We start from the raw sequence: 144179 nt of genomic DNA, 5'->3' as shown, positions 1-144179 counted from the left end.
TACAGCTTGATTATATCCCACAATGATTTTTCATACTACATTGTATATTGCCTTACTAATTAAGAATATTTTTCATGGCCGGGCTCAGTGGCTCACACTTGTAATCGCTACACTTTGGGAGGCCGAGGCGGGCGGATTATGAGGTCAAGAGATGGAGACCATCCTGGCCAACATGGGGAAACCCCATCTTTACTTAAAATAAAAAAATTAGCTGGGTGTGGTAGCATGTGCCTGTAGTCCCAGCTACTCGGGAGGCTGAGGCAGGAGAAACGTTTGAACCCGGGAGTTGGAGGTTGCAGTGAGCAGAGATGGCACCATTGCACTCCAGCCTGGGTGACAGAGCAAGACACCGTCTCAAAAAAAAAAAAAAAAAAGAGAATGTTTTGTTACTTCCTACAGTCTTTATTTTTGGAAAAATAGTACTTGTTTATTAAGCATACCTTTATGCTTTGGAAAGTTCCTAAATTGGGAATATGCCTGTTATTTCTCCTTCATGTTTCTCCCCACTCACTACCCTCCACGCATGTACACAATGTCTGCCTCTCACTCCTCTCTCTCTCTCTCTCACACACACACACACACACACACACATTGAGAATCACCTTATTACACTCTAAAGTCTAAACTCATGAGGATCTCATTTCATACTCTCCTATTTAGTATTCGTTTGCTTGTATAGTCTCATACTTCACTGTGGGTTTCTCTATTAGTACTCAATCTCATTGTACTATTTGACACATTTTTTTCTAATATGTCATAAACCTCAGTGTAAGTGTTTATGAGATTTCAACTGCATTATGCTATCTGCCTACATTAAGGTGAAATCGTTATATTTAATTAACTATTGTGTAAATACTTCATCCTATACATTGTCTATACATTGAGAATATATAAGAAATATTTCTTTTACAGCCTTACTACTTCTACCAAATTGTTAGTCTTTATCGCACAGATATTGTATATAGTGTTATATACTTGGTTTTCTTATTTATGCTTCTTTTTACATACATTTTTAATCTATATTTCTGTTCTCGAATTCTCTTTGACTTTTTTTATCCTTCAACTATTCTCAGACATTTTTCTTTATTCTAGCCTTGGTTGAACCTGACCATAAATTTCTTAAATCAGATTATTTTTTAGCTGCTCTAATGTTTTATTGATTTTTTTAAAATATACACTGCAATTTTTAATAGTTTTAGTTTCTTGCTAAAAGTTTTACATTTAGCTTTTTTACATAAAGGAAATGCATAGTTGTTTTTAAATTTTCTATGTCTGGTAGTTCTAATCTCTGGAATACTAGTATATCTGCTTCAGTTATTTCTTGTTTCTACTGTTTCTCATTGATCCTGTCATGTTTTAATGTTTCTGGTTACCTGTATTACATGCTAATGAGGGAGTTTTAAGATTGTAGAAATAATTCCAGGTATTGGATGACACTTTCTTCCTCTAGAGAAAATTTTAGGTTTCCATAGACTGAACCACTAGAAATATGGGATCATCTAGAAGGTGACATCAGCAAGATGGCAGAATAGAAAGTCTCCTGGTTGATTCTTCCCAGAGTAACAATTCATTTCACAATCATCCACAGACAAAAGTTCCTTTGTGGGAGTTTTGGGATTCAGGAAGGAGGTTGTGAAACCTTGGTGGATCCCAAGACCTAGGAGGGTCATTTTGAGGGGGCAGACTCATGCCTAGGTGGTAGACTTGCTGAGCACTGTCCTGGCTCTAGACCCAGAAAATATCCTTGTCCCCCTGAAGACTCATTTGTCCTTGATTCTGCTACCAGAACCATCTACCAAGACATCAGTTACATTCACTTGTGCTTTGGGTGACAGGTCTACTGACCTTCGTCCTGGCTGTGATCATCTTAATAGATGCAGAAAAGCTTTTGGTGAAACTCAACATATTTTCCTGCTGAAAATTTTTAACAAATGAAATATAGAAGCAATGTACTTCAACAAAATAAAGGCTACATGTGACAAGGCCACACCTAACGTCATACTCAATGGTGAAAATTTGAAACATTTTTTTCTTAGATCAGGAAAAATACAAGGGTACCCACTCTTAATACTTCTATTCAACATAGTTCTAACCAGAGAAATTAGGCAAGAAAAAGAAATAAAAGGCACCAAAATCAGAAAGGAAGAAGATATCATTGTGTGTTTGCAAATGAAATGATCTTATACAAAGAAAATCCTAAAGACTTTGACAAAAACTGTTAGAACTAATAAATGAATTCAATAAAGCTGCAGGATACAAAATCAACACACAAAAATCAGTTGCATTTTTAGATGCTAACAATAAGCTATATCAAAGAGAAGGTGAGAAAATAATCTCATTTATAGTAGCATGAAAAAGAATAAAATATTTAGGAATAATTTAAACAAGAAAAGCAAAGAACTCTGCTTTGGGAATTATAAGACATCGATGAAGAAAATTGGGGAAGACACAACTAAATGAAAAGATATTCCGTGTGAGTGGATTGGAAATATTAATAGTCTTAAAATATCCACACTATCCAAAACAGCCTACAGATTAATTGCAATCCCAATCCAAATACCAGTGGCATTTTTCACGGAAAAAAAATTCTAAAATTTGTATAGAATCACAAAATACACCAAATAATAAAAGCAATCTTGAGAATGAACAAAGGTGGAGGTATTGCACTACCTGATTTCAAAGTATATTGCAAAGCTATGGTAATCAAAACAGTATAATACTGGGAGAAAGACAGGCATATAGGCCCATGGAATAGAGAGTTCAAATATAAAACACATGTATGTGTTCAATTAACTCATCTTTGACAAGGACACCAAGAATACACAATGGGGAGAGGAAATGCTCTTTCATAAATGGTATTATAAAAATTGGATATCTACATACAAAAGAATGAAATTGGACCCTTATATCGTATATAAAAATTAACACAGAATGGATTAAGGAATTAAATGTAAGATCTGAAACCATAAAATTTTGAGAAGAAGCATATGGAAAAGTTCCCTGATATTAGTTTTGGCAATAATTTTTGGGATATGACACCAAAAGCACAGGCAAACAAACACAGGTAAGACTACATCAAACTAAAAAGCTTCTACACATCAAAAGAAACAGTCAACAAAATGAAAAAGCAACTTACGGAATGAGGAAAATATTTGTAAACCATGAGCTGCAGTATCAGTGTGTCTCCTAAAGTTTGTATGTTGGAAACGTAATCCCCAGTGCACCTCTTAACAATGTTGAGAGGTGGGGACTAATAGAAAGTGTATAGCTCATGAGAGATTTGCCCTCATGAATAGATGAATGTTATCAGAGGAGTAGATTGACTATAAAAGTGAGTTTTTTTCCTGATTTTCCTACCCTACTCTTGTCTCTCTCACCCTTCTGCCTTCCACTATGGAATGGTGCAATAAGAAGACCCTTACCAGATGCCAGCATGTTTATATTGGACTTTTCAGCCTCTAGAACTGTGAGAAATACATTTATATTCTTCACAAATTACACAGTCTCTGGTATTATGTTATAGCGGCACAAAACAGACTAAGATTGAAAATTGGTGCCGAGAATTGGTGCTGTTACTGTAACAAATAACCAAAGAAAATGGTAGTGGCTTTGAAACTGGGTAATAAATAGAGGCTGAAGTAATTTGGGAGAGCAGGCTAGGAAAAGCCTTGTTTGTTAAGAGTCATTCTGGTAAGAGCTCAGAAGGAAAGAGCTGTAGGGAAAGTCTGGAACCCCTTGGAGATCACTTATGTGATCATGATCAGAATGTTAGTAGAAATGTACTTAAATAATCATCAGAGAAATGCAAATCAAAACCAAAGTGATACATCTTCCATCATCTAGGATAGTTATTATGAAAAAGACAAGAGATGATAAGTGTTGGTGACAGTGCAGAGGAAAGGGAACCCTTCTGCACTGTTGGTGGAAATGTAAATAAGTATAGCCATTACAAAACACAGTATCGAGTTTCCTCAAAAAATCAAAAATAGAAATTCTACAGGATACAGCAGTCCCACTTCCTGGTGTATATCTAGAGGAAATAAAATCAGTATCTCAAAGAGATACCTGCATGCCCATGTTCGTTGCAGTGTTATTCATAATAGCCAAGATATGGAAACAACCTAAGTGTCCATATGAATGAATGGATAAGAAAAATGTGATATATACAATAACAAAGTCTTGGAACCAAGCCAAATGTCCAACAATCATAGCCTGGATTAAGAAAATGTGGCACATATACACCATAGAATACTATGCAGCCATAAAAAATGATGAGTTCACGTCCTTTGTAGGGACATGAATGAAGCTGGAAACCATCATTCTCAGCAAACTATCGCAAGGACAAAAAAACCAAACACCGCATGTTCTCACTCATAGGTGGGAATTGAACAACGAGAACACATGGACCCAGGAAGGGGAACATTACACACTGGGGCCTGTTGTGGGGTGGGGGGAGGGGAGAGGGATAGCATTAGGAGATATACCTAATGTTAAATGATGAGTTAATGGGTGCAGCATACCAACATGGCACATGTATACATATGTAACTAACCTGCACGTTGTACTAGGATTATATGTGATTATATATGATCATTCAGCTAGTACTTTTAAAGATCTAAAGGCTTCCTTTGCCAAAAATAAACTGTAGTTCGTTGTATGTATTTTTGCAAACACTATGCATGACAATAGGTAGCACAGATTACTAGTTAAGGGCAAGATTCTGGGACCAAATAACCTGTCTTCACCATTCACAGGTGGAATGACAGGCAAATTACTTAAATTCTGGGTCCTTTAATGTCCTTATCTAGGAAATAGAATTTTTAATAAATGTATTTACTTCAGAAGGTGTTATGAATTGATATTTATAAAGAAATTACTGCTTAACACATTGAAGTACAAATATGTTACAGGTAATGTTTATTAAAAATCTTAAAAACATTGTGATAGATAACTTTATGTATCAATCTGGCTGAGCCATGCTGCTCAGATATTTGCTAAAATGTTATTCTGGATGTTACTCATGTTAAATGTAAGATTTCCATTTTAGTCTGTGGACTTTGCATAAAGCAGATTGCCTTCCATAATGTAAACAGACCTAATCCAATCAGTTGAAGGCTTGAATAGAACAAACGATTGACCTCCACTGAGCAAGAGCAAGAGGGAATTCTGCCAGCAAACTGCTTTTGGACTTTAACTGGAACATCAGTTCTTTCTTGGGTCTCCAGGCTGCTGGCCCAGCCTGCAGATTTTAGACTTGCCAGACTTCACAATCAATGTGAGCCAATTTTTTAAATTTCTTAAAATAAAACTCTCTCTCATATATATGTGTGTGTGTGCATGCACATTTTCTATTAGTCTTCTGTCTCTGCAGAGCTCTAATGAATACTTCCACTTTTTTTTCATTATTTTCCTAATAAAGATGACGTACCTGATGACAGGAGGTTTAGCACTATTAAATCCAATACAGCATCTTAATTTTTTATTAGTTTAGACCATGGCTCCAAGCTGTTGTGGTGGGACTTACATCTTTTCTATTGATAACAATGTGGCAGAGCAACTATGAAGGTGGTATTATGATGCCTAACATATAGTGTCATATGTTATATAGGCACCCTTCCTCTGGGACGTGGGTGGGACCCATGACTTGCTCCTAACCAACTAAATACATAAAAGGTGGTAGGATGTGTGTGATTACGTGCATGTGATTATTTTACATAAGCCCAAAGTGCCTGTCTATCGGCTTCTCTCTCTCCCTTGCTATCTGTGAGAAAGCAAATGGCTACACAGGGGACTCTCACATGGTAAAGAACTACTGGTATCCTCTAGGAGGTAAAGTCTGCCCCAGCCAACAGCCAGCAAACACACTGAACCTCTCAGTCCTGTAACTACATGGAACTAAATGCTGCTAACAACCATATAAGAGAGGAAGCAGATTTTTACCCAGTTGAACCTCCAGATGAGAATCCAGTCCTGGCTGACACTTTGCAGCATGGCAGAGGGCTCAGATAAATAAAGCATGCCTGGACTCCAGATCCACAGAAACTGAGAGATAATTAATGTGTGCTGTTTTAAGCTGCTAAATTTGTGATAATATTATTGTATAGCAATCAATAATCAAATAACATATTATTATATAACTTCTATAAGAAAGATTACGTAACTTTGGAATCATGGCATATTTACTTCATTTTACATAATTCAAGTCATCTATATTTCTCAATGGCTTTAACTTATATTCCTGGAGGATCCTTAAATCCTGGATTTCCTCTATGGCCCTTTCTCTAATGTATCTATATCACTATACCTAAAAAACGAAATAAGTTAGAGGAAGAGGACATGAGGGAAGAGGAACAGGAGCATTAGGTGCTTTGTGTCCTGTGCCAGTTTCTATCATGCTACTTGTTACTTTGTGCTGAGTTTATCAGTTCCTAAATTTTTCCATAGGCTACAATGTGGTGGAGACCAGATGAGATATTGTAGCCATCTTTTTATCCTGAATTACCAAGAACACAGTAGGTATTTGTTTAATGCATGTAAATCAAATGGAAATATTTAATTCAGTTGAAAATGTTACATGAAGAATATTTGCTTACACTTAATGCAGGGAACTAAAATATTTCAAACAGAAAAATGGAATTTTACCAAGAAGAGTTTGGACATTTGCTCTCCTTTTCATTGTCATAGTAACAATGTACTTTTTAGGGTGTCCTTATAATATCCACCAGTTTTCCACTTTGCTGTCTTTAAAAATAGGAAAAAAGCACACTGATCATCTCTAAAGAAAAGGAAATAAATAAGGTCATTATTAAATGTAATTTAAAATAATACAAGCAGTCATTTTAACTGGGTGCTATTACATCTACAAATAGTAAACAATATACAGTATATATAGTATAATAGCATTTGTCTTAAAACACACAGGAAAATTCATGAAATCTCATAGGTGTTAACCACTCAACATGATGATTTTGAGAGTTTGTGACTTCATTTCTGTAGGAAGTCATGGTAACTTAGCTACTAGACTTCCTTTCTGATAGTATCACAAACTTCAGATTATATGTAGATCTCAGGCACCCTTTTCATAATGTCCTGCCTTACTCATTATGCCAGACCACTACAGCTGTTCTCTTCAGAAGGATGTGTCTGCAAAAATTACGTTAATTAATGTTAATATGTTTATTACATCTAATTTGCTGTGTATCTGATTTAAAAGGCCATTTTTCATTTTAATAACATACATAAGATCAGGAAGAAGTAAACTTAATACAAGTAATAAAATGACTTATCATTTTATTTTAAAATGAGAAAAAAACAGAACTTTCCATATGTAGAGTGAAGGAAGGAGATGGAGGTTTGTGAAGTAAGTTTAAGTACATATACATGTGCTCATATGGATATATGTATAATACACAGAGACACACACACATTTATGCACACACATATAAGCTGTGTATACACACATGTAACTGTACATACATATAAGTGCAATACATGACATATATGCACATAAAATAATAAACATGTAAATTAATAGTATGAGACTAACAAATTAAGCATAATCCACATAACAATTATCCACCTCACATTGGGCATGGTGGCTCATGCCTGTAATCCCAGCACTTTGGGAGCCCAAGATGGGTGGAACTACTTGAGGTCAGCAGTTCGAGATCAGCCTGACCAACATGGTGAAACCCCGTCTCTATGAAAAATACAAAATTAGCTGGGCATGGTGGCACAAGTGTGTAATCCCAGCTACTTGGGAGGCTGAGGCAGGAGAATTGCTTTAACCTGGGAGGCAGAGGTTGCAGTGAGCCGAGATCCTGCCATTGCACTCCACCCTGGGCAACAAGAGGCAGACTCCGCCTCAAAAAAAAAAAAAAAAATTGTCCACCTTGCTCATAGAACGAATATTTTTTTTCTATTTTGGTACAGAATAAAGAGAGTAGTTATTATATACTTATTTTGTTTATATTATAATGACAAGTACGTCTTTTCAATAACTTTGTCTCAGATTCATTACCTAAGCAACATAGGGGAGAGAGGAGGCACTATATGCTAAAAAGCCCAAAGATTATGAAGCCAGGGATAGTGCATTTGACCTTGTGCAAGTTCACAATTGCTTCATTATATAAAGTATGAATGATGATGATTATTGCCTTCTAGCATTAGTTATTATAAGGATTAACTGAAAAAAACGTTTATATAGTGATCAAAGGATGCTATTCCTTCCGAATTTGAGATTAAGGAACAAACATATTAAGAGTTATTTGAGAGTAAATCATAATCTTTGATATCGCTGTGGTTTTAGTTTAATGCCAGTTTTAATATAAATGGAAAAGAGAGATGCCTACGTGATGTGATTTTAACCAAAAATTCTTATCCATGATTTGCAAAAATAGCAATGATAATACGTGAAATTATTATATTATTTAATTTCTTGGTTTTAAGACCATATAGACTCTAATAAATTGATAATTCTTTACATTTGTTTTCTGCCTTAAAATTTACAAGATTTTTTGCATACATTATTTACTTTACGCTTTAGTCAAACCTATGACTTAGGCATATTAAAGATAATTATTTCATACTTGTAAGCCTGGGCCATGTCAGAACTGAGATATGAACACAATGCTTTTAACCCCAATGGGCATAAGCCGTGGTCTTTCCAGCTAGCTGTGGCTGAGTGAAAATTATATCTAGAAAGATTTTCTTCCATGAAGAATATGAGGCAAATTAAATCAGTTCCTATCTTCAAAAATATATCCCATGGTAAGTGGACACAGAGAAAGTTGTGATGGGAAACTGCATCAAGAAAATTTCACATTATGAGGCCAAAGTCTAGAGGGAAATGTGAATTGAAATGTTGATTACAACATACTATGCTATCATTAGATTTCCTAGAGCTGAGAGGAGACTAAAGGAGACAAAGTAGATAAAAAGTGTCACTAAGGAACACTTAAAGATACTCTGTGATCTAATCCTAATCCAAACTCATGTTTCTCTTGTCTGACTTGCATTTTGTAATTTAATTATTAATTCAATCATTCATTCAACCAACATTTACTATGTATCAGGCATTGCTCTAGGTACTTGGCACACAACAGTAACCAAAATGATGAGGAGTCCTACTCCCCATGAAAGTGAAATTGTAGTGGGAAATATTTAAAAAGCTTATGGACCTCCCACAAACTATAATTTTTTTTTCACTTATGACTCTTCTATCTGTAATGGTTACTAATCTTTTTTTTTTTTTTTTTTTTTTGAGAAGGAGTCTTGCTTGCTCTGTCGCCCAGGCTGGAGTGCAAATGGCGGGATCTCAGCTCACTGCAACCTCTGCCTCCCAGGTTCAAGCCATTCTCCTGCCTCAGACTCTCGAGTAGCTGGGATTACAGGCCCCTGACACCACACTCAGCTAATTTTTGTATTTTTAGTAGAGACAGGGTTTCAGTATTTTGGTCAAGCTGGTCTCGAACTCCTGACCTCAGGTGATCTACCAGTTTATGCCTGTAATCCCAGCACTTTGGGAGTCTTCCTAATCTTTAATATTCTGTTTAATTCTCACATTTTTCAGTTTTTCAAAGTCTTCCTGAATCTTGCAGTCTCATCATGGCCTCATATCTTATGTGCCTATATGTGCCTCTACTATTACACTTAACATATTTCTTTACCTTTTTTACTGTTCTTACTTAAGGACAGGATTGAGTCTGCTTTGTATGCATATCCATGCCAATCCAAGGCCTTACACACATGCATAATATAGGTTTGTTGAATGAAATAATAAATTTCATTTGCAAATATATCCAAGAGTTAATTTTACTTTTTCAACATGTTTGTCTGTTTTGCTGATTGAATTTTGGTAAATGTTCAGCTCAATTTTTTGGTCCGTGAGTCTTCATTGATCAAATGCCTAGACAGCTGCCAAATGTCTACATCAACATGAAACCCTATAGACTTATTTTTTCCTATTTGTAAAGACCCTTAAAATAGATAAATACATATATAAAACAATTATGTTAAGATAAACATAAGAAACCATGATATTCACAATTAACATAAGTAGTACTAAATAACTGTTCTATCTATACCTTTAAATTCCCTGTGCCGTGATAGTAAAACTGTTTGTGAATTATATATACTTACATATATGCACATACACATTATACACACACATACAAATTATATATGCATATAGACACACACACAGAGAACTAATGACTGACATTTTTACTACCATTTTCAAAAACTTTGAGCAGCACATTAGCTGAAAGATAATAAAGAACAAATTCCAAACCCATTAGGGAGAAAAATTACCTATGGAGCTGGAGTAGATCTGATATATCCAACAAAATTGGGGAAGGCAACTTGAATTATGATCCGGAAGACTGACAGAGTGATTGATAGACTTCTGTGAACCCATGGGGCTCGTAGAGGATTTCTTCGTTCTCTGTCTGGAGTCAGAGCAACCGGCATGGTTCTTTCAATCTACAGCTGAAGCCCATGAGAATATATAATGAAGTAACATAGAATTTGTTTCTTTTTCTGTCAGTTTTATGATAACAGGAAAAGTACAGTTAGACATATGCATTAAACTGCCAACTTGTATTTAGTAATTATTTATTTTATAATTGTTATTTGTTTACTTGTTTGCTATTACTTCTCATCAGCTTAGTGAGTTTTCTTTTATGCTAATGAGCACCATTTAAATGATTGCTCAAGGAACCTGTTATTCTTCACCCTTCTTTTCATAGTTCTTGTTTTAAGAACAAATAGTCCTTTCTTCTTACTAACAGCATACCTGGATTGACTTTGCTGTTCTGTGACTTACTAGTTGGGTTACCTTGGCCAAGTTACTTACCCTTGCTGCCTTTTCTCACTTGTGAAATAAATATCTCCCCATATTGTTATGAAGATGCAATAATACTGCATGCCAAAAAGCAGAAACTCTTCTAGATACCATTGTTAGTTTTTCCCAGTCCATGAGTATAGCTCTTTAAGTGACTGTGTTCTCACATTATATATTTGAACCTTAATTTTACACATGAAGAAACATAGTTACCAGCATAGATTCACTGAGCTACTAGAGACAATAATTTAGATTATAACCTGGGTAATCTGGCTCCTATAATTCATAGAATGTTAGATTAATACAGAAGAATAGGTAAAAAGAAAATAAGCTGTGGTGCTTATTACATGCCAGGTCTGTGCCAAGTACTTAATTTTCATTATTTCATATAATCACCATCACAGTCCTGAAAGGTAGATAATTATTATTTTAAGAGTTAATTTAGGCTCATGAAATTATATAGTTGCCTTTGCTCCACCACCCAATAGGTGGTGAATTTCAGATTAAACTCCAGGCAATAATGACTTTAAAATCTATTATCTTTCTATACTATCATGCTGTCTTCTATGTTTCGAGGACTCTTTCTTAGGAGTAATTTATGCTGATTTTCTCCCTTTAGATTAAGTTTGGTCTGAGGAAATTAAGTAACTTATTCAAGGCAAAGTCAAAACTTGTCTTCTCAAACTTTTAGTTTCATATATGTTCGTTAGTTTTTATTTTAACCTTTGACTTATTGCTTTCTTATAACCACATTTACACATTTCAACAATTTTTCTGTGTCTCTACATCTCTCATTATTTTTAAGCCTACATGTCTTTCAATCAGACTTTATGTCAAGAAGAGATCACTGGGTTCTAAAGCTGACCTCCAGTGCAGTATTTGGCAACATGCAACTCAATGTCTTCATCTCCTTATATTGGCTTCTATTGTGAAGGATGCTAGTGAATGATTTTAAAGTTCTCTGCCAAGTATTAAGTGACAAAAGTGATCATAGTGGCATATGTCTAGCTATGGCCTTAACAGTACCATGCTACTTAAAACTATACATACAAAGAAATATGATGAGTATTTAAACATATCTATATAGTTTATCCTTTTAGGAGAGTCTACATTTGTCAGAGTCTATATTTTTTCAGTTGTCACAATAACAGCACCCCTTTTGTTTTCTTTTTATGCGATTTTTTAAAGTTTGGTAAAATATCCACCTTTTCAGATCATTTATTCTTTGGACTGACTGCCTTAGGAATCCTGTAGTTCTTCAAAATGATAGCCAGAAAGTTTGAAATATGTCCCTCTTCTCAGATGCAAGAAGCATAGTTATCATAATGACTGACTTTTAACACAGATGACATCATTTTAACATCATAATGGAACTGAGAATTCTTAGTTCTGTCAAACACAAAAGAAATGTTAGAAAGTTCATAATTTGTAGCAGGCCCAAATGGATAAAACCAAACACATTAAAAACCTTATAACTGAGAATAGGGTGTCTTCAAACAATGGAAAGCAAGTTTTGCTTAGGAATTGTCTGCTGGTGAGTGTGGAAACTATCAGCATTGTTAACTTTTCATAGGCAGCAACACAGGGCTTGCCTCCCCATTCCTGCTATAAAGGCAATTCCTGCAGCATGTTTACCCCTTTCTACCAATCAGTTTCAAGATATATAACTCATCCTCCCATAAACTCTACTAGATAAAGTTAGGGTCTCACTCAATGTTACATATACAGTTAATGATAAAATATAAACCAAAACGGTGAGGACTCAGTAAATGCTGTCCTTCCCTCTGCCGTCTATAAAAATATTAGTACACTAAATTTTTCAGTAGCATCCATGTCAGCATTCCACTACATAGCATGGGCAGAGAGTCAGGTCAAGTATTGTTAAGTAAAATAGGATCCTGTTCCTGGTATGTGTTAAATCCATGCTGAAAAAAATCTATGTATAGTCACTGTATTCACACACAGGTATTACAAGTATTAATGTAAAAATCTACATATAATTACATGTCGATGCTATGATTACTCTCTTCAACATATATTTAAGCTTATTCTAAGAAATTAGCTTTTTATTTTAATATTAAGATTAAATATTATTAATTTAATGAATTATTAATTTTTATCATCAATTAATTTCAGTAATCTCATATTTTCAAATATGATCTTTAATTCATTTATTTGAACAAAGGCTTATTTATGTCAAAACTTTTTATTTATGCAGCTACTTTCAACTTTCAAACTAATTGCACATTTTTTCATTTGATCTTTACAACATACCAGTAGAAGGGAAAGGTAGTATTAGTCTTACTAAGACTAATAGAAGAAGAGAAGGAGATTGAAATTAGTATGAACAAATGTGTGTATTGGTTCTAAGGTAGGAAACAGTTATTTTTGCAACAAAATTAATTTGCCAAATATTTATGTTCAAGTAGTTCATCAAATAATTTTTATGTATAAACATTTATGATTGATTACTATAGTACTGAGTGTGAGTCAGACAGGTGAATTTTGGATCTTTCCAGAGGCATTTTTCTAAATGGATATGCAGTATTATTGTTGTTGTAATCAGCAATATTTTTTTTTCCTGTAGCATCAGTCTTTTTCCTTCAGTTTCTTTGTGGTCTTAAGATAACACAGCATCCATCTTGAGTAAGGATGCAGTCATTGCAAATTCCATGGAGAAGATGTCAACTGTGGACAAATAAAAACTACTGCTGTGTTTTATCTGGCTTCTCTTAGAGATAAACACTCTGAGGTCAAGATAAGTTTTTATGGTCCTGTGCTGTTTATTAATTGCTTTAAATTATGATAAGAGGTCAAAACACAAGGGTCCTTCTAATTTATTTCACAATTATTATATGTGTATATGTCTGTGTGTATGTGTGCACGTGTATTATGTCTCAGAGGAAAAAGGCGAAAAATATGTATAATGTATAATGAATTTAGAGACAAGAAATGTGAGAGGAGACATGATGTTCTGACAGCCAGAGAAGTATTGAAGTATGGTGTTAGCCCTATTGGAGGCTGTCTGTCAGCTTGAAGAGGAAAAATCCTTGAAATTATTTTGTTCACAGCCTTGAACAAATCTGCAATGTAAGATTAATTTTTATTTGCATAAAGATCCCATTACTCATATAATTACTGATTATTTTGTCCTCTAAAGTTCTATATGTCTTTTTAAGGAGCAAATTGGCTTGGTTGTCTGTAAATATTTAACTAATAGAATACAGTTTGTTTCATCCTAATATATTTTCATGCCATTTTTGTGCTACTGTCAACATTATTAAATTCATAATTTTGTTTTCATGCTTGGGCTACATTATATCCCCAATTCTCAAAAATGAACTCACGACTAAAATGGGGTTCATTGAAGCATAAAAAGTGATGAATTTATGAGTAACATAAATAGTGCAACCCAAAATAACATCATAAACAAAGAGTGAACTGATCTCCAGTGGTAAATATGAGATGCAAATCTGTATATGCAGGGAAAAATAAACCTACAAGTGTCATGATTTCACAGATGTGGCAAGAAAAGAAAAGTGCAAATAGGTAGTATGTTTATGAATATCCAAAAAATTTGAATTATATTTGACTGAAAATTCATTTACCACTCTTCCCCAGTTCATTTTGAGTTATAAAGCCTTGCCAAACAGAGGAATAAACATCTGTCAGAACTACTACTTGAAGTATAGATTAGTGTGTTTCTTCTGATTCCTTGTGAAGTCTCTGGCCTGTACTCTGAGCATTTTCCCCACTCCTGAACCACATGAGTAAGGGTAATCATCCATTTCAGAATCATGAACAAAAAAATCTAAGCTCATTCTGGAAGGGAAGAAAAGAAAGAAGAAGGGAAGAAATGGTGAGGAAGATGAAAGAAGGGAAGGAAAAGACAGAGAAGGAAAAGAGAAAGAAAGGAGGCAGAAAATGAAGAGCTCAAAAGCCCCTGATTTTGTCTGAGGAGTAAGGAGTAAGAAGAAAATACTTTTGCTTTTAGGCACCAGAAGCCTGCATCAATCTGGATTAATTACTGAGCTTCGTTTTTGTTTCCCATTGTGAGGCCCACGAACGTGTTAACTATAGCCCTTTGATTTGGACACCTGGTTGCAGTAAAACTGTTTTGTAACCTAGACATTCTGCCTTAGTTTTGCCCACACCCCAGTGACTCATCATTTTACAATCTGAGACACTTTTACACCCCTACAAGAGAGGAGAACTTAGATACCATGTCGTTCTGGTGGGGTGGTGGTGATAGTGATGGTGGTGATACTCTCTCATTGCAGAGATGGAGGTGGGGAGAACTGGAAAGAAAAAGTTGGAAACTCATTTGACCTGCAACATCTGTGAACATAGGATCCCTGCTTTAAAGCCATTGGTATTTTTATTCTGGTACACTAAGAAAGGATTTTTAAAATAACATGCATAAAATAATTTTCTTTCAGTAAATTGATTAATTTTGTTGCCAGTGGTATAGAAGAGAACAAAGTAGGAGAAGCATGGAAAGTTTCACTCAATAGCAAAAACTGTTGATGAAAATGTAAAACCAGTGGTAAAATTAATAATAAACATTATGCTTAAAGAGAAAGCAGAAGAAGCTATTGTCAAAAATCTTTTTTATTGAATGATATTCTAAGATGATGTGTAATATTAATTGCATATTCAAGGAAGAAGAATATTTACTATGTTGTAGGTTCCTGCAGTTATTTTGCTTGACAGTTGAATGAAATCAAAGTACAAACTGAATAAACTCTCAGCTTATACACAGTGCACATACGAGGGCATCTTAGTTGATGACTTTTTGTTCTGCTTATCAATGAGGAATCAGTACTGCAGTTAAGAGATTTTTTATTTGGTTACCATTTATTTTGTGCTGTGGTCTTGAAAGGAGGATTAGAAGGAAAGGAAGGGATTGTTGTGTGAATGGAGTTAAGAGCACTTGAGTACAAATTTACATTCTACTTTATTCATAGTGAATATTTTGTGGACGTTCATATGCTTTCTGACTTTATGTATCAAGAAATAGTAAAAACGTTAATTCAGTCCCATTGCGGCTACTAAATCTGTCACTTACTAAAAAGTGGGCTGTGAGTTCAAAAATTTGCTTTGCCAAGTTAGTAGATCTTCTCTGTCCTGGGTAAGTACCTGTATGACTATTTGAAATTGTTGTTGATATTAACAGACTATATTCAATATTGTCCCTCAAGAACATTCACATATTTCAAGTAATTTCCTCAGTAGGATATCAACTGTATAGATTCTGTATGTTAAATTACTTAAGCCTATCTTTCAGGGATGAAATAAAATATTCAATGTTGAGGATTAGATAATAAAATTTCTTAAATAGATTGTGTAGCAAATTCTTTACCTTTGATACTCAGATTAGTTTCCTACCAACTGGTTATACTTTTTAGTTGCTGAAGGAATATGCCAATGAGATAATGTCAAGTAAAAAAAAAATCACATTAAAACACATAGGAAAATATGCAAAATTCTAGAAATGAGTCTGACAAAACATGGATTAGAATTGCACTTATTGTTCTTCAAAGATACGGGATTCATACCTATTTCTCTCTTATCTTCAAAATTCATTTAGAAAATGAGCCAGGTGCAGTGGCTTATGCCTGTAATCCCAGCAGTTTGGGAGGCCGAGGCTGGTGGATCATTTGAGGTCAGTAGTTCGAGACCAGCCAGGCCAACATGGCAAAAGTCCGTCTTCTACCAAAAAAGACAAAAATTATCCAGGTGTGGTAGCACACACCTGGACTCCCAGCTACCCGGAAGCTGAGGTAGAAGAATCGCTTGAACCAGGACTGCAGAGGTTGCAGTGAGCCAAGGTTGCACCACTGCACTCTAGCCTGGTTAACAGAGTGAGACCCTGTCTCAAAAAAAAAAAAAAAGAAAAAAAGAAATTTAGAAAGTGAATTATTTTTAAAATGGATAAGTCTCTTGGTTAATTTTATTTAGCCAATTATTGGATATGGGAGTACTTTTAATGTCCAACATCTTATCCATTAACTTCCTGTCTTATTTGATTCTGTACTTCTTAAAGCCGAATAGCAGGGTGGAGGAGCAACTGAACAACAGGAAATCCTCACTCCCAGCCGTTAATGCAATAGGTGACATAGTTATGTGTAGCATCAATAACTGCCTTGGAACCAAACCCCAGGACTTCTGAATTCATACTGAGTGCTATTCAATTTGTTGCTGGTGTGATAGCAGATAAATAAAGAAATCAATAAGAGTTTGGAATTTTTATAGCAAATTAACAAACTACCGTATACAAGCATGTGATCAATGGACTGATCTAACTGAACAATTTAGACCAGTTTTGGTGTACAGTCTACCCTCCATATCTGTGGCTTCTGCATCTATGGATTCAACCAAAATTGAAAAGAATGTATTTAGGAAAGAAATTGCATCTGTACTGTACATGTACAGACTTTCTTTTTCTTGTAATTGTTCCCTACACAATACAGGATAACAACTATTTACATAGCATTTGCATGGTATTAGGTAATATAAGAAATCTAGACGTAATTTATATAGGAGAATGTACATAGATTATCTGCAAATATTATGTCACTTTATATCAGAAACCTGAGCATCTGCAGATTTTGTTATTGAAAAGAGGTGCTGGAACTAATTGCACATGGATACTCAGGAACAGCTATAGTTCATCTTGTGGGGTAAGAAACTTACGTGCAGCAGAATCACAATACAACATGCATTTTAGTTTGCAAAGTATTAATATAACTCAAAAGGATATACAAATCAGAGAAAAAGTGTCATTTGTTTATCTTCAATACTTTGCTATTTCTACATCATTTTATGTTTTAGTTAAGCCTGGTTATAAATTAATAATTTAATAGTATTAGGTAAAATAAGGAAGTGACATTTGTATTATGTATTTTGAGTTTTAATTTACAGGTAATTGAACATTCTTCTCTGAACTACTTTTTCAATAAAAGTTTAAACTTCTCTAAATACTTCAGAATGGCAGTTGTTTTTGATCTGAACTTAGGTCAAGAGAAGCTTGATTTAAAAGGACAATTGGCGATGGTGGGAGAGGAATATTGCAATAGGGTAAAGGAGACTTGCAATAGGAGGACTCTGACCACAAAATCTGAGTCACAGGGGTAGGGAAGAAAGGAATTTTCTTTTATCGAGAGGACTAAATAAGGCTAGAGAGAATCAGGGATGAGGGAGTGTGGTGAGCAGGTGATATGACTGGACCGTTCATCGGGGAACTTCTTTATTTGGGACTGATTCTTGGGACATATGGCTTAGAAGAGTAATTCCACATTCTGATGATGGCTCAGGCATAGGGTAGGTTGAAGCTCAGGATTCTGAGGAGAGGTCAGAAGCTTAACTAAAGTTGTGTCTAGTCTAGTTAGCAGGCATTTTGCCCAGAGTGGCCATTGGGTATACATCATTCAGCTAATCAAACATGAGACAAGAATGGGAATGTGGAACGTCTGTGTCTAGTTTGTCACAGGTGAGCAAGAAAAGCAATCGTGATTCTTATCTAAGTCATGTGGGAAAGGGTATTTCTTTGAAGTAAGCCAATTTTTTTGGAACACAAGAGTGAGGGATTTCTTTAACCTTTGATGTTTTTCAGAACAGAGATCAAGACTAACATTGCCAGAAGTGAACTAAACAATGTCAGTAGAAATAACTGTGAAGTCCCAAAGAGTTACTACTAATTTTACTTAGAAATATAATCTCTTCCGAGGTGGGTGGATCACTTGAGTTCAGGAGTTCGAGACCAGCCTGACCAACATGGTGAAACCCCATCTTTACTAAAAATATAAAAATTAGCTTGGTGTGGTGGTGGGCACCTGTAAACCCAGTTACTCGGGAGGCTGAGGCAGGAAAATCGCTTGAACCCAGGAGGTGGATGTTGCAGTGAGCCGAGATGGCACCATTGCAGTCCAGCCTAGGCAACAGAGTAAGACTCAGTCTAAATATATATATATGTATGTTTAAAGAGAATATATATATATATGTTTAAAGAGAACATATATATATATATATATATATATTCCCTTTTGTACTGAATTCATTTTTGTAGCCATGCTTGATAGAGGCATCCTAAAACTGCTGCGTTATTTGTGGGCTCATAATGTGGCTAATAAAGAAACAAACCATCAAAACTTGAGTAGTAATTATGAACAAAACACAAAAAACTTTAAAATAAAAAAAGTTTGAAGGAAAGCATATTGAATAAAATGTTGCTAGAAGCAGGTGCTTCATATTTTCCCTATGAACAATAGTGCTTTGCAGGATTCTAACAAACTAGCACTTAGCTAAGACTACAAATATACAATTGCCATGACATTACTTTTGCTTGGAAATGTTGGGTGAGTTTGTAGCAGAGAAGGTAGTGAAAATACCACTTTCCACTGATGCCATAATGACATGTTCCAGAACAGACTAATGATAAGAAGGATCATCTCAGAGCACAGTTATAGTATGTTTTTCATTGCAACTTGCAAATGCCCAGATGTGGCTAACACGACAATTTATAAAATACATATATATGATTTGAACATAGTAGCTATGGAAAGGAAGAATATGTTTTTCAGCTTCATTGCTGGAAAACACAACCCTGAAACATAAAAGTATAAAGGATTACATAGTTTTTAAAATGTGGTTTACAGCTTAAGATTTTTTTGAATATGTTTTGAGGACATGGCTGTGATATCAGAAAACCTTCTGAAGTTCTTAGGTAGATTAAGGAGGGACCTGGTGCCAGAATGTAAATCAACACACTGCTTCTTTCAAGGAGAGAGATTTGCTGTGGAAAAAAAAAAAAAGTGCCTAGTAACTTGGTAACATTTGTTAATTATAGAAAGGCTAAAATGTTAAAGTTGAAACTATTACTATGTGGTAAAATGGAAAGCTGATCATAAATAACAATTAATGCTTGTTTAGGAATCAAATATTCTGTTCCAAATGTTTCAATTACTGAATAAACATTTAGTATTTCCACAAAATAAAAAAAAATCATTTAGTCCCAACTTTTACAAACTGTAAGTTGGACAACTAGTCTTCATATTAAATATATTCAGCATTTATAATTTTTTAAATTTTTGCTTGCAAAGAAGAATACAACACAGCTTTCAATGGCAGATAAACTGAAGAGTGAATACAAGAGTTAAAAGTCTGGAAGGATCATCTCTACCGATTCCTTAACATGTTTCATAATTTAATAATTATAAGTTAAGTAGAGAATGTTGATATTACATATATGTGAAAATTTATTGATATGGTTTGGATTTGTAATCCACTGTTGGAGGAGGAGCCTAGTGGGAGGTGATTAGATCATGGGGCTGGATCTTCCCTTTGCTGTTCCCATGATAGTGAGTGAGTTCTCACGAGAACTAGGGTAGTTGTTCAAAAGTGTGTAGCATCTCCACCTTCACTCTCTTTCTTCTGCTCTGGCCATGTAAGACGTGCCTGCTTGCCCTTCACCTTCTGCCACAATTGCAAGTTTCCTTGAGCCTCCCTGGCCATGCTTCCTGTACAGCCTGTGAAACCATGAGCCAATTAAAGCATTTTTTCTTTATAAATTACTCAGTCTCAGGTATTTCTGTATAACAGTGTGAGAACAGACTAATAGACTTATCATTGAACAACTTAAGAATTTTATAGAGACATTCGATTTGAATTTTCCAAAAGAATAAGATACACATATGGAAAATCTTTGAATCAGGAATTGTTCTCTTTGATTATAAGATAGTTTAAAGTTAATTATAATTTTATAGGATATGTTATTGAAATTGCTTACTGATAGTGATTGAAGATGAATTTTGAAAACCAAAATAATTTGCTTTCTTCTGGATAAAAGTTAAAAATAAATATTCTGAGATGGACTGAAATCACTTTAAATTTCACCTTCCATTCAATTTAACAAACCTGTATGAGACTGGCTTCTCCACCCATGTTATTAAAACAAAATATAAATATCATTTAGACATACATTAACTCAGGCAAATAACACTATCATCAATCTCACATAGATCAGATAAGCTAACAAGCATGAAGCAAGCTCATTTATCACATTAAATACTTTAAGTATTCATATGTACGGTATTCATCAAAGTGGCTGTAAAGGAATTTAACATGGAGAGTCACCATTTCATTTATAACTTGTCATTCATGTGTACTTTGACATGATAGAAAGGTAGGGTGTATTAGTGATTCTCTATATTACCACTTTTGAACAGTCAATGAACATGTGAAGATCTGTTAATTCTTTTTGCTTATGTCAGTGGAATCTGGTCTTTTTTTTCATATGCCTATTTTACTCTTATATTGTTTATTAAGTTACTGTTATATTTTGCAAAGCTCTCTAACCATGATACATTATTAATTTAAATATATTAAAAGTGGTATTTTGTTAAATGTAGTTTGAATGAATGTAGTATCAATGAATATTTAGAACATTGATATTCTGTCCTAATTCTGGACTCTCCCCTTTTACCTCTATTTCCCATGAACTTCTCTGTATTCAAAGCCAATATCTACTGTTGCAACCTGGGCCACTAGCCTCCTTCAGTGAACTAAAACTTATCTCCAACTTAAACTCAGCTCTGACAGCTTGCACATTCTCTTTGTAATGTTTAAATACGACATGGTTTTGCCTGATTCTTTTTTTTTCAGACACTAACATCAAAAGGTAGGTATGTATCTGCAGGTTTAAAAGTGACAAGGATTGTCTCTGAATACAAGTTTCATAAAATGTACCTAAAAATGTATACTATGTGTATTTTTGTGCTTTGAACATATTTTTAAACTTTTAAAATATAAAAATGACAATTACCCAAAAATATTCATTCTCTATATGCCAGATATACATATATATATATATCTCCAGTGTACTCAAACAGAATAAGAATACAGTCAAGAAAGATAAGTAAATGTTAAAGCTATTACAAATAAATAATTTTGATGATACAAAGAATTATAAGATGTTTTATAATGAACTGTGTTTTTATAATACTTACAGTATTATAAGCATATAATACCCAACTACAATAGGCTGAATAATGTGCCCCCTCCACGAAGATGTCCATATTCAAATCACCAAAACCTATGAAATATTGCCTTATATGACAAAGTGAACTTTGTTGTTGCAACTAAGAATCTTGAGATAAGGCAATTATAATGCGTTATCTTGTTGGATTCTATATAATCAAATGGATCCTTATAAGAGGAGATCAGAGTTACCAGTAGGAGATGTGACCATGGAAACAAGAAGTTGAAATGATGCGAGAAAGAAGCCATGGGCCAAGGACTGCAGGTGGTGTCTAGAAACTGGAAAAGGCATGGAAGCAGATTGTCCCCTAGGTCTTCCAGCAGTAAACCATCCTGCAGACACCGGTATTAGCCCATTGGAACTAATTTTGGACTTCTAACCTCCAGAACTGTGAGATAATAAATATGTGCTGTTTTAAGCTACTGTGTGATAAATAGGAAATGAATACAGTGACCTAATATTTTTTGGTGAGAGATTTTTCCATAGTAAATAATATTTAATCTGAAGCACAAAGAAAAAGCAAAAACTAGTCAGGTAAAGAGAAACAGAAATTTCTGGGTAGGAAGAATATTGCATATATAAAGAATTTGGGGCAAGAAATAGCATGGTGACTGTATTAGTTTCCTATTGCTTCTGTAACAAATTCCACACACTCAGTGACTTGAAACAATGCAAATTTATTATGTGACAGTGCTGGAGGTCAAAAGTTTCAAGTCAGTATCACTAGACTAAAATCAAGGTGTTAACAGGGCTGTGTATTTTCTCAAGACTCCAGAGAAAAATTCATTTGTTTGACCTTTGCAGCTTCTAGAGGTTGTCCATATTTCTTGGCTTGTGGTCTTTTTGTAACCAGCAATCACATCACCCCAACCTCTCTTTTTCTGACTCTTCTGCCTTCCTTTTTTACTCATAAGGACCCTTGTGATTATATTGAACCTCCAGGGATAATCCAGGATTATCTCCCTATCTGAAGATTCTTAATTTAATCACATCTTTAAAGTCCCTTTTGCCATGTAAGATAGCATATTCAAAGTTTCTGGGATTAGGATGTGGACATGTGGGTGGTGGTGGTGGTGATATTATAATTATCACAGTGATTTTCAGAAATGGAAATGGCTACAATGTCAAGAGAAGAGAGAATGAGACTAGCAGCAAGAGACAGCCTTAAAAGATAAGTGACTATGAAGGGCCTCATACACCATGTTAAAAGTTTCAAATGCTATCCCAAATGAAATTATTTTATTCTACCCTGGAATACCTGGAATCTTTCCTAGGGATTTATTGATTTTCTTTTAAAGCAGAAAGGTAATTTTGACTTCCATGTGAGGAACTGATGAGATATAATTAAATAGATAAATTCAGAGGTTAGGAGAGATGGTTGGACAATGTTGTATAATAAAGATGAAAATAAGTAGACCAATTAAAGAAACTTTCCAGAGGAAAAGTTGGAAAGAAATGGTCAATGATTGGAATGATAGCTCATCAAGTAAGCTTGAGCATCATCGTTTCTATAAACCCTGACATGCATACATGGAGGCCTAAACTAAGAGAGAAGAAACTGGATAAGGGGCAAAAAATATTGGGTTTAATTATAGACCTACTGTGTTTTGCTACCATAGATACTTTCAACTGAAGATTATTGTTTCCACAGTTCAGGAATACAGATATGAAGGCTAGACAGAAGATGATATATTTGTGATTCACAGACATAAACACATCATAATTCAAACCAATGGAGTGGAGGTATTGCTCAGCAAAACAATGTTGATTGAGAAAAGAAAAGGCTGAGCAATTTCCACATTTAATAAAGTAAGACAAAACAGACCAAAGGTGACAAAGTACTGTCTTAGAGCTAGAAAAATGCTTGGAGGTTGAATTGTCATGACAACCAAGAGATGAGAGTGTTTTGAAAATAAGATTTCTTATTATTTTGAGATATTTTCGTTTGATTCCTATTTATTGAGAGTTACTTATCATGAAAGGATGTTGGATTTTACCAAAAGCTTTTTTTCTGTGTCTGTTGAGATGATCAGATTGTTTTGGTTTTTAATTGTATTTACATGGTGAATCACATTTATTGGTTTGCATGTGTTGAACAAACCTTGCATCCCTGGAATGATGCCTACTTGATTATGATGAATTAACTTTTTGATGTGCTGCTGGATTTGGTTTGCTGGTATTTTATTGAGCATTTAGGCATCTATGTGCATGAGGGTTATTGGCCTGTAGTTTTTGTTCTTGTTGTGTCTTTGCCAGATTTTGGCTGCAGGATGACATTGGCTTCATAGAATGAGTTAGGGAGAAGTCCCTCTTACTCTATTTTATGGACTACTTTCAGTAGGATTTACTACCAGTTCTTGTTAAGTGTGGTAGAATTTGGTGGTAAATACATCTGGTCCAAGGATTCTATTGGTTGGTAGGTTATTTTATTACTGATTCAATTTCAGAACTCATTATTGGTCTGTTGAGGGTTTCAATTTCTTCCTGGTTCAGTTTTGGGAGGTTGTGTGTTTCCAGGAATTTATCCATTTCCTCCACAACCAACATCATACTGAATGGGCAAAAGATGGAAGCATTCCCTTGAGAACTGGAACAAGAGAAGGATGCACACTCTCACAACTCCTATTCAACATAGTACTATAAGTCCTAGTGAAGCAATTAGGCAAGAGAAAAAAATAAAAGGCATCCAAATAGGAAAAAATCAAACTATCTCTCTGTGCCAACAATATGTTTCTATTCCTAGAAAACTTTAAAGACTTCACCAAAGACTCCCTGAACTGACAAATCAATTCAGTAAAATTTAAAGATACAAAATCAAAGTACAAAAATCAGTAGCATCTCTATACACCAATAATATTCAAGCTAAGAGACAAATCAAGAATGCAATCTCATTTGCAATAGTCAGAAAAAGAATAAAATACCTAGGAATACACATAACCAGGGAAGTGAAAGATCTCCATATGGAGAACTATAAAACATTGCTGAATAATAATAGGTGACACAAAGAAATGGAAAAACATTCCATACTCACGGATTGGAAGAATCAATATTGTTAAAATGGCCATACTGCCCAAAGTGATTTACAGATTCAGTGCTATTTCTATCAAACTACCAATGTAGTTCTTCACAGAATTGAAAAGAAAAAAAAAACTATTATAAAATTTATATGGAACCAAAAACAACCCTAATGGTCAAAGCAATCCTAAGCAAGGAAAAAAAAAAAAAGGTGGAGGCATCACATTGCTTGACTTCAAACTATACTACAAGGCTACACTAAGCAAAACAGCAACACTGGTATAAAAACAGACATACAGACCAAGGAAACAGAATAGAGAACCCAGAAATACAGGCCCACACCTACAACCATCTGGTCTTCAACAAAGTCGACAAAAATAAGCAATGCAAAAAGGACTCCCTTTTAGCTGGGATTACTGGCTGTCCATATGCAAAACAATGAGACTAGACCCATGCCTATCACCATATTTAAAAATTAACTGAAGATGGGTTAAAGACTTAAATATAAGACCTCAAATTATAAAACCCTAGAAGGCAATCTAGGAAATAACCGTTTGGACATCGATCTTGGCAAAGAATTTATGGCTAAGTCCTTAAAAGCAATTGCAACAAAAACTAAAATTGACAAGTGGGACTTAATTAAACTAAAGCGCTTCTGCGATAGACTGTCAATGGAATAAACAGACAATCTACAGAATGGGAGAAAATATTTGCAAACTTTGCATCCGTCTGACAAAGGTCTAACATCTAGAGTCTATAAAGAACTTAAACAAATCAAGCAGTAAAAAACAACCCTATTAAAAAATGAGCAAATGATATATCTTCTTCTCAAAAGAAGACATACAAGTGGCCAACAGGCATATGAAAAAATTCTCAACAACACTAATCCTCAGAGAAATGCAAATAAAAACCACAGTGAGATACCATCTCATGCCAGTCAGAATGGCTATTATTAAAAAGTCAAAAAATTACAGATGTTGGCAGGGCTGCAGCGTAAAGGGAATGCTCATACACTGCTGGTAGGAATGCAAGTTAGTTCAGCCACTGTGGAGACCAGTTTGGAGATTTCTCAAATAACTTAAAACTACTAGCCGGGCGTGGTGGCTCATGCATGTAATCCCAGCACTGTGGGAGGCCAAGGTGGGCAGATCACGGGGTTGGGAGTTCAAGACCAGCCTGACCAACATGGTGAAACCTTGTCTCTACTAAAAATACAAAAATTAGCCAGACTTGATGGCGCATACCTGTAATCCCAGCTACTCAGGAGGCTGAGGCAGGATAATCACTTGAACTCAGAAGGTGGAGGTTGCAGTGAGCTGAGATTGCACCACTGCACTCCAGCCAGGGCGACAGAGCAGGGCTCCATCACAAAAACAACCACAATAAAACTGCCACTTGATCTAGCAATCCCATCACTGGGTATATACCCAAAGGAAAATAAATCAATGTACCAAAATGACATAGGAACTTGTATGTTCATTGCAGTACTATTTGCCTTAGCAAAGACATGGAACTAACCCCGTTTCCTATCAAGGGTGTATTGGATAAAGAAAATGTGGTACATATACACTGTGGAAACCATGCATCCATTAAAAAAAACCCAAAATCATGCCTTTTCTAGCAACATGGATGTATTTGGAGGCCATCATCCTAACCGAACTAATGCAGAAACAGAAAATCAAACACTGCATGTTCTCACTTACAAGTGGGAGCTAAATATTGGCTATATATGGTCATAAACATGGGAACAGTAGACACTGGGGAATACAAGAGACGAGAGGGAAGCAAGGGTTGAAAAACTACCTATTGGGTACTATGCTCACTTCCTAGGTCACAGGTTCAATCATACTCCAAATCCCAGCATTACACAATATACTTTTATAACAAATCTGCACATGTGCCCTTAGAAACTAAAAGTTGAAAAAGAAGAAAAAAAAATGAGATTTTTTTTCAACTGTGACAAAAGTTGCTAAGAGTTTTATGAATGAAACTTTTATGAAGTTACCGTGTGCTTCTCATTTTAATTTTGTCTCAGCTTTTACAAAATTTGATTGATCTTGTGTTTACCCTTGTTGGGATTTTAATTTTCTTCCCATGTTTATTCTATTCATTTTTTCAATATATCATGATTTATTCTTGTTGTTCTTCTGATGTTAATCTTAAACAAAAACTGATCCCCTTATAATTACTTTTAAAAATCCACTTCTCCATTTCAGTTTTTTTAATGTAAAACTTATGAACTTTTAATGATTTTTATGATATGCGATCACAAGTCAATATACAGAGCTCCTTTTCCATGTACAAAAGACCGTTGGCTTTCTTCCCATTGTCTAACACTAAAGCAAACCACACCTTCTATTTTTTCTAGTGGGTAAGGATCTCCCCATCTTTTTAATGATGACTTTTAAAAACAAAACAAAATAATCACCATCACAACAAAACAACCAATCTTATCCATGATATTAAAAATAATGGGTTAATTACTAGCTGAGCTAAAATTCTTTCTTGGCCGATTAAATATTTGACATACTGAAATTATTTTTTCTAGATATTCACAACATGTATAGGTGAAAATAAAGTTTTTTTTAGTCATTGTTTCGACACATTAAAGAACTGAATTTAAAGCAAAATGCCACAGCACATTATGGGTCAGTTAGGAATAGCAAGTAGGTGTAGTGATCTTTCTAGTACTTATACACATGGGCACGGTAAAGATAACCTCTCAATGTTTCCTTTCTCCCCCTCCCCCTCCCCTTCCCCCCTCCCGCTCCCCTCCCCTTCCCTCCCCTCCCCTCCCCTTCCCTTCTCTTTTTTCAGACAGAGCCTGGCTCTGTTGTCAAGCTGGAGTGCAGTGGTGCAATCTCGGCTCACTGCAACCTCCGCCTCTCGGGTTCAAGTGATTCTCCTGCCTCAGCCTCCTGAGTAGCTGGAACTCTACAGGCACCCGCCATCACACTAGGCTAATTTCTGTATTTTTAGTAGAGACGGAGTTTCACCATGTTGACCAAGATGGTGTCCATCTCCTGACCTCGGGATCCACCTGCCTCGGCCTCCCAAAGTGCTCAGATTACAGGCGTAAGCCACCGCGCCCGGCCACCATTCAATGTTACTACATGCATGTTTCTTTCTGGTCTTCTAAATTTGCATATTATAATATTCTTAAAGGAATAAATAGAGTCATACCACATAAGCAATTTTGCTTCCTTCTTGCTTTTATCGTTTAATATTGCATTGTAAGCATATTTACCATTTAACATTAATAATAGTTTTTAAGCGAATAATATTTCATCCTATAGCTGATGTGTAAGTTTAAACATTTTAGTATTATATGACTCTTTCTTTCAAAATCTTGCATATAATTCACTTTTTTTGGCTATTACCTTAGGAAACATACCAAAAAATAAAATTGTTGGATAAAAGCGTATAACCATTTTTAAAACTCTTGTTATTTATTGCCAAAATGCTTTACCACATCATGTAATGAGCACATGACATCTCTTGTTTCAACCCTAACAAATTAATCTCTGGTTCTGATTCCTGGGGTTGGCCTCTCAGTTCATCTTGCTCTATTATTCTTGGTTATCCCCTTTCATACATTCCTTTTTTCATCACCCTCCTTGGCTACTTTTAAAGACATTGCTCTCTTGGCATTTGAGCAGCTTTCTGAGCCTGCCATCTGCTCTTAGCAAGTTGGGAGTCCCAGAGAGTTTTTATATTTTTAATAGTCTCAGTCTTTTTTAGTTCAGGCTGCCGATGCTTTTGCCTTTATAGCTTCTTCAAAAATATTGTGGGATTCTCTTTATCTGGTTTCAGTCCATTCCATAAGACAAAAAGCAATGTCCACTCTTCTTTGAGATACATCTCTATAAAGACATAGTTTCTGGTTATTTGGACAATGCACTAAAATATTATTATTATTATTATTATTATTATTTTAAGTTCTGGAATGCATGTGCAGGATGTGCAGGTTTGTTACATAGGTAAACAGGTGCCATGGTGGTTTGCTGCACCTATCACTCTATCATCTAGGTATTAGGCCCAGCATACCTTAGCTATTTTTCCTAATGCTCTCCCTCCCCTCACCCCACCCACAACAGGCCACGGTGTGTGTTTTTCCCCTCCCCGTGTCCATGTATTCTGATTGTTGAGCTGCCACTTATAAGTGAGAATATGAGGTGTTTGGTTTTCTGTTCCTGCGCTAGTTTGCTGAGGATAATGGCTTCCAGCTCCATCCATGTCCCTGAAAAGAACATGATCTTGTTCTTTTTTCATGGCTGCATAGTGGCAATTTCTCAAAGATGTAGAACCAGAAACACAATGTGACCCAGCAATCCCATTATTGGGTATATACCCGAAGGAATGTAAATCATTCTGTTACAAAGACACATGCATGCATGTGTTCATTGCAGCACTACTCACAACAGCAAATACACGGAATCAACCCAAATGCCCATCAATGACAGAGTGGATAAAATCATAAGTTATGTGGCCAACCCCAGAATAAGAAAGGGAGGACACTAGTAAGTTATATGGTGAAAGGCAAGGCTATAAGGAGGATAAATATGTGGGGATATTTTTACTATCTACCACACTATAGAAGAAGGAAAAATGATATTGGAGTATAACCAGCAATCTCTGCTGTAGCTCTGTATGAAATTCTTAAGCCACAAGCTAATTTTGTTTCTAAAATTCTATATAAATTATTTCATGTATGCCTAACATTTAGTATCGCAGATGACAAGCATTGGGGTTATCTAGATTTGGCTTTTAGGTAACAATTTTTATGTACCTTTCTCTCTTTTTTTTTAACTGGCAATGTACAGCTTTTTTTTTTTTTGTCTTACGTAGCTGTAGCTCTTTTATGTAGTTAAAGATGAAGCATGAAGAGTGTTTTAAATCAGTGTACTTGAAAAGTTTAGGGAAGTTTAGAATATTGTTTTTCAAATTATATCTTTATGAGAAGGTTCTGTTTGGAACTAAAAATGTAATTAATAGATACAGTTATAATAAGATTTTTTATTTCTTACTCAGTGGGCATTATTTGTTTATGTTAATCAAAGTATTTGACCAAATTATCTAAGCTGTTGAATTTTTTAACATACAGTTGTTCAAAACATTCCCATATTTTCCCTTGATTGCCTGTGTAAGCAATTGGGATATCTCCTTTTTCATTCCCAATATTTTGAATTATTTGATCAGTAATTTTCTTATCAATTTGGCTAAGGATTTATCAATTTTATTGCTCTATTAAAAGAACCACCTTCGGTTGTATTAATTTTCTTGAGCGTGTATATATATATATACTCAATTTCATTATATTTTCCCTTATCTTTATATCCTCCCTTCTGCCTATTTTCAGCTTTATATCCTTTTTTTTGGTAAAGTGGAATCTTAGATTGTTGATTTGAGACCTAATTTTCCAACATAGATATTTAATGGATAAATTTCCTTTGATGATTTTACTATGTCTCACAAATTTTGGTATGTAGGGTTTTCTTTGAGTTAAATGTAGTTCAAAATATTTTCTAAATTATATTTTAATTTGTTCTTTGCCTCATAAATTATTTGAAAGTATATTGATTAATTTCTAATTATTTAGTAATTCAGTTATCTTTATGGTATTGAGTTCTAGTTTAATCCCAGTGAGTTCACAAAACATACTTTGTAAGATTTCAGTCCTTTGACATGTATTGAGATTTGTTTTATGGTCCAGGCTATTGTCTGTATTGGTGAATGTTTTATGTACACTTGAAAAGAATGTATATACTCATGTTATTGGGTACATCTTTCTTTGTTCCTCCCTCCCGCCTTTCCTCCCTCCCTCCCTCCCTCTCTCCTTCCTTCCTTCCTTCCTTCCTGCCATCAAGATTTACTCTTCATTTTGGCTTTCAGCAATTTGATGTATCCAGGTGTGTTTTTCTTTGTATTTATTGTGCTTGGGATTCTCTGAGCTTCTTTCTTGAATCTCTGGTTTGTTTTTATTTTTTTTTGTTTGTTTGTTTTCAGAGAAAGGTTCTCACATTGTTACCCAGGCTGGAGTGGAGGGATGCCATCGTAGCTCATTGTAGACTCCAACCCCTGGCCTCAAGCTATCCTCCTGCCTCAGCCTCTCAGTTAGCTGGGACTGCAAGTGATCATTTTCTAATTGAGGGAATAGACAGCCATTATGTCTTCATAAGTTTCTCCTACTCCACTTTTCTATCTTTCCAGCATTCCAGTGACATGTATTGTAGACACTTTGATATTCTCACAGGTCTTAGATGCTCTGTTCCTTTTTACTTTTTATTTTTTCATTTTCTGCTGTTGCTGATTTTTTTGTTGTTGTTTGTATAGTCATACACTGCAGAATGACATTTTGGTCAACAACAAACCATGTGTATGACAGTGGTCCCATTAGATTATAATACTGTATTTTTACTGTACCTTTTCTATATTTAGATATGTTTGGATATATAAATTCCATTGTGTCACACTTCCTTACATTGTTCATTATTGTCACCTGCTATACAGGTTTGAAGCCTAGGAGCAATAAGTTATAACATACATCCCAGGTGTGTAGTAGGCTATTACATCTAGGTTTAGGTAAGTGCACTCTGTGATCTCACAATGACAAAATTGCCTAACGATGCATTTCTCAGAACATATCTCTGTCTCTAACCAATAAAAGACCATATTTCAGTTTGAATAATTTCTATTAATCTAACTCAATTTCACTAATTCTTTCCACTGCTATGCCAAGCTTTATAATAAACCTGCTAATATATATATAATCTCTGATTCTTTTCTAACATTTCCATTTGAATTATTTTATTTTTTATGATTTGTAGAGGAAAGGTTTTGCTATATTGCCCAAGCTGGTCTTGAACTCCTGGGTTCAAGTGATCCTCCCACTTCAGCCTCCCGAAGTGCTGCGGTTACAGGCATGAGGCAGATTACTCACCATGCCTGATCTGACTTATTTTTTAATACTTGCTATTTCTTTGCTGAAATTCCCTACCCGTTAAGGGATTTTTCCACTTTTTTTCATTAGATTATTTGAATGTTGATCACAGTTATCTTAAAGTCCTTGTTTCATAGTTTGAACACCTGGGGTATCTCTCATCTGGTTTTGTAGAAGGTTTTATTTCTTAAAAATTGATACTATTTGTTCCATTTTATATGTCTCATAATAGTTAATTGAAAACTGGATGATATGTGTAAAATAAAAGTAGAATGTGAGGTAAAAATATTTATGACTGGCAGGGGGTACGCCTCTTCTTCTCAGGATATTACTATGGTTAGTTGTGTTAAACTAGTCAGCAGTTGAGCTGGAGCTGGGTTTGGGTTTTGTTCTTGGTATACCTACCCTTAGCGTATTAAGAAATTCAAATTCCTCTATTAGTGGGCCACTGCTACATTGTGCTTAGTGTGGGTGTATTAATTATCTAGGACTGATGTAAAATAATACCACAAACTGAATGACTCATATAACAGAATTTTACTGTCTATAGTTCTGGAGGCTAGAAGCCTGCCATGTTCCCTCTGAAAGCACTGGAAAGGACTTGTTCCACTTCTCTTTCTTAGCTTCTGATAGTTCCTTGGCTTATGGTAACATAATTCCAGTCTTTACATGGTGGTCTGTCCTTGTAGGTGTCTATCTTCAAATTTCCCCTTTTCATAAGGTTATTAGTTATTTATATTTATTTCTATTTCATAAGGTTATTAGCAAGATTAGGAACTCTTGCTAAAGTATGATGTCACCTTATCTTAACTAAATATGTCTGTAACAACCCTATTTTCCATTTATGTCACTTTCTGAGATAGGTAGGGTAGGGATTCAACGTTTGAGTTTTGGTGGGATATAATTTAAACCATAACAGTGGATATGGGAGTGAGAGACAGTGGATATGGGAGTGAGAGGTGGGTTTTACTGTATGCTCCAACCTCTGCTTTCAGCAAGTCCTACACACCTGTGTGCACAGAGTTCTCTCTGTGTGCTCCTGGCTCTTTAGAAGAGGTAGATTGCTGTTGCTTATTATTTGATGCAAGGCTTGTTTAAGGGGCAGGTGTGTTTCTCTTTTCTGCTGCTCCTGCCACAGTCTTAGGCAGGTCTTGTGTGACTGACACTCAGGAGTGAGGCATCTCTGAATTCTTGCTCCCTCCCTCATGGCAGACAAACTCTCTCTTATATATAATGCAGGGTTTATATAGCAGCTGTGTTTCTCACTCTTCCACCCATGGCATCCAAACTCTCCCTTGTGTCACAGAAAAATCTTGGCTGTGAGTGAATTTCCTGCCTTTGCTCCAGTCGCAACAGCTTTTTTGTTTTATCCATGTAGGGTTCTGGGGCACAAGCAGATTTTCTGCATGCCCAGTAGGAAATGGCTTTGACCTGTTATTTCAGGGTGGAACTGGGGGGAAGTGACAGGTTTTTCTATCCCTCTCTCAGAGGCATTCAACCTTTGTCTGGATCCTAGGGTGAAAGGATATTCAGTCTTACTTCAATCAGCGGATAGCGTTAGCTTCTACCACTCACATCAGTGGAAGCCAGTCTTTGCCTTGGACCTGGGAAAGGGAGGATTTCCTTCCCCGTCCCACTGCTATAGTCAACTTTTCCTGTCAAAGTATGATTAGGTTCCTGAAAAGAGTGGATAATTTCCTCCCCCTTCTAAAAGCAGCTTGCTTTTGTTTTGTTTCAGAAAGGGGTCCGGCAGGTTTCTACCCTGTTCCTGGGGAGCAGCTTATCACCACCTTGCATTTATGGGCAGCCTGAGCCATTGATGTCCTTCTCTAGGTATGACCATTCCATTCTCAAACCCTGGCAGGCCCTGTAAGCCAGTGTCACGAAGGGAGCTCACTAGTTTTCTTGCCCTCTCATGATAGAGGCCTCTAGAAAAGGGCTGCAGAATGGAAACAAACTCTTTGTATATGGGGCTCTCATGTATTCTTATGGTCACTTTAGCCCGTGGAAGGGTTTGTCACCCTTTGGAATTAGGTTTTCCTTATTATCTTGCAATCTCAGTTCCCTGATGAGCTAAAAAAAAGGATTACAGGTTATCCAGACTTTTCTCATAGTTAGGTTTGGAGTGACGTTCTGTTTCACATTTAATATCTTAAGTGTTGGTAGAACCCTTTCTAATTATATCCTCTTGAATTTTTCTTCCATTCATTTTTGGCTCATTCCTTATAAACACTTAGTTTTTATATCAGATTTCCATTCTCTGTCTTTCAGAGTTCTCATATTTTCTTTCAAAATCTTTCTTCTTCTTCATTTCTTCTGTGTTTTCTACTTCAGATCTTTGATGATGATTTCTTGTCAATAATTTTCTTACTGCTTCATGGGTATTTCAAGATTTGGCTTTCATCCTTCCTCAAGACAAACTGCTATCTTCTAAGTCCAGAGTATTGTCTTTGAATCTCATATGTTGGCTTGCTTTTGTGTATAATTCTTCCTGCTTCTTACTTCTATTTCGTAGCAGTCATATCTCCTTATAACATATTGAGGACACTTTTAAAAGTTTTCTAACATTTGTTAAGGTTACACTATAACATTTCCTCCTGATACAAAAACTTTTCTTTTGAGTTTCTAGATGATGTTCTTTTTACTTTATGCTGTAGACTTTTTTTTTTCCGATATCCCCAAATTTGTTTATTTTGAAACTATTTTTGTTTAGAATTCACATTTGCACTCAGGAAACATGCATGTGACCCATAGTTTTCTCACTGTTCTTTACAATTTTGGTAAATTCGTCATTGTATTGCTACCACTAGAAGGCAAGCTGTATTACACAAATACTAGGACAATTTCTAGCTTATATAACATGCAAAAATTTCATTTGGTGTTAATTGACAGAGGCTATGTCTTTCCTGATGTTTTCAGATTAGTTTATTTAAATCAACTGACTACATGGAAAATGAAAATCTCCCAAATAAATAGCCTTTTGTTTCCTTTTGTTTCTTTTCTTTTTTTTTTCCTTTTATCTTCTTCTCTAGTGCTTTACTGTTGGGGAACTATGCTGCCCAGGAGGCACTGTGTTCTATAATTTTGAGTGTTGACTGAGAATGAAAGCTTCCAAATAAATATAGAAAGAAAGATTCTGCTAATAGTTAGGAAATGGTTATGAGTTATTCCGGCCAACACCAAAATACATCTACACGGATGATTACAGTTCTGCTGCCTTCTGATCAAGAAATTAACTGTGGACTGGAGCCACTTCCTGCCTACCTACTTCTGAGAAACAGCAAGTTTGTTTTGTTTCACTTGATAGAGCCACAAATGTGGTTTAATTAATTGAATTTGCCCATGAAGCTCCATGGCTTTGATTACTTTAAGTTCCTCTTTAATTTTGGCAGTAAGCTTAGTGATTTGGTTTTGACATCATTAAGTAAAATTATTTTCTCCTTTCCACTTACAGGCATCTAGGGGAAAGTTAAAAAGTTGGATCAGAGACTGCTAGTCAGACTTCATTTTTAACCTGAAAACCTAACATCAAGTTTCCAAAAAATGACATATATTCTATGGACATCATATTGATGCTAAAATTGGTGATTTTTGAGAAAGTAACCAAACGGCTGTTTATTACAGATATGGCATAGGAGGTATATGGTGCTTAATCATTTAACTGCATCTGTAGTTTAATCAATTGTTGTCATATATTTACTGAGTGCCTAGCAGGCAGTCTGAGCTATCGAACCTCCACTGTGGCATCACACTACGAATTTCAGAGTTTTGAATTTGACAGAGCATTCTTAAAGCAACCCTCTTTAAATTGGACTTACAGGCTGTTACCTAGTTAGATAAAATATAACTTTTGTCAATTCTAATCTGCACTAGGAAAGAACATCTAAATTAAAATCAAACAAAAATGGTGTGCTCATTTCCCTTTCAATCTTTCTTCCAATTTAGAATATATTTCACTCTCTAAGTCTGGAAGATACATAACATAGCTCTGTGCTGTGATGCTAGGTTATCTGTTCTACATTTCTAGGGTCAGTCCAGTTGGATCTGAGTTCTTTGATTTTTCATTGGGCTTGCTAGAGATTGTCAAGGGGAACTAAAATCCCCCATCGAAAAGCAGTGAAAAACAGTTTGAAAAGTAATAAACATAATAGATCTGAATCATAAATTGGAGCAACCTGGTAGACATGGGGGCTTTCAGAATAAACCAGACCTAGCATGTGAAAACCTTCATACATTTTAAAGTTCGAGGTAAGTGAAGTAGGCTTAGTTGCTAAAGCAAATACTCGCTCCCAAAATTCTTAGGTTATTAATACCTGCACAGACACTGTCCCCATTTCCCACTCTTTTAAATGCGATTAATCTAGAATGTGAAGAATTAAATAAATAGCACTATCATAGCTGGTGATTGGTAGAGTCACATTTTGCCCTCAGGTCTTCATGAGTGCAAGTACTGTGCTCTTTCTCTTCTATTCTTCTGCCAACAATGCTTAGGATTTCAATTACGTTTTCAAGTAACAAAGGTCTAGGTTGACTTCTCAAAGGTTAATGTCTAGCTGGAAGACGTGGATATATAAACAGCAAATTTGTATAAAAGGTGGACTATGAAAGGAATCATTCTACTAAGGGGGAGAAATCTTATAGCAGAGCATATTCATGACTGGGGCAGTTGGGTAGGTCTTTGAGATTTGGAAGAAAACATTTAAGATTCGCAGTAAGTGCTGGGTGATCTGAGAGTCTCAAGAATGGATCCAAACACTAAGAAACAACAAAAACAAAAATATTTAGATTTATAAGTTGAAACAGAGAATGTCATGCTAAATTATTTTCTGGACTAAGATTAAATATACAGTCTTTATATTCTGTGTTATTTCTGTTTTCACTTCAGATATACAGCCATGTTGTAGCATTTTAAACATTTAGGTAACTTGGTGAACTCAGTTAAAGGAATGGCATCTACCTGGAGCAGTCTAAACATGGAATGTGTGTGGAAGTTACTTAAACTGTCTTAAAAGGTCACTCGGCATTTGCAGCTTACAAGATTTCAGGAGTTAGAGGCAGTGACTAACATCTTAGTTCTTATACAGACATCAACAGCCTAATTCTACTACAAAGTTACAAAATATCTTTGATGTTCTGAAGCAATGTTTATAAATATTTTTTAAACTTTAAAATATTTATTACTCAAAGGAAAGGATGGGGAAGGAGCTTTAAGAAAGGAGGTTAGTAATGAACTGTAGGGTAGATTACAAAATTGATGACAAATGCTTTTGGAACAATAAATTCATCTTTATGCTAAAATGAATAGGTTCAATTTTAGGTGTATTTGAACATAAGTCTGTAGCTCGGTTGTGAACGATCAGGTTAAAACGTTTGGATTTTTCATTAGGTGATTGGGAACAATAAAACATTTGAGCAGTTAAAGGGAGAGTTCAAGTAGTATTACAAGAGGTTAAAACTGGCAGGGGTGCATTCTATCAGAGGAAAGAAAGCCTAAAGGCAGACTATTAGCCAGTTTTTGTTATATAACAAAGAGCCTCAAAATATCAGTGGCTCAAAACAATACACATTTATAGCTTCTCTTTCATAGTTTTGTAGGTCAGCTGAGGCAGCTTGTTTTCAGATTGCGAATCTTCTGGGCTTGCTATCGACTGCAGGTTGGGTTCAGATCTGCTCTACAGTGTCTCATCCTGGGACCAGGGTTTACAAGAGACATTTTTTTTTTTTCTCATGGCAATGACACAAGCACAAGAAAAAACACCTGCTGACTCTTAAAGCCTCAGTGGAGAAGTAGTTATTGTCACTTCCTTTCACCTTTCATTGGTCAAGCTCAGCATCAATGGGGTGGGAAAATATTCTTTGCTCATTCTGGTGGTACTACAATGTCACATGGCAAAGGGTGTGGCAGCATAATTGTGATCCAGAGAGGGACTGAAGAATTGGGAATGAGGATTAAATCTACCACATAGAAAGAGACTGTTTGGGGACCTACTGCAGCAATCTAGATTTGTGGTGATGAGAGCCTTGACTAGTGTAGTGACAGAAGAAATTAATATCGATAGAAAGGGAAGAATTCAAGAGGTATTCCTAGCAAAGAAGGAAGAGGATTTGCTGCCTGACCTGGTGTCAGGAATGTGGGAAAATGACTTCAAATCAATACAAAGTTCCAAGAGTAAGTGACTGAGTAGATGGCTGAGGATAAGTAATTTGTCTTAAAGACATGAAATTAGAAAGTTGAAGAAATGACTCTGAAGGTCAAGTTTAACCATCTCCAAAACCCATAATTTCTAACACCATGTTGTATTGCTACAAGTCACATTATTGCCAGAAATAAAGCACAATGTGGGTCACATGTGTGGGGAATTGGACATGTCATTATTGCTCTTAATTGGATCTGTTGGTTGACTTTCTCCTAGTACCTATTGGGATCCGACAATGTCAAGCTAAAGTTTTAAGAATCAAATTCACACATTCTCTTTCAGAAATAGCTGGTTTTAGACATTTCAAAACAGCTGGAGATTATAAAGCTTCCCTAAGATAATTTTAGCTTTGTCTGTTTGAACCCAATTCTATGGAATTAATTTTTTGAATTAGACAATTTAACTTATTTATTGGTTTTGTGGGCTATTCTTTTTACAGCTTCTTTGTATTGTGATCTTTTGGTGTATCAGTTTTTTTCTGTCTCCAAGCTAATTATGTATGCGTGTAAATAAGAAAAAAATTGAGAAAGATAATAATATGTAGTATGAAAACATTGAAAGGATTATTGCAAACATGAGGATAATTATTATTATTTAAATGGCTCAGAATGTAGTATGACAAATATAAAAAATAAGCAGTGGAAATTTTAAAAAATGTTAAATAGATCTTTAGACTTTATCAATTAATTAACAAAATTTTCAACAAAATCAAATGGATTGACTATATTTTGTTTATATTTACACATGATATTAATAGCTAGTTAAGCAAATTTACGCTAATTCTTTATAACATAGAAGCTATTATGGCTAAGAAGCAGAATTTGGATAATTTAATGAAAAAAAAACCCACCAGTAACATCGTATGACATCAAGTGGAGAAATCGATAGGTTTCTTAAATGTGTTTGTCAATATTCATTTTGATGTGGTATTGCTACAGTCTAGCACTACAGCAAAAACGTTTCTGTGTGTTTTTCTCCTCTCTTTGAGACCGTTTAACATCCATTGCTCTGCTTCCCAATAACTAAAATATAATAAAATAGAAAAAGAGAAATACTATGGCATTTTTCCAGAATACTACATCTATGACTCTTTTTACTAATCTTTGGTATCTCACATAAAGGAAGACTACATATATGACAAGCATAAGTAAACGATCAGTAGAAGGAAAAAATATATTAGAATAAAAGAGTAATTACAAAAAATACTTTTCTTGAAAAATATAATTAAATCTATTCACCACTATTTGCATTGCTGTCCTCAAATCAAAATTTGGAAGAGTAAAATGCAGAACTAAATGAAACTGTAACTGGAAATTCAAATATTTTTTCAGGCAGAGAGACCTTAACTTATAACAATATAAATTGTTATGTGGCTTGGACTTAAATTCTAAAGTCAAACTCAGGAAGTTTGAATCCTTTTCCAGCAAAGCTGATTTTATAGCTTAACCGTTGATATTTCCTTATAAGGAGGGGTGAAATACTTAAAAGAATTGAACCAAAAGAGCGTAAATTCATTGTCCTCAAAATGACAGTAAGTGTTATGTTTACACATGGGTAAAGCCTAAAAATTCTTTAACTCACCACTGATCACAATATGAAGTTGAGTTTAAAGAGAAAGAGATAAAAAGAGATTCTGCATTTTAAAAGCAGTTATAGTTTTTCTTGATTCCTTGGCAATTCCAGTGGATCGGTAGTGGAAAGAGAGACAGATGTACTTGGAATTTTCAGAGTTGTGTACTGTTACTGGTGGTGGAATCTCAACCCTCAAAGAGTGTGAAATGGGCTTGGACAAGGCAGTTTACTGAGGCTTTCAGCTCTAGCAGAAAGGGAGACAGCAGGAAGGGACATGCTGCCGGCTCCCCAAAAGCAAGTTAGTCTGGTTTTTATGCTTTCTTGAATGTTTTCCAGGTGACATCATTGCATGTTTGGGGTGATCTGTTGGTTGCACCTTCACAGTCTTGTGTCATGCTTCTTCATGCATTGCATGTTTCATTAGCATCTTAAATTTCCACCCAGGGATGTGATTTTGACTATTAAAATGAAGCAAAGGTTAGGTTAGGACAAGCTATGATATTACATTGCTTGTGTACTTGCGAAGGGTCTCTTGGAAAATCCCTATGTTTGATGGCCAGGATGTTTGTCTTTAGAGTGCTCTGTTTCTTTCATGTCTGATTGGTTGATTCGATGAGAAGAAGTGTTTGTGGCCACAAGTCCGTGAGACTGGCACAACCAGGAGCATGTAGGAAAAATGGGGAGGGGTCCTGGTCCCACTTTCCCCGTCTGTCTCACTTTTAATGTGGTTGGAGATTGAAGTATTTGAAATGATGTAAAAAATGTGAATTTTTGTGTTTTTTCATTTAAAATCTCATTATTATAAATTAACATTTTAGAGATGACTGCACCTGATGTATTTGAATATCAAATTTGTGATCTCTGTTTTGAAACATAAATTGTCCAATTTCAGAGCACTGCATTTCCCTACATTTTTTAAATCATTTCTATCACTGGTAAACTCTTAAGTATAAAGCATGTAAGGTTACATTTTTTACTGTAATCAGTAGAGAAAAAATGCAATATAATTTCAAGATAGAAGTGATAGTATTGTTTTTATTCATTATGAAAAAACTACCTATGCATTCTGAACTTCGCTAAAGGTATTATTTCAAAATTTAAAAAAATAGCCATTAGAAGATTCAAGTTTCAAAATGATGAAGCAATTGAGAGAAAATGAAAATTCTGGATAGTCTGAGCAAGCAATATGCTATAAAATACTCTAAAACTACTTCCTTTTTGTTTTTGACATTTTATGTTTTATTGTATGAAAATTCTGGAATGAAACATATACTTAAACAGGCCTTAGGAAATTCGTTCTAGATATGAATAGATTAAAACATTTATAAGGGGGGGAAAAAACACAGTTTAACTGGAGTCACACAGAATTAAGCCAAAACTAAGATTTTACCAGTCACTGATTATGTGACTATGGGTTGTTTATTATCACACATCTCTTAACTGAGGGAAATTTTTTTAAAAAACTTTTGTGGGTTTAATCTGATGACAAAAATAGATCATATATATGTTTAATTTAGTTCTATCGTACTATGCTTGGCATATAGTAAACTAAATAAATGATTGCTATTGTTCTTATTGTTATTTATTCTCAATGCAGAAGTATATTGAGTGCTGATACCTAACCCCTGAGACCTGGTCATTTGAAGACCAAAGCATTGATTTTGATGATTTCGCAGTTACTTTATATATTTTGTTAGCTTTTTAGAAACTAACTTATCTACACTGTTTTTCCTCTTAAACCTCATTTTACATATTTTATTTATAATCTGTACAAATATCCCTATGTTTCTGTTCTAAAGTTTTCCTTTAAACTTTGAACTCATATATTCTACTGCATATTTGACATACCAACTTGTGTATCTCTCATGCCTATGTTGAAAACTGAACTTTTGATTAGATGCATAAACTCTCTTCTCTCCAAAAACACATGCACACACACACATACAATAGTAACAAAAACACGAATCCACTGTTCCAGTTACTATGGCTTAATAACACACAACTCAAATCACACCAAGACTTGGTGTCTTAAAGAATGATGATGCATATTTTGCTCATATATATGCACTTTAGGCAGGGCTTGGTAGTGATAGATGGTCTCTGCTGCATTTGCTGTCAGCTAGGATCATTCCAAAGGTTAGAATCTGGAATCACCTGAAGGCATTCACGGTCTTGTCATTTGGTTGTTAGCTTTCAGCTGCAATTTTAACTGGGACTGTCAGTTGGAACACCTACACAGCCTTCCATGTAGCTTTGACTTCCATATAACCTGATGGCTGGCTTCCAAGGGTAAGTCTCCTGAGTAAGACTGCCTTTTATGACCATTGCACATTGCATTCTATTTGTTAATGCAGTCACCGTAATGCAGTCACCGTGATCCAGCTGGGTTCAAAGGAGGAGAAATAGACTCTTCCTCTAGATGTGGAGCTGCAAGATTCTGGAAATGGTTGTGGGATCAGAAGTGTTGCTATAGTTATTCTGGAAAATACAATCTTCCACACCAACCAAGAAACAAAGCCCAGTTTCTTTATCAGTTATTCCAATCTCAGTAAATGTCACTATCGTCTTCCTATTTGCTCAGTTCAAAAGCCAAGGAGTCAACCTGAATTTATCTTTCCTTTTTCTTTTGCTTCCCACATGAGAAGTCCAGCTGGTTTTATCACCCATATAATATAACTTTATTCTTTTTGAAACAAGGTCTCACTCTGTTCCCCAAAGTGTAGTGCAGTGGCTCAATCACGGCTCACTGAAATCTTGACCTCCTGGGTTCAAGCGATATTTTCACCTCAGCTTCAGGAGTAGCTGGGACTACAGGTGTGCCTACCATGCCCCGCTGTATTATGTATCTTGAATCCTTTTCTTTCTCTCCTTTTGCTTCGTCTTTTATAAATACCAATATATTTTTCCTCCTAAACCTCACTAGTAAACTCCTAACACAGGATCTGCTACTACTTTTTTGTACCTGTTAAATCCATTCTCCACATATATGCAACTTACCGTTACTAACAAAAATTAGCTAATATCACTTTCTTGCTTAAAACGGCCGCACATAAGCAGGAAGTATTTCTTAGTTTTTTTACATGGAGGTGTGATATGAGTATATAGAAGATATTGCTTGTGTAAAGTGGAAAAGAGTACCATCTCAAGCAAGTTTAATTAAGATCAGCAGAATATACTTTCAGCCGGGCGCGGTGTCTCACGCCTGTAATCCCAGCACTCTGGGAGTCCAAGACAGGCGGATCACGAGGTCAGGAGATCGAGACCATCCTGGCTAACACGGTGAAACCCCGTCTCTACTAAAATACAAAAAATTAGCCAGGCGTTGTGGCGGGAGCCTGTAGTCCCAGCTACTCCGGAGGCTGAGGCAGGAGAATGGCGTGAACCCGGGAGGCGGAGCTTGCAGTGAGCCGAGATTGCGCCAAGGCATTCCAGCCTGGGCTACAGGGGAGACTCTGTCTCAAAAAAAAAAAAAAAAAAAGAAAAAGAATGTACTTTCAGTTGCTTTCTGTCTTGAAATAATACAAATGAAAAACAAAAAAAAGATTAGATGCGTTTTTTAAACACCCAGAAAACCATGTTTTCTTTTGTTAGTATTTCTCAAAAATTGTTTTATTATTTTCTCCTGTAAATAAATATACAGATTATAAGATTTTTCCTTCTCTAACCACCATTTTGAAATGGATCCTATAGGTTTATTTTTAATATATTATATGCATATTTAATATTTTATGTAATTTATATCCAGTGTATAATTGCATAAAACAAGTAGCCAATTTGAAAAGCCACAAACTATTTTTATATAATTTGCTGTTTTCTATTGTGCTGCTCCATGTTCATATACAATACATTAATATTTATTCATAATCAACTGAGGATAAAAAGTAATAAGATTTTAGAAAGTTAAAACCACATTTCTCAATATCCTCTATATTTTTATCTGCTTTTCATGCTTGATTTTCCTTATGCTCAATAGTATTAGTACATTTACACTATTAAAAAATCCCTTCAAGTATAATCTATAACCTGTAATCTGTGATAGAAAATGCATAAAATATTTGTAAATTTGTACTTATTTACACACATACTTCTTTGGCAAGAATTTTAGGTTGCTACATTTTCTTTTCTACAGCGATTTCATATTCTATGTGATGAAATTCACACAAGGAGTTTAAAAACAGTGCAATTTATATTTTATAAAGGCTTATTTTTATTTTCTTTTTCTTTTGCTAGTGGCAGCCTTACTAATGACAGTTTTTATTTTTCTTCCAAACTGTGAAATAGCATGTATTGTGTATGCCTGGGGCATACACGTATGCCTTTAAGCAATATGTGGACTGTTCTTACTTGATGATCAAAAACTGGACAGATATGCTAAATTTACTCGTGAGATTTTATCTCTTTTCAATTGATACCCTTCTAATAATTTTTTAGCTATTTCATAAATTTGTGTATTATTTTAGTTTAATTGAAGGCATTTTGTATTTAAGTTATTCATAAAATAAATGACTTTTGAAGAGATTTTCTGACCTTAATAAATTTAGGACCATGTTGAAAATTAATGATTTTTTTTTAAATGAGGTGTTTCAGTCAGTGTTTTTTAAACTATTTTTAAAATTATCTTGGCTCTGAAACATTACTTTTCAAATTAGTTTGCACTTACATATGATCTTAGAAGACCTTATATTTCATAGAAGCTTTCTTTTAGTGGGAAATTATTCTCTGAAACAATAGCTTCCTTATTTAAAAAAATTGATAAAGTACAAAATTCACATTGTATAATACTCTATATAAGAATTCTTTCACTAATGAAATTATTCCATATCTGTACTTCAGATTTTGAAGTCATTGTGTTAGTTTTCTACTGCTTAGTAACAAATTATCACAGACTTGGCTGTTTAAAACAACATGTGTTTGTTACCTCACCATGTCTGTGAGTCATGGATCTCATCGTGGCTTGCCAGGATCTTTCCCAAGGCTGCAGTCAAGGTGTTGTCCAAGACTGGAGTCTAAGGTCTGCTTCCAAGCTCTGTAGTTTTGACAGAATTCAATTTCTTGCAGTCTGTTGAACTGTTGTTCTCAGTTCCTAGCTGGCATTGGCCTGAGGGCTTCCTTCTTTTACTTTCTGGGCCTCTCCAATATGGCTGCATTCTTCATCAAAGTGTTACCAGAAAGGGGTCCAGATACAGACCCCAAGAGAGGGTTCTTGGACCTCCTGCAAGAAAGAATTTGGGGCAAATCCCTAGAGTAAAGTGAAATCACGTTTATTAGGAAAGTAAATGAAGAAAGAATGGCTACTCCATAGGCAGAGCAGCAGCATAGGCTGCTCCACTGAGTGTACTTACAGTTATTTCTTGATTATATGCTAAACAAGGGATGGATTATTCATGAGTTTTCTGGGAAAGGGGTGGGCAATTTCTGGAACTGAGGGTTCCTCTCTGTTTTAGACAATATAGGGTAACTTTGGGATGGTGCCATGGCATTTGTAAACTGTCATGGTGCTGGTAAAAGTGTCTTTTAGCACGCTAATATATTATAATTAGTGTATAATAAGCAATGGGGACAACCAGAGGTCACTTTCATCACCATCTTGGTTTTGGCCGGCTTTTTTTTACCACAATCTGTTTTATCAGTAGGGTCTATATCTTGAAACAATCACCTATCTCATCCTGTGACTAAGAATGCCTAACCTACTAGAAATGCAGCTCAGCAGGTCTCAGCTTTATATTACACGGCCCCCATTCAAGATGGAGTTGCTCTGGTTCAAACATCTCTGACAAAAGTGTGCAAGTAGGGAAAACCATAATGAATGCCAAGTTACAATCTTATGTAACTGTTGGGTTTTTAATAGTCATCTTTCCTGATTTCATTCTAAACGTTCTAAATCAGTGAAAAAATTCTTATTAAGTATTGCATAGTAAATGGTAGTGCTGGCACCCTATGTCCTAATTCTTATTCCTAGAGTTACAAGCTGAGAGCCAGTCAAATTGTTCTAAGGGAAGAAAAACCTGACTCCGAATCCACCCCCATAATGAGTGGAAAAGAAAAAAATGATGGTTTTCTGTTATAAAGGGCAAGAAGGTACTTTCCCTTCCTGTCTCCTTTCAACTCCTGGAAGGGGTGTCCTCCTTTCTTTAGCCTTTTGTTCTGTAAATAAAATCTCTCTATGACACATATAAACTTTGTATCTAGTCTATAACCTAGAGGAGTCTCCAAGGTTCTGGGTCTCATTCCAAATTGAAATGTAAATTCCTTGGATTATAGATTTGCAGTCTTTCCCGGCACCTCAGGAACTCAGGCAAGAAATCTACTCCTAGCTATAGCCATTTAGCCCCCTAAGAAGATAAGAGAAGTTCTGTCACTTTCGTAAATTAGAACAATTAACTAGACAAATGGCTATAGATCTAATTCTCATGAAATGTGAACGTCATAGCAGCTAGAGCTATTTACCTGAACGTTGAGAGATCTAGGAAAGTTTTATTTTTACACATTAACATAATCATGGAAATGATAAATTATCACTTTGGTCATACTCTGTTAGTTAGAAATAAGTCATAATCAAGAGGAGAGGATTACACAAAGCCATGAATTCTAGATAATGCTAGTAAGTGGAAATTATTGGAGCCATTTTAGAATCTACTCAGCCCCAGCACAGCCACAATTGAAGACATAAATAATTTTGAAAATAAATATAGATAAAAATAATTGTATCAACTTTTATATATAACAATGATGTTTTTAAATCTAGTTTCATATCAATATTGCCTGAAACAAAAATATTTTTGCTCAATCTGCCTGAAAAATTTAGATTGGTAGCAAACATTAGACTAGTCATGAATCAATATGACAATATTCTGTATTCAAGTCAGTCAAATTTAGTTTTAATTAATTTCCTTTAAAAGGTTTTGTTCTTATCTTTCCAATCAGTAGAGAATTTTAAAAAATAATGGTAATCTATACCTTACATGAATATATTTTATGTTTATGAGGTGTTTATTCTTCTCACACAATGTGAGGAAATTAAATTCAAATTAAGAAAAATTGTCTACTTCCTCAAAGTTACCCAACTACCAAGTAAGTTTTGCCCCTGCCCCACTGGAAGTTTTTAATAGCGAAGTCCTTAGGTCTCTCAAAAAAATCCCTGGGGGTTGAAAAGAGATTTTTTTTTTCCTTAGATCACAGGGTGTGAGAGATCACGTGGGCTGCTTCAGTGACATGGTAAGTGGTTGGATGTTGTTTGTTACCTGGATGGGCTATAGGTGTGGACAAGGGCTAGGGTAAGCTGCGTCCACGCATGACTATGAACAGTGGGTTGATTTGGCCCAGCACTTCGTCACTCACTGAGATGCCATTGAAGTACTCCTTCAGCATCTCCCACAGCTTCCCACTGTTTTCTAACAGTGGGCTTGTCTGTGTTGAAGGCTCAGTTGCTCTATTTTCACTTTGTCATACTATTTCTGGAAATTCTCCATCCCTATGTAGTCCACCATCAGCTTGGCGAGCTCCTCAGGTCTTCTAGGTTATTCTCCTCAATCTCCTCCTGCTCCTTAGGAGTCAATACTGACAACAATGAAGCCCTTTTTCCTTTTTGGATTCAAATTTCCTACATATTTTAGAAATCTTAAGGATCTTTTCACCCTTTTCAACAATCTTTATCAGGGCCTTGAGAGTGGTGTTACTTTCCAGGGTGAGTTTGACTAAGTCATGGGATGCTGCCTGGGCTTAAGTTTTCACAGTTGTACAAGGACAAATTCCTTGTCATTGTGGACATACCAGTTTTCATCTTCACTCTCACGGCTGTGTATCATGATCTTACCTTTTGAAATGGTTATACCATCCTGTAGTTTCTGTATTTTTTTCATCTGGACTTTAGTTTCTTTAAAGCTCTTCTCATCCTTCACCTTCAGGGTCTCAAAGGCAATCTTTCGATCATCTGTGGAACCATGTTTAACCCATGTTTCCCAATCATAGTATCAGGAGTACTTCACATATATTTCATTATTATTTCAGTTTTTTTTTTTTTAACATGAAAAGAGTTAACAAGGAAGGGAGAGTGAAAAGAATTTTCTCATAAATATATGTTTTTCACACTGGTATTTCTTTTGTCCCTTCTCTCTTCCTTTCTTTCTCCTTTCCTGTTTCAATAATACAATCTTCCTAAATGTCTGAAGAATTAACTTCTTATGGAAACGGTGTTACTTCTATTGTTAATATTGATAGGTTTATTTCCTTGTTCTTTTTCTTGTAACTACCAAGTGTAAGCTAGAAAATAAGAATTTTATCGACGAGTACTTTTACATTAAATTATTAAGTGATAAGTAATGCATAGCAATGATACATGCTTCAGCAGACCAGACATGTACTTTTCTATAAATTACCACATTTAGTAGTTGAAAGTCCACCTAAGGATTACTCAAATGCAGAAAAAAATCTGGTTAACAATAGCGAGAACAGACAAATAAAACAAAGAGCCAGATCTTATTAAAACTGAAAGACAATTTACTGAAGAGCTTCAGTACACACAGTGTCATCAGGTTTCATCCCCAGCATTCCTGTGGTAAATGAATGAAAACCAGAGATGAGGAGAGTATTCCTTCCTAGTAAACTGGCAAATTCCAGGTCACTAGAGCTCACTGTGAACTTTATCTTACATGTAAAAAAATATACTTTTTAAATTTTATAGTCAAATAGGCAAATAAATAATTGCTTTTCATGGTGAGCAATTTTGAAATCAGAATTCTAAGGATTCTTTAGATGGTGCTATTGTGTCCGGAATTGGTGGGTTCTTGGTCGCCCTGACTTCAAGAATGAAGCCACGGGCACTCGCAGTGAGTGTTACAGCTCTTAAGTTGGCGCGTCTGGAGTTTGTTCCTTCTGATGTTCGGATGTGTTCGGAGCTTCTTCTTTCTGGTGGATTCGTGGTCTCGCTGGCTCAGGAGTGAAGCTGCAGACTTTCCCGGTGAGTGTTACAGCTCTTAAGGCAGTGAATCTGGAGTTGTTCGTTCTTCCCGGTGGGCTCGTGGTCTCGCTGGCTTCAGGAGTGAAGCTGCAGACCTTCGCGGTGAGTGTTACAGCTCATAAAAGCAGTGTGGACCCAAAGAGTGAGCAGCAGCAAGATTTAGTGCAAAGAGGGAAAGAACAAAGATTTCACAGCGTGGAAGGGGACCCGAGCGGGTTGCCACTGCTGGCTAGGGCAGCCTGCTTTTATTCTCTTATCGGCCCCACCCACATCCTGCTGATTGGTAGAGCCCAGTGGTCTGTTTTGACAGGGCGCTGATTGGTACCTTTACAATCCCTGAGCTAGACACAGGGTGCTGATTGTTGTGTTTACAAACCTTGAGCTAGATACAGAGTGCCGATTGGTGTATTTACAATCCCTGAGCTAGACATAAAGTTTCTCCAAGGCCCCACCAGAGTAGCTAGATACAGAGCGTTGATTGGTGCATTCACAAACCCTGAGCTAGACACAGTGTGCTGATTGGTGTATTTACAATCCCTGAGCTACACATAAAGGTTCTCCACCTCCCCACCAGACTCAGGAGCCCAGCTGGCTTCACCCAGTGGATCCCGCACCTGGGCTGCAGGTGGAGCTGCCTGCCAGTCCCGCGGCGTGCGCCGGAACTCCTCAGCCCTTGGGTAATCGATGGGACTGTGTGCCATGGAGCAGGGGGTGGCGCTCCTCGGGGAGGCTCGGGCGCACAGGAGCCCATGGAGGGGGTGGGAGGCTCAGGCATGGCGGGCTGCAGGTCCCGAGCCCTGCCCCGCGGGAAGGCAGCTAAGGCCCGGTGAGAAATCGAGCGCAGCGCCAGTGGGCTGGCGCTGCTGGGGGACCCAGTACACCCTCCGCAGCCGCTGGCCCAGGTGCTAAGTCCCTCATTGCCCGGGGCCGGCAGGGCCCGCCGGCTGCTCCGAGTGCTGGGCCCGCCAAGCCCACGCCCACCCGGAACTCCAGCTGGCCCGCAAGCGCCACGCGCAGCCCCGGTTCCCGCTCCTGCCTCTCCCTCCACCCTTCCCTGCAAGCTGAGGGAGCCGGCTCCGGCCTTGGCCAGCCCAGAAAGGGGCTCCCAGGATGCCCAGGTGGGCTGAAGGGCTCCTCAAGTGCCGCCAAAGTGGGAGCCCAGTCAGAGGAGGCGCTGAGAGCGAGTGAGGGCTGTGAGGACTGCCAGCACGCTGTCACCTCTCCCTATGATCTGAATGTACATGTCTGCCCACAATTCATGTTAAAACCTACCCCCCAGGTGATGGTATTAAAAGAAGGATCCGTTGGGAGGTGATTAGGTCCTGAGGGAGGAGTCCTCACAAACAGGAATAATGTCCAGGTGAAAGAGGCCCCAGAAACCTGTCTTGCCATTCTGCCATGTGAGGACAGAGCCAGGAGGTCCCATCTTGGCAGCAGAGAGTGAACCCTCATCAGACGCTGAATCTGATGGTTCCTTTATCTTGGACATCTCAGCCTCTAGAACTGTGAGTAATAAAATTCTATTGTGTATAAATTCCCCTGTCTATTGTAGTGTGTTATAGCTGCCCAACTAGACTGAGACAGATAACTCAGTTATTAACTGTTATTTTAATAGTTATTAACCATTATTTTAACTATCATTAAAAACAACAACAGTTATGGTTGTCATTTTTTATGTTTGTAAATGAAAAGTCTAACTTCTTGGTAGCATTATTACTAATATTTATTAAACTAACAGAATTTATTTTTTACTAGAATACCACAGAGAATTTTATTTTATTTTTGCAAAATCTGGCCTAATAAGAGGCTGTTATTCTGGTAGTTCAAGTTCCTTATCTGTAAAATAAGAAGAATTCAAAATGTATAAAATCCTTGTAGCTCAAATATTTATTGACTTTCATTCTTTCTTTTCCTCTAATATTACTGAAATACAACTAATTTTATTTTTCAAGAACAATTATATGGCAATTGATATGGTCCTCACCCAAATCTCACCTTGAGTTGTAGTAATCCCCACGTGTCAGGGGCAAGGCCAGAGGGAGGTAATTGAATTATGAGGGCAGGTCTTTCCCATGCTGTTGTCATGATAATGAATAAGTCTCATGAGATCTGATGGTTTTATAAGGGAGAGTTCCCCTGCACACACCGTCTTGCCTGCCACCATGTAAGACATCATTTTGCTCTTTCCTTATCTTCCGTCGTGATTTTGAGGCCTCCCCAGCCATGTAGAACTGTGAGAACAAACTAATATAGTAAATTGGTACCAGTAGAGTGGGGTGCTGCTGTAAAGATACCTGAAAATGTGAAAGCGACTTTGGAACTGGTAACAGGCAGAGGTTGGAACAGTTTGGAGGGCTCAGAAGAAGACAGAAAAATGTGGGAAAGTTTGGAACTTCCTGGAGGCTTGGAGGGCTCAGAAGACAGAAAGATATGAGAAAGTTTGGAATTTCCTAGAAACTTGTTGAATGGCTTTGACCAAAATGCTGATAGTGATATAGACAATAAAGTCCAGGCTGAGATGGTCTCAGATGGAGATGAAGAGCTTGATGGGAAATGGAGTAAAGCTCACTCTTGCTATGCAAAGAGACTGGCAGCATTTTGCCCTTAAACCAGAGATCTGTGGAACTTTGAACTACAGAGAGATGATTTAGGGTATCTGGTGGAGAAATTTCTAAGTGGTAAAGTGTCCAAGAGGAAGCAGAGCATAAAAGTTTGAAAAATTTGCAGCCTGACAATGCAATAGAAAAGAAAAACCCATTTCCTGGGGAGAAATTCAAGCCTGTCGCAGACATTTTCATAAGTAACAAAGAGCCTAATGTTAGTCACCAAGACAATGGGGAGAATGTCTCCAGGGCAGGTCAGAGACCTTTGCAGCAGCCCTCCCATCGCAGGCCCAGAGGCCTAGGAGGAAAAATGGTTTTGTGGACCAGGTCCAAGGCCCCTGGGCTGTGGGCAGCCTAAGGACTTGGTGCCTTGGGTCCCAGCTGCTCCAGCATGGCTAAAAGGGGCTAAGGTACAGCTCAGGCTGTGGCTTGGGTCCCAGCTGCTCCAGCATGGCTAAAAGGGGCCAAGGTACAGCTCAGGCTGTGGCTTCAGAGGGTGCAAGCCTCAAGCCTTAGCAGCTTCCACATGGTGTTGAGCCTGCAGGTGCACAGAAGTCAAGAACTGAGGTTTGGAAACCTCTGCCTAGATTTCAGAGGATTTATGAAAAAGCCTAAACATCAGGCAGAAGTTCGCTTCGGGGCAGGCCCTGATGGAAAGCCTCTGTTATGGCAGTGCAGAAGGTAAATGTGGGGTAGGACCCCCCCACACACAGAGCCCCCACTGGGGCATTGCCTAATGAAGCTGTGAGAAGAGATCCACCATCCTTCAGACCCCAGAATGGTGGATCCACTGACAGCTTGCACTGTTTGCCTGGAAAAGATGCAGAGGCTCAATGACAGCTCATGAAAGCAGACAGGAGTGGGGCTGTACCCTGCAAAGCCACAGGGGCAGAGCTGCCCAAGACCATGGGAACCCACTGCTTATGTCATGATCAATAATCAGCATGACCTGGATGTGAGACATGGAGTCAAAGGAGATCATTTTGGAGCTTTAAGACTTGACTGTCCCACTGGATTTTGGACTTGCATGGGGCCTGTAGTTTCTTTGTTTTGGCCAATTTATCCCATGTGGAATGGGAATTTTTACCCGATGCCTGTACCCCCATTGTATCTAAAAGGTAACTAATTTGCTTTTGATTTTACAGGCCCATAGGCGAAGGGACTTGCTGTGTCTCAGATGAGACTTTGGACTTGGACTTTTGAGTGAATGCTGGAATGAGTTAAGAATTTGGGGGACTGTTGGGAAGGCATGATTGTGTTTTGAAATGTGAGGACATGAGATTTGGGAGGGGCCAGGGGAGCAATGATATAGTTTGGCTGTGTCCTCAACCAAATTTCCCTTGAATTGTAATAATCCCTACTTGTCAAGGGCAGGGCCAGAGGGAGGTAATTGAATCATGGGGGCAGGTCTTTCCTGTGCTGTTCTTGTGATAATGAGTAAGTTTCATGAGATCTGAAGGTTTTATAAAGGGGAGTTCCCCTGCACATGCCCTCTTGCCTGCTGCGTGTAAGACATCCTCTTGCTCTTCCTTTGTCTTCCACCATGATTGTGAGGCCTCCCCAGCCATGTGGAACTGTGAGAACAGACTAATACAGAAATGTAAAATAAAAAGTAGATTGTATTTTTAAAATATGATACTAAGCATCAAAGTTTAAAAAAGTAAACCATGTGGATTCTAGTTTTAATTGTTATATTAAATAAGAAATTAAATATATTGACTTTACATACATAAAAATACATAATTCATTTATTTTTATAATTTAAGCATACTACATTGATTTATTCAGACAGCTTTCTCTCCTCACAGAAAAGTACAGCAAGTTTTATTGGCTCCAACTCCATTTGCACTCTGCTCTGCTTAGGGTCACTGGTGACCTCCATGTTGTCAAATCCATACACATTTTTCCTTCTTTGTCTTACATTTCTCATCAGTATTTTATTTATTTGATAAATTTGACCAGCCTCTTTGAGTTAAAAAAAAATTCTTTAATTCAATTCATGATATCTTATTCTTTGGTTTTGAGTTTCCTTTTTTAAATATGTTTTCTTCTTTTCTGGCTATTTCTGTTTTATACAACCTAAGAACTTTGTATAGTGCTTGTTCGTTGTTGTTGTTGTTGTTTGTTTGTTTTTTCCCTCACGTCATATATACTTACTTTGTCTAACTCAGGCAGTCCCATGCCTTTAGAAATTTTATATGTTTACATCTCCCAGAAGTATATCACCAGTATCACCAGTCCTGATACTATCTTTGCATTTCAGGCTCTATAAGCAACAATCTACTACCCATCTAAAATTTCCTTCAGACCTTTATCCTTTCATCTCTCTTTGCTTGAATATATCGTAAGCATCTTAGTTCTACCATGATCAAAATTATTCTGCCTTATCTCTGCAAACAAATCTACTCCTCTTTTAGCCTTCACTGTTTCAATAAATGACACTACCATCCTCTAGTTAGTTACTCAAGTAATGAAGCAGAGTAACCCTTACATATGATTGTACACCAAATTCTGCCAATTTTGTCTTTAAAATAATATCTTTAATTTTACAAGTTATCTCAATTTCCACCCCAACACTCTGTCTTAATCATCCTAATTTCTTATCTTCTGTAATAATTGCTTTCACTCTTGCTCCCAACTAATCCACTGTTCTCATAACAACCAAAATAATCCTAAAATATAAATCAAGTGATGTTATTTCTCTGATTAAATGTTTTCCAAGGCTTTGCATCACACTCAGGACTAAATTTTAAAATTTGACCATGCCCTCATGATGCCTTTCTAGTCATTCTTACTCTCCAGTCCTTCTTACCCTCACTGTTTGCTATCCAGTGCCTGGAAAATTCCTTCAGTCCTTTACACTTTTATGTCTCTTTCATTGAAGTACACCTCTCCATTACTCAGCTCCGCCTACTGCATGCTCAATATTCTTTTTTCTTTTCTTTGATACGGAGTCTTACTCTGTTGCCCAGCCTGGAGTTCAGTGGCGTGATCTTGGCTCACTGCAACCTCTGCCTCCCACGTTCAAGCAATTCTCCTGCCTCAGCCTCCTGAGTAGCTGGTATTGCAGGTGCCCGCCACCATGCCTGGCTAATTTTCAATGTTCTTTTGCCCAGATAATTCATACTCATCAATGAGATTTTGGCTTAAAAGTCAGTTTCTCAGTCCTGTAATTGAAATAAGTTGCTTTTTGCTCAGAGCACTGGTTTCCTTTCTTTCATAGACAGCATTAGTTTCTAAGCATGAGTTTATTTCTGTGTTGTTTGCTTTCTCTTCTTATTGGCCAATAAATGGTGAGCGCTGTTTCTCTTTTGCCCATATCTTATCAATAAGTTCTAGTATAGTAAATAGTGGATGATGAATGATGATTTTGTTGTAATGTCCCCCTCAAATTTCATTTTTCTCTACAAATCCAACACAATATTGGGCATGTTTACATGCATAAGTCATTGTTCCCTGATGGATCATCCCTTTTACCTTTTCTCTTCATAAAGTTCATCTTATCTCAGGAGGATGCACTTATCAATTCTTCTTCAAAGTACTTCAAATCAGTTTGGTGTCCCCTTTGTTGTGGAACTTTCAGCGCCTCTGAAATATCATTGCAAGTTTCATTATAATTTTTTTATCTCCATTTTCCCTACCCTTATAGGTAACAAATTCAAACATGTATTCAATTCATGGTATCTTCTATCATTTGTTCCTAAACTATTTACAAACTTGCGTTTCCATGTTTTCTTAATTTATCTACTAATTATTTTTAATTTTGAACAATTTCAATTAGAAGAATGAATAATAACCATAATAGTACAATAGTAACTGCGAAAACTTCTATGATTGTTTGCTATTTTAGAAACCCTTTTAATTATATATAAATAGAATGTATCTCTTTCCAAAAACCGCAGGAGAGCTGAACTCAGCTTTTATGTGTCTTTTTGTCAGGAAAGGAGAAGAATAGTGTTTCAAAGATTTTAACTTACCTTTGCCTGACTGGAAACTTCACTGAAGTGAGAATTTATATAGGAAGTTGATTACCAGAGTAGAGTATTAGGCTTGATTTTCTTCTCTACAACCAGAAAATACATTTTTGGGTGACTTGGGGACAGAACATTGAATGAGACCACTAAAATATAGGTGTGCATCTTGTGTTTTTCTTGATACAATGCTATTTCTTCTCAGGAAGGTGTCAGAAATGCTGATTACCAAGAAATCAGGTTTTATGAGAGAAAGAAAAGACAGTGAAGTAAGGCTGTAAGTGAATTATTTGCTTTATATCACATAACACAATTCATTTGGCCAGTTTGTATTGGTGGTGGTGTCAATAGTTATTTGAAAAGAGCTAATTCATAACCAAAGAAGGCAGTTTCCTCAAACTTTTTTTCACAGACATTTTTTGTATGTGTGTGTAATGTGGTGTCACTGGTAAGATCCATTTGTAGAGACTCCATAGGAAGAAGAAAAAAATGCAATTACTTTGAAGGGCAGCCAATGAAATGATTAGAATTGAGTATAATTATACATTTTTGTTATCAGTGTCTATACACATTTCTACTTTCATTTATTATTTGCACGGTGTTTCTTTTACCAAAATCAATCATAGTCTTTAAATAGGCACTGTAAGGGATCCAAACAGAGAAGAATCTTTCATTGACAGGATTTTGTAAGTGGTGCTACTTATTTCTTTTGGCTCACTTGACTTTGAAACTTGTAATAAATTTTCCCCAATTGCTTATATATAATATACTTGTAGGGTTTAAAAAATTATGTTGTCTTGTAGATAACAAACAGATTTAGGGAGAATAGATCATACTCTGTTATGGGAAATACCAAAAAATTAGTATATATTATTATAAAAATAAAACCACAAAGTAAGTAGAGTCACAATTCATTCTACTCTGATAGTCAATGTACAATTCTAATTTTATTTTATTTTTATTTATTCAGTTTTTAGAGACAGGGTCTGTTTCTATTGTCCAGGCTGGGGTGCAATGGTGCTATCATAGCCCATGCAACCTTGGACTCCTGGGTTCAAGCCATCCCTTCCTAAGTAACTAGTAGTACTACAGGCATGCCACCATTCCCAGCTAAAGTTTTTAAAATTATTTTTTTGTACAGACAGGGGTCTCTCTGTGTTACCCCAGCTGGTCTTGAACTCCTGGCCTCAAGCAAGTCTCCTGCCTTGGCCTCCCACAGTGTTGGGATTATAGGCACGATCTACTGTACCCAGCCAACAGTTCTTAATAAATGAAAGACAAATTTTTATTCTGATTTAGTGAAGATTATATATATTTTTGCTAGATATCTTTCAAGCATTCCCTGCTGTCCTCCATTGATATGGCCGATTGCTTGCACTAGACTCTTATTCTCACTCTTGATGCACTCCTGCGTAGTTCCTTCTAGTAGGGCCTCTTGTATCTACTGTCTTCAATAACCTTTGCAAAGCTCAGTGCTTGCGTCATCCTTGGGAATGTAAATGGTGTCAAATATGTTCATCTTAGGTAGTATCAATACTGTCAAATACTTTAGTTTTTTCTTTCTACATCCTGAGTTCTCCCTTTTTCCTTTATGTTTGGCTCTTCTTTCTGTCCATAGTAACAGTCTGCCCTTGGCAAAATACCTAAAATCTGGAATATAAATAGCGGTAGCTCACTACTTGGATTTCAGGCTGAATTATTATACTTTGTTTATATCTTCCTACTAGAAGCAGAGCCCTGCTTTAATTGTTCTGTCAGTACTTACCCAGTATAATGAAGACAACAGATACGTATCTTGTCTAAGTTTTCCTTTAATTTGTAAAAATCTGTGCTACAGAAAAATGACAAAGCCTTTAACAATTCCTTAAGTTAATTGGTAGCAAGGTCATACAATCTTAGTTCTAGCTTAACATTTTTATTTACTTAGATTTTCTATAGAAATGACAGCTAATTATAAGAAACATATGTGTATATAGGATATATACCTGATTAAACTTTATTATAGAGAATTCAACATTTAGGGAGTATACACCAATCAAATAAAACTATCTTAAAAACAAAGTCTGATGATTGCAAATATCACTCACATTAAATATTGCTAAATAAATAATGATTATTAGAAGTTAATTCTAATTGATTATTATGGTTTTATCAGAGTAACGTTTTTATACTCCATACCAAAAAATATTCAGTGTGGTAGTTTCTTCTAAACAGCAATATTTAAAATAGAAAAATAGATCACAGTCTTCTTTTATGTAATTACACTTTTCTCTTAGTAGATCAAGTACAGTATGAATTGTGATGAAAGTCAATGAATAGTTAATATATTATGTAACACTTTTGCAAAAATTACCTTAAGAGGAGATGGAATTTCAATGTGAGAACAAATTGCAAGTTTTTAATGCTTAATCTTTGCAATCTCAATTTTATTAGAAAATACATGTTTAATATTAGCATTACAAGTGTCATAATATTGCAATTTGAACATTTTGAAACATTGATAATTAAAATAATAAATGAATGTAATTCATCCATTATGGAAAGTCATAGCTAATATTTATGATATAAAATACACTTATTTGATAATTATATAACTTATTATTTTACTAATATGCTTTGCATCACTTTTGAATCCGTATAATATACCAGATTATTGAATTCCAATAAAAAATTGTAAAAAGTATAATGGAAACAAATAAAATACATGTCATAGTTTGAGGAAAAAGGTATTGCGAAATGTAGATTTTAATAACATTTTATGAGGTAATATATTTACCAATACTAACAAAGGAAGAAAGAATCAAATAAAATAGAGCTATGTAGGTAAAATTGAATTATTACTATTATGTCTTTATAGTTCATGCACATTTTACTCACACATAACTTGAAATGCTATTCACTTAAAGAAATGTAATAAAATTCATTGAGAATATATAAATAGGATTCTCTGAGGATTTTGTCGCAAAAAAAAGGGCGAAAGGAAGAAAGAAAGGAAGGAAGGTAGGAAGGAAGGAGTGAAGAAGGAGGAGACAGAAAAACATAAATCCTAACTCCATTTGGCAAAAGTAGAGCTCTTGTGTTCTTACAGAGGGAAACCTTTTTCTCAAGTGTCCAAATTCCTAAAACATCCAAACCAAGAATTCAAAATAAAATGAATTACAAAAATGAAAACTATTAAATGTCGTGTTATTAAAAACAAAACTGCCCTATTTGGTCAAAGTGTACTATCATGTTGTAAGCTACGGTGTTGCCATTAAAAGGTCCATGGTATCACAATGGCCATATTCAAAAGAAAGGACAGAGAAGTGTGGATTGTAACAGTTTGTGGTGATACGGAAATTGTGAGCGTTCTTAACTTTACATGCTTGGCAGATAACTGTTTTAGAATGCTGAATTGGAAAATACAAATATATATTAAATATATTCCCTATAACATATGTATTTTATCTCATTCCCTTATCTCTAAAACAGGAGGAAAAAATATTTATAAAATGACGAAGGTAAATCAAGGGAAAGAGAAAAGTTTCCGTGGAGATACATAATTTCCAGAGATACTATTGATCCAGAAAAAAAGAAAAGTCAGCACGAATAAGTTTCAAATGTACACTACTGGAAAATTCTATATAATGAAAATAGTTGTTAAATAATACATTTTTCCACACCAAAATATAATTTTAACATTCAGGAAAAAAAAACCCCTGTTATTTGCTTAAATGGCAAAAAGTCACTGTGAGTTGCTTAACTGAAGCACCATCATCATATTAATATTTCTAGCAATGTTATTTTTCTTCTAGTTAAGAGTGAAGCACACAGTATCAATATTAATTTCAGTTCATCTAACCATAAAGTGATTCAAAATTGATTTTAGGTAATATTTCCTTTAGTAATATACTGTTATATTTACATAGGACCAATTAAGACCTTTTAGGTAAAATCATAGTTTGATATATTCCTGTTGAGACTTAATGTGTTTCTTAAAAAATATGCAACTTATTAAGATCAAGTTGTGAATATTTTGATAATATTGTTGCAAGATCTGGTGATGTTCTTTCAGCTAATTCTGTGGAAAAAGAAAATTTAAGAAAAAACCCTAGAAAATGCAAGGTTGATAATGTTTGACTCTCCCACTGATTTAAAATATATTAAACACCCTGAATGAGTATTTAAGACATTGCTTTACAACTTCTGCTAGTACGGATCCTAGAAAGGACAGAACTGGCTTATGTAGACTATTAATAATAAAATATTACTTTCATATTTAAAATGACTTTTCTGATTGGTCATAGGATGGCAATTATTCTCTATGTCATCACTAGTGATCAGTGTGATAACACAACCATTGTATAGATCAGTTAATAAATCAATGAGAGAAATCTGCAGGAAATCCTGTACTGCTCTCTTTCATGACAAGCTTCACAAAATGCTATGGGGATGAATGCAAAAGAAGCCTAAAATACCAAGCCCCACTGCAGTGATGTAAAGGAGATAGTTACTGCTGCTCTCGACAAGGCTTGCTTCTTCCTCCATAACCAGAGAATAATTAATCTCTGAAAGTACTTAGTTTTAGAGTTTACAAAAGCCAGCTTGATAATCAGAATATTATCCTTTTATGGGAAGCACAGCTCAAAGAAGCAAGTTAAAGTCACCTTCCAACTTATTTCTGTACCCAAAACTCTTGGAGAGGAAGTAATAGTCTTCTCTCTTCATTGGAAAGTCATAAGCCATCCTCAAATAGCATGTTGTCCTTTTATCTAAGCCCTTTATAATTACCATGTTTATATTTTCATCACTTATCAGTGATTTGTTGCACTGCTACTGACTCTACACGATTATTGGTATGCTACAGGCAGACACTTTGGAAGAGCCTTTTTCTTTCCCCGAGAGCCAGGTTGCTGAGAAAACAAAAAAATAAAAAAGAAAGAAAGAAAACAAGACAGAGGTACTCTCTGCTGGTTTTTGCAAAGACCCCCTCATGACCTTTATAAATTAGCAATTGATACAGCTAACATAGTGCCTGGCCCTATTGTCTGGATCTGGGTCCAGGACATGGGTCTCTGTTTTCAGAGCAAGAGGAACTTCATGAAGGGTTATGGCTCATGGCTTCTCTAGAAGGTATTGTTATCTAATGGCCAAAGTTGGGCAAAATTTTTAAATTAACAGATGTGAAATCAGTGACCAAAAAATTATAGAGTAGGCTACGTTTCTCAAAGTTTTTGCCAAAATATTTCTAATGCCATAGAACAATAAACCAGGGACGTCTAGTAGACTGCTTGGTGCCCACTGCTGCTCCATTCTTAAAAGTTTATGAAAATCTCTGTAGAAAAGCGATTTTCCAAAGAAGTGGTACAATACAAAGTTGAAATTTTCAATAAATAAATATTATTACTGGAAAATTTAGTTCATTGTGTCATGAAACAGTCACTGACTAACTCATTAGTCTTTTTTGCTATGTCACGCAGGGGCATGCTCAGTAAAGAAAGATAACTCATTCTTTTCCTTTTCTCTTAAACTATTAACACCACAATTTTTGTCACATGTAATTTAAGGTGAAAAACTACTTATATTACCAATGACCAGTTCTCTTTTTCCCGTTCTTAAACTTAATTCCCATTATAAGGATATTGTCAAATACAGTGCGACAATTCACAGTTTTGCTTACAGTTGTTGATGTGACTGTTCAGTCTTGAAAGATAACTGCTAAGTAATTCGAATTTGTTAGCAACTTGCTAGATAAACAATAAATCCTTTCTCGTTATTCTCATGTTTACTCTTTGCCAGAACATCACTATTTTTCTCTTTGAAGAAAAGCAGCAAATAAATTTTGACCAGTGCATTTCACATGCCAAGTAATGATTTATCTCTTGTATGAAAAAGTTTATGCCAATTCAAATTCCCTTATAAATATGGCCAAAAAGTGTTTAAATTATTATTTCTTAATTTACCATGTTAGCACTCATTTGAAAATGCTGAAAAAACTAGGATAAAAAGTATTTAAGCTGAAAGTTGGCTTGCTGTGTCTGGGTTCCAGATATGAAATGGGTGCAGTGAACCCCACTCTTATATTTTTATCTGTTATAGTTTTAGCGCCATGTAAGTATATATCTCTATTTCATCCAGTTGAAATTAAACTACTATAAATATTTAAAAATTTCATTTTAAGTAATTTCACAATTAATTCTGTCTTCACAAATAATTTTTTATACATGGAGAAACAAAACAAAACTTCAAGACAACCAAAATGCTAACTATTTCTAAAATTTCAAGATTATTCTCTAGGTGATTTCAGTGTTTCAACTAATTATTCAAAAACATTTTTAAGCATTTTGAAATAAAGGATTTTTTTCCACCTTGGCTTTCTCTTTTTGAGCAAGTCATATAGTATATACACACACATATGAATGAATCTATTCAGATATATATGTTCATGTATAGATATATAGGTATATCTATTCATATATATATATATATATATATATATATATATATATTTATTTTTTGAGTCGGAGTTTTGCTCTTGCTGCCCAGGCTGGAGTTCAATGGCACGATCTCAGCTCACCGCAATCTCCACCTCCCAGGTTCAAGCAATTCTCCTGCCTCAGCCTCCCAAGTAGCTGGGATTACAGGCATGCACCACTACACCCAGCTAATTTTGTATTTGAGACGGGGTTTCTCCATGTTGGTCAGGCTGGTCTCGAACTCCCGACCTCCGGTGATCCACCCGCCTTGGTCTCCCAAAGTGCTGGGATTACAGGCGTGAGCCACCGCACCCGGCTCATTCATATTTTTAATGTAGTACTATGCTTCATAAAATTTCTAAATATTTTATGAGCTTATTCTTCCAACATGACTTTAAAACTGATCTTATAAAAACCTTCATCTATTTTTATTTGCTTGTCATAGGTAGAAATCTCAGTTTTCTAATTCAGATGTGTAATAAACAAAAATTATTTTTCTAAAATTGAATTTATTTTCCATTTTTAGCCCTATTCTGTCAGAATGTCAAAACCATAATCCCAATTATTATTACTCAGTCTCCCCTCTCCTTTTCAAGGAACTGTGTCAAGGATCCATGTGTCTTACATAATCTAAAGACATTGGAGGGCGGGGCTGGGCATCTAGTCCTAAATGTACTCTGTCCTCATTGACTTCTGTTGAGTCACATATTGTCTTGCTTGTTTCTTAGTGATCAGTCTGTACATATTGCTACTAAATTATTCCGGGCTGTCATCTGATGCATTAAATTCAGCAAATCTCTTTCTTCTTTAGTACCACTCTTAGGCAAAGAGAAATTCTTCTGTTGCTCCCACAACAAATTATGCTCAGGGACTTTCTGAGCTCTATTAATCTCCAATCTGCTCAGAAATTTTATGTAACTGTCTATTTTTGCTCTGTTTTGTGTTGCATAGATTTCATTCTACTGCCTCTGTGCATTCTGGGACACAAGGAGCTCTGTGACGCTTCTCAGGTTCTACTTGTGTAACACATACTTCTGCCACCTTTTTCTGGAGACTCACTACCTTGTTAAGGTGCTACTGGGAGACGGTACAATTGGACTATGGTCTTAGTTGCCTCAAACATGTCCAAGATAAATGGATGGAATAAAAATAACAAAAAATACAGAATAATCTTGATTGGCTATTTACATGCTTTTAGATGCATTTTTATTTATTTATTTATTTATTTATTTTAATATGAAGTTATTTCCATTTTCCAATTGCAGGCTTTTCCTCTTAACTGGGCTTTGTATTCTATCTCTTATTTTCTGAGACATTTTTTTTTTTCACATTTAACCACTTTTTATTTACTGACTTATTCTGTTGATGATGATGACGCTGATGACAATGATAGTTGTATCAGTCAGGACAAAGTCAGGAAGACAGAACCCATGCCAGGTAGTTCAGTAGAGGAATATAACATGGGAACCTACCTGTAAATGTGAAAAATGAGATGAAAAACCAAATGGGTCATAGTAAGACAACCCAGAGCTTAGCAACAGGTGAAAGGTGTTATCATCCCTATAGCTGGAAGTACAAATGGGACACGATGATGCTTCTCAAGTTCAGAGACTGAAAGTCTTCAAGGAGAGCTCAAACCATGGAGAAGGGACAGGTTCTGTTGAGATCTAGCATGGAACAGACAGAAAGAGAGAGGAAGAAACATAAATATCCTGATTTCTCCTTTTCTTTCTCCCTAGTGTTCTGCTAGTGCATTCAGGATCCTGAAACAAATTAGAAGTCAATGGACAAGGGTCCTAGGAAATGCAGGAGTCAGACATTTGTGGTGACAAGCAAAGCAATGGGCATCAGGGAATGAACCCAAGAGTAAACAAATTAATCACAGGTCCAATAGCCAAAGGACAAAAACATATGTAATCTTTACCAACCTTTGATGTAGATACTACTATTATTCCCACTTTAGAGGAGAGAAAACTAAAACAACGTCATGTTTAAAAAAAATGGTAATAAAAATAAAGAACAGGTTGTTTAGGGGGCCAAAGGAAAAGGAGAGGTGTGGAGAGAACATTAATTCTTCTTTTAGATTGATTAACTTGTTAAAATCAACAGATACCCCTTCAGTAAATAAAAATGAAGTGAAAATGATCAAGCAGCTCCCATTAAAAAAAATTCCTAATTCTTAATTTTTCCTTGATGTTCTTCTATCATTCGTAATCAAACTTCTTGAAAGATTTTTATAAATTACTCATCTTTCATTCTTATATTTTCACTAACATTATACATGGAAACATTTTCTAATTCTTCCACTCCATTGGAACAATACTGGACAAGGACCCCAGATGGTTGTTCATCATGACACGCAGTGAGGGCTTTTCATGTTTCATTCCATCTTATCTGACCCTTCTCTGTTTTTTCTTGGCGAATTTCTGCCTGTTAACATAAAACACACTAGAAACTAAAAAAAAAAAAAAAAAAAAAAAAAAAAAAAAAAAATCCAGGCGGAAAGTTGGAGAAAGTAGAAAAAGGAGGCCACATGCATACCTTCTAATGAGCCTTCTAATGATGAAGACACTACACAGTTTCTATTTATGTCCCTTTGGCCAGGACTGATTCATATAGCTACACTTAGGTTCCAGGAAGGATGAGAAATAATCTTTTTGCAAGGTGGCAATGTGCTTATCTAAAGAATGGAATTCTGTCATTAAAAATAAGGATTAAATGTATGTTGTATGGTTACTAGCAGTCTACTGAAGAGGTTATGTTTGATACATTCAGTTGTCTCCGTAAAATATTAAGTAGATCATTAATACTTAACATAATGGAGTTGAAAATATAGAGAGAGGCCCAGGTGCAGTCCCTCATACCTGTAATCCAAGCAATTTGGGAGGCCGAGGCAGGTGGATCACTTGAGACCGGGAGTTCGAGACCAGCATGGCTAATATGCGAAACTCCATCTCTACTAAAAATACAAGAATTAGCCAGCAGTGGTGGCACATGCCTGTAATCCCAGCTACTTGGGGGGTGAGGTGTGAGAATTGCTTGAACCCGGGAGGCGGAGGTTTCAGTGAGTCGAGATTTCACCACTGCACTCCAGCCTGGGTGACAGAGCAAAACTGTGTCTCAAACAACAACAAAAAAAAGTGGAGAGGGCATGATATATCATCTCAGAATGCTGGAAAACAAATGCACTAGGGAGACATCATAGGAGTTCAAATATACTTGTTTTGTGCTCATCTGAAGTCTTTGATTTTGACTTTAATGTGAAAATACCCAGTTGTATGATTTTCTTTTTCCTAGAATATTCTGGTTCTCAATTACAGGGAGAAAAATGGTATAAGTTAGAATTCAATAAGAATTTTCTTAAATTATACAATGGTGGTAAAAAGGGCAAAAGAGTTGAGTATTTGCAAATGAGTGATTATAATGGCATACTTTAATTAAACTGGACAGTAAAAGAAACAAAACCAGGAAAGGGCCAATATTTTGGAATATTTGTATATATGTAATGAGATATCTTAGGAATAGCACCCGAGTGTAAACACAAAATTCTTTAGTTTAACATACACCTTATAAACATAGCCAGAAGGTAATTTTATACACTATATTTTGATAATTTTGTGCATGAAACAAAGTTTGTGCATGAAACAAAGTTATAGCAAGAGAGTTAAAGAAGATTTTGATAATTTTGTGCATGAAACAAAGTTATAGCAAGAGAGTTAAAGAAGGGTTGAATATTGTAATGTCTGAAGTCCACATTTTATATTTGATTCAGTTTGTAATGAAATCAAAGCTGAGTGTGGGAATGGGTATGTAAGGTAGAGATGAGAGTTCAAGAACCAAAGATATGAGGGTGTGGCCACTTCTTCTATGTTAATGTTGAAATAGCTGATAATGATAGTGAGGTGGGGAGAAATTCTTTGCCCTGAGAGAAATCTTCAACAAATGATAAAGAGTAGTAGCTTAGCAGAAGGCATTAAGACATAAGAAAGGGTGTCACTCTTATAGATGGAGGGCAAAGGCTTTAGCATTAATTTTCTCAAAAGTACGGGGGGAATTAATTAATTGGATATGGCAGTAAGAAGAAAGGAGGACACCTATCACATCACATTGTCCTGAAGTTTGTAGGCTGAGAAAGAATAAAAGGACTTTCTGTTAAAAGCAGTTCAGCAGAAGAATTTACACAAAAGGAAGCCAGGATTAATGGAACTCGGCCACTGATAAGAACATTCAGAGAAGAGGTGGAAGTTACAGGGGAGTTTGCTGATCACAAATTGTAAGACTGAAGTGGATGAGAGAGAGTTGAAGATGATTGTGTAGATGAGAGAATGTAAAGAATGGTACAGGTAATGGTGATTATCAGCATATATAGGCGCATGAGGTATCATGGCCTCAGATCTCAGTCTGAAATGAGGCTGAGTCAAAACACCTGGGTCCTGGTGCTTTCCAATGATTTATTAAAGAGCAGCTCTTCAAAGTTTCCATTTTTGATAAGTTAAAGAGGAAGGTTTGTTGTGATTGCTTGCTTTACTTTATTAGAATTCTTCATAGCCTTCCTCCTACTAGATTATAAACTCAATGGAGTCAAGGACCCACTCAAGAATGTGTTACAGTGCTATTCCCAGGAACTCGCATAGTCCCTGGCATGACATACTAGGGGACCTACTGAAAAATTTGCAGGGGCCAGAATAATAATACCAGTTGAGTATCCCTAATCTGAAAATCAGACATCCAATATGCTCCAAAACCTGAAGCATTTTGAGTGCCAACATGATGCCACAAAGTAGAAAATTCCACACCTGGCCTCATGTGACAGGTTGCAGTGAAAACACAGGTGCACAATGCACAGTTTATTCAGTCTGCTGTTGTTTATGGTTGCTGTTGTTTAACAGCTCATAGAGGTATTCTGATGATGCTACTGTACTGTTTAGTTAGCCCGAACACATTATTTTTTCACTGTATTAATGATATGTCATATTTTTTACTTAAACACCTATATGTGAATAAGAAAATGATTGCTTATTGATAGCATATAAGTTCAGAGTCAGGAGTGATGGTGATGCCAAACAACCACAGATTGTCCACATGGGTGGCTTAGATGGTGACACCTTTGCTTTCTGATGGTTCAGTGTACACAAACTTTGTTTCATGCACAAAATTATCAAAATATAGTGTATAAAATTACCTTCTGGCTGTGTTTATAAGGTGTATGTTAATCTAAAGAATTTTGTGTTTACACTCAGTTCCTATTCTCAAGATATCTCATTACATATATACAAACATTCCAAAATCCAAGAAACCCTGAAATACTCGTGGTACAAAGCATTTTGGATAAGAAATACTCAAGCTTTTTTGCTCTTTTTTTTTTTTGAGAGGGGGTCTCACTCTGTTACCCAGGCTAGGGTGCAGTGGCTAGATCACAGCTCACTGCAGCCTTGACCTCCCAGGCTCAAACGATCCTCCCATCTCAGCCCCTGGAGTGGCTGGGACCACAGGTGCATGCCACCATGCCTGGCTAACTTTCTTTCTTTCTTTTTTACTTATTTGTTTATTGGGTCTTGCTTTACTAACTGTATTTATTTATTTATTTATTTATTTATTTATTTATTTATTTATTTATTGGGTCTTGCTTTGTTGCCCAGGCTGGTCTTGAAGTCCTGTGCTTAAGTGATCCTCTGGAGCTTCAGCATCCCAAAGCATTGAGATTATATGTGTGAACCACCGCCTAATACTCAACCTTTATAAGCAGTTGAAGTGGGCTGGATTTTGTCTTCTTTATTACAGAAAGTCTTTGGATATTTAATTTAAATTAAAGAAGGCTGTTGAAATTTAAAAGGGAAAATATATTTTTCCCTTTTTCTTAAAAGGTGATGCTTTATTGGTCTATCTTTTGCTTTTCAATTCTTTATAGACATGAAGGTATAAAACGTATTTATATGGAGATAAAAATGGTGGCAGGACAATTGAGAGAGGCAGAGTCTCACTGGGGAGTTGTCAGAGCTGTGGTGAACATCACATACCCTTCTCTGCCTCCTTTGTTGAGCTGATCTACGCAAATGTAGGCCCTGGTTGTTCAAGGGAAGACTGAAATCCAGACTTGTATATGAAATGTCCTGATTTTGAAATGTTGGTTCAAGTTTTCAAAATGTAGCTAAGGCAGTGGGTCTCAGCAGCTCGGGCGGCGGGAGGAGCTGCAGCCCAGCTTCGCGAAGGCTCTAGGTGCGCCCCCGCCCGCAGGAACCTGGCACATGCCCTCCCCGCTGCCAGGATGCCCAAGAGGAAGGTCAGCTCTGACAAAGGGGCCGCCAAGGAGGAGCCCAAGAGGAGATCAGAGCGGTTGTTAGCTAAACCTGCTCCTGCAAAAGTGGAAAAGAAGCTGAAAAGGGCAGCAGGGAAAGATAAATCTTCAGACAAAAAGGTGCAAACAAAAGGGAAAAGGGGAGCAAAGGGAAAACAGGCCTAAGTGGCTAACCAAGAAACTGAAGATTTACCTGCAGAAAACGGGGAAACGAAAACTGAGGAGAGTCCAGCCTCTGATAAAGCAGGAGAGAAAGAAGCCAAGTCTGATTAATATCGTATACCATGTCTTATCAGCTGTACCTGTCTCCCTTCTTGTACAATCCAGAGGAATATTTTTTATCAACTATTCTGTAAATGCAAGTTTTTAGTAGCTCTAGGAACATTTTTAAGAAGGAGGGAATCACACCTCATCCCATTATTTAAGTGTAAATTTTTTTTTTTTTTAAGAGGTGAAATTATTTGCTGGTTGTTTATTTTTTGGTACAACCAGAAAATACTGTGGGATATTGAATTATGGGAGGCTTTGGCTGTCTTGAGTGTCAGCTTAACATTCCATAGCTGGGGAGGTTAGTTTTTATATCCTATAATACAGAGCAGGTTAAATGGCAATATAGAGTATGTCCTGCATTTAATGTCTTGAATATTTTAAATTACTTCTATTCCTATGTTTTGTAGTAGAATTATTTCCCAAAGAAAACTACTCCTTGATCATGGCTCTCCCTGTGAGAAATGTGTGCACTCTGTAACATCTTTGGTTGTGGTAGTCCTGATTTCCTAATAACTTTGTTACTGTGCTGTGAAAGATTAAAAATGTGAATATGTCGTGTATATGCTATTCAGTTGTGAATTGGTGGGACGTATTTAACAGCTTATCAACATGTGAAGGTACTGGTACTTGATAGCCTTTAAGGAAAATTTGCTTCCAAATTTTAAGAGGGAAAGTCACTGGAATAACTTTAAAAAAGAATTACAATACATAGCCTTTTAGATTTTCGGTACGTATGTTAAGAATTGTGTACAAATTGAAATGTCTGTACTGGTCCTCAACCTATAAAATCTCAATGATGAAAGAAAAAAATAAAAAAATAAAATGTAGTTCAGGCAAAATATATTATGTATGATGGTCTTGTTTGAGCTCTCATCCTCAGTCTTGTCTTCTTTTGTGTATTCAATAAATATTTATTGGAAATAATGAAAAAATGGTTTGAAGAAGACAATTTATTTAACTTATATTAAACATTTGTACTTAAAGCAGATCCTTCTTTAAATCAAGAAATTGTACTATAAACTTTTCTTTAATAATTTCTTATTCAGAAGTTGATTATTTTTCAACTTCTTAAAGGTAACATGATGCTATATTGAAAACTTTTGTTTTACCCAGAGTAAAGCAAGTGTAAGAATGCAGAATCATGTCTTTATTTGAAATTATTTTTATGCATACTTTAGAATTTGTTGTGAACCCTTCCTAAAGATAAAAATAATTTATTCAGGTAACAAAATTGCTTTTGAAGACCTTGTATGGCTCATGAATTATTTTATATATCAGATTTAATTATTTCCAGTTAAAAAAAAAACAATTTCACAGTAAGATTGCTCTTCTCTTGGGGGTTGTAATCAATGTGTAAGGAACACCGATAGTAAACTATCAGGTTTCTGCTAGTTATGGTTGTAAGAGTTAAAGAAAGAGAGAAGAAACATGAAATGCAGCTCAACAGTTAAAGACACATTTATTTTAGAGAAAATAAACCTGAGAGGGTCTTCTGGTCGATTTCCGTCAGGAGCACCTTCTCTTACAGACTAAGAGTGTATATTGGTTTTAGGATGAGGGGGCTTATCACAAACTTGGAATGTTTCTGTGTGAGGGAAGCTTATGGCAGAGTTGGAATGTGTCTGGGTAGAGGGGAGGTTATCTTGGGGCTGACATCTTTCCGGCTGGAGGGGGTTATCTTGAGGCTGAAACCTTCCCTGCCAGAGAGGGGTTATTTCTGGGCTAGCATGTGTCTGGCTGAGGAGGAGTTTGGAATGTTTCTGGTTGGAGATGTTAGTTGTGGTTTATTTTTGTGCTGACCTTAGCTGATACCTCTTGGATTTAGGGGGGTTTTTGATTAAGGTGAACTTTAGAATGAGGGGCTTGTCCAAGATGGTGATGCTCCTACTCTGTCAATGGTAACCTTTAAAGTATTTTCATCTTGGTTTTCAAAATTGTCCTTAAAATATCTCCAATTCAAGATCTCTGATCTCCTCTTGGGCATTATTGAGACTCCTCCCAAAACAAACAACAACATAAAGCTTAAGTCAATACAAATATATCTATTTCACATAGAAATCTATACACAATTTTTTTTTAAAGTATGCTTTTACTCAGGCCGGGCAGAGTGGCTCATGCCTGTAATCCCAGCACTTTGGGAGGCTGAGGCGGGTGGATGGCTTGAGGTCAGGAGTTTGAGACCAGCTTGGCCAACATGGTGAAACCTTGTCTTTACTAAAAATACAAAAAAAAGTAGCTGGGCGTGGAGGTGTGTGCCTGTAATCCCAGCTACTCGGGAGGCAGAGGCAGGAGAATAGCTTGAACCTGGGAGGTGGAGGTTGCAGTGAGCCGAGATGGCGCCACTGCACTCCAGCCTGGGTGACAGAGTGAGACTGTCTCAAAAAAAAGAAAGAAAGAAAGAAAGAAAAAAGTATGCTTTAATTCTAGTGTAGAAATATATTTGAATTTATAAATATATTTTGAAACTCATTTTTATAAGTGTGGACCAGCATGCAAATAAATGCTAGTATTCTGAGCGGGTCCTCTTTCTATGTGAGAAAAAGAGGGAGAAATTGAATATATACACCAACAATGGCCAGACCATATGTAAAAATAAAATTCTAATCTGCAAACTCTGTAACAACTGGTTCAGGAAGCCAAACCACAAACTGTGCAAAATGGTCAGGACTTGATCAGTAAATAACAGCTTCCCTAATTTTGCTTCTGGTTCCCGTTCGGAATTAACCATAGAGAGCCAAATAGGTACCTTCACTTCTAGTTAGCCTGCCTCCAGCTACCCAAGGCCAACAACCTACAATTTCACTTTGAAGATTTCTCACTCCCCTGCTGGACTTTGAATCTTTGCCAAAAGCAATTGATGGTGGCTGACTCCCTTGCTTTATGGCAAGCTCCAAATAAACAGTCTTTGCATATTCTCATTTGGATGGTTTTAATTTATTTTCATGAGAGTTATATATTTTTGTTGGTTTTTTGAAAGGGATGAAAAATGGTTCATTGGTCTAGGAATTAAATTGACATAAGACAGATTAACAGGAGAAAAACAATTTTATGTGTATATGCACAGAAGTTCATATGAGAAAAGGCCGGTTAATTGAGGCTTATATAGCATCCTGAGCTACAGAAAATAACTGGTTTGGTGCTTCTGGAACGTGGTGAAGGCAAGTTACAGGAAGGTGAAGGGAGGAAGATGATGAATAAAAATTGCATTGTTATGAAGATAAAAGTCTTTCAGGTGATAAACTTATCTCAGAATAGATTTTTTTCCTAGTACTGATATTTTTACTAATGAAAAATTTAAAATAGATGTACATTTCCTTTACAAAGGAGAAATTTATATTTTAGGCAGTTGAGGGGGAGGTAAAGAACTTTTTACTGTGTTGGCTGGTTCTCAATTTTTTAAGCTCAAAATAACTAATGTGCCAAAATGGCATATTTGGGGATGATATGTTCTGAATTCCTTTAGATTAAAATAAATACAAGTAAGTAAATGGACAATGGGTGCTTACTCTGTCCCAGAAAATCTATGAGATAAAATGCAGGAGTATGTTATATATGGTAATTGTCAGGCCTCTGAGCCCCAGCTAAGCCATCATATGCCCTGTGACCTGCATGCATACATCCAGATGGCCTGAAGCAACTGAAGATCCACAAAAGAAGTGAAAATAGCCTTAACTGATGACATTCCACCATTGTGATTTGTTTCTGCTCCACCCTAACTGATCAATGTACTTTGTAATCTCCCCGACCCTTAAAAAGATTCTTTCTAATCTCCCCCACGCATAAGAAGGTTCTTTGCATTCTCCCCACCCTTGAGAATGTACTTCCTGAGATCCACCCCCTGCCCACAAAATATTGCTCCTAACTCCACCGCCTATCCCAAAACCTATAAGAACGAATGATAATCCCACCACCCTCGCTGACTCTCTTTTTGGACTCAGCCCGCCTGCACCCAGATGAAATAAACAGCCTTGTTGCTCACACAAAACCTGTTTGGTGGTCTCTTTACATGAACACATGAGACAATAACATGTTAGTGTTTTCTAAAATGGTAAAAAAAAAAAAAAAAAAAGAAGAAGAAGAATCTTTACTTCTTCGTAAACAAATAGGGAAAGAATACTTCCAAAATGGGTCTGGGTCAGTCTTTTGACTACATAGCTTTTGTTTTTTTTTGAGATGGAGTCTCGCTCTGTCGCCCAGGCTGGAGTGCAGTGGCGCGATTGGCCTCCCAAAGTGCTGGGATTACAGGCGTGAGCCACTGCGCCGGGCTGACGACATAGCTTAATAGGACATTCCGTGAAGGACTTAGATTTCAAGGAAAAAAAATATTTTTCATTGACAGTACTGGAAAGATGGAAATGTGTTTGTTGTAAGAGGGAAAAGAATTCTCAATTGCCTGTTTAAGAATCACAAATTACCACAATCCGTATGACCTTCCACTTGTCCAAATTTAAGGAGAATCCTTTTAAAAACAGCAATATTAACTATGGTAGTGTGTGAGCTCCAAGCAGGTTTATATTAATGATGATGATGATATTAAAAACAATGAAAAAATAATAGTGGCTATTGTTTACCAAGTGTCTACTGTGTATTAACCTGTTTTAAAATTCATTTTCTCATTTAAATTTCATAAAATTCTTGCAAAGTAGATGTTTATCTTTGTTTTAAAAATGAGGAAATAGAAGCTTAGAGTGTATAATGAAATCCAGAATTCACATGACTAGCATCAAAACTGAGGTTGAAACACAACTCTCAATGACTTAAAACATACATCCTTTCCTTAGTATTTCTAAGATTTTCAGATTCTTTTAAAATAATCATCTTGACAGATATTTTTAAAAAGTCAAGTGTGAATGGGTTTTCTAACAAGTCTTTTTGATATTACTATGTTATGCTTTTAGTTTTGCTTTAAGGCAGTAACAGTAGGAAATTTAATATTTTTATTCCTTCATTCAATATGTATTAAGCATTTAATCTGAGTGATGCACTCTCCTAAATATAGGAGATGAAAGGCAAAAAATCTCTTGCATGCCAATTGCTTAGAATTCAGCAGAAGAGAAGATTCTTTTCCTTACAAAGAAAACAATAGAGCTCTGCATGCTTGATAAAGAATAGGGTGGGGGTAAAGCAAATATTTCAGAGAAAAAGTGACAATCCTTCCTCCTTTTTATTCCTTTAACACGTATTTGCTGATCATCATGTATTTATCAAGAACAATTCTAAATCCTGAACTGAAAGGGGAATAATGCCTATTTTTCAATTTAAATTGCTTACCGTTATAGAAGAGCAATGCACATACAAATAAAAAATGACAGTGTTAATGTTTAGTATAAATGCTTAAAGTTGTCAGAGTAGTGGAGAAAGAGATCCTTTACTAAGAGTGTCAAGGAAAACATTTAAAATGAATATGAGTTCACTAGGTTTCTAAGCGAGGGAAGGAAATTTCTGTGCAGAGGGGCAGCACACTCTAGGTATTTTGGGGTGGTTTGTTGCACTTGTTATAGTCAAAATTGTGGAAAGATGTATTAATAAATGCCCTATTGGATCATCTGGGTGCCCAACATACTTTTTTTCAGCTTCATTACTTCCTTTTGGTGATCAGAATCAATAATCTCTGCCAGGCTGGTGACTACTTTCCTTGGCATCAGGAGCTCAAAATCATTGAGAAACATGTGTAGCTTAAATTTTATTGACACTATTGATAGGCTATCTCTTAGAAGAATACCCGAAGAATTCTAGAATCTAATGTTGTAGAATAGGAAGCATGAATTCTTTCAGCGGGTTGATGGAATTGACAATGAGCAAAGTCACTCCTAACTCCATCCTTTGTCCTAGACATATGTATTTTATCTACTGTGGACATGGCACCATATAATGGCTCTTGATTTAGGGTGAAAACCACATCTGGAGTTTGGTGTCCCATCCTTGCAGAGTCACATCTCCAATTTAACACCTCAGCTGTATAATCAAAATGCTGTCTCAATGCTACCTTAGGCTGGCAGCCTCTGAGTGGTGCAGTATGTGGTTGGACCAGTGTATCCTGTGTCCACATGCCCAACGTCACACCTCCTTTGCTACAGAATGGCTCTTTTAGTTTGAGATGATGTTATGCATGATGATGTGACATTTGTTTAAATATTCTGCAAGTTAATTGAGGCTCTGTGGATAGGAAAGAAAAACCTAACCAAATATTTATGAACATTCCAGTTAAGAGCACTCACTGCTCTTTCCAGGATTGTAGGGTTACAATGTAGTTAACTTGCCACCGATTGGTTGTTTGGTTTTCGTAAGGGATAATTTACCTGAGAATGAACTGGATTTAGCACTGAATGTCCTCTGTCCTGGCAAAATCCTCAGGTATAGACATACTGGGATTATTGGTCACCCTAGACAGCACTTTATTAGGGGCTCTGATTCAGTCTCTATTGATGGCATGTTGAACATTGGGCAGTAACAGTAGCTAGAAGAGCCTTGGCGAGTAGGAGTCCATGCTGTAGGGCCCATGCATATGCTACATCTTCATCATCATAGATTGTCTATTCATAAGCCCAGTGTGTCACCAATGGGGTAGTTAATATCAGAAGCTGGCTGATATCAACTGATGTCAGAAGGTGGCTCAGATCACTTGGCTATGTCATTATATCAGTTTTTCTTTTTAGGCTTTTTATGTGGTGATTGTTCACTCATGGACATCAACATGCAACTTTATGCTTACTTTCATAGTCATGCTTTAGGCTTACTTTTGTAAGTTCATCCATATGCCTTTACCTTAAACTTCCTTACCCATGATCTTTCCCCCAAGTCCCAATCAACAATATGAGGCAATCAACCCACCGAGATGAGGCATTTGCCAATGCCCTTAATTCTATATGCATTCTTTATTTCCAGATGCCTATACTTGAAGCTGTGTTCCCTTTAACTTTACTTATTTTACTGTATCAGTTATTTATTTCTGCATACCAACTTTCTCCCCAAATGAGTGGCTTAAAGCAACAAGCATTTGTTATTTTTCATGGTTCTGCTTTTTGGCTGGCTGTTCTGATGATCTAGATGAGGCTTGGCTGATCTCATCCTTTATACATCTGTGGTCAGCTGGTGGCTTTGTTGGGCTCTGACTTGCCTGGGATAACCTTGGCTTGCATAAATTCATTCTCTTCCACATTCTTCTGCAGGAGAACCTGCATGTTAACATAGCAGTGGCAAGGCTTCATGAGAAAAAGCAGATATATTCAAGACCTTTTCAATCCTCTGCTTCCATTAAAATTGCTTCTGTGCATTGGCCAAAGCAAGTCATAATGAGTCAGGTTTAAGTGTGGGAGTGTACTGTGAAATAAGTGGATATAGTGAGACATGAATAATTAAAAAACTGTTCCATCTCAGGTATCAATGACTTTGTCAGTATTCAATTAAGAATACAGAATTATTGCGAGCTGCATTGGAAATGAGAGGCTTAATATAGGAATTAAAGCGATACAAATGTGGGAGGAACTGGAGAAGTGAGAAGCTGAAGGAACAGAGAAATAGCAAACATCTTAGCCCAAATTACTCATATGGGTGGGTAAGTGATCAGTAACAGCTTGTGGGAATGTCTGAGAAGGTAAGATCATCTGCTCATGAAAGTGAGATCATGAAGAAGGTGGTCATGGAGGCATCTGTGAAAATCACCACGGTCTGTGGAAGCTGCTGCCAAGTATGTGGTGGTAGTTTGGGGGCTGATTTTGGTTGGTGAAATCAGAAGCTGGATAAACTGGTTGCAGAACAGGAGGGGACTGGGGACCAAATAGAACCCACCACTGCTCTCATGTCAGTATTCAAAAGAATATAAAACAGTCTACTCTTCTGTGTGTCTCTCTCCTATATAGTGTGCCTCTGTGTTACAGTCATGTTAGCATGAACATTCCTTTTTAGATTTACTAAGTTAACTTACATTTTATGTATTCAGTAAACTTAATGCATTTCTCTTTTCCAGCCTCATTAATTCACTTTTCTCCATCTTCTTTTACCTCGTTCTCTCAATATTTTCATTCTATTGCCTTAGACACTGCACCCTGCACTTCTGGGACAGCTCAATTTTCCCAAAATTTTGTCATGATTTTCTTTCAAATAAATTCTTACCTGACCTGCAGCCAATTCCACTAGGTCTTCTTTATTATAAATTAGATATTAATCAGTCAATAAATTGAAACTTCTATCAACTGAGTGACATTTTGGAGATCCTATGTCTTATAACATAAGGCTGATTTTAACATGAGTGGTACAGACACTGTTGGATACTGGAGAAGATGTTTTGGTATAAGTAGGGCACTGGTCAATTCTTAAGTAATACAGTGCATACAAGCCATGGACTCATAATTGGGTACATCTTCTGAAAAAATTAGGTTGTAATTTTTAAAAGTACATTTAATAATTAAAATAATACTTTTAATAGGCTGTCACATCAGGGATTAACATCGAAGATAATTACTCCTTGTAGGGAAATGATACAGGCTTGTACTGTGGTATAGCTGCAGACACATGAAATCATGGATGAAGCTGGCCATTACAGGATATCATGGCAAGAGAGTAGAAAACAAAAGAATGCTTCTTTTGGATATATCCCTTTTGAATTTTCAAAAGTGTGTTTTCTATGATGCAAAACACAGAATTGTGAATTTATGACATACATATTTCAGATTGTGATATAAGAAACTTCTCTACTACCCAATTTAATGCATTTATTGCTGGTGGATATATCTGTTATTATGTTTCAACAAGGTACTCACATTTGTGGTGCATTTTTTATTCTCACTGCTAGTACTTGACTATTTGTAACAATATTAAATGATTAAGCTACAAAATTTCTTTAGCATTAATAAATTGTATTAGGAGTATGCATTTGGAAGAATAAATAGTAAAGAACCCAGAGGTATCAACAACATCCCAAATAGTAGAGCAGAGCCAAAACAAATACAGATTTCCCCATGACAAATAATTTTATTCTTGTGTTTTGAAACTGCAAAACTTTGGTGAACTTGAACATATATGAGTACTTAGACTCAAAGTAACTGGATTTCATTACTTTTCTCAATTCACACTTTAATATTTGTGCTTTCTGAATAGAGAGCTCTCTTAAAAACCTGCAAAGAATATGTTGCTCATTTAGGAGACATATTTAAGCAACATTTTAGGGGCAGCAGAAAAATTTTCAAATGTCAGACACTCAGTGGTACTTGTTGTAAAAGACAAGAAAAATTTTAGAGTAAATTTTATGTTGTTTGTTTTCAGTGAATTTTGCCCAAGCATAAAACTATTTAAAAAATATCAAAAGATCTAGTATTAGGACATTAGAACACTGCTTTTATTAAAGTTTGCAGTGTAAGAGGGGTGGCAGAAGAGCTAATATTGAGTAGTTCTCATGCAGATAGATAACTTAAAAACATTATATATAAAATATTTAAAATTTTTTTAAATTATCACTTTTGTGAAGCAAATCATACTGAGCCAGTCAGTGATTACATACGTTAGGACTACTTTTTACATCAGACCAAAAAAGTTTTAATCTTTTGTACTGACTTTTTTTTCTTGCAATACAGTCCCCCTGCATATATTTGTACATACTTTATTTTGAAAAACACCATAAACTTAATATGATTCTGATATATTAAAACTTAATATAATTCTGATTATTAACGATACCTACAATGTGTAACAAAAGAAACAAGTTATTATCAGTTTTAACAGTATAAAAATATTGATCACAATTTGGACAATCCAATGTATTATCATGTTTTAAGTATCTTTTTGTAACCAATTCATTGTATTCAAGACTACCTGTCATCCTTTCCCTTCCTGTCTCTTACTTTGCTTTTCTTCCCTTTCTTTTTCAACAACAGAGAGCCATTGTTCTGCTCACTTCGTGATTTGTTCTGTTGTTATAATCCATCAGCATGTCTGGTTCTATCAGCACCACTGAGAGTTTGTGAGAAGTTGCATTGCCTTTGTAGTAAAGATTTTTCAGACAGCACTAGATAGACATCTTGTGACTGACTTTTAAGCACAAAACAAAATGAGTATTTTGTTTTTCTTGTTGGAGAGATTCTGTTAATATATAGTACATCTTTCAGTTGTCTTATGTGCCATTTTAAGTCTATGTTGGTACATCAGGCAATGCAGATACTCATTTTTTGGTTTTGGTTTGTTAACTTACAGTTGAAGCAAGCACATATAGGGTTGGCTGAGTGTACTTATTTTCTCCATGTTTCTAGTGTAGCTCCCCAAAGTAAATTAATATTAATGAGGAAGAAAACATTACCAGCCTGGATTTGTGTTTAAGAATTAGTGGCAAAATCATAAAGAAAATATCTTTCTCATATTGCTTATGCAGAAAATGCTTAATTTTTCATTCAGTTCTTTCTAAGCCTCAGTAATTTCATAATAGCTTCCACTCCTCAAGGAAAATAAATTATAGAGTACAAAAGGGATTTCTTTCATATATGTGAGTACTAGCTTATTTGCTTATGTAGAGGAGAAAAGATTTCTTTTCTTTACCCATCACTAGATTCATCGCTGTGGCCCTTATAACATAAAGCAATTTAACTAGAGAGAAACATAAACATTTGTTTAATATTAGTTTTAAGTGACATAGGAGCCTTCACAAGGAAATGAAGACCAAAATAAACAGGTAAACCTGTGTGTTTTTTATGCTAAGTTTGATGAAAAAGTGAATAGTCGCGGAGAAGTATGATTGGATAAAAAGGTATGCTCTAATGACAATAAATAAAATAAGACTTACTTGGATTCTTTCCTGTGTCCCTGTTCCTTCAAAGGTAAGGATGTTTCCTTTCTCTGGGTATAAGGAGGGGACTTCGCAATGAGGATCTTTTGACCTACTTCAGGGGAAAGGTGGGAGAGGTGAGAGTAAAATGCTTCTGCTGTTTTCTCAGATGCCAGTGTTTTGGGACAGCATATACTGAATCTGATCCCTGTCTTAAATGAAAAGAGGGAAAAGATAAATTTAAAAAGGTGAAAAATGTAAAAATGGATAAAAATGAGAAAAACAATTACAGCACAAAAAATATTATTGGATAGCAATGCAAAGATGGAAATGAACTGCCTAAAGCCCAATTCATTCATGTCAATCCTTGCCATGTTCAAACTGTATAGTTTCATACTGTGAACCTACAAATGTCCTAGATCCTGAGTCTGAGTTACAGATTAGGTTTTTAATATCAAAGGGAAAAGCTGTCACATCTCTGAGAGACAGGACTAGCTGGATTTCCTAGGCTGAATAAGAATCCCTAAGCCTAGCTGGGAAGGTGACCGCATCCACCTTTAAACACGGGGCTTGCAACTTAGCTCACACCCGACCAATCAGGTAGTAAAGAGAGATCACTAAAATGCGAATTAGGCAAAAAACAGGAGGTAAAGAAATAGCCAATCATCTATCGCCTGAGAGCACAGAGGGAGGGACAATGGTCGGGATATAAACCCAGGCATTCCAGCTGGCAATGGCAATCCCCTTTGGGTCCCCTCCCATTGCATGGGAGTTCTGTTTTCACTCTATTAAATCTTGGAACCGCACACTTTTCTGGTCCGTGTTTGTTACGGCTGGAGCTGAGCTTTCGCTTGCTGTCCACCACTGCTGTTTGCTGCCATCGCAGACCCGCAGCTGACTTCTACCCCTCCGATCCAGCAGGGTGTCTGCTGCACTCCTGATCCAGTGAGGCGCACATTGCCACTCCCAACTGGGCTAAAGGCTTGCCATTGTTCCTGCACGGCTAAGTGCCCAGGTTTGTCATAATCAAGCAGAACACTAGTTGTGGGTTCCACAGTTCTCTTCCATGACCCATGGCCTCTAATAGAGCTGTAACACCCACCGCATGGCCCAAGATTCCATTCCTTGGAATCTGTGAGGCCAAGAACCCCAGGTCAGAGAACAAGAGGCTTGCCACCATCTTGGAAGCAGCCTGCCACCATCTTGGGAGTTCTAAGAACAAGGAACCCTAGTAACATCTCCATCTAGTAAGTACCAGTGTATTTTGGCTCTAATAAACAATGACTAAACTGGTTACTGGTCACAAATTGGACCTCCTTTGCCTCATTTGATTTTAATTTAAGACCTCTGGTGAAATGATTTTGTTACTTATCAATTGGCTGATCTTTTGGTATAGGCTTAGAAGAAAACAGAAAGCTATCCTGTGGCAAGCATTCTGAGATACTGTCAGCCAGAGAGCTAAGGCTGGGGCAAAGTATCTCAAGACATTTAGGAAACAAGAGGAGTTTGTGGTTCCTGTAGTATATTGTTAGCTTTGGCAACAGATTACCATTTTATGATCTGTGTTAACATCTTTTATTCTTGAATTAAGGCATATTTTACCTATGCTTTATTATATTGCAAAGGTAATTTACAAATGTAATAATTAACTTTTTACTCATTCAGCTCAAAGCTTTAATAAGTTTCTCATTTTCAGAAGGATGGATGGTATGATATGGACAAAAATATTAGAAGTTATGAAAGTAAATACTTGAATTTAGCTATTGTATTTTGAATTTTTGCTACATTTTTACTCTGGAGCTCTATGCCACCTCTAATCTTTTGGCTGACAGCATAGGGTAGGGAAATCAATCCAAGAAACAAGTTGCTATAATGTCTACAAGACCAAGCCAAAATACAGAAAGATGACTTCTGTTCTTCAATCCAAAATCCCATTCCAAAGGTAATGCCAAGTTTGAACTAGTCAAGAAATATTAATGTGCAATTATTTGATTTATTCAAGCTGTTTGCAACTAAAACAGTAAGAGATTCCACAGGTGTTATCCAGAAACTCAAGAGCACACAGGCCCAATTTGACCCCTTTGCTAAAAACACAGGTTCTTTCCTTACTGGTTTTAATCATTGTCTGAAGACGAGCTGGAGTGTACTGATTTTCAGTGAAGGCATTCTGGGTACCTGATATGGTTTGGTTCTGTGTCCCCACCCAAATCTCATCTTGAATTGTATTCCCATAATTCCCATGTGTTGGGGGGGGACCTGGTGGGAGATAATTTTAATAGTGGAGGTGGTTTCCCCCATACTATTCTCATTGTAGTGATTAAGTCTCATGAGATCTGATGGTTGTATCAGGGGTCTCCCCTTTGTCATCTTCTCATTTTCTCTTGCCACCACCATGTAAGAAGTGTCTTTCACCTCCCACCATGATTCTAAGGTCTCCCCAACCATGTGGAACTGTAAGTCCAAGCAAACCTCTTTTCATTCCCAGTCTCAAGTATATCTTTATCAGTAGCATGAAAACAGACTAATGCAGTAAATTGGTGCCAGTAGAGTGGGGTGCTGCTGAAAAGATCACCAAAAATATGGAAGTGACTTTGAAACTAGGTAACCAGCAGAGGTTGGAACAGATTGGAGGGCTCAGAAGAAGAGAGGAAGATGTGGGGAAGTTTGGAACCTCCTACAGACTTGTTGAAGGGCTTTGACAAAAATGCTGATAGTGATTAGAACAATAATGTCCAGGCTGAGGTGGTCTCAGATGGAGATGAGGAGCTTGTTGGGAACTGGAGCAAAGATGGTTCTCATTATATTTTAGCAAAGAGACTGGCAGCATTTTGCCCTTGCCCTAGAGATTTGTGGAACTTTGAACTTGAGAGAGATGTTTTAAGGTATCTGGCAGAAGAAATTTCTAAGCAGCAAACCATTAAAAGGTGACTTGGGTGCTGTTAAAAGCACTCCATTTTAAAATGGAAACAGAGCATAAAAGTTCAGAAAATTTGAAGCCTGACAATGTGATAGAAAATAAAATCCCATTTTCTGAGGCAAAATTACAGCTTGCTGCAGAAATTTGCATAGGTAATGAGGAGCCAAATGTTAGCCTCGAAGTCAAAGGGAAAAATGTCTCCAGAGCATGTCAGAGGTCTTCACGGCAGCATTTCCCATCACAGGACCGGAGGTCTAGGAGGAAAAAGTGGTTTTGGGGGCTGGGCCCAGGGTCCCTGAGCTGTGTGCAGCCTAAGGACTTGATGCCTTGCTGCTCCAGTTGTGGCTGAAAGGGGCCAACCTAGAGCTTGGGCTGTGGCTTCAGAGGATAGAAGCCCCAAGACTTGGCAGCTTCCACATGGTGTTGAGCCTGTGGGTGCACAAAAGTCAAGAACTGAGGTTTCAGGACTTCTGCCTAGGTTTCAGAAGATGTATAGAAATGCCTGAATGTCCAGGTAGAAGTTTGCTGCAGAGGCAGGGCTCTCATGGAGAACCTCTGCTGGGGCAGTGCAGAAAGGAAATGTGGAGTGGGAGCCTCCAGAGTCCCTACTGGGGCACCGGCTAGTGGAGCCGTGAGAAGAGAACCATCACACTCCAGACCCTAGAATGGTAGATCCACTGACAGCTTTCACCATGTACCTGGAAAAGCCACAAACACTCAATGTCAGCCCATGAAAACAGCCAGGAGGGAGGCTATATCCTGAAAAGCCACAGCAGGGGGAGCTGCCCAAGACCAAGAGAACCCACCTCTTGCATCAACGTGACCTAGATGTGAGATCTAGACTCAAACGAGATCATTTAGGAGCTTTAAAATTTGACTGCCTTGCTGGAGTTCAGACTTGCATGGGCCCTGTAACCCCTTTGTTTTGGCCAATTTCTCCCATTCAGAGCTGCTATATTGACCCAATACCTGTACCTCTACTGTATCTAGGAAGTGACTAGCTTGCTTTTGATCTTACAGTCTCGTAGGTGGAAGGGACTTGCCTTGTCTCAGATGAGACTTTGGACTATGCCCTTTTGGGTTAATGCTGAAATGAGTTAAGACTTCTGGAGACTGTTGGGAAGGCATGATTGGTTTTGAAATGTGAAGACATAAGATTTGGAGGGACCAGGGGTGGAATGATATAGTTTGGCTCTGTGTCCCCACCCAAATCTCATCTTGAGTTGTACTCCCATAATTTCCATGTGTTGTGGGAGGGACCTGGTGGGAGATAATTTAAATGATGGGGGCAGTTTCCCCATACTGTCCTCATGGTAGTGAATATGTCTCATGAGGTCTGATGGTTTTATCAGGGGTTTCCACTCTTTCATCTTCTCATTTTCTCTTGCTGCCGCCATGTAAGAAGTGCCTTTTGCCTCCCACCATGATTCTGAAGCCTCCCCAGTCATGTGGAACTGTAAGCCCAATTAAACCTCTTTTTCTTCCCAGTCTCGAGTATGTCTTTATCAGCAGCATGAAAATGAACTAATACAGTACCTAAGGAGATATTGATCCCCTTAAGCCACAAAAAGATTGTGCAAGGCCTGGGGAGCCAGTGAGCCTGGGCCAATTGCCCAGCCTGTCCATTTATGCCAGTGTGCCATGTTTCTTACCCTATTTGTGCTGCTATAACTGAATGCCTGAGATTGGGGAATTTATAAAAATTAGGAATTTTTTAACACAGCTCTGGAGGCTGGGAGGTCCAAGATCTAGGCACTGGTATCTGATGAAGACCTCTAGCTACACTTTCACATGGCAGAAAGTAGGAGGACAAAAAGGGGATGAATGTTCTGTCCTCACATGGCAGAAAAGCAGAAGAGACTGAACGCATTCCTGTAAGCTTTTTTATAATGTCATTATTATTATTATTATTTTGAGACAGGGCTCTATTGCCCAGTCTGGAGTGCAGTGGCATGATCTTGGCTTACTGCACCCTCTGCCTCCTGGGCTCAAGCCATCCTCCCACCTCAGCCTCCCAACTAACTAAGACTATCCCACTGTTACCATGGGGTCCTTGCTCCCAGAGCTCCCAAGATGGTGGCGGGCCGCTTCCAAAATTGCGGCAAGTCTCATGTTCTCTGACCTGGGGTTGTTGTCCTCATGGATTCCAAGGAATGGAATCTTGAGACATGCGGTGACTGTTATAGCTCTATTAGAAGCCATGAGTCACGGAAGAGAACCGTGGAATCCAGTGACTGGTGTTCAGCCTGATTAGGACGAACCCAGGCACTTAGCCGTGCAGGACCAATGGCAAGCCTTTAGCCTGATTGGGAGTGGCAATGGGCGCCTCACTGGATCAGGAGCACAGTGGACACCCTGCCAGATCCAGAGGGATGGAAGTCAGTGGCAGGTCTGCCACGGCAGCAAACAGCAGTGGTGGACGGCGAGCGAAAGCTCAGCTCAAGCCATAACAAACATGGACCGGAAGAGAGTGCAGCTGCAAGATTTAATAGAACGAAAACAGAGCTCCCATACAATGGGAGGGGACTCAAAGAGGGTAGCCATTGCTGGCTCGAATGCCTGGGTTTATATCCCAATCATTGTCCCTCCTGCTGTGCTCTCAGGCGATAGATGATTGGCTATTTCTTTACCTCCTGTTTTTGCCTAATTAGCATTTTAGTGAGCTCTCTGATTGGTTGGGTGTGAGCTAAGTTGCAAGCCCCATGTTTAAAGGTTGATGTGGTCACCTTCCCAGCTAGGCTTAGGGATTCTTAGTTGGCCTAGGAAATCCAACTAGTCCTGTCTCTCACCACCATACCTGGCTAATTTTTGTATTTTCTGTAGAGACAGAGTTTTGCCATGTTGCCTGGGCTGGTCTCAAACTCCTGAGCTCAAGAGATCCACCCACCTTGGCCTCCCAAAATATTGGGATCACAGGCAATGGCATTAATTTATTCATGAGGATGCAGCACTCATGACATGACCACTTCCTGAAAGGCCCCTCCCCTCAATACTGCTGCAATGATAATTAAGTTTTTAACACCTGAATTTTGGAGGGGGGACACATTGAAACCATAGCACCATGACAAAAATATTTTCTATGTATACCACACATGCATTTTCTGTATGTGCCATGACATAAAGAAATCTCAAAGGCCTTTTTTTCCCAGATAGCCTTTCTTTTAAGGTGAAACTAGCTAGGCACAGTTTTCACTTGAGTCATAATTACCTTATTTACATGTAATATTTCTCATTATAATATAATTCCTATAAGATGGGGGAGAAATTTGTTACTGATTCACCAACAAACTGTGATTGTGCTGTTTAGTTTGAAAACCTTATTTCTTTTTTTATACCAGAGCTGTGTTCTTTTTCCCTCACTTATGCATTCTAAAGAAAGTAAAATGTGATAGAATTCCATTTCCTTTACTATTTTCCTTGTTCCTATACAAAGGTCACATTGATGCTAACACTCTTTATTCTAAATTTGCTAATCTAACCTACTTTTTATCTACCCATGGCACTTGATATTTTTCTCTTCTCCAATGTAAGAAGTTATCATCTCACCAATATTGCTAACTCAATACTACACTATTTTGTTTTTATCCATAGATCAATAGAAATGGCTTCCCCTCCCTTATCTCTGGTTAATGCCAGAGGCTTTTAAATAACAGAATAACATTTTGGATTTTCTATCCTGATATTTTGGGGAAAATAGATGCTGCCCATTGTTGGGTACTTATAATATTGCAGCTATTTTTGGAATCACCTGAATTTGCAGTGAAAATTGGCTACTTTTTGCTGTTTCTAAAAACCTCATATCAGCAATAATAAAGTTCAGTAATACACAAAAGTACAAAGCTAGCTTTTTTCAGTTTGAATCTTCTCTACCCAAATAGCTTTATTGCACATAGCTATAAGTATAGTTTTCATAAAAATGAAAATCACCCTGTACTGATTATACATAGTCATTCTCCCTGCCTATTTCATGTAAGCTTCCACCTCAAGATCCTTGAAACTTTTCTTAGCCAGACAGAAACACTTGGAATATCCCTTTTTCTCTTTGAACTATGAGAACTATCCAGCAAGTTTCTATCAGAATTATTATTAAAACATTATTTTGGCAGAAAAAAGTTGAACTTGAATATGTAAAGAAAAATTTAAATTGGGACACCTTTAGTCAATGCCAGTGCTTTAAGTTTCTGCATAAGCAAATGAACATCTAACATAAACAGTAAAATGAAACTAGAGACTTCTCTAATCAGAAACTGCTAACCTACCTCTATAAACTTCCCACTCTAACCAATAACATTTATTTTCTTTGCCTTCCCTTCTTGTTCAGCCTGTACAAATTTGCTAACTCTGCTGCTGCAGCAGAGCTCTCTGAACCTCTTCTGGTTCTGAGTGATGCCTGGTTCATAAATTGTTCTTTGCTCAAATAAACTCCATTAAATTTATTTTGTCTAAAGTCTTTCTTTTAATGAATACCAGTGGGGTAGTTCCAAACATTAGCTGAACATAATAAGACAGGAAGGGACATGTTCAGTGTGGTTGAAAAACCCTTCAGAGATTTGGAAGATCCCTGGAAATTTCATATCATCCTAGTGGCCACATTTATGAGCAAGCAGGAAGTAAACTACTGATATGTGCTCCATGCATGCTAGCTGAGGTGCTAATGGTCCACAGTTAAATTGTAACTGCAGAAGAAAAGATGCAAACTCTGTAAAATATTTGAAGGGATTTATTCTGACCCAAATGTGAGTGGCCATGCCCATGAAACAGCCCCAGGAAATCGTGAGAACATGTGCCCAAAGTGCTCAGGCTGCAGCTTGGTTTTATACATTTTAGGGAGATAGAAGACATCAAGCAATACATGTAAGATGTACATTAGTTTGGTCAGGAGAGGTGGGACAACTCAACGTGGAGGAAGGGGGTTCCAGGGCCTATGTGGATTCAAAGATTTTCTGATTGGCAATTGGTTCATAGAGTTTATCTAAAGACCTCGAATCAATAGAAGGGAGTGTTTGGATTAAGATAAGGGGTTGTGGAGACCGAGGTTCTTATTATGCAGATGAAGCCTCCAGGTAGCAGGTTTCAAACAGAATAGATTATAAATGTTTCTTATCAGACTTAAAAAGGTGCCAGACCCGTAGTTAATTCTCTCTTGGATCAGGAAAAAGACCTGGAAAAGGAAAGGAATTCTCTATAGAATGTACATTTTTTTCCACAAAACACAGCTTTGCAGGGACATTTCAAAACATGTCAAAGAAATATATTTCTGTTGTAAAATACTTTAATTTATTTCAGAGCCTGCTATCTTGTCACACTGGTGTCTTATTGCTAAAAAGAGTCTGTTTTCTCAGTCTTAAGTTCTCTGTTTTAATGTTAATACTGATCAGTTGTGCTTGAATTCCAAAGGGAGAAAGGTATAATGAGGCATGTTTGACCACCCATTCCCATCATGGCCTGAACTAGCGTTTCAAGTTTACTTTAGAATGCCCTTGGCTGAGAGGAGGGGTCCATTCAGTTAGTTGGGGGGCTTAAAATTTTATTTTTGGTTTCTATAATAGAACCACTGTGGTCAGAAAATATAGCATGCCAACAAAATGTGATATTCTCAATATGAACACCTCTATAATATATATGTATCAAAGCAATACTATTATATATTGCTTTAAGTAAACTAGTTCAACCATTGTGGAAGACAGTGTGGAGATTCCTCAAGGATCTAGAAAAAGAAATACGATTTGACCCAGCCATCCCATTACTGGGGATATACCCAAAGGATTATAAATCATGCTGCTATAAAGACACATGCACACATATGTTTATTGTGGCACTATTCACAATAGCAAAGACTTGGAACCAACCCAAAAGTCCATCAATGATAGACTGGATTAAGAAAATGTGGCATATATACACCATGGAATACTATGCAGCCATAAAGAAGGATGAGTTCATGTCCTTTGTAGGGACATGGATGAAGCTGGAAAACATCATTATCAGCAAACTATTGGAAGGACAGAAAACCAAACACCACATGTTCTTATTCATAGGTGGGAATTGAACAATGAGAACACTTGGACACAGAGTGGGGAACATCACACACCGGGGCCTGTCATGGGGTGGGGGGAGTGGGGAGGGGTAGCATTAGGAGATATGCCTAATGTAAATGACGAGTTAATGGGTGCAGCACACCAACATGGCACAGGTATACATATGTAATAAACCTGCACATTGTGCACATGTACCCTAGAACTTAAAGTATAATAATAAAAAAAGAAGTATTATGTTTTACTCAAAGGAATCACCTTAAAGAAATAGAATTAGAGAAAGTTATCTGTTGCCAAATACTCTCCACATGTAATTTAAAAGTTTTGAATTCTTCAGGACCTATACCACTCCAACTATTCCACCTATGAAATTTTGTTTTTGGTTAACCACATTCAGATTATTATAAAAAAATAAACTGAGGCCACAGGTAAAAAAATGTTCACATGAAGGTGAAGATACAGCATATATGAACCTTGAATAGACCACAGGAGTCAGAAGTAAATCTTAAACACTCATGACACATGTTTGACAATTACTAATAAAAACAGAAATTTCCACCAAAAAGAATGATTGTACTATGTCATATTTATTATTATTAATTCATAATTACTGTTTTATTCTTCTGTCTTTCATAAGCATGGACTGTCTGTGGTATGGACTTAAGTGGAGATTGTGAGCCAGTTTGGTCCTTTAAGGAAATTAACTAATGAGGTAGTATAGTAGTATAGGTTAAAACAAAACAAAACAAAACAAAAAAACACTAAGTGCAAGATAGGACTTAGAAGCTACCACAGTTTTAAGGGTTTAAAGATGTTAGCAAAAGCAGTTGTAGTTGGAGAAGTCTTCTAGGAAATTAAAAGACTTGCTTGGATCCTCAAAGAATGGAGAAAACATTCCCAAACAGAGAGGAGGTGGAGAGAGCACTGCAGGAGGGGGGCAGCCTTCTAGGAACAACAAACAACTAGGAATGTGTGCTGAATAGCTGAGTTTGGCTTCAGCAACTGATTTCCGATGGCAAACAGCTGGTGAGAAGATGGGACAGGCAGGCTGGACCAAGAAGGCAAAGTGTGCCCACACTCCAGGTGGCTGCTCAAAGAACACTTAATGCTGCCTCTCTCTCCTACAATGCCTGTCTGATGGAGCAGGTGGTACCAGGTACAGTTCGGTGAAAATTTATAATTTTTAATATTGTTTTGTTTGTAAATTCATTTGGTGGAATTTAAGTTCTATAGAGGAAGTTTATCTGTGCTTTTTCTTTTTTAAAAAAACTTTGGTTTCTGCCTGGGACTTTGTTTCTATGAAAATCCTCCAGAGCTATCTGGAATATGGGTTTCTCTCCCTTTAACACAGACATAGGAAAAACAGAAGCCTTCTTCAAAAGCTCTCTCTGTTCCTGAGGACCTATCTTGTTTCCATGACAACCAACTTTTTACCCTCCAAGAACCCTCTCAGTGCCCCCTGGAGGTCTCAGAAGCACCACTGTGTGTTGGCATGTATTTTCTAACTACAACAAATCACTTTGGTCTGTGGCCATTAGGATGTAATTGCTACAAAGTGTGTTGATGAATGATCTAAAATTGACTAGGATCTTCAACTTTAGAGACATTGATTCTTGCCAAACATTATGCCGACCCTTTGGCTAGACAGAATACCTGTCAATTCTGGAAACAACTTCACAGAGTTTGTGGGTTTGCATTGGATGCAACATAAAATCAAATGATATGACACTCTATTACCAGGCACTAGTGCTAGGTCTTGCCAAAAAAGAAAGGAAGGAAGGATGGAAGGAAGGAAGGAAGGATGGAAGGAAGGAAGGAAGGAAGGAAGGAAGGAAGGATGGAAGGAAGGAAGGATGGAAGGAAGGATGGAAGGATGGAAGGAAGGGTGGAAGGAAGGAAGGAAGGAACGGAGGAAAGAAAGATTTTTTGTTGCATTAAGCAATAAGGGTATCATAGGTAGCCTTTTTCTAAAGCAATTTAGGTTGAGTGTGTTAGCAAAGACAACTAACAATGGATAGATAAGTGAATGTAATATAAGGAAAAGAAGACCCAATATTTGTTCAAGGACCTTGGTAGTGAAAAGAAAAAGCAAAGTAAAGCTGTAGGGGAAATAGAGTCAAAAGAATTGTGCTTCGTTTTTGTTTTTCACAATGAACTAATTTTGTTGATGTTTAAGAGTTCAAAAAAGCAAGCAGAATGAGAGAGACCCAACACAAATATAAAAAAGGGCTAATTGATAGGCAAATGTAGTTTAAAGAGATAAGAAGGAAGGTGGAGGAATTATCCTTGAGTAGAAATAGGGCATCCAAAAAGGCATGTTATCTTCTTTCAAAAGTGAAGGTAAGGAGATAAAGGTATTTTGAAAAAAAAAAATGAGAGTACATAAGGTAAAACAGATAAGTATATTGGTAGCTGAAAGAGGATGAGAGGTCGAGGTTAAAAAAAATCTGTTTTGATATAAGCAATAATAGCAGATATGTATATTTATAGATATATTTTATATAAATATATAAAATATTTTGTAAAATATACAAAAATATACATAAAATTTTTATATATGTATATATAAATATATAAATTTATATGTATTTATATATGATATATAAATACGTATGTATATGTGTCTGTCGGTGTGTGTGTATATATATATTATATATATATATATAAAAATAAATTTTTAAAATGTTTTTAGAGACAGTGTCTTATTCTGTTTCCCAGGCTGGAGTGCAGTGGCACAATCATGGCTCACTGTAACCTTGACCTCCCAGGCTCAATCGTTTTTCCCACCTCAGCCTCCTGAGTAGCTGGGACTAATAACACCAGCCATCATGCCTACCTAATTTTTGCATTTTTGTTTAGAGATGGGTTTCACGATGTTGCCTAGGCTGGTCCCAAACTCCTGGGCTCAAGTGATCTGCCTGCCTTGGCCTCTCAAAGTGCTGGTATTACAGGTGTGAGTCAATGTGCCCAGCCGAAAAATATATTTGATATAGCAATAATAATAACAACAACCAGGATCTTGGGCTGACGCTTATGTTCCAGGTTAAATGTTTATGGATCAATAGGATCATGCTTGTGGTTCTAGATCATGCTTGTTGTAGAACATGCTTGATAATGTTATTTTTCCCAGTGAGGTATATTTGATCTTTTGCTAGGAGTGAAAAAAATGCTTCTTTTATGTGACTTAGAGGAGTCAAGCCTCAAAATCCCTACTGTACCCAGTATTAAGAGTGAGAACCCTGGGCAAAATATTAAAGCCTTTAAATGAAACAAAAGAAAACTTTTACACTGTTGGATAGCTGTGAGGTTGGTGGGATGGCAGGAAGCTCAATCTTACAGTGCCTTGTAATCCACCACAAGGACTTTGAACTTTACTTTGATTATGACAGAAAATCATTGAAGGGTGTATAGGAATTGCACAACATATATTTTAAAATAATCACTTTATGTGGTGCAGAGAGAAGACTAAACAGATTAAGGATATCAGCAGTGAAAACAGAAGTCTATTGCAATATTTCAGGGAAGATTAAACTAGGTTGGACTCCAGTTATAGAAGTCCAAGAGATGTAAGTGATAGGATTAGATACATATTTTAAAGGTAAGAGAAAAGATATGTTGATGTGGAGAAATAGAGGCATCAAGATTATCTCCCAAATTTTTTATCTTAGTTACTAAAAATCCTTCACAACAGCGTTTGGGGTTGAAACTTAGGAATTTAGTTTGGCACACAGTAAGCTTAAAGTCTCTAGTACAGGGGTCCCCAACCACTACTGGTCCCCGTGGCCTGTTAGGAACTGAGCTGCACAGCAGGAGGTGAGAGGCAGGTGAGTAAACATTACTTCCTGAGCTCTGCTTCCTGTCAGATCAGCAGTGGCATTAGATTCTCATAGGAGTGTGAACCCTATTGTGAACAGTGCATGTGAAGGATCTAGGTTGCGCACTCCTTGTAAGAATCTAATGCCTGATGATCTGAGATGGAACAGTTTCATCCCAAAACCATACCCTTCCACCAACTGCCCCAACCCAGTTCATGGAAAAATTGTCTTCCATGAAACTGGTCCCTGGTGCAAAAAAGTTTAGGGACTGCTGCTCTAGTAGACATCTGAATGGAGATATCATATAGGAAGGGTGAGCCTGAGTTTAAGGGATATCCAGTTTGGAGATACAGATGTAGGTTTATTCAGCATGTGGGTGTCTTTTAAGGTCATGGATCAGAAGAGATAACCAGGAAAGTAAGTGTAGATAAAGGAGAGATGGAGTTTGTGGATGGTGCTTCATGGTGGTCTAATTTCCAAAGCTCACAAGATTAAGAGAAGCCAGCAAAGGAGCCTGGGCAAAAGTTAACTACAAGGAAGCAAGAACAGCCAAAATAGGCATGTATCCTGGAAGCTAAGAAAAGAAAGAATTTCAGGTCAGAGTGTGTGTTAGTCCATTCTGCATTGCCTTAAAGGAATACCTGAGACTGGGTAACTTAAAAGAAGTTTATTTGGCTGATGGTTCTGCAGGCTCTACAAGCATGGCACTAGCATTGTCTTCTGGTGAAGCTTCAGAAAGCTTTTACCCATGGTGGATGGTGAAAGGGGAGCAGGTGTGTCATATCGTGAGCGGATAGCAAGAGAGAGAGGAAGAGGTGTGACACTCTCTTAACCTGATTTGGTGTGAATTCAAAGAGTGAGAATTCACTCATTACTGTGGGGAAGGCATCAAGCCATTCCTGAGGGATCCATGTCCATGAGCCAAACACCTCCCACCAGGCCCTACCTCTTACATTTCAGCATCAAATATGGAGAGGCCAATTTCTAAACCATATCCAAGTGACTGAGAAACCCAGGCAAATATTAGTTCTGGCAATCTGAAGGTCTATAGCGACATTGAAGATAACAGTTAATGTGGAGTTGCGAGGATAAAAATGTGATTGGATTGGGTTCAAGACAGGAAAGGAGACAGATTGGGGATGATGGGTGTGGATGCTACTTTCAAAGTGTTTTATTGTTTAAAAAAGGCAGAGAAATGTGTTCCTAGGTGGAAAAAGGGGATGGAAGGTCAAATTAAAAAAAAAAAAAACAAAACCTCTTTTTTGATATAAAAATGATAGTGCATGTTTTTGGCTGGTGGTTATGTTCCAGATTAGAAGAGGGAATTAACAATGCAAGAGAGAGAAGAAAAGCAGCCAAAGCGGGCATGGCGTCCTGTGTAAAAGTGAAGGGTTTGGCCTTGGATAGGATTTTGAGCAGTTTATCTCTTGTAACAGGAGTGAATTAATAAAATATATGTACTGAGCCAGGTCAGCTGGTAGATGTGGTAGTGATAATTGAGAAGTTTGTGAACTTTTTCTTCTGACTGTATTGTTTTTCTTCCAGAGAAATATGAATAAAACAGAAGTAAATTATTATCAGAAAGTGAGAATTGTGAAATGCATATTGGATGCTAATAAAGAGATTGGTATCTACTATTTCATACAATAGTACAATTTTTTTCAACCTCAACAAGATCTCTAACCCACTGATTCTGTTGTTTTCTCACCAGTCATCAGTCCCCTGTTTACTTCACTTCCTTTCTTACCCCATAGCATTATATTTGTAATCACTTACTGCCAAATACTCTCAACTCCCTGGCCCTTTATGCTGCTTTTACATGTGCCTGGTAGGAAACAACATTAGTTCAGCATACTTATCTTCTTTATTTATGATGTATTAATGCTCCTGAATGCTAGGGGACAATAACATCGGGCAAGATTGCATGATTTCATTTTAAATTCATGAATATAAATTCAATTTGTAACTTAACACTTAGCAGAAACCCAACTATTTTTACCTAGAAAATTTTCTTGCTCATCTAAAATTATAATTTCTCTTTTGTATTTTCTTTTATTTGTTTATTGTTTTTTAGAGATAGGGTCTCACTTTGTCACCTAGCCTGGAGTGCAGTAGCATGATCATAACTCATTGCAGCCTGGAACTCCTGGGCTCAAGTGGTCCTCCTGCCTCAGCCTCCTGAGTAGCTGGGGCTGAAGATGTGTGCCACCAGGCTCAGCTCATTAATTTATTAATTTTTTTTTTAAGATATGGGTTCTCACTGTGTTGGCCAGGCTGGTCTCAAATTCCTGACTTCAAGCAATCCTCCAAAGTGCTGGGATTGCAAGTATGAGGCACCATGTCCAGCCCTTTTTAACTGACTTATACCACTTACTCTCCTCTTCTTTCCAAAATAATAATGTCACCATACACTTCACTAAGAAAATTGAAAACATCAAATGGGACTCATTCATTTTCCCATTACTAAATTTATACATCCACCTGCAGCTGCACTCATATTCTCTTTCTCCATTTTTATTAAAATGGTGAAAGCATCTCACTTCCTCTAAGCCTAATTCTTCCATATGTGCAATTAATCCTATTCTTTCTTGTCTTTGTAAGATATATATCTTCTGTTTTCCACTTATCTGCTGTAACATATGTCTTTCTCTTTCTACCTTTTCACTTCCATACTGTATTTTTTTAAAAAGAAACTGAATGTTTCTTGTATTTAAGTTTTCACTCGATTTATTAAATTACAGATTTTATATGCTTGATTCTCTCAAAAATATCAAAAATATATATTAAAAAAACAAATGTGATACCCACAATGTGTTTCAATGACTTCAAGCTTATCATTATGTCTACACATGATTTTGACATAAATTATCAATTCCATGCAGTTTATTTAATTATCTCTTACTTTCATACCGGTATTACAACTACACTTACTAATTAAACAGTGCTTCACTTACCCAGCCAAGGAAAACAAGATTGCTTTCTGATTATGGACAGTTGATTCTTGCCCCCGACATAATAACTGGTTGCGTCTTCAATCTGATTGAAATTCAAACTGGCATTAGTTGAGTTATGTCTCTTCTTAAGTTTCACCAGCCACATCAGTGATGCTTTCCAGATCCTACCTACTGGCAACAGCTTCCTAATATCTTTGCCAGTGAAATTCAAATTTAATTTCTGACACCCAGATCTCTGAATCGACCATTTTCTTTCTTCCTTTTTTTTTTTTTAAATAAGTCATCATCCATTGTATTAATTAAAAACAACAACAACAAATCACTTTTCTGGTTCCAGTATGTAAAGAGGTAGGAAGTCACCACTTCATCCTAATGACAAGTAAAAAAGCTGAACAAACTGAAAAATCAACACATCTTAGATCTGTAAGAGAAGCGAGATCACAAGGCAAAACCCTGCCCCCAAATTGGAGAGACAGATAGATGAATACAGAGATCTACAACTTAGTGGAATAGAAACTCTTAAGTAGAAACTTCTCCAGGAACCAGTGCCAAGGTAGGAAATCTAAACTGTAATTGATAAATTGCTGGAGCCTTAGAAGCTCCAGGTGGACCCAGTTTTGGGGATTAGGGGGTTCCTCACACTACTGAGTTTTACCTCTGGAAGCTTGACAAGTTTCTCAGAGTAAGTATTGAAGAAAAATGCCCTCTCGCTCCCGGCAGGGGAAGGGGAAAGGTAGCTATTTTGAAACACAACAAAAAATTCTATTCTACTTAACAAGGGATGGCCTCAGGAAAAACTATTTAACTATCGCCTAATTGACGTGGGGGAAGGGAAATACCCAATTCCACCCACTCTAGACTTCTACATGCAGGAAGGGAAATACCCAATTCCACCCACTCTAGCCTTCTACAGGGAGGAAGGGAAATACACAATGCCAATCCATTCTAGCCACCCTGTTCCACCTAAGAGGAGGAAAATGACAAGAAGAATGTGTAACATTAACAACCCAGGGGCACAGGCTTATTAAAAAACAGAGACGTAGCAAAAGGTGAAAAAACACAGTTTGAAGAGACAAAACAAGCATCAGCACCAGCTTTGGATGTGGCAAGAATATTGGAATAATCAGACGGGGAATTTAAAACACCAATAAGTAATATGTTAAGAGCTGTGATGGATAGACAGTGTAAAGGAACAGATGGGCAATATAAGCAGAGAGATGGACATTCTAAGAAAGAATCTAAAAGAAATCCTAGAGATAAAAAACACTGCAACAGAAATAATAAATGCATTTGATGGGCTCATTGGTAGACTAGGCATTGCTGAGGAAACAATCTCTGAGCTTGAGAATAAGACAATGGAAATCCAACTTAAAAGCAAATAGAAAAAAGAAAAAATAGAATAAAATATCTAAGAATTGTTGGACAACTGCAACAAGTATATGTGTAATAAGAATACCAGAAAGAGAAGAAAGGAATAAATAAAATCAATATTTAAAGAAATAATGACAGAATCTTTTCAAATTAATTTCAGACACCAAACCACAGATCCAAGAAGTTCATAAAACAGTAAGCTGGATAAATGCCCAAAAAACTACACATAGGTATATCATATTTGACCCTCAGACTATCAAAGATAAAGAAAAAAATCTTGAAAGAAACCAGAGGGTGAGTAAAACACTTTACTATAGAGGAGAAAAGGTAAGAATTACTTCCAGTATCTTCCTAGAGATTATGCACACAAGAAGAGAGTGGAGTGAAATATTTGAAGTGTTGAGAGAAAAAAGCCACCTAACTAGGATTTTCTATCCTGCAAAATGATTCTTCAAAAGTAAAGCAGAAATAGACTTCCTCACACAAACAGAAGTTGAGGGATTTGTTGCCACTAGACTTGCCTTGTATGAAATATCAAAATAGAGTTCATTTTCTTCAGAGAGAAGGAAAATTATGTAGGTCAGACAGTTTCATCTTGTCTTAGTCTACTTGAGCTGCTATAACAAAAAATACCACAAATTGGATGGCTTACAAACAACAAGCATTTCTCTCTCACAGTTCTGGAGTGTGAAAAGATCAAGATCAAGTCAACAGAAGTTTTGGTGTCTAGTGAGTGTCCAATCCTTATAGCTGGCACCCTCTTGCTGTGTCCTCACATAATGAAAGGGGCAAATGAACTTCTTTAGGCCTGTTTTATAAGGGAACTAATCCTGTTTATGAAGGTTCTGTCCTCATGACCTGGTCATTTTCCAAATGTCCCCACCTCCAGTGCTCTTACTTTGGGAGTTAGAATTTCAACAGAGGAGCTTGGAGGAGACACAAACGTTCATGCTGTAGCAGATCTACATTAAAAAAGGAAGAGCATCAGAGAATAAATAAGTGAAGGCAAAATAAAACTTTTAGTTGGGCTCAGTGACTCATGCCTGTAATCCCAGCACTTTGGGAGGCCAAGGCTGGTGGATCACTTGAGGTCAGGAGTTCAAAACCAGCCTGGCCAACATTGTGAAACCCCATCTTTACTAAAAATACAAAATTAGCTGGGCATGGTGGTGGGTGCCTATAATCCCAGCTACTTGGGAGGCTGAGGAGGAGAATTGCTGGAATCTGAGAGGTGGAAGTGGCAGTGAGCTGAGATCCCACCTCTATACTCTAGCCTGGGAGATGGAGCCAAAACTCCATCTGAAAAAATAAAAAATAAAAAAATAGAAAACTTTTACTTTTTAATTTACTTACTCTTAATTGATCTGACAGATAACAGTTTGTTCCAAATAATAGCAACAATAGCAGATTACACATTCTTCTCAAATTCACATGAACTATTCACTAAGATAGACCACATCCTGGACTATAAAATACACCTTAACAAATTAAAAATAATAGAAATCATATGTCTGGTCTCAGACCACAGTGAAAGTAAATTAGAAATCAATACTATCTATGTAGCTGGAAAATCTCAAAATATTAAAGAGTAATTAAAAGGCATTTTAGACTGGATGAAACTAAAAACACAGGGATGCAGGAAAAACAGTGCTTAGAGAAAAATGTATACCATAGAATCCAAATACTTGAAAAGTAAAAAAAAAAAAAAATGTATAATCCATAATCCAAGCTTCCACTTAGGAAACGAGAGAGAGAAGAGTGAATTACATAAAAAGTAAGCAGAACAAAATAAATAACTATTAGAGTAGGAATAAATAACATTAAAAGCAGGAAATCAATAGAGGAAATAAAAAATATCAAAAGCTGTTTCTTTCAAAAAATTAATAAAACTAATAAACCTGTAGCCAGGCTAAGAAAGACAAGACACAATTACTAATGTCAATAATGAAAGAATGATATCACAACAGATCTCATGACTATTAAAAGAACAACCAAGGAATACTATGAATAAATGTATGTCAACAAATTTAATAACCTTCACAAAATAAACCAACTCTTTGAAAGACACAATAAAACTCACACAAGAAGAAATAGACAATATGAAGAGGCCTAATTCTATTAAATAAATTTAGTTAGTAATTAAGAACTTTCTAAAATGGAAAGCACTGGGCCTAAATGTACCAGTAATTCTACTAAATATTTAAAGATGAATTTATATCAATTATCAACAGTTTCTTATAGGAAGTCAAAAGCAGAGGAAATACTTTCTAATTCATTGTATGAGGTTAGCATTACAGTAATACCAACACCCGATGAAGACATTATAATAAAACTACAAATCAATTTCTCTCATGCAAATATTCTCAACAATATATTAGCAAATAAAATTCAACAATATATAAAGATAAAAATACATCATGGCTAAGTGAGATTTATCCCATGTATGCAAGGTTGGTTCAATATTCAAAAGTCAATTAATATATTTCATCACATCAACAAAGTAAAGAAGAAAAATCACATGCTCATATCAATAGGTACAGGAAAAGCATTTGACAAAATCCAACACCCATTCATGATAAAAACTCTCAGTAAACTAGGAATAGATGGGAAGTCCTCAACTAAATAATGTATAAACAACCTACAGCTAAGATCATAATTAATGACAAGAAACTACAAGCTTTTCCCCTAAGATCAGGAGCAAGATAAGGATGTTCTCTCTTACCACTCCTTTTTAGCATTGTGGAGGAATTACTATATAATTCAGCAAGAGAAGAAAATAAAATAAATGGTTTTAGATTGGGAAGAAAAAAATAAAAGTATCTTTGATCATAATGATATTATATTCTATGTGTAAAATCTGAAAGAACTGGTAAAAAAAAAATCTCCTGAAACTAATAAGCATTAAAGCAAGGTGGCAAGATATAAGGTTAACATACAATAGTCAAACACCTTCCTATACATTAGCAATTTATAAGTGTAATTTGAAATTAAACACACATTATTGTTTACATTAGCACCTCAAACATTTGGCAGGTATAAATCTAACAAAATATGTGAACAATCTAAATGAGGAAAACTGCAAAACTCTGAAGAAAGATATTAAGATCTATACGAGGAAAACTATAAAACTGTTGAAAGGCATTAAAGAACTAAATAAGAGATATTTTATGTTCATGAATGAGAAGTCTCAATATTATGAAGATGTCAGTTCTTCCCACTTAATGGATAGATTCAATGTTATCCCAGTAAAGATCTCAGCAAATTATTTTGTTGATATTAACAAACTGATTCTAACGTTTATATAGAGAGGCAAATGACCCAGAATAGCCAACACAATATTGAAGAAGAACAAAGACTGACACTACCTGACATAAGACTTAATACAAAGCTACAGCAATCATGACAGTGTGGAACTGGCAACAACAACAACAAAAAACACAGATAAATCATTTAGTGGAGCAGAGTAAAGAGCTCCAAAATAGGCCCATGTAAGTATAGGCAACTAATCTTTGACAAAGGAGCAAAGGCAATGCAATGAAACAAAGGTAGTTTTCACAACAAATGATGCTGAAACAACTGGACACTTATGTACAAAAAAATGAATCTAAACGCAGACTTTACACTCTTCACAAAAAGTAACTTAAAATGAATTATAGACCTAGTTGTAAAAGGCAAAATATAAAACTCCTGGAAGATAATAAAGGAGAGAATTTAGATACCTAGGGTTTGGCAGTGCATTTTTAAATACAATACCAAAGACAAGATTCATGTTAAAAAGAACTTATAAGTTAGACTTTATTAAAATTAACAAATTTTTGCTCTATTAAAGGCGCTACCAGAAATATAATCAGACAAATGACAGACTAGGGGAAACATTTGCAAAAGACATGTCTTATAAAGGACTATTTTCCAAAATAAACAAAGAACTCTTACAACTCACAATAGGAAAATGAACAACATTAAAAAAAATGGGCCAAATACCTTATCAGAAACCTCACCAAATAAGGTATACAGGTTGCAAATAAACATTTGTAAAGATGCTCCATATCATATGTCATTAAGGAAATGCAAATTAAAATGAGATGTCACTACATACCTATCAGAATGGCTAAAATTCAGAACATTAACCAAACACCAAATGCTAGTGAAGATGAAGAACAACAGGAGTTCTCATCCATTGCTGGTGGGAATGCAAAATGGTAGTCAATTTAGAAGTCAGTTTGGCAGTTTCTTACAAATCTAAACATACTCTTAACCATTTAACCCAACAATCACATTTCTTGGTATTTACCCAAAGGATTTGAAAACTTACGTCCCCACAAAAACTTACACACAGATGCGTATAGCACTGTAATTGTAATTGCTCAGACTTGGAAGCAAGCAATATGTCCTTCAGTAGGTTAATGTACAAAACAACTGTAGTACATGCAGATAGTGGAATGTTATTCAGTACTGAAAAGATATGAGTAATCAAGATGTGAAAAGACATGGAGGAAACAATGCATATTAAGTGAAAGAAGCCAGTTTGAAAAGGCTACATAGAGTATAATTCCATCTATAGGATTCTGAAAATGGCAGAGCTATGAAGATAAAAATTAGCTAAAAAGATAATTGGGTGCCAGAATATAGGGAGGAGGAAGAGATGAATAGGTAAATCACAGAGGAATTTTAGGGAAGTGAAACTACCCTGAAATGACACTACAATGGGGCATACTTGTCTTTACGCATTTGTTCAAAACCACAGAATGCACATCACCAAGAGTGAACCCTAATGTAAACTGCAGACTTCAGGTAATAATATGTCAATATATGTTTATCAGTTACAACAAAATTTAATACCCTGGTGGGGGATGTTGATATTGGAGGAGGCTATATGCGTATGGGGGCAGAGGGTGTATGGGAAATCTCTGTACATTCTATTCAATTTTGCTTTGAACCTTTAAAACTGCTCTGAAAAATAAAGTTTATTTTAAACCAAACAAAGCAAACAAAAAACTTTTTCATCACTTGCTTAGTTCTCCTGAACAAATTTCACTTATTGTATCTAGGAAGAAACCACCAAATATTTGAATTTTTATACTTTCATCTCCAGTTCTATAGAGCTATCTATCAGAATCCCTATCCTAACATTACTTACAAATATCTTCTAGTCTTTTAAAAAATAACTCACCATTATTTGAAACTGCCTAACTTCTTTACTCCTCTTACTGTCACTGATTCTTGAGAGTGCTATTGCATAACCAGTGTCTACTTCATCTAAATTAAGTAAGATCAATACTCCTGCTACACCAGCTAGAAGAAAACTATGTTGGGAGGATAACTTTTATACTTCCAGTTCGCCTCACTCAATGTTTCGCTTAAGATGAGTGACCTATTTGATTCCCGGTTTTGGGAGATGGAGCAGAACATACACAAATGGCTTATTGAATTAGTTATGGTATGGGTTGAGTTTCTGTTTGTTTTTGTTTGTTTGTTTTAAAGACATAAAGATTAGTTGTATGTAACAGAAGTTTATTTCTCTCTTACTTTTTGACCCAGAGGTTGGTAGTAGTTTCACGAGTATTAGGCCTGTTGGCTGAGAGAGCATCTGTCACCTTCAATTTCTAGCTTACTTTTCTTGTTTTTGGGTAGCTATTCTAGTTGTCACCATCTTATAGCCAGCAGAGAGAAAGGAAATGGAGGGCAACAAGCCCTTGTGGCCACTTAGTCACAAGAGATGCTCAGAAATGTACTTTACATTTGGGCTATTGTGACTCAAAATTGAGGGGAGAGGGTTGGTTGTTAACAACTGGATGAGTGGATACTAAGAGATGATTTACAATCTCTTCCTCTCTGGCTACTCAAGTATCAATATATAATATTTTCCCCACTCTTGTATCCAAAAATGTAATACAACCTTCCATGTAGTCACTGCGTTCTACACAAAGTCTAGAGTCACTGGGTAATATGCAATGCTCTCTGTTGAGTTTGGATGTTACTCCTCAAGGTCTGGTGATGTATAAATTAATAAATCATTTCTCTTTCTCCACAATTTTCATAAAACACACACGCACCCCTAATACACAGAAAAATGGGAAACAGAAATAGAGTATTGAAAACCAAAGGCCAATTTTGGCCATTTGGAATTGAAGAATGCATAGCAGTCACTAATGCACGGCAATGGCAAACTCCTGCTGGGCAGGAATTATAAAGCCTTTTTGAATTGTCAGTGGAAATACTCCTCAGTTAGACACTAGTTCATGTCTGATTTATCCATTGTCATCCTTGACTTTGGCTTGCTTTCTGAAAGGTTCCTGCATGTCCATTATGTTATAATGGCTGTTTAATCATTCAGGCTTTTTATTTATTACATTATTAGGTCTACTCTTCCCTTAAATTAGCTGAGGTGATATGAGGCTATATAAGAGAAAAAACAGTCTTGGCTAGGAAAGAAACCATAATATGATCTCCATTACTAGGCTTCCTCCTATATCTGACTGAGAAATCTTAGGAAGAAACATTGATAAAAGTTATTGGGATACAATTTTGTCCCTTTTAGTAGCAGCATGCAGAAAAAACGGCAACACTGGTGTTTCCAATACATCACTAATCTCAGTCAATTTAAATTGCAAAACACAGGAAAGTGCTACAGTCTAAATGTAGGTGGCTTGTGGTTTGTGTGTGCTGTGGTTTAAATTCTGATCTCCATGGTTATGGTATTAGGAGGTGTGGAGTGGTTAGGAGTTGGGGAATAATCTCTTCCTTTGGGAAATGATTAGGTCATGGGGATATATCCCACAAATGAGATTAGCGGCCCTATAAAGAGGGCCAGAGAGAGACCCTTCATCTCTTCTACCGTGTGAGAACACAGAAAAAAGGCAATCTACAAACCTGAAAGTGGACCCTCACCAGACACCAAATCTGTTTGCATCTTAATCCTCGACTTCCCGGGCTCCAGAACTATGATAAATAATTTTCTATTGTTTATAGGCTACCTACCTTATGGTATTTTGTTATAGCAGCATAAATGGACTAAGGCAATAAAAACCTTTTTCTTTTGACAACAATATGTTCCATTCCAACTCTGCTTGCAATCTGGCTACTTTTTCCTATCTTCATTTGCATCTTTCAGAATCTTGCTAAAAGCCGCTAGGTGAAGTCACACACAATGCAACACATTTACCTTTTCAGAACTGCTTTCAGGCTTGGAAAGCATGTGGATCACTTTCCAAACACTTTGTCATGACATAATAAAGGTTACCAGATGATTACCAGATTTTTAAAACTAAAATTTTATGTCCTGATGCTCACAGCCCACCTGGGAAGCTGATGCTTAATTTGCAATTTTTATTATGGCAGCATTATATTAGTAGGTTCCAAATCATATATTAATTATGATGCAGCATAAATTACTATACCTGTTAGCCCCCCAAATACAGTCGGTCAAACAAAAAAGAATTTATTTTTCATGTAAAATTCTAGAGGAATATGAAGGTTTTAGAATGTCTTGGTGACTCAACCAAAAGGTAATCCAGAGATCCAGGCTGGTGGAGTCACTCTGCTATCCTTAGAAAGTAGTGACTGTGTCTAATGTACTATTTTCTGTCATGTCTTCAGATCCAGACAGGAAGAAAGACAAAATAGATGGTAGTATATTTTCTTTTTAAGGACGTGACCTGGAATTTGTTTATTTCACTTTATTTATCATTACATCTGGATGTTACAAGAAGCAAGACAGCCTTGGCCTCTAGCTAGGCATCCATTTTCCCTGATGAAATTCCATGGGGAGGAGGCACACTTCTAATGTTATGAAAGGAATTGTGATATTGGGAGACAATTAATCATCTCTGTCACATCTAAGCAGAGCATGGATGCATTCTTTTTTACTGTTCATACTCTCTGTGTATAAAATATACTTGGAGTGAGGCCAAGGGCCTGTCTTTAATGACTCCTAGAAGCCAATTTCTTTCTATACTCATTCTATGGGATGAAGTGGCTGAGGCAACCATTTCTTTTCTTGCACCTGGCTGGAGAAATGAAATTCTGTAGAACCAATTTACCCTGCGGATGTATCCTAGCCATGTAATAAAAGGGGAAAGCTGCAGTTTAGTTTTACTAGGCATAGATTTGTTATTTTGATCTCAGTATATCTTACTCCTGTGCTTATTCATCATTTGATTCTGAGTTTGGTAGGGAAGAAAAGAGTGTAATTTATCAGTTTTACTGATAAATTAGCTACTGCCAGGTTAAGAAGCTACATTAAAGAATGAATAGATTTTGCAGTTACAAATGTAGCTTCTTAACTTGGCAGTAGCTTTTTTGCTGTGCTTAAATTTACATACCTACTTTACTGATTTAGCTACTTCATTTTGCCCAAAACCATGGACATCTTTCAGCCCTCACCTTACTCGATTGCTTGATGGTTCTTGATGGAGTTAGATGTTCACTTTGTATTTAACTGCTAATTTTTCTAATTTGTTTTTATGATTTCATATTTCCCTGATACAACTACTATCTCAATGGCTGACCCTTTCTTTTTCTTTGTTTACTTTTTGTTTATTCAGACTCTAATTATTGTACTTCCTGAGGGCTTGGCTCTGAGATTTGTTCCTACATACTCTCTGTGGTAAGTTGCATTATTGTACACCAATATTTATTTTCCCTTTCTTTTTTTTTTTACTCTCAGCCTTCTAACGAAATATAATTTTTTATCCCATTGGCGAAGTGACACTTTTTCTAGCTTAATGTAAGCAGGTTTGCCACATGCTATGTCTGAGCAAGAGCTACAAATACAATAGCATAATTTGGCTTAGCTTCTCTCGTTTTTCCCCGCTTCTGTGAGAAAAGTCACATCCTACATTGAAGGTATCCGTATTCCCCAGTCTAGAATTAAAAGGACAATTGTAGAAGACACAAATATGCCCCACAGACTAGAGCAGAGGCACAACCATCCCACAGAATCCACAAAAAGGGAATGAGAAATAAACCTGTGCTGCTGTCAGCCACTGAGCTTTTGGGCTTGTTAGTTACACAACATAAACTCTCAAGAGCTAACTAATATAAAAATTGGCACCTGCAACTATTGTCCTACTAAAACCTTTATTATGTCATGACAAAGTATTTGGAACATGAACCACATGCTTTCCAAGCCTGAGGGCAGTTCAGAAAAGGTAAGTGTGTTGCATTGTGTTACATCACCATGTAGCTTTTAGCAAGATTCTGAAAATAAGACCCTCATCAAACAGGAGTCCAGCACTATACCTGGAAGAAAGGAATTAAATTATAGAGATGCCAAGACTCTGACTTAGGCCTTGCTAAGTTTTCCTGTTGGATCATATGCCTTTTTGTCTCCTCACACTTCGACACAACTGTCTATTCTTCACTGAATTTAAGCATATATATATGCAGTTTTCCTTGGGTCTTTGGGTCTTCATTTCTGAACTGTCCGATGTCAGATAAAACTTTGGTTAAGTAAATGTTTTATGCTTTTCTTTTTTTAGTCTATTTTTTGTTACAGGGATGTCAGCTGTTAACCTTGCAATAGTTAAGGAAGAACACTATTATTTTTTCTCCCCTACATTATCTGATTGAATTTCAGATTTTTATGTACCACTGATTGATTACTCTGTGTCTCCCATGATTCTTTTTTAAAACAGCAATGCTTTTTTGGTGAATATTCCACCATTTTATGACGGATGTATAAGCAAGGGTATCAGCATTTAGACGTAAAACAGAGATTATCACAAAATGATGGACTTAGAGTCTGATGCCACAATATCTTTTTGAAGGTGTGTTTTCTGTGCAGTAGTAAATAAACATTTGTGACTAAGGGGCACAGTGTGTTAATAGATTATCATTTATTAATGTTTACCCATTCTTATCCTTTCAACCACCTGCCCCATGGGAAAAGTATATTTTTTTATTTCATTTTTTTTCTTAACTTGCGATGAGACTTAATTTTGGCCTAAGGAATATGGATGGCCATGATATTTAGCAAACTGAAGCATTAAATGTGGTTGCATGAAACAGCTTAGCCTCCTTATTGTGCTTCTATCACAAGAAAGATGTGATTTATATACAGGTTGTTCTTTCAGTATGAAGGAGAAAACTCAAGGAACAGCAAAAAGCAGAGACTCAGAGAATCCATAGTATATATATGCAACATGAGCAAGAAATAAACTTTCGTTGTAATTTTCTGAAATTTGGGGGATGTATGTGCAAGACTTTTGTATTGGTTCGAACCCCGAGAGTGCGCCAACAAACAACACAAGGCCGTGTGGAGCAACATGCTCTTTTAATGAGCGCCTGGGTGCAGACGGCCTGAGGCCTAAAATGGCATCAGCCCCAAATGAGGACGGGGGAGGGGTTTTATAGTCTCCTGTAAACAGGAAGTCTCTCAGTCTGATGTAACTGCTATGTGGTACCTGGACGACCTCTCTCTTGGTCTTCAGGGGATACGTGTCTTCTGGCCAGCTCTCTTCCTGCTTCTGCTATCTTGCTGACGCATGCTGCTGGCACAAGTGGCCTTGTCCCTTGGACTGGGCCTGAGAAAGGAGGAGTTATTCATCCCCCAGCAGCTTCCAGGCCCCCGGAAAGACTTTCAGTATGTTTCTCAGTGTAAACATATCGTGATACCTAGCTGCCAAACACACTTCTTATATTTGGGGAATTTCTCACTAATTGAATTCTTCCAGTCCAATGTAGAAATCAATCAAGGATTCACTTTTTATGCTACTTTACAGCAAAGGCTCAGACTCATAAACTAGTATCTGCTAAGCTAATGAGGCTCATCTACAATGAACTTCAATTAAGAAGTAATAAACGTGAGAAATCAGGTGCCACATGAAATCTATGTTTAGTTGAGAATGGCAGTGGAGACTTTCAGGGGCAGTGATGTGAGATCAGGCACCCAGTGCCCATGGTCACTGATGCCAGGTAAAGTTTCTGATCCTAGAAGCAGTGACAGAAGTTCTTCACTGGCACAATCCTGCAGTGTATTTTGGATGTAGAATCGTTTGTGTGGCCTCCAAGCCTGTTTCCTCTGCCCTTCCAAAAAGTCAATGAGCTATCTAATAAGCTGCAATAAGACCTTTCACTGCTTTAATTTGCGACACTGTATTCTAATTTTCTTTCTTTCTTTCTTTCTTTTGCTTTGCTTTGTGCATTTGCTGATGGTGTGCTATCTGCCTGGGCATTTTTTCACAGCTCTTCTTCAGACAGTCTCTCACTTCAAAAATTGTTTTCTTTAAGGTGTCCTTCTCTAACATTTAAGAATACTAACCATCCTTCTTGTTCTGTTCAAATTTGTAATTTTCTCAGAGGATCCTTTTTATTTTTCCTATAACACCAACAACTATAATATTTTATTTATTGGTTTATTTTCTCTTTCCGTCACTAGAATAGAAACCGCATAATAGCAGAGATCATTCATATTTTGGTCACAGTTTTATCTCCAGGTCTCATCAAAATATACATTGCATGGTAGAAACTCCATGCACATTTTTGAATGAATGAGTTAATAAATAGATGAATGGGGTTGGGTTAGGCAATTGAGAAATGTGGTGAAGATTTGAAACTGTTAGAGGAAAGGCAGATAAAAATGGGCAAGGATTTTCAAGCAATGTTTAAGTTCCAAGTAAGACTTGTATATTCTTGTGCTTTTTTTTCCCTTTAGTACAGCTAGAGAAAGGCATAAGAAGAAAAAAGGAGGCATGGTCTTCATACAGCACCAGGGCTTTTTTGATATGCAAATAAGGTGAAAGAAAAAAGCGTAAGGGAATTAAGGAAATTGAAGGTATTGATGAGCAAGCAGTTTAGGTCATTTACAATACAGCTCATAAAAAAGTGAATGTTACAAGAGGCTGTTGATAGACTGGAGAAAATGAAGGAATCAAGAGGTGAAGTCCAAATGTAGTACAACAAAAGAAGTTAGAATGGTAGATGATAGGAGACACTATCAAAGTACAGTGTATTTATTACATTTTAACTTTCCTGAAGCTGAAACATTTCTGTAGCCATATTTCTGAGTACTGAAATGGAATAGATGTAAAATTCATTTGAGATCAAAGGTGAAGACGTGTTTGGGTGACTCTTTTAGACTTTGAAATCAGTAGAGATAACTTTTGCTATTTTATTTTCTAAAACTCAACCTTTTCGCTATGGATTAATTTCACACAATTAAATTTAATTCAACAGAAATTTGTTAAGTATAAGACCCAGGTACAATTAGGCCTTCTAACCTCTCTGTAAGAATTAGGTAAAGGCATCCCTTTCTCTGGGCAGAGAAATCCTCAAGACAGAGTGCATAGTTTAGGGAATAGAGTATGGACTGTATTATAGATCCTGGTTCTTCTTTAGGCTTGGTACTTTGTGCTTGGCACCTCTTACACAAACATACAAATGGGGCTTTAAATACAGTTTATGAAAGAAACTGTCAGCGGGGAGGAAAGCAAAGCCAGTGAAAGCTACTGAATCCCTGGCATGTACCAGCTCTTGTGTTAAGGATTTCAAACAAGTTATCTCTTTTAATTTTCATCACAACCATATATGAGCAGGTTATCGTTTCAATTTTCCAAGTAAGATAATTAATTATTATTATTTTTTTTTGAGACGGAGTTTCTCTTTTTTGCCCAGGCTGGAGTGCAGTGGCACGATCTCAGCGGTTTCAAGCAATTCTCCTGCCTCAGCCTCCTGAGTACCTGGGATTACAAGCACCCGCCACCACGCCCTGCTAATTTTTGTATTTTTAGTAGAGACGGGGTTTCACCATATTGACCAGGCTGGCCTCAAACTCCTGACCTTGCGATCCACCCGTCTCAGCCTCCCAAAGTGCTGGGATTACAGGCGTGAGCCACCGCGCCTGGCCAATTGAATTTTTAATACACTGAATAACGTACCCAAGTTTACACAGCTATGTTAAATGGTAGAATGATAATATGAACCCTTTCAGTTAGGTTTATTTGTTTTGTTTTGTTTCATTTTTCTGTTCAGCAAGTGGCCTCCAAGGTAAGTGGCTTAAAACAATACATCTTTGTTTTTTTCTTATGCTTCTGTGGATTACGTAGGCAAGTTCTTCTGGTCTGAGCCAGTTTGTTTGGAAAGAGACTGAATAATCTAGGCAACCTCACTCACATATCTGAGATGGGAGAGGGTAGCTGGGAAGGTTTGGGAGCTCTCTCTGAATAGTTTTTCATCATTTGAGAAGTCATCTCCAACTTGTTCACCTGGTGGAGGGTTTCTAACAGCAAGAAATAGTAACGACTTAGTCTGCAAACAGTTTTTGTGACTCTACACCACATTTATTAATGTCCCAGAGGGTAAAGCAAGTCATATAGCCAAGCCCAGATTTAAAGGAAAGATAAATGCTCTTTTTAACAGGAGGAGAGGCCAAACGACAGCACAAAGGAACATATATACAGGAAGGGAGAGATTTGTGAGTGTTTTGTAATCTACCTCGAGAACCTAACTCATGATTTTTTTTTAAATTATATCATATTTCTTGTTTTTACCATAGCACATTTTCACTGAGTATTCTTATTAATTCCAAGATAGAGACAAACATGGTCCAAGCCTTTGTGCAACTGTGGAAACAAAAGGAAACTAATATTTATTTAGGACCTTCTGCATACTAATCACCATCCTAGGAAGTTCCCATTACTTGATAATCATATTAGAGAGCTAGTAATCTGGGGAATAATGCTGTCTTCATGCAGTCTGAAATTCATTAATCAGGTTAGATTATATTCTAAAAATTCAAATCAAGTACTGTTGTGGCAGGACAGGTCTCACAAACGAACGCAGGCCTCCATAACAATTGTTTCAGCACTGACTGAGTGGTTAATTTAGATATTAAAAGCTGATAGAGCCAGTGCCCTTATACAAAGGCTGGAATGTAACAAAAGCCCACCAAGCGTTTTGCCTAGGCCTTTCGTGGGCTGCATGACAAAATAATGAAGGAATTCTTAACAGGACCCATTGAGGATTAAACAAGTTTTACTGGGGGTCTGAGGAAACTCCCCAGGCCTCCACAAACAAATTTATTGGGGATCTGAAGGAACTCCCCAAACCTGCATGATTTAGCGGGAGACAATATAAGGGTAATCACCCCAGCACCTGGACCCATTTAGATTCTCAAGTAAATTTACTGAGGCTCTAGGGGAAGGTCTTCAGGACTCAGATCTTAGTTATAGATTAAAAGAAGTTAATCATTTATGTCTTTAGATGAATGCACACTTACACATAAACATGTAGCTGAAAAAGTATATAAGCTCTGGAAAACATTGGAATTTTGAGTTGGTCTGGCAACAATTTCCAGGCCTTCTCCCTGTAACTGGTTGCAGAAATAAAAACTCTCCTCTTCCCCCGTTCATCTGCGTCTCATTATTGGGCTGTGAGAAATAGCAGCCCAACCCTCAGTTTGGTCTGGGAACACTATGGAAAGAAGTTGTAAATAGCAATAGAGATATAGATCTGTAACATCAATAAAAAAATTACTTTTATGTTATCTTTTTGGATGATGGACTTTTCTTGCCAAAGATACCACTGCATAACAAAATATAGTTAATTTTAAGCTATAAAATATGGCCACCAATATACAACAGATTATCCTGAGAATAAAACATATGCACATGCATATATGAATATATAGCATTTGAAATATTACTTATTGACAAATTGGATGTATATAGCTGGGTGGATACTACAGTAATTTCAAAAGTTCTTCATGGTGGTCTGGATAGGGCTGAAAATACAATGTTTGACTTAATTAATAGTATCATTAGCAATGTTTATACCAAATGCCAATCTTTGGGTTAAATGCTGTCCACAGATTTTCTCATTTTATCTTCACAATAACATGAGGCAGGTAATGCTGTTACTCTCACTTTATGAATAGGAAAATAACAAAGAAGCAGGAAGTTTAAGTAATTTGCCCACAGTCACATACTTAGTAAAATGATAGAGATAATATTTCCATTCAGCATTTTTACCCCAGAGTTTGAACATTTAGCTAATAAATTTATTCTGCTTCTGTTTACATCAATTATTTTTTAAAAGTTTTATTTCTATAGCTTTTGGAATACAAGTGGTTTTTTGGTTACATGGATGAATTATGTTGTGGTGAATTCTGAGATTTTAGTGCACCTGTCACCTGAGTAGTGTACATTGTACCTAATATGTAGTATAATACGTAGTATTTTATCCCTAGCCAGTCTCCCACCCTCTCCTTTCTGAGTCTCTAAAGTCCATTATATCTCTCTGTATGCGTCGGCGTACTCATAGCTTAGCTTCCACTTATAAGTGAGAACATACAGTTTTTGGTTTTCCACTCCCGTGGTACTTCACTTAGAATAACGGCCTCCAGCTCCATCCAAGTTGCTACAAAAGACATTATTTTGTTCCTTTCATGGCTTAATACTAGTCCATGGTGTATATATACCACATTTTATTTATCCACTCGTTAATTGATGGGTGCTTAGGTTGGTACCACGTCTTTGCACTTACGAATTGTGTTGCTATAAACATACATGTGCCAGTGTCTTTTTCATATAATGGCTTCTTTTCCTTTTGGTAGCTACCCAGCAGTGGAATTGCTGGATCGAAGGGTAGATGTACTTTTAGTTCTTTAAGGAATTTACATACTGTTTTCCATAGAGGTTGTACTAATTTCCACTACCAGCAGCAGTATACAAGTGTTCCCTTTTCCCCACACGCATGCTAACATCTACTGTTTTTTGACTTTTTAATAATGACCATTCTTGCGGGAGTAGGATAGTATCTCCTTGTGATTTTAATTTACATTTCCCTGATTAGTGATGTTGAGCATTTTTTAATATGTTTGTTGGCCATTTGTAAATCTTCTTTTGAGAAACATCTATTTAAGTCTTTTGCCCATTTTTGATTGGATTATATTTTTTCTTGTTGCAGCTTCCTGTAGATTCTGGATACAAGTCCTTTGTCATATGCATAGCTTGCAATTATTTTCTCCTATTCTGTGGGTTGTCTGTTTACTCTGATTATTATTTCTTTTACTGTGCAAAAGATTTTAGTTTAATTAGGTCCTATTTATTTTTCAACATGATCTTCTAGGATTTTTATGGGTTCAGGTCTTAGATTTAAGTCTTTGATCTACCTTGAGTTGATTTTTGTATAAGGTGGCTTGCCAGTTTTCCCAGAACCATTTGTTAATAAGTTGTCCATTCCCCAATTTATGTTTTTGTATGCTTTGTCAAAGATCAGTTGGCTGTACATATTTGGCCTTATTTATGGGTTCTCTATTCTGTTTTATTGGTCTATGTGCATACTTTCATGCTAGTACCATGCTGTTTTGGTAACTATAGCCATGTAGTATAAATTCTAGTAATGTGGTGCCTTCAGATTTGTTCTTTTTGCTTAGGAATGCTTTGGCTATTCTGGCTCATTTTTGGTTCTATATGAATTTTAGGATTGTTTTTTCTAAGTCTGTAAAAAATGATGTTGGTATTTTGATGGGAATTGCATCTAATCTGTAGATTGCTTTGGGCAGTATGGCCATTTTCACGATATTGATTCTTTCAGTACATGAGCATGGGATGGGTTTCCATTTCTTTGTGTCATCAGTGTTTCTCAGCAGTGTTTTGTAGTTCTCTTTGTAGAGATCTTTCACCTCCTTGGTTAAGTATATATTCCTAGGTATTTTATTTTTTGTGCAGTTTATAAAAGGGATTGAGTTCTTGATTTGATTCTCAGTTTGGTTGTTGGTAATGTATAACACTGCTACTAATTTGTATACATTTATTTTATAACCTGAGACGTTACTGATTTCATCTGTCAAATCTAGGAGTCTTTTGGAGGACTCTAGCATTTTCTAGGTATAAATCATATGTCATCTGCAAACAACGATAGTTTGACTTCTGTTTTCCATTTTGGATGCCCTTTATTTCTTTCTCTTGCCTAATTACTGTGGCTAGAACATCCAGAACTACATTAAATAGGAGTGAAGAAAGTGAACATTCTTTAATGTAGCTCCTTAACTTGGCAGTAGCTTTTTTGTTTTGCTTAAATTTACGTGTCTATTTTACTGATTTAGCTACTTCATTTTGTAGCTACTACATTTTGTAGACGCCCACGGACGTCTTTCAGTCCTCATCTTACTCAATCTCTTAATCATTCTTGATGGAGTTAGATATTCACTTTTTATTTAACTGCTAACTTTTCTAATTTGTTTACATGATTTCATACTTCCTTGATACACCTACTGTCTCACCGGCTGACCCCTTCTTTCTCTTTATTTACTCCTTGTTTATTCAGATTCTAATTATTGTAGTTCCTGAGGGGTCAGTTCTGAGAGATGACCATGTGGTTTTTGTTTTTGATTCTGTTTATGTGATGTATCAGATTTATTGACTTGCATATGTTAAACCATCCCTGAATCCCTGGGATGAAACTCACTTGATCATGACATATTATCTTTTGGATGTGTTGTTTAAATTGGTTATCTGGTATTTTGTTGAGGATTTTTGTATCTGTGTTCATCAGGGATATTGGTTTATGGTTTTCTTTCTTTTTTGTTGTTGTGTCCTTTCTTGGTTTTGGAATCAGGGTGATATTGGCTTTATAGAATGACTTAGGGAGGATTCCCTCTTTCTCAATCTTTTGGAGTAGTTTCAATAGGATTGGTACCAATTCTTCTTTGAATGTCTGGTAGAATTCAGCTGTGAATCCATCTGGTCCTGGGATTTTGTTGTTTTTGTTGGCAATTTTTAATTAGTGATTCAATCTTGCTGCTCATTATTGGTCTGTTCAGGGTTTCTATTTCTTCTCAATTTAATCTAGGAGGATTGTATGTTTCTAGGAATTTATCCATTTCCTCTAGGTTTCCTAGTTTGTATGTATAAAGATGTTCACAGTCTCCTCAAATGATTGTTTATATTTCTGTGGTGTTTGTGGTACTGTCTCCAGTTTTATTTCTAACAGAGCTTATTTGGATCTTCTCTCTTTTCTTGGATAATCTAGCTAGTGGTCCATTAATTTTGTTTTACCTTTTCAAACAACCAACTTTATCTTTTGTATTTTTTTGTTGAATTTCATTTAGTTATATTCTTATCTTTATTATTTAGTTTCTTCTGCTAGCTTTGGGTTTAGTTTGTTTTTGTTTCTCTAGTTCCTGAGGTGTGACATTGGGTTGTCAATTTTTCCTCTTTCAGACTGATGTAGGCATTTAGCAATATAAATTTTCCTCTTAGCACTGCTTTTGGTATGTCCCAGAGGTTTTGATAACTCATATCATTATTATTATTCAATTCAAATAATTTTAAAATTTCCATTTTGATTTTATTGTTAAGCCAGAAATCATTCAGGAGCAGATAATTAATTTGTATGTATTTGTATAGTTTGGAGGGTTCCTTTGGAGTTGATTTCTTGTTTTATTCTGCTGTGGTCTGAGAAGATATTTGATATGATTTTGATTTTATAAAATTTATTGAGACATGTTTTGTGGCATATAATATGTTCTATCTTGGAGAATGTTCCATGTGCTGAAGAAGAATGTATATTCTGTAGTTCTTGGGTAGAATATTCTGTAAATATCAGTTATGTCCATTTTTCTCTAGCATGTCATTTAAGTCCATTGTTTTTTGTTGACTTTGTCTCCATGATCTATCAGACTTTTGGGTTAGAGCTGCAGACTGTCCTAGAGCCCAGCACTGCAACTGTGCCTCTGCTGAAAGAAACTTCCCACCAGTGGAAACATCTGGTGTTCGAGGCCCTTTGTCTGGATTATTTTGTCCCATGGGGTGTTCCCTTGATGTTGTGCACTCTTCTTTCTCCTAGGAGCCAGAATACTGTGAGTGTTGTTGCTCTTCTGGGTCTAGCCACTCAGTGAATTTGCCATACTCCAGGCTGGCACTGGGAAATGTCTGCAGGGAATCTAGTGATGTGACCTGTGTTCAAATCTCCCAGCAATGAGTAGTAGCACTAAATGGCTAAACATACAGATTTTTACAAGTACATGGAGACCCCCCTCCATAGAAAAAGCTCTAATGGGGGTGACTGGGGGATGACATAGACTCTGTGAAATTCCTTTGTTATAGATAGTCTTAGTGTGTTCGGGAATGCCAGTTATAGTACTAATGAACCGGTCACTTGGATAGACTCAGGACCTCCTGGTTAGCCAGAGTGATGCAGGCAGTGGTGATAGCTGAGGTTATGCAGTTGTTTTCCCTTTGTAGGTGCAGTGTTATTCTACCAGGAGATGCTATAATGGATTGTGTTGATTGCCCTCCAGCCAGATGTGGGTGCTTGCAAAAGAACACCATCTATGGTAGTAGCAGTGGGATTTTTACTTGCTTTACCTTGCTCTGGGTGGAGGTACTCTGGTTCCTTAGACAATGGGTGGGGCCATATATCTCCTCATAGTTTCTGTCCTTTGTGTTAACCCATTTATGCCTAGATTTCCATTATTGGAACACTAAGCTTATGGGAATTATTTATATCCTACTGCTCAAGGTCATCGCCAAGGTCTGATTTTTCACAAAAAATATTTGCAACCTCCTGCATAAATAGGTTAAACTTCTAGGGCAGGTGATGGGGCAAAGCCAGGTGGGGGCTGTGTCAGGTGGGTTAGTGCCTCTGACTCTCTGCATGCAGGGCAAGCAGCAGCCTCTGTGAGTGTCATGGGTGGTTCTCAGGCCACTGGATGGATGTTCCAGAGAAGAGTGTTTCTTCCTCTGCTGCACAAGAGAGGTTGCACAGGTAGTGGGGAGTAGCAGGCAGTGGTAAGACCCACACAGCTCCCATACACTTGGTGAGGCAGATCCACTCCCTCAGTGTTCCACTGGCAGCAGTGAGCTAAGTTCCAGGCAGCCTGCACTCAGAACTTACAATTGCCCTGGGTCATAAGCTTTTCTCTCAGAGATAGCAACTATGGCTTTCAGGCCACACCCCTCCCCATTGACTGGCAAAGCCTATGGATGTGGCTGCAGCCTCCTTTTCATTCACCCTCCCACCATCCCTGGTGAAGAAAGTTTGTCTTCCCTGAAGTTATGTCATGAAACCCAGTTGGGGGCTTCTTTCAACCTGAAACCACTGCCTGAACTATTTGACCTCTGCAGGATTCCCTGTGAGGAGCAATAAGAAATTGCTTCCCTCAGTCCATGCTGGAGGTTGTGAGTGCACATAAGGGTCTTCCCGCCAGTGCCCCTACTTTTATATTCCTTGGCCCTCCCTAAGGCAGTTCCTGTGCTGGATAGGATTAAGGCCTCCCCCCATTGGCCTAGGCTTTCAGGGTCCCTAGTGGGTGTGTGTATTCTGGAGGCAATCTCTCCTCACATTTTGAGGACTCACAGCCCCTTGCCTTACTCACAGTGTAGGCTGCAGCCTGCTGCTGCCTTCAAAAGGTCTATGGATTCCTTCAGTTTTTCTGTTCAGTTCCTGTATCACTTCTTTAAGAAAAAGTTCCCAGTGTGAATTGCTACACACTATTTGTTCTTCCAAGTAGGAGAGATATGCTAGCACTGCCTGTAATGTGCCATCTTGGAACGAAAAAGAAAAAAAACCTAAACTACATAAGCCATTTTTTATGATTAGTTATTGAGAAGTGTGTAGAGGAAGCAAAACTACCTCTATCCTCTTAGCAAAATTGGCATAAGACAGATCAATTGGAGAGAAACATACAGATTTTCACATGTACATGGGGACCGCCCCTGGAAAAATAAAGAACCAAAGAAGAAGTAGGAGCTGAATGCTGGTATCCTAAGTTGGATAAAGAGTACACAATTTTGAAAACATGACAAGACAAAGGGTCTTGGGTTAGGGCAGTTAATTATTGAGAAACAGCTATGTAGATTAGGGTCAGTTTAACAAGGTTTGTTTGTACAGATTTCCCCCAGCCTTGATTCCTCATCTTTGATGATAGGAATATTTCTTTCCTCTTGGTACAGGAAGGACACCTTTCCCCTAGGAGTTTCATCTCCTGTTTTAGGAAGAAAAAGGAAGATCAGGGTGCCTTTTGCAGCTGTTTTTTTTTTTTTTTTAAGTGCCTTTAACTCAAAATAATCTTGATGCCAAAGTGGCATATTTTTTTGGGGGGGGGGCATATTCTGCCGTCCTTCAAGTCAAATATATCACATTGACATCTACTAAACCTTAAAACAGCCCAAGTTTCATGGGTGTTTGCATAAGTCCAAACTCATCAAATTGTACACATTAAATACATGCAGTTCTTTGTATACCGATTTTACCTCAATAAAGCTGTTTTAAAAAATAGCCTAAGGTTTTTGCTGATAGAGTATCATGGACAAGGCTAAAGTTTACTAACTCAAAGAGATTACTGTTGCTCTTTTCACCCCATTTGAAGAGGAAAATTCAGAATTATATTGTGGTGAATTCTTTAAATTATCTTAATTCTCATTCTTTTCTTCTTCCTTTGGGAGATGTTTAAAAGCTGATAGATGCCTCTCGTCTGGGCACAAATTAGGTTCCACTAACAAGATGCACTGTTGTGAGTTCTGGAGGGTGACAATAAGGCAGAATCCTTCTTCCTGAGATTCTTGGTTCTTTGAAACAAAGTTTGAAAGTGTGCAGGTATCTAGTACCAGCATTTCTACATCCATTCTTCCACCTTCATGTTGCTAAGAAGCTATGACTATAGCAGACATTAATCAGACTGATGAATCAATAAACCGCAGCTCCGGTTGCCTATTCTTCAGCCTCATGTTTTCGAGAAGCAGTTGTGGTGGCAAGTGGGCAGCGAAGCTTCTTGCTTCTTGAATATTTCTGGTGGTCACCTCAGAGGGGACAGCTTCCATAGTGATAAAATAGCCACAATGTACGTGAAAAGCAAAATTACACATTAAATGCGTAGAGTTGGTGTGCTACACCCATTAACTCGTCATTTAGCATTAGGTAAGCATTAGGAGATATAACTAATGCTAAATGACTAGTTAATGGGTGTGCACACCAACATGGCACATGCATACATATGTAACAAACCTGCACGTTGTGCACATGTACCCTAAAACTTAAAGTATAATAATAATAAAATTAAATAAATAAATAAATAAATATGTAGAGTTATCTCATGTGTAGGGACAATCTATAAAATATGAAAATATGCAAGACTCCATTCCTCAGAATATAGAATTATATAATCAAACACTGATTTGAGAATTAATGTTTATATTTGGACATATAGTACACTATTTTACGTGTTTTTTCAACTGTGTCCAGAATATATTATAATGTGAAATATTATTAAATATTTATTATGTGATAGTTACATCACATTTTAGAGTATAATGTGCTTTATAATCTGTTACTTCTTTATTTACATATATTTTTATCTATTAGACTGGTTCAGCTAATATTTACACTGGGGGTCTGTTTATTGTGTGTGTGTGTGTGTGTTTTTTTTATCAGCCTATAGAAAATTAGTGTTGGAGGGACTGTGCAATCCAATTTTACGGGTGATTAAGTTGAGGTTAAGAGTTTAAGAGACTTTGTCTGGTGAACACATTAATTTAGTGTCAAATTAGGTACTAGAACTCTGACCAGAACAATCCAGTTCAATATTTCTTATACTATCCTACACTGCTAAAGACAGGGAGAAAATTACAGGGAATACAAAGGAAATTGAAAATGAGATTAGAGAAGTAGGTGTTAAACAGAAATGTATGCCAGGATCATGCAGGTAATTTTATATATGCTGACACAGTACAGAGTGACTAAATTTGAATCTCTGGCAGTAGATAAGTCCAGGTGACACAGTTAGGCACAGCCACATAAGAATTAGTAGGCTGGAGAAGGATGCTGTTTGATAAAGGTCAGTATCTAAAAATCACTTCTGAAATGCTTGAGTTGAACTCCATTCTCAGACCTAAACTTTATTACTGGGAATAGCATGTGGTATCACTAACCAGATCCCTTCTTAAAATTCTTTCCTCTCTTGGTTTCTCAGACTTTCTCCTGTTGGTCTTTCTATTTCTTTTTGAGTCTCCTGTGAAGGCTGTCATTCCTCTAGTTGCCTTTTTCATGCTGGTGTTCTCTTCTACAGTTAGAGTGGTGGTTCTCAAAAAGGAGCAATTTGGCAATGTCTGGACACATTTTTTATTGTCAGGCCTCAGGGTGTATGACTGGTATCTAGTCAGTAGACACCAGGGGCACTGCTAAATATCCTGCAATGCACAGAACAGGCTCCCACAACAAAGGATTCTCTGGTCCAAAATGTTGATAATATCAAAGTTGAGACACCTTGCATTGGAGTATAATGTCTGTGTGCTCAGAACTGTTTCACTTACACAGAGTAAGTCAGAAAGGCAAACACTTATGTGTGAAGTAACATTCAAATCATTTTTTTCTTTTAAATAGTAGAGCATTAGCTACAAATTCTTTAGCCACTGTGGAGCACATTTGAGGACAGGAACTGCTTCTCATTCATCTTTACATCCATAGTGTTTAGAATAGTAGGCTCTAGAAAAGTTTGACTTTTAAAATAGCCTGAAGACATGGAAAGTAGGGAATTTCATTTGCTAAAATGACTATGGTTCCAAGAAATGCATTAATCCAAAAGGCAAATAATGCAAGGAACTAATGTCAACTTCATATTTTCCAAACTTTGTTTGAGGGCAGTAAATTCACTGAAAGAATCAGATTAACTATTTGTAAAATAACCTTATTGCGGAAATCAACATATCACATAATATCTCCCAGAAATATAAGCACTGATTTCTGGTTCCCTTTTTCTCACTCATAGGGAAGAGCAAGATAGAGAATGCTGTTAGTAACAAGCAGCTTTCAAACATCTACGCTTCACCTTTGGGTCTTTACTTCATCTAGGAATGAAAAGGATATATTCTTGTGAATCTGTGTTAGGTCTTTGATGCATGGTGATTAAATTATGACTGGCCTGAATTCAGCAATGCTGTCAATCAAGCTCTATACTAAAAGAACAGATCACTTTTAATTGAAATGGATTTTATTTTAATTTCATAATGCCTAACATAGAATGAGAGAAATGAGAAAAGTGAGAAGAAATTCTATTTCCCATTATCTCAGTGATTACCAGTTGCTAATTTTATATTTTACTAAATTAGGTACTTTATTAAATAGATAAGAAAAAACAACAAGAAAAAAGTAACATTATGCAAAATGTAGACTTATACACATGCTTATTATTTCTGTAAAACATGTTGAGTGCCCTCATATAAAAAAAAGATTTAATGCTTAGAAAGTTCTAAAACCTAAAAGGTCTTATCTCATGCTTAGCTAATTATTTTGACAGGAGTCTAACTGATGTGTGCTTTTCCGTGCAAATGAGTTTGTGGCAAACAAGATGACTGTCATCTACATAAACACTCCATAACTAATTCTAATCTCCACAGAGAGATTAAGTAGTGCAAGTTAGCAATTAGAATTCAGTGGCAATGTTTTCCTCTGCAATTGATTAGTAGACAGGCTATAAACAGTTCCACTAATTACTTTCTTTTTGGGACTCCAGACTACTCTGTCTTTTATGTACTTTGTTTTTCTCTAAAACATCTCTTTTTTAGACACATTCTCCTCTCTAGATCACCAGGTTAATTTTCCAGTTTTATCCTCTTTTTCTTATAATCTTTTTTTTTCTGTCTTATCTGGTTTTCATTTTTTCACAGACACTCTGAATTGAGAGTGAGGCCAAAAACTCAGTCGCTGGTTCTCAGTTTCTATAAACTACATCTTAGAAGAATTAATCCATTTTCACAAAATGATGATGCTAAAATCTCTAGCTCTTGCTCCCAATTTGTTCAACTACCATTTGAGTGTTTAACACACGTACATGTCACTACTTCCTTGATTCATTCCAAGCTTTGTTTTCCTTCCATCATTGTCTAAGCTATCTGGTCTTAAAAGCTTGATGTATTGTTGAATCTTCCAACTTTCCTTTTTTACATTTTCAAACCATCATTTATTCTTAGTGTTTTTTAGTAATACCTTTGTTTGCTTTCCTTTTTATACTTCTGCGACTACCCTGTTACATGCATTCAAAACTTTGTGCCAGGAAATCTGAATTCTCATTTGACATCCTTTTTCCTTCTATGCTTTTATTTTTAATCCATTTCACTCATTACCTCAAGGAAAATTTTCAGAAACCCGACTACTTTCATTTTATCACCTTTAGCTCCAAATCATCGTTATTATCTGGATCAAATCCTGCCTATTTTGGGACTTTGATAATATCTAAAATCCTACTAATTCATCTCTTTTATTTGATTATTTGATTGTCCTCAACATGTTCGTCAAATTTGCTTACCAAATTTGTGTCTTTTCCGTTAATTCAGATTATTTTTAGGCTTGCGATAGAGTTCTTAATCCATTTTAACTTATCACCACCCATCTTTCAGAGTTCAGCTCAGGTCACACTTTATCTCCACATTCAAGTCCTGTGATGAATCCTTCATGGAGCGCAGAGGATCAGTTATTTGTCTGGCACTTTTCAGATACTGTACAGCGTCTACTATAAACTTTTAATTTTATGTTTTTTGCTTCACTATATTGGTGACTTTTTAACTCATAGATAGTTTCTGTTGATGTAGGGATTTATTCTACTGACAAAATGATTTATGAAACTTTATTTTAACAAAGTATGTAGGTATTAAGGAAGTGGATAAGAAAGAATATAATGATAGCACAAATCTAGTTTGTTTTTGTGATGGTTCATTTTATGTCTCAACTTCATTGGGCCACAGAGTGCCCAGATATTTTGTGAAACATTATTCTTGGCGTTCGTATGAGGGTGCGTTTGGATGGGGTTAACATTTAAATAGACTGGATGAGTAAAGCAGATGACCTTCCTAATGTAGGTGGGCCTCATACAATCAGTTGAAGGCCTACATAGAGCAAAAAGGCTGCCCTGTCTCAAGTAAGAGGGAATTTCTCCTGACTGACTGCCTTCAAACTTGAACTGAAACACTGGTTTTTCATAGGTTTCAAGCTTGCCTACGTTTGGACACAAACTAAACCATTGGCTTGCCTAGGTCTCCAGCTTGCCGACCCACCTTGAAGATCTTGGGACTCGTCAGTCTTCATAACAGTGTGAGCCAATTCCTTGAAACACATCATTTTTTCATATGTAGTGGACCTCCTATTGGTTCTGTTTCTCTGGAGAACTCTAATGCAGATTTATCTTTCCATTCAGCCATGTATGACTTGTTACTATACTACAAATGCAGTAAGGGAAACATAAAAAGACAGGACACTGGACCTACCTGCTGGGGCAAGATAGCCTCCAGAGAAACCAAAGCAACAGCAAGTCTTAACCTCATTTGGTCACTTATTGGCCATGTGATCTTAAGTAAGTCAATGAAGATTTCTGAGTTTGAGTTTTTTCATGTGCAAAATGATGATAAAATCTGGCTTCTGGTTTTTGAAACTGATTTTGTGTAAAGAAGATATTTCATTTACAAACATTTTAGTGAGTGCTAAATATTAACAGATAAAAATTGTCATTACTATTACTATTTTTAATAAGGACATTTCACCTGTCACACTACATAAAAAGGCTCCTCAAAGCTCTAGATTGGCAAACATGACAATGCCATATCAGAATTCTGACAAAAACACAGAAATACCTCATTCCTACTTGTCATGACTACCACAAGGGAAAAGTGGAAAGGTATTTTAAAGCCAGGTCTTTTAGCTTTGAGATGGATTAGCAAAGTATCTCAGATAGCATTAGGCAATATGGAAGCATACTGCAGTAGATTGTACACCAGGAGGCAGATCAGCAATACAATGTATTTCAGGTTGAAATTCTCACTGGGACCGTAATTGAAACTAAAGCTTTGTACTTAGAGGAAAAGTACAGACACACACACGCACACAGACTCACACAGGCACACACACACACACACACACACACACACACACAGCAGTAGTATAACTATCCTTTCCTTACAACAAAATTGAAAACTACCAATGCATGGTAGTTTCAGTGTAACAATTACATGCACCAGATATTTTAAAGTCTTCACAATGCAACATATGGCTTAACTATTCAGCTGCAGTAAAAATGTGGATTTTTAAGAATAAAAATTAGTTTGAAAAGCAGCAGGCAACAGTAATGTTGAATCCCCTGTACACCCGTAAAATGGTGAAACCATCTGTACTTTGTGCACGCTGATGACCTTGAATTAATTCTAGCAGTGTCATTACCCAATTAGTTGAGAGAGGAAAGATACTTGGGAATTACAATTACAGATCCATTAAAATTGTTCAGTGCTTTTATTCTCAAATATTTATTAAATCATATCTGTCTGATTATCATTATATGATGATTTTTTAAAAGAGACTAAGTTTGCTAGGTAAAACAGTGTCAGCCTTAAATGATATAATTATGTTACTTGAGCATACTTCAAGTATGTCTGTCTTTAAAAAATAAAATAATTATCTCTCCTTTTCAATATTATGTCTTCTTAGATGGCGATGCCCCTAAAATACTTTTGTTAGAATAATCTCCTCTGTTATAATAAAGCTATTATTTAACCAAAGAAAAAATATAAATATGCATTCCAAATTATATACTATTTTGTTTTTTTCTACTCTATTTATTATTTGATAGAGACTCTGCTGTGTCTCCAGGGGTTATATTAAATAAACTAATAATTCTTGGACAATGAGCAGTTTTATTTTTACTTGCTGTTTTACAAATAGAAATCTAAAGGTTTTTTTAGTGGTTCTTCCATCGGAATTTTCTATGTAGCTATTTTTCCTCATTATTTAATTGGAGAAGTCTTTTTAGACAAAAATGTGATTTGTACATAAATCCTTACATGTGGAGGGAGAAGAATATTTGTGAAATTTATGAACCACAATATAGATGAATATGTTAATATTAACACTATGTACAAGCAGCCTAAATTATACCCTGATTGAAAAGTCAATACTAATTTTTTTTAATTGTTATACTTTAAGTTCTGGGGTACTTGTGCAGAATGTGCAGTTCTGTTACATAGGTATACGTGTGGCATGGTGGTTTGCTGCACCCATCAACCTGTCACCTACATTAGGTATTTATCCTAATGCTATGCCTCCCCTAGTCCTCCACCCCCAGACAGGCCCTGGTGTGTGATATTTCCCTCCCTGTGTCTGTGTTCTCATTTTTCAACTCCCATTTATGAGTGAGAACATGTGGTATTTGGTTTTCTGTTCTTGCGTGAGTTTACTGAGAATGATGGTTTCCAGCTTCATCCACGTCCCTGCAAAGGATATGAACTCATCCTTTTTTATGGCTGCATAGTATTCCATGGTGTATATTCCATGGTGTGTAAATGTAGCATAGTATTCCAGGCCACATTTTCTTTATCCAGCCTATCATTGACGGACATTTGGGTTGGTTCCAAGTCTTTGCTATTGTGAATAGTGCCGCAGTAAAAATACGTGTGCATGTGTCTTTATAGTAGAATGATTTATAATCCTTTAGGTATATACTTTAGGTATATATTATATATTATATATTACATATATATATTAGGTATATAATATATATTAAGTATATATTATATCCAGTAATAGGATTGCTGGGTCAAATGGTATTTCTAGTTCTAGATCCTTGAGGAATCACCACACTGTCTTCCACAATGGTTGAACTAATTTACACTCCCATCAGCAGCGGAAAAGCATTCCTGTTTCTCCATATCCTCTCCAGCATCTGTTGTTTCCTGACTTTTTAATGATCACCATTCTAACTGGTGTGAGATGGTATCTCATTGTGGTCGTGATTGGCATTTCTCTCATGACCAGTGATGATGACCTTTTTTCATGTTTGTTGGCCGCATAAATGTCTTCTTTTGAGAAGTGTCTGTTCATATCCTTTGCCCACTTTTTGATGGGGATTGTTTGTTTTTTTCTGGTAAATTTGTTTAAGTTCTTTGTAGATTCTGGATATTAGCCCTTTGTCAGATGAGTAGATTGCAAAAATTTTCTCTCATTCTGTAGGTTACCTGGTCACTCTGATGAGAGTTTCTTTTGCTGTGCAGAAGCTTTTTACTTTAATTAGATCCCATTTGTCAATTTTGGCTTTTGTTGCCATTGCTTTTGGTGTTTTAGACATGAAGTCTTTGCCCATGCCTGTGTCCAGAATGGTATTGCCTAGGTTTTCTTCTAGGATTTTTATGGTTTTAGGTCTTACATTTAAGTCTTTAATCCATCTAGAGTTAATTTTTGTATAAGGTGTAAGGAAGGGGTCCAGTTTCAGTTTTCTGCATATGGGTAGCCAGTTTTCCCAACACTATTTATTAAATAGGGAATCCTTTCCTCATTGCTTGTTTTTGTCAGGGTTGTCAAAGATTGGATGGTTGTAGATGTGTGATGTTATTTCTGAGGCCTCTTGTTCTGTTCCATTGGTTTATATATCTGTTTTGGTTCTAGTACCATGCTGTTTTGGTTACTGTAGCCTTGTAGTATAGCTTGAAGTCAGGCAGCATGATGCCTCCAGCTTTGTTCTTTTTGCTTAGGATTGTCTTAGCTATGCGGGCTCCTTTTGGGGCTCCTTTTGGTTTCATATGAAGTTTAAAGTAGTTTTGTACAAATCTGTGGAGAAAGTCAATGATAGCTTGATGGGGATAGTATTGAAACTATCAATTACTTTAGGCAGCATGGCCATTTTCACGATATTGATTCTTTCTATCCATGAGCATGGAGTGTTTTTCCATTTGTTTGTGTCCTCTTTTATTTCCTTGAGCAGTGGTTTGTAGTTCTCTTTGAAGAGGTCCTTCACATCCCTTGTAAGTTGTATTCCTAGGTATCTTATTCCCTTAGTAGAAATTGGAATGGGAGTTCACTCATGATTTGGCTCTCTGTTTGTCTGTTACTGGTGTATAGGAATGCTTGTGATTTTTGCACATTGATTTTGTATCCTGAGACTTTGCTAAAGTTGCTTATCAGCTTAAGGAGATTTTGGGCTAAGATGGCGAGGTTTTCTACATATACAATCATGTCATCTGCAGAGACAATTTGACTTCCTCTTTCCTTAGTTGAATACCATTTATTTATTTCTCTTGCCTGATTGCCTTGGCCAGAACTTCCAACACTATGTGGCATAGGAGTGGTGAGAGAGGGCATCCTTGTCTTGTGCCAGTTTTCAAAGGGAATGCTTCCAGTTTTTGTCCATTCAGTATGATATTGGTTGTGGGTTTGTCATAAATAGCTGTTATTATTTTGAGGTACATTTCATCGATACCCAGTTTATTGAGAGTTTTTAGCATGAAGTGGTGTTGAGTTTTGTCGAAGACCTCTTCTACATCTATTCAAATAATTATGTAGTTTTTGTCATTGGTTCTGTTCATGTGAAGGATTATGTTTATTTATTTGTATATATTTAACCAGCCTTGCATCCCAGGGATGAAGCCAACTTGTTTGTGGTGGGTAAGTTTTTTGATGTGCTGCTGGATTCAGTTTGCCAGTATTTTATTGAGGATTTTTGCATCGATGTTCATCAGGGATATTGGCCTGAAATTTTCTTTTTTTGTTGTGTCTCTGCCAGGTTTTGGTATCAGGATGATGCTGGCCTCATAAAATGAGTTAGGGAGGAGTCCCTCTTTTTCTATTGTTTGGAATAGTTTCAGAAGGAATGGTACCAGCTCCTCTATGTACCTCTGGAATTCGGCTGTGAATCTGTCTGGTCCTGGACTTTTTTTGGCTGGTAGGCTATTAATTACTGACTCAATTTCAGGACTTGTTATTGGTCTGTTCAGTGATTTGACCTCTTCCTGGTTTAGACTTGGGTGGGTGTATGTTTCCAGGAATTAATTCATTTCTTCTAGATTTTATAGTTTATTTGCATAGAGGTGTTTATGGTATTCTCTGATGGTAGTTTGTATTTCAGTGGGATCAGTGGTGATATGCCCTTTTTCATTTTTTCTTGCATCTATTTGATTCTTCTCTCTTTTCTTCTTTATTAGTTTGGCTAGTGGTCTATATATTTGGTTGGTCTTTTCAAAAAAACAGCTCCTGTATTCTTTGATTTTTTCAAGAGTTTTTCGTGTCTCTGTCTCTTCAGTTCTGCTCTGATCTTAGTTATTTCTTGTCTTCTGCTAGCTTTTGAATTCATTTGCTCTTGCTTCTCTAGTTCTTTCAATTTTGATGTTAGGGTGTCAATTTTAGATCTTTCCTGCTTTCTCTTGTGGGCATTTAGTGCTATAAATTTCCCTCTACACACTGCTTTAAATGTGTCCCAGAGATTCTGATACGTTGTGTCTTTGTTATCATTGGTTTCAAATAACATCTTTATTTCTGCTTTCATTTCATTATTTACCCAGTAGTCACTCAGGAGCAGGTTGTTCAGTTTCCATGTAGCTGTGCCGTTTTGAGTGAGTTTCTTAATCCTGAGTTCTAATTTGACTGAACTGTGGCCGGAGAGACTGTTTGTTATGATTTCCATTCTTTTGCATTTGCCGAGGAGTGTTTTACTTCCAATTATGTGGTTAAATTTAGAATAAGTGTGATGAGGTGCTGAGAAGTATGTATATTCTGTTGATTTGGAGTGGAGAGTTCTGTAGATGTCTATTAGGTCCACTTGGTGCAGAGCTGAGTTCAAATCCTGAATACCCTTGTTAATTTTCTGTCTCATTGATCTGTCTAATGTTGACAGTGGGGTGTTAAAGTCTCCCACTATTATTGTGTGGGAGTCTAAGTCTCTTTGTAGGTTTCTGAGAACTTGCTTAACGAATCTGGGTGCTCCTGTATTGGGTGCATATATATTTAGGATAGTTAGCTCTTCTTGTTGCATTGATCCCTTTACCATTATATAATGCCCTTTTTTGTCTCTTTTGATGTTTGTTGGCTTTAAGTCTGTTTTGTCAGAGATTAGGATTGCAACTCCTGCTTTTTTTTGCTTTCCATTTGCTTGGTAAATATTTCTTCATCCCTTTATTTTGAGCCTATGTGTGTCTTTGCATGTGAGATGGGTCTCCTGAATACACCACACCGATGGTTCTTGACTGTTTATCCAATTTGCCAGTCTGTGTCTTTCAATTGGGGCATTTAGCCCATTTACATTTACGGTTAATATTGTTATGTGTGAATTTGATCCTGTCATTATGATGCTAGCTGGTTATTTTACCTCTTAGTTGATGCAGTTTCTTCATAGTGTCAATGGCCTTTACAATTCGGTATGTTTTTGCAGTGTCTAGTACCACTTGTTCCTTTCCATGTTTAGTGCTTCCTTCAGGAGCTCTTTTAAGGCAAGCCTGGTGGTGACAAAACCTCTCTGTATCTGCTTGTCTGTAAAGAATTTTATTTCTCCTTTGCTTGTGAAACTTAGTTTGGCAGGATATGAAGTTCTGGGTTGAAAATTCTTTTCTTTAAGAAATGTTGAAAATAGGTCCCCACTCTCTTCTGGCTTGTAGGGTTTCTGCAGAGAGATCACTGTTAGTCTGATGGGCTTCCCTTTGTGGGTAACTCAACCTTTCTCTCTGGCTGCCCTTAACATTTTTTCCTTCATTTCAACCTTGGATAATCTGACGATTACGTGTCTTGTGGTTTCTCTTCTTGAGGAGTATCTTTGTGGTGTTCTCTGTATTTCCTGAATTTGAATGTTGACCTGTCTTGCTAGGTTGGGGAATTTCTCCTGGATAATATCCTGAAGAGTGTTTTCCAACTTGCTTCCATGCTCCCTGTCACTTTCACGTACACCAATCAAACATAGATTTGGTCTTTTCACATAGTCCCATGTTTCTTGCAGACTTTGTTCGTTCCTTTTTATTCTTTTTTCTCTAATCTTGTCTTCTTGCTTTATTTCATTAAGTTGATCTTCTATCTCTGATATCCTTTCTTCTGCTTGATTGATTCGGCTATTGATACTTGTGTATGCTTTACGAAGTTCTCATGCTGTGTTTTTCATCTCCATCAGGTCATTTATTTTCTTCTCTAAACTGGTTATTCTTGTTAGTAATTCCTCTAACCTTTTTTCAAGGTTCTTAGCTTCCTTGCATTATGTCAGAACATGCTCCTTTAGCTTGGAGGAGTTTGTTATTACCCACCTTCTGAAGTCTACTTCTGTCAATTTGTCAAACTTTTTCTCTGTCCAGTTTTGTTCCCTTGCTGGCGAGGAGTTGTGATCCTTTGGAGGAGAAGGGGCGATCTGGTTTTTGGAATTTTCAGCATTTTTGTACTTGTTTCTCCCCATCTTCATGGATTTATTTACCTTTGGTCTTTGATGTTGGTGACCTTCAGAAGGGTCTCCAAGTGTACATGCTATTCCTTTCTGTTTGTTAATTTTCCTTCTAACAATCAGGCCCCTCTCCTGCAGGTCTGCTAGAGTTTGCTGGAGATCCATTCCAGACCCTGTTTGCCTGGGTATCACCAGTGGAGGCTGCAGAACAGCAAATCTTGCTGCCTGTTCTTTCCTCTGGAAGCTTCGTCCCAGAGGGGCACATGCCAGATGCCAGCCAGAGCTCTCCTGTATGATCTGTCTGTTGGCCACTACTGGGAAGTGTCTCCCAGTAAGGATACATAGGGGTCAGGGACCCACTTGAGGAGGCAGTCTGACCCTTAGCAGAGCTTGAATGCTCTGCTGGGAGGGCCACTGCTCTCTTCAGAGCCATCAAGCAGGGACATTTAAGTCTGCTGAAGCTGCGCCCACAGCTGCCCCTTCCCCCAGGTGCTCTGTCCCAGGGACATGGGGATTTTATTCACAAGTCCCTGATTGGGGCTGCTGCCTTTTTTTCAGAGATGCCCTTCCCAGACAGGAGCAATGTAGAGAGGCAATCTGGCCACAGTGGCCTTGTTGAGCTGTGGTAGGCTCCGCCCAGTTCGAACTTCAACTGTGAGAGTAAAACTGCCTACTCAAGCCTAAGCGATGGTGCACTCCCCTCCCCCCACCAAGCTCGAGCATCCCAGGTTGGTCTCAGAATGCTGCTGTGCTGGCAGCTAGAATTTCAAGCCAGTGGATTTTAGTTTGCTGGGCTCTGTTGGGGTGGCACCTGACGAGACAGACCACTTGGCTCCCTGGCTTCAGCCCCCTTTCCGGGGGAGTGAACAGTTCTGTCTCGCTGGCATTCCAGGCACCACTGGGGTATGGGGAAAAAAACCTCCTGCAGCTAGTTCGGTGTCTGCCCAAACGGCTGCCCACTTTTTTGCTTGAAACCCAGGGCCCTGGTGGCATAAGCACCAGAAGGAATCTCCTGGTCTGCGGGTTGCGAAGACTATGGGAAAAGTGCAGTATCTGGGCTGGAGTGCAGGGTTCCTTAGGCTCAGTCCCTCACGGCTTCCCTTGGGTAGGGGAGAGAATTCCCCAACCCCTTGTGCTCCCCAGGTGAGCTGATGACCGACCCTGCTTCAGCTCACCCTCTGTGGGCTGCACCCACTGTCCAACCAGTCCCAGTGAGATGAACCAGGTACCTCAGTTGGAAATGCCGAAATCACCCGCCTTCTGTGTTGATCTCGCTAGGAGCTGCAGCCCGGAGCTGTTCCCATATGGCCATCTTGCCAGCAATCTCCACTAAAATTAAACTATAAAAAAAGTCTGTGTTTTAACATGATACAAAAATGCATGACAACTATCATTAGGCTGTGTTTTTTATATTTACACTAACATTTTATCTTCATGTTATACTGTTGTTAGAAGGGACAAATTATTGGCATTAATTTTTCAATGCTCAGATTTGAATCTGCTCTGATTGCCTATAGTTGAAGAGCAACAGTGGTTTTTAAAACACAAGTATTCATTTATTCCAAAAATATTTATTGAATGTATACATTATTACGGTAACTGTTTTGTGCATTACAGATGTAGCTCAGAACAACATGGAGAAGCAAGGGAGGAGAACCAAGAAAAACTGGCATCTTAGCAGAATGTATTTCAAGAAATAGAGAGTGATAAACTAACAAAATGATGGTAATAGATCTGGTAAAATAAACACTGAGGATTAACCGTGGAATTTAATACAGTGGTGATTATCAGTGACCTTGACAATGTTATTAGGGGAGTGGTGGTGGCAAGTGATGATTGGAGAGAGTTCAAGAGAGAACAGAAGGACAGGAAGTAGAAACAAGTATCGACAATTCTTTTGAAGATTTATTGTGAGGGAAGATGGGGAAAAAAGCTTATTATCTGCAGAAGGGTGTAAGATCAGAAAAGAGTTTATGGTTTAAGATGGGAGATGTTAATGCATGATTTATCCTTAAGCCATGATTCATATGTGGAAGCAAAGACTGTAATGATGTAGAAAGCTCAAAATTGTAGGAGCATTGCCATTGAGTTTGCTCTTAGGATCCAAATCACACTTTGGAGTGATTACCTACTGCATCTAGAGTGCAGGTGGAATATATAAACATTAATACATGTTCATTGGCTGCTCTGGTGTTTGGCATAAGAGGGAAGATGGGAAGATCTCTGATTGATTGCTTTGTTTTTGCAGTGAAATAAAAATAATGTCCTCATCTGAGAGTGAATAAAGTGAATGAATAAGTAACTGAATGAACAAATACTAAATCAAGGATGGGTGTTAAATAAAGCAATAAATTTTGAAAACAAAGTATTACAATATGAGCAATATATAAAGTGCTGATAAATGCAAAGCAAGAATATTATCAATTTGATCATTAAAAATTAAAAAAAGAATATTATCAATTGAATTAAAATATAAGTCTCTCCTAAACATAATAAACCTTTTAAATATAGAATTTCAACAAAATGAAAGCTCAAATAATTAATTAGTCTATGATAGACAATGATAATCCCAATGTTTACAATGCTGATTGACCCTGACATACATAAGATTCTCAAGAGCTTTATGACTCAATGAGTTTAGTCTGTACAATTAAACTATTGTATATTCTATTCTATTCTATTAAAAATTGTGTTAAGTCCATGACTAGCAATTCTCTGCTATTTAAGGCTATAAAAATGTTCCCATGAGAGAGAGAGTATTTGGAAATAAGGCTCAGTTACTGAGGTGAATCTTTCCATGTCTCTCAGAAGTGAATCTCAAACAAGGCAAAGATTTCAGTTTTGAACCTGCAAGTCACTGAATTTACATTATCATTATGAATCACATTAAAAAATATATGGTATTTTGGAAAAAAAAATCTTTGTTAGTTAAAAAGAAGAAATAGAGCAAAGAAGGAAGAAAAAATACCTGAGACCTCACAAAAGGAAATTTTTATTAACATGTTGGTAAAATAGCAATGTTGAAGTGTGTTTTCTGTGTATGGCTTATCTTGTTCTTATGCCTCATTTCTGCTCAATTAAGTGCAGTGTTTGGTAGGACTTGTAATTCTTGAAATGCTCCACATATTAATGATCACTGAAAAGCTTATTCCTGCTATCTTTGCTTTTCCACTTCTAACAAATATCTTTTGAAAATGGCCATGCTGAAGACCTAAACCTTTGAGCGTACAACAACTGCATTACTCACTGATGGCTAATGAAGGAGACAAAAATAGAAAAAGCAAAACAAAAAATTAATGGCATATGATTTTATAAGATAGATTATAATATTATATTCCATAGGATATTTTAATTTGTGTATAGTATAGTAGAAAAATACCAAACTAAGTTTGAACATTGATTCTGTCACTAACTAATCCTGTGTTCTTGAAAGAATCTTTTTACCTCTCTTAAAATATGTGTCTTCATATTAAAGTGTAATGGCATCTAGCTCAAAATATACATGCAGGTAGTAAGTGAAATCTTGTCATGTGTGTAACTGTTTCTGATACACTTTGGTACCTTTGATTTTGTTTTTCATGGTGGCAAAATTTACATGCAGTGAAATGGATAAATCAAGAAGTATACAAATCAAGAAGCTTCAATAAATTCATAAAAACTATAGCCAACACCTAAATTAAATATAGAATATTTTCATGACTCCAGAAATTTTTCTCATGCACTTTTCCAGTCAATACTCACCATTATATGAAAATATTGTTTTAATTTCCGTCCCTACTGTTTATATTGGTCTACTCTGGCATTTCACAGTAACACAATAAGTGGAATGAAACAGTATGTACTCTTTTATGTTTGAATTCTTCTGACACAAACACACACATGCACATATGTGTGTATGTTTATATATATCGAGAGAAGCCAAATATGTGTGTGCATTTATATTTATGTATTATATATAAATGCACATACAAGTAGCTCATCCCCTTTGATTTTTGATTAGCATACTCATAATTATATTTTTATTTTTGATATATTCTCCTGTTTTTGAGAAATTGAGTTTTCTTTTTTGAGATATAATAAACACAGTTGCTATGATTCATTCAGTGGCTAGCGTTTTCCATTTTCTTGGGTAAATACCTAGTAATGGAATTGCTCAGGAAAAGTCTACATGTTTGTTGGCTTTTATAAGATATTGCTAATATATTTTCTATATCCTTGCCCAACATTTGTTATTGTCGATCTTTAAAATTTTAGTCATTTTCATGGTTGTTAAATATTATTATATTATGGTTTTAATTTTATTTTTCCTGATGTCCAATGATGCTGAGAATGTTTCCTACACTTATTGATAATTTGTATATCATCTTTTGTGAAGTGTCTATTGAAATATCTGGATGTTATTTGTTAAATTTTACTTTTTATTATTGATTCATAGGAATTATTTATATATTCTGGATAAAAGTTATTTTTCTGAAGCATGGATTATAACTGGTTATTTCAAGTTTGTGACTTGCCTTTTCATATTCTTAATGATGTTTTCTTCCTTTCATTCCTCCTTCTTTTCCTTCCTTCTTCCTTCCTTCCTCCTTCCTTCTTTCCTTCTTTATTCCTTCTTTCTCTCTCTTTTTCTCCTTCCTTTCCTTCTTTCCTCTTTCCTCTTTCTCTCTTCCTCTTTTTTCTTTCTTGTATTTTTTTATGAGCAAACGTAGCAATAATTTTAAATTGTAATTTTGGTCTTGAGAAATCTTTGCTCGTACTAAGATCACAAAAAAATTCTCCTACATTTACTCCTGGAGTCTTTACAGTTTTACATGTAGGCCTATGATCTATCTCAAATTAATTTTTGTTCATGGGATGGAGACTGGACTCGAGTTAATTCTTTTGCATGTTTATCTTATTGTTCCACAATGACTTTTTGTAAACACTATACTTTCCACAATTGAATTATCTTAGTATCTTGTTGAAAATAATTAATGTGTTGATCTACATGTGGACTCTATTATATTCAACTGATTTGTCTGTCTGTAATTGCATGTGACATGCTGTCTTTAAAAATGTGTCTTTTTACTAAATTTTGAAATTAGGTAATGTGGGTACTCAAACTTTGTCCCTGCTTTTAAAGATTATTTTAACTACTATAGGTCCTTTGCATGTTAGTATACTTTTGAGAATGTACTTTTTATAGTGTTATTTTCTACAAAAACTCTCAGGATTGCATTGAATCTATAGACCAGTTTGAGGAGAAATGATATTGTAGCAGTATTAAGATTTTCAATTTATTAAGTGGTAGATATTTTATTTGTCTTTAATTTCTATCAGCAGTGTTCCATAATTTTCAGTTTCAATGTAGAGTTTTTGTAAGCTTTTAACTAAGTTAGTTCTAAGTATGTTTTTAAATATTATTTTAAAATTTCCATTTGCGACAGACAATTGTTTTTGTATGTTGGTCTTTGCAAACTTCATAAACTTATTTATCTTTGTCATTACTTTTATAGATTCCTTAGGCTTTTCTGTGTAATCAGATATGTAGTCTGTGAGTAGAGACAATTTTATTCTTCTCAATATGTAGAACTTTTACTTTTTTCTTCATTTATTTCAGGAATTAGAAACTCTAGAACAATTTTGAGTAGAAAAGCTAGGAGTAGACAGCCATTATTATCTTGTTCTGAATATCAGAAGGAACGTGTTCCCTCATTCACCACTGAACATAATGTTACCCTTATTTTTTTGTGTCAGTGCCCTTTATCAAATTGAGGAAATTCCCTTTTATGCCTGCATTGCTGAGAATTTTTATGTCTTAAATTTTACAAAATAATTTTTCTGCTGAAAATAGAAAATAATGTAATCTTTCTCCTTGATTCTGTTCATGTGATCGTTATATTTATTGATTTTTTGAATGCTAAACCAGCCTTTTGTCCCAATGCTAAACCAGCCTTCTGTCTCAATGCTAAACCAGCCTTCTATAATATCTTCACTATCTCGGGATAAATTCCACTTAATCATGATAAATTATCATTTATATAGTGATGGATTGATTATTTCAATTCTTCGTTAAAAAATTGTGTTTCTGGCCAGACGCAGTGGCTTACGCCTGTAATCCCAGCACTTTGGGAGGCCAAGGCGCAGGGATCACGAGGTCAGGAGATTGAGACCATCCTGGCTAACACAGTGAAACCCCCTTCTCTACTAAAAATACAAAAAATTAGCCGAGCGTGGTGATTATACTGAACTTGTAAAACAAATAAGTCTTAAAGCGTTTCCTGCTTCTCTACTTGTGGAAGAAATTGTTTAGTACTTCCTTTATTTTCTTTTTAAATGTTGAATAGAATTTCCCTAAAAAATAATCTGGGCCTGTGATTCTCTTTGGGGGATGTTTCTTTTATAAAATAAATTAAATTTGGTAAATAGATGTAAGGCAATACCAATTGTTAATTTATTATTGTACTTGTTTTGTTGTAAAATTTATTACTATAAATGTTTTCACAATTTAATTGTTATTCAGGGTTGTTATGTTGTATACATTAGCCATAAACCCTGTGTTAGCAAATACTGAGCCATTGTTTCTAGGGTACATGCAGGGTTAGGTTCTTACAAGCCTCTAGTCACATTTTCATCAACTAATGAATACATAAATATATTTTTAAGTGTTTTTGTCAAAAGACAGATTATTTAATATATAGTTGGTTCATTAATGTTGAACTCATCACCTATATCATTATAACTCATACCTGAATGAAGCTTATCTAACATAAATATTTTCTCTATAAGACACATCACATCTTTGTTCTTTGGAATGCTAGACAACCAGAACTAAGCATGAAAGCCATTTAAAAAGTGAAATTGCTAACAAAAAGTACAAAAAAGCAAAATATATGGCACCAAATTGACCCACCAAAAGAACACTTGTTTGCAGTATGAGAGCTAAAATAAGAAGACAGAATATTGTCTTGTTTAACCTCAGCTGGAATGTGCAGGTTGGTTGACTCCAATTTCCACTGCTCTGTCCATGTCTGAATTATCATGGGGGGCTGTAAGTATAGGTTTGGGGTTACAAATAAATTTTAACACAGAAGTGAATTCACAAATATACGTCCACAAATAATGAAGATGAAATGTATTCTCATTAGCCCTCTCTTCGTTCCATTTACTACAGGTTTGTGTTTTCTCTCTTTTTTTAAAAAAAATATATTTTTAGGGGTTCAAATGACCGAAATATGGTTTTGTTAATATATCCCTTTATATGTCTGATTTCTGTGTTTGATTTTGAAAATCTTCATTATCTTTTACTTTCTTCTTATTTTGTGTTCAGTTGCTCTTATTTCAATAGAGTTTCGAGTTAGAAATTTAGTTTTCTAAAACACTTCTTGTGTTGTAACCTCAGCATATAAATATTTATTTTAGTAGTCTCCTAGATCAAATCCAGACATTTTGATATGTTGCATTTTAGATAGAATTAATTTTAAAGTATTTTCCATCTTCCCTTGTGATTGATTTCACCCATGGATTATTTAGAAGTATGTTATTTAAGTTTAAATGTTTGGGAAATTCTAAAACACCTTGTTATTGATTTCAAATTTAACTCACTGTGGTCATGTAACATACTTCTTAAAATTTAATCATTTAAATTTAATAAGATATTTGTAGTTCAGCATTTTTCTATAAAAGTCATGCCGCTTGGTATTATTAAGTATTATATACATTTACTGACTTTGCATCATATTGTTTATCAATTGTCAAAATAAGGTCTTAAACTATCCCACTGTAATTGTGAATTTGTCTGCATCTTTCATGTAACTCAAGATTCTGTTATTAGTTGATGCTTAGTTAGGATGATTATGCCCCTTTGGCGAAATGCTCTTTTATTCACATTAATGTCCCTCTCACCCCTTGTTATATTTCTCATTTTCAATTTAAGTTTTCCTTATAGAAATGTATGCATTCTGGGTTTCTTTTTATTAATATTTGCAAAGAATATATTTTTTTATCTTATATTTAACCAACTCTGTCTTATTTAAAGCAAATATCTTATAGAACCAGTTTCTTCCTTGTTCAATTCAGCGTGATAATCTCTGCCTTTTGTTAGATATGTTGAAATTTATTATAATTATTTTTGTAGCTGCATTTAGTTCTACTAGTCTGGTTTTTTATATTTGTCATGATTCTGCTTTTCTCTTCTTCGTTTGCTGCCTTTCATCAGGTAACTATTATTTTGAGTCCATTTTAATCTATTTTCTTTTAATTCTAGTTTTTGTATTTTTAGTGATGGTCTAGGTATCACAATACATATTCATCATTTATCAGTCTACTCAGAGCTCATATTGTAACAGGAATGTAAAAATGCAAGACTCATGCAGTAGATCCAATATTAATGATACTCTTATTTGCATCTAATCTAATCTAATCTAATATAATATAAAGTATGGGTTTATATATAACTCCACATTACAATGTTGTAATGTTAAACTGTTACTTGTTTTAATAATAAAGAGGATAAGGATGGTATTTGTATATTTTTTATATTTATTCATACATTTTCTATTTCTTCTTTCTTGTAAATCTGAGATTATACTTTGTGCCATTTTATTTCAGCTTCAAGAACTTCATTTAGATTTTTTTTTTTTGATACTTTAGGCCTTATAAGGTTAAATTCTCTCTGGTCATGTTTACCTAATCATATCTTAATCTTTGTTTTGGAAAGTATTTAGTATATATGTATATTATATATATGTTAATAAAATGTGTGTGTATGTGTGTATATACATATGTTTTCTTTCAGTACATTAAATATATCATATCACTGACTTATTTCCTTTCTGTTTTTAATGATAATTTAGCCATCATTATTATGAATATTCTCCATTTTGTAAAGTGTCTTTTTTTTCTTGAGCACATTTCACAATTTTTATCATGTTTGGCTTTCTGCAGTTTGGCTATGATGTCGCCAGATATGTGTTTATTTGTATTATAAAGATTGGAGTTATCTGAGCTTCTTAGATATGTAAGTTGTATATTCTATTATCTCTTCAAATATTATGATTATTATTTTACATTTCTATTCTCTCTCTTCTTCTGAATATATATTACACATATCTTCATATGATTGTTTTCTCAATTTTGTTTCTCTGTTTTCTATATTGCAGATGTTTTTTTCAACTTCTTTATATTTCTTCTGTCTCTCTCTTTTTCGTTCTCTTTCAACTTTAATATTCTCTTAAGATTGTGAATTTTTAAATTTAAATATTATACTTCCTATCCTAGAATTTCCATTTGTTTTTTGTAATTTCCATTTATCTGTAGAAATATTTATCTGTTTTATTATTATGACCAGATTTTCTTGTAATTCCTTGCACATTTTATAATAGCTGCTTTAAAGTTCATGCTTTCAATCTAACATCTATGTTATCTAAGGGTTTATTTCTTTGTGCTACTTCTTTTCTTTGCTACAGGTTAACTTTTCCAATAGTTTCTTCTTATGTTTGTTCATTCTTTCTCCACAAGTTTATTCTTTTTTATGCTATCCAGATGATTTATTTTAGGCACTGGTTTCTGTCACCTTCCTCTGAAAAATTTGTGTTCAAAATAGTAGTTAAATAACTGGCTGACTACCTTAATTCTGAAGTTTTGGTTTGATGGTTTCTTAAAGCAGGTCTGTATTTATTTTGCCCTTAATCCCACAGTAAATTTCTTAGACCTGCGCAACAGGAATTGGCCATTCTTGGATATCAGTGGAAAATCCAACATGTTTACCAAATAGCTAATGTGTACCAATTTCTGTCTCTCTAGTGCTGAGTGGCAGCATATTGCTTTTTGTTGCAGTCCTTGAAGTCTCCAACATGCATGTACAGTTTCTTGAACTTTTATTTACAGGTTTTAGGGTTGCCAACTGTGTGTTTTCCTTTTTTCGGTTTTATCAGAAGTCTGGCAGCCCCAAACTATGTCTTGTGATACCTCAACTTAATAAATCTGTGACTATTTTTCTTTAATTTTAGCTTCCCTATACCATTCAGATTTGGGAATGCCCTCAGGGGAAAATATGTATAAACATAGATCTAATTCAATGCAGTTTCTTTCTTTCAAGAGTCAAATTCCCCTTAGTTACTGCCTGATTTTGGTAAGTCTATGATGCCTTTTATACTTTATTCAGAGGTAATGCTTATCCACACAAAAGCCAATCCAATAAAAGTTATACCTCCATTTCCAGTCTTTTGTTCCTTTTTGTGGAAATGATTAGTAATATCTATATTGTCACTAGTATTTACTAGCACATACTAAAGTATAAAGATTGGATCTGTAAACTACTGTGTGTTATATAAGAAAGATATTTTTAAAATGAGGTGCTATCTGAAATACATTAAGAGATATTTTAGAGTATATTAAATATACTAGGCAATTCAAAACAAAATTTTACTTAAATAAAATTTAACCTACTAATCAAATTTTTAGTTAAGCAGAATTTAGTCTACTACTGCATGTACTTTCCTCAGGAAAATACACCATTAGGTAATTTCTCTTTTAAGTATTTGTTTGTAAAAAATAAAATGAATTTCAACTATAGTTATTTATAAGGCTGTTAGTAACAACACAAAATAAACTTTGACTGAGAACTCATAAAATTTGAAATAAATATTGTCTCTGATTACATAGATTAAACGAAATAAAGCCAGATGAGGGAAATAAAATCTGTTCCCACTAGTACTCACTGATAAACAAAAACAAAGTCTTAGAAGCTACAGAAACCTTTGAGAAAAGAGAATTTCAAGATTAGAATTGTGACATTTTAAAGTGGACTGGACTTGTTAGCATGAAGTAGTGCTCTCTATTGTCATCAAAGGGAGTAATTAAAATTAAGTAGTTTTTTCAAAATAATTTTATATTTTAAAATTTATTTTTCATCTAAATAAATTAGGCCTTGAGTTTTAGATAGAGTAAGTTATTTTGATCTTCAGAATATTCTCGATTTTGCACTTCAGTATTTCTTGATCTTTATTCCTAGTGTCCAAGAAGAACTCCTTCCAGATCCCCCTCTGCTGGGTATTCGTCTAATCTCAAATTATCTGTGCAGGTCATCTAAAGTAGATCTTTTTTCATTGTGATCTGATTTAATTGATATAAATTCCCAACCACACTGGCAAGATCAACTATATCATATTATCTTTATTTTGTAAAAGGAAATTGCAAGACCTAGAACTGCACTTTCACAGTTAAGTGAATGGGAATATTGAATGAGTTGTTCTAATCTTGCACATCGTGTCTGTAACACTGTGCTGTTATACCCATAGTCACCTCCAGCTGAGCTTGGAAATGTGAGAACCTCACAGCAAGCAATATTTACCCTATACTGTTGTGAAGTTCACTCTTTACCAAAGCTTCTACGGCACCCCAAGTTGCAGGTATAAAATACAACTCTCTCATCATTTTTTCCCCTTACATTGTGTCTCCTTTGCCATTTTGACAGCCAAACATCCCACAAAGGATTTAAAGGACAGACTTTCAAAGAGTTCAGAGGAAATATATCCCCTACTCTCTTCCTCTAGGCAGCTTTTATTTTACATCTGGAGCTTTGGATATTTTATTCTGTAAACTTCTGGCACACATTTTCTTCTGAGTTGTACCCTACCACATGCTGTAATTCTATACTAGAAAGGAAGAAAGGAGCCCTCGTCCTTCTGGTACACTGTTAGCATTTTATTACTTAACTTCTCCCATGTCTGGGTAGAGCAGCCAAAATTTGTTGTTGTTATATTTCCAATTCACACAAGCATTTAATTTTTTACTCAAATAACTGGAATTGGAACAGAAAAAAATATTGGGGAAGTTTTTGGGGTTAGAGTTAGTAGAGTTGGACTGGCAATGCTTTCTTGAAAAAAAAAGTAAGGAGTCTGGTTGTTGGAAGAATTATTTTTGCGTAGTAAGTGTAATTTACATGAAACTAAAACCAAATTATTATTCGACAAACTTATTTCAGGTCTACTATGTGCAAGGAAGTCTGGTAGATACTGAATAAAAATTAGGAAAGATCTTTACATTGAATATCTTTATAGATATTAATTTGCAATATAATTTAGAGGCTTGAGGCATAAGGTGAGAAAAAAATCCTTTACTATTATTACTTTCATGAGGCTTACCCAGTCCTTTTATTCCTCAAAGATCTCTTGCCTTGACCATCAGAGCTAAAGGTTCCAATGTAAGGAGTGCTTCCCAGCCACTTTTAAACTTTCAGATGCTCAAAGAATATGCTTGTTGATCTGTGAAAGAGTTTGTTCTTGGATTTCATATATGACTATCATATTTTTAAACTAATTAATGTCTTTGTTAGTTTTTCTAATGTTTTTACAGGCATTTTTGTCTTTTATATTTACAATACAGTAAGTCATAATGTGAAGGGTACAGCGAATAGGATATGCCTAAAATTAGGGAAGTAAAGTTATTTAATTTGTTACAGAAACTGACTTTGCAGTAAGTCATTAGGGCACAGTAAATTCCTCAATAAAATCTATAAACTTTAAATCAGAACACAAAGAAACTGAGAGTTATTTTAAAACTCACTGTTCACATAAATATATACAATGATTATTTCTCAATTAAAAATAAATAAAAAAATTAATTTAAAAATTACTGAGTCCCCAAACTCCAAAATAAAAATGAGACCAAAACAAAAAAGCAAAACTCAAATAGGTAAAAGTCATTATCAGTAAATAGGGAAGACAAAAAAATGAGTTTAATTTTAAGGAAACCTCAGAACTATTTCTCTTCATGTATGTCAAAAACAATTCCCTTTTTTTCAGAGCAAATACATTAGCTATGCAACCCATTACTTTAGTAATTTGAAAGCAGCTCACAATAGATAAGGAGATGGAAATGGGTGGATAATCTCATCCAGAGAAGAAATTCACAGTGTAACTCTTCTAATTTAACATAATACTTCAAGGAAAAGACAGAACAGAAAAATCATAATCATATCACTACCTCTTTACTTTGTCCTGTACTTTACATAAACCTCAACAAATTGATTTTTCTACTGCCGATCAGGGTCTCAAAAGATAGCTTTATGGTGTGGGTTTCATAAATGTTCATCTTAAAATAAGAATTAAATAGGAACTGGATAAAATTGGGATTATGCACAGCAGTGTTTTTAGGAAATAAATGATGATTTTTATCTTTGTATCTTCATCAACTAAAAAGAAGAAGAAGAAGAAGAAAAAAAAAAGGAATCCAGAAGAGGCAGTAAGCTTTTGACTAGAGCAGTTATGTTAAAAACTTTTACTTTTAGTACTCTTTTGTAGTCTTAACACATTACTGAGTACCCCAAAAGCTTTTATTCAAATGAGTTATGTCCATTAATATCTTTCGTGTTGGAAATTAAAACAAAATTTTAACTATATATTTGTTTAAAATTAATAATGTTGATTATGATAACATAAATACATATTTTAAATAAAATTACTTTTTTTTTTTTAAGAAGGAGTCTCCCTCTGTTGCCCAGGCTGTAGTGCAGTGGCACAATCTCGGCTCACTGCAAGCTCTGCCTCCTGGGTTCACGCCATTCTCCTGCCTCAGCCTCCTGAGTAGCTGGGACTACAGGCACCTGCCACCATGCCCGACTAACTTTTTGTAGTTTTTAGTAGAGACAGGGTTTCACCATGTTAGCCAGGATGGTCTTGATCTCCTGACCTCATGATCCACCCACCTCGGCCTCCAAAGTGCTGGGATTACAGGCGTGAACCACCGCGCCTTGCCCAAAATTACTATTTTTGAAGTAAGTGAAACATAATTAGTGAAAAATAATGTTAAGATATTTTTGCAGGCTGGGTGTGGTGGCTCATGCCTATAATCTCAGCGCTTTGAGAGGCTGAGGTAGGTGGATGCTTTGATCCCAAGAGTTCCAAACCAGCTGGATAACATGGTTAAGTCTCATCTCTACAAAAAATACAAAATGTGCTGGGCATGGACATATGTGTCTGTAGTCCAGCTGTTTGGGAAGCTGAGTGGGGAGGATCACTTGAGCCTGGGAGGTCAAGGCTGCAATGAGCAGTGATTGTACCACTGCACTGCAGCCTGGGTCACACAGTAAGACCCTGTCTCCAAAAAAAAAAAAAAAAAAAAGATATTATCGCAAATCTCTTTCATATCTGGCATAATAGCCTATGGTGCTATGATCTGAATGTTTCTGCTTTCCACAAAATTCATTTATTGAAAACTAATGCCCAATGTAATAGTAGTATGAGAGGGGACATTTGGGAGGGTGATAAAGTCATCACCTAATCACCTTAACCACAGCTGTTATGAAGGAAATTGATGCTTGTATAAAAGAAGCCCTAGATGGATCCCTTGCCCCTTCTGCAACATGAGGGCATAGCTAGAAGGTGCTGTCTATGAGGAACAAGCTTTCAACAGACAACAAATCTGCCAGTGCTTTGATCTTGGACTTCCCAGACTCCAGAACCGTGAAAAATCAATGTTTTTTTGTTTGTTTGTTTGTTTATAAGACACTCAGTTTATGGTATTTTATTATAGCAACTCAAATGAACTAATAAGACACATAGCTTTTCTTATTTGTTTTTGGATTCAACCTGCTGTAACATGTTATTTTGGTTGAAAAACATGAAGAAAATCTGGCCCTACACAGATATGTATTTGGAAATGGGAAAATTATTTCAATAACCTTTTTAGATATTTTAGAATATTCTTCTTTGATTCTACATCAAAATGAAAAAGTAGTAATTTTTGTGTCAATTACTATATGGAGTATTAAATAATATCAATGTACTTCCTGTACACTGTTACCTGAAAGTCTTCTATTTATTTTTTGCACTCTGATTTTATCATTTACCAGTGCAGTATTTTGTTATATCATGCATTAGTCATTTGGAAAATACTTGTTCACTGAGTAAAGAAAGTTTTACAAATGTTGGTACATTTCATAATATATATCAAATATCAAAATGTCACTTCCGTTATATCACCTCTGATCTCATCAGAATATTTTATATCTATTGAGAAACTGTTAAGCTCACGGTAATAAATACACACTCTCCTAGATTCAATTTTTTGCTTGAAATCATGGCAACTACCCTGTCACTTGACTTCC

At 36.3% G+C, this 144179-nt stretch overlaps 2 long non-coding RNA genes and 2 pseudogenes across 2 annotated transcripts; 1 reads left to right on the top strand and 3 right to left on the bottom strand.

The window, feature by feature from the left end:
* Positions 1-6662: 6662 nt before the first annotated feature.
* On the bottom strand, positions 6663-12165 carry LOC129533324 (uncharacterized). The gene is made up of 3 exons (XR_008679468.2): positions 12049-12165; positions 10312-10488; positions 6663-6775 (listed from the first exon to the last, which is right to left on the bottom strand). It is a non-coding gene; the product is annotated as an uncharacterized lncRNA (long non-coding RNA).
* A 34668-nt stretch (positions 12166-46833) lies between these two features.
* On the bottom strand, positions 46834-47572 carry LOC101149709 (dynein regulatory complex subunit 2-like; annotated as a pseudogene).
* A 20283-nt stretch (positions 47573-67855) lies between these two features.
* On the top strand, positions 67856-68158 carry LOC101149367 (non-histone chromosomal protein HMG-14-like; annotated as a pseudogene).
* Positions 68159-75060: 6902 nt separating this feature from the next.
* On the bottom strand, positions 75061-130419 carry LOC109026549 (uncharacterized). Its single transcript, XR_010133226.1, has 3 exons — positions 130321-130419; positions 78924-79117; positions 75061-75330 (listed from the first exon to the last, which is right to left on the bottom strand). It is a non-coding gene; the product is annotated as an uncharacterized lncRNA (long non-coding RNA).
* Between the last annotated feature and the right edge of the window lie 13760 nt (positions 130420-144179).

The sequence above is a fragment of the Gorilla gorilla genome, chromosome 3, assembly GCF_029281585.2.
Source record: "Gorilla gorilla gorilla isolate KB3781 chromosome 3, NHGRI_mGorGor1-v2.1_pri, whole genome shotgun sequence".
NCBI lineage: Eukaryota > Metazoa > Chordata > Mammalia > Primates > Hominidae > Gorilla > Gorilla gorilla.
Note: the sequence above shows the minus strand (reverse complement) of the source record. Positions and strands in the feature narration are given on the sequence as shown.